The sequence below is a fragment of the Phocoena phocoena genome, chromosome 18, assembly GCF_963924675.1.
Source record: "Phocoena phocoena chromosome 18, mPhoPho1.1, whole genome shotgun sequence".
Classification (NCBI taxonomy): domain Eukaryota; kingdom Metazoa; phylum Chordata; class Mammalia; order Artiodactyla; family Phocoenidae; genus Phocoena; species Phocoena phocoena.
The window spans coordinates 80,286,919-80,426,676 of record NC_089236.1 but is presented as its reverse complement, the minus strand read 5'-3'; the positions used below and the strand labels follow the sequence as shown (position 1 = coordinate 80,426,676).

Sequence of the window (139,758 nt, the reverse complement as noted above, 5' to 3'; positions counted from 1 at the left end):
TGCTATTTCAACTTCATCGTTTCACATCTTTCTAAAATGGGTCAAAGTACTTTTACACTAGATTGGTACTTCCACGATTGCACTTTGAACCTGTTGGCTTGTTGGTGTTGGATGTTTTGCTGGGCCTTTAGGACGTCAGCCAAACCCCAGAGTTTTTATTTTTGCTTTTATTTCCCTGAAAGGCTGTGCTGGGAACTGCCTGTGGATAGAGTCTGGGGTAATGGGACCTAGCTGTCCAGGGCTCTCAGAGAAAGGGTATGGACTCATTAGGACCTGGAAGAGGGGAGAATGAAGACTCCCTGCTGTGTCCTGCCCTGGAGAGTGTCCGCTTACCTTGACCTTCCACAGCATGTGTGTCAGGGGGACTACATAGCACAAGTCAGTGTTTCACATGAAATGCTAGGAGTTGAATTCTTACAGTTTTATTTATTTGAACAACATAGTTAAGATATAATCAGGCAAACAACCCATCAAGGGACGGCCTATGTGATCACAAAATATTCTCAAAACTTATATATAGCTCAAGGGTAGGCTGAAAAGCCGCCTCGATAAACATACTGATGGATTCCTATGGCTTAAAATAAGCCACATCAGTTTTTTCCATTATCTTAAATGGCTAAAACCTGTAAATAGAACCTATTGGATTCTCTTTCAGTTCTAACTATAAGCCTAAAATAATAAAGCCCTGTTGGATGCTGAATGCTTGGTAAGTAGTAGGCTCTCAAAAAACACATTAAATGATAATACAAGAATATTTCATAATTAAATTCAGTTACCTATGGAAAAATGTCACCCTGTTCCTCACGCAATATTCTCAAGTAAGAATCGAAATAACCTTAATGGCATCCCTGGTCGTTCATCATCCATTGATTTCCAACAGACACACACACGATACATACACACACACACACACACACGATACACACACACACACACACACGATACACACACACACACATACCGTACACACACACACGATACATACACACACACACATACCGTACACACACACACATACCGTACACACACATACTGTACACACACACACGATACATACACACACACGATACACACACACGATACACACACACACGATACATACACACACACATACCACACACACACACAACATATACACATACACACACGGCACACACACATACACATCACACACACATACATACATACACACACACACCATACACACACCGTACACACACCATACACACACACATACCATACACACCAAGATTATAAGATCCTTGAGGTGGGCAAATATCTTAAGGTACCACTTGCCCACCATGTGCTCTTTTTTTTCTTTTTTTGTGGTACGCGGGCCTCTCACTGTTGTGGCCTCTCCCGTTGCGGAGCACAGGCTCCGGACGCGCAGGCTCAGCGGCCATGGCTCACGGGCCAAGCCGCTCCGCGGCATGTGGGATCCTCCCGGACCGGGGCACGAACCCGTGTCCCCTGCATCGGCAGGCGGACTCTCAACCACTGCGCCACCAGGGAAGCCCCCCACCATGTGTTCTTAATAAAGGATTTTAGATAAACAAAATTTAGGGTTTGCATAAATGTTAAAGGCTCTGTCTTTACTTTTTTAAAACTTTTTGACCTCCTTCACTCATGTCTCCCACCACCCACCCCCGCGTCTGGCAACCACCAATCTGTTCTCTGTATCTATGAGCTTGTTATTATTCTCATTGTTATTAGACTTGACGTATAAGAGAGATCGTACAGTATTTGTTTTTCTCTGTCTGACTTCTTTCACTCAGCCTAGTGCCCTAGAGATCCATCCATGTTGTCACAAATGGCAAGATTTAATTCTTTTTGATGGCTGAATAATATCTATATGTATAGCTATGTATCTCACAATTTCTTTATCCATTCGTCCGTTGATGGGCACTTGGGTTGCTTCCGTATCCCGGCTGTTGTGAACAGTGCTGCTGTGAAGAGGGCGAGTGCATATACCTTTCAAGTTAGTGAGTTTTTTGTTAGTGTTTTTATTCTGCGTGGCAAATGCATACAGTAAAGGAAGAAAGAAATGATATTTCATTATTTCATTGCTTGCCACGTAAATGCCAGGCACTTTTGTAGTCGGTTTTGCAAATGTTTAACCCTGACGTGAGTTCTGGGAGAGGGTTCACATTCTCTCTTACAAATGAGCAATGGAGGCTCACGGGGGCCAGGCGAGCTTGGGGTCAGCCTCACATACACTGTGTCTCCACCAAGCCCCCTGCACTGGTTACAAAAACACTGAACCGTTGCTCTTCGAGGTCACTTGTGTTTGTTCTGTTTTTGTTTCCTTCTCGCGTATGTGGGTTATTTGGGGTTGGGGTGCTAGACTAGAATAATACACAATTCCGGTGACTGAGGGCTCCAGCCGTTCCAGGATGGCTAATGGGATTTATTGGTTGATCTTATAGAAACCTTATCCTCCCTCGGTGAAAAGTTATCAATCAGTTAAGTAATTTATAAGTCTAGAGTTAGGGATAAATGAGGATGGTTTGAGAGGGGAGAAAGGAGGATGAAAAGTTGAAATCCTTCCTTCAAAATATTTGAGATATTTTGCAAGTTAACATTTAAACTAGCAAAAAAAAAGAAAGAAAGAATGAAAGAAAGATTGAAGAGACATCCAGACGAGCTGGTGGTTCAGCCCTTCGGCAACTTAAGAAATGTCCAGTGTTTCCTTGGAGACGCTGCTCTGGAGGAGAAGGAATCAGGGCTCTAGCGGGGAAGGGCCATTTTCTCTGCCAAGTCAATGAAACCCATATTTTCTGGAATTTTTAAACATAAACTGCAGCATATCCTGTCTGTGCCAGGCCAGCAAAGGCCCCAGACCCAGCTGACTGGACATTGGGTAGGTGACATCTGGTCAAGGGTGGCTACTGGGATTTCTTTGGACCATCTTCCAACTTTCTGGTCCTAGAAACCAGAGTTCTTTCCTCCCTAAACCTGCAGTTTTCAAATAGCTTGGTTTTGTCCTGCTACCCCTGCTCCCACCTCAATGCTCACCAGATCCCTGTGTTTCCAAGGATGGAAGGCAGGGGCTTGTCAAGGAAAAGTTCAGGTACACCGTTCAGAGCAAGTCCTGCTAGTTCAAGGCCCGGAAGGGGTCTCTCACTGAGGAAATCCATAGCGGGGTGTCTGTCCCTCTGCCCTGTGCCTGTCACCACCCTCGTCCGGCACACAGAAGCTGAGGCCCTGGAAACTTCCAACAGGGCATGAAGGCCACTCGTGAGAGGGCTGTCTTTGGAGTTTGATTCTGACACTCAGATCACAATTTCGACTAGGGATCCAGAGGCAACGAGCTGGGAGTTGCTTATGCTTTCCCTGTCTGTTTTTCCATGAAGAAGGAAAGCACAGAGCGGTGATAACCTGGCCAGGAGGCCCAGCCCTGGGAAACCTGCCTGCCCCGCTCCCTAGGGTCTGGTCTTTGTCAGAGCTGTGAATGCTTCTCCCCTAAGGCCCCTGTCCTAGTCCCCCGGCAGCTCCTGGCCCTACACTTAAACACTTAGCAGAGCTGGTGACCCTTCAAATAAAGTGCAGGAAACCCTATTACTAGGAGCTTCTGTTTTCCCTTTTCTTTGTTTTACTTTATCTTAACATCTCCCTTTACTCTTGGGCTTTATCTGTTTCCTGTTTTGTAAAAGGGGGATTTCAAGAGAGTCAAAGTAAATAAATGAAGGATGGATTTGAAGCACAGATTCCAAGCATTTTCTTGACATTTGCTAAAGAAAACAATAAATGGGAAAAAAAAAAGTAAGGAAACAAAAATAAGCAAAAACTAGGAATGAGAGCAAACATGATATGATACTTAGGTCAATAAATATAAATGGATACAACTGGGGAAAAAAGCCTCTCAGACTAGATTATGAAACAAAATTACAGCGTTCTGCTTAGAAGACACAAACCTGAAATAAAAAGACACAGAAATATTAAAAATAAAATTATGTCAAAAAACAAATCAGATAGACATAAACCAAAGGAGGGCTTCAGAGGAATAAACACATGAGATCCCAATAGAAAAGGGCCCTAGGACCCAGAGAAGTCAGTGAGGAGACCCCATGTGATGGGCACATTCCTCCCTCTATCAGGGAGGACCTAGGAGAAGCCTTTTGTGCTGCTGGGGGTGTGAGCCACTGTAAACCTCTGGAAAGCAGTTTGTATCAAGTGTAAAGAATAGGAAAAGCTTTTGATATTACAAACTGGTGTTTTTTAAGCAATAAATTTGGGGAAAATGAACTCATATCTCAGACTTACACAACGTACAAAAATTCCATATTTATTAAATTCTATATTAATTAAAGATTTAAAGTGAATCAAGAAAACTATGAAAGAATTAAGGGAAAATATAAGAGAATATTTTTCTAATATTAGCTTGAGAGAGCCCTTTCTCTGTATGGCACAAGAACCAGGTGCCATAAGGGAAAATAGTGACAGATTTGACGACCTAAAAATAAACTAGGTGAAATGATAAATAATAACGTGGGGAAAATACTTGTGACATTGATAATAGGAAAAAGTAAATACTAACAATACATACTAAAAACTAAAATAGACACACCAGTAGGAAATTGATCAAAGGTATGAACAGACCGTTAATCCATAGAAGAAATCGGAAGGAAAGAGTGTGAGGAAACGGATTTCAGGTGAAGCCATTGCACGTGGACGTGCAAATTGCTGGACCCTTTTCGAGGGCAGTCCGGTAGCATCGGAAAATTACATGCGCACCTTTGGAGGGACTATAAGTTGCAGAAATAATATGTGTAAAGGTCCCTACGGGCTAGTGTGATTATCACAGTTTCATGAGGAATAGTGAAAAACTGGAAACAACCTAAATTTCTACAGTTAGGGGGCTGATTACACAAATTAGGGCACATCTGAGAACAAATACTCTGTAACTGCTAAAAAGGAACGGAAAAGATCTTTATATACTGACACGAAACTCTTTCCGTGACACGTTATTGAATGAAATGAGCAACTTACAGAAAACTGTGTAGAATGTGATCCCATTTTTATTTAAACAAGCGAATCTATGTAAGGAGAAAAGTCAGAGCTCACAGACAAGTTGTTGGCAGTGATCACTTCCAGGGGGTCCAGACCAAGAGAAGCGTGCCTCTTACGCACTCTGTACTGTTTTACATTTTATTTTTTACGATAAACAAATATTAGTTTTATAATTAAAAATAAAGATTTGTGGGCTTCCCTGGTGGCGCAGTGGTTGAGAGTCCGCCTGCCGATGCAGGGGACGCGGGTTCGTGCCCCGGTCCGGGAAGATGCCACGTGCCGCGGAGCGGCTGGGCCCGTGAGCCATGGCCGCTGAGCCTGCGCGTCCGGAGCCTGTGCTCCGCAACGGGAGAGGCCACAGCAGTGAGAGGCCCGCATACCGCAAAAAAATAAAAATAAATAAAGATTTGTAACGAATTGTTCACGTTTTCAATGTAATTTGCAAACTAGGTTTTCTGAATGCCTTAGCGCTTGTTTTATTGTACTCCACAGACACTGCGTTTTTTTACAAATTGAAGGTTTGGGGCAACCCTGCATCAAACAAGTCCCTTGGCTCCATTTTTCCAACAGCATTTGCTCACTTTGTGTCTCTGTGTCACATTTTGGCGATTCTCGCAATATTTCCACCTTTGTCGTTATTATCATATCTGTTAGGTGATCTCTGGTGTTACGACTATGACTCGCTGAAGGCTTAGATGGTGGTTAGCATTTCCTAGCGATAAAGTGTTGTTTTATTAAGGCGTGTACTTTTTAAAGACACGATGCTGCTGCACGATGGATAGACCACGGTACAGTGGAAACATAACTTTTAGACGTGCTGGGAAACCAAAACACTGGGTCCGTCTCGGGCGAGGGTTGGGCACCGAGCGTTTATTCAAACTTTGATGTCTCTGCATCGTTGCCTGTGATGGACTAGATTTCAAGGGAAAGCAAGTCCCTGAAACATAATGGCTAGTATGCATACAGACTGGGGCGGTGGTGAGTGAAGATTTTATAGCTCTTCAGTTTGACTCATCGGGACGGTCATAAACAGGATAATTAATGACAAAATGAAAGGATCTTTTTTTTCATTCGGAACTATTGTTTTTCCAGCAACAAGGACGAGATGAAGAGGGAGAGCTTAGAGTTTAAATTATCTGCTACACACGTTCAGGTTATTGTCTTCGCCTTTCTGGACACAGTGTGTGACTGCCATTTCAGGATTATCTCATAATTTCCCACTGAGGTTTATCTATCTTACTCAGAAAGGTTTTCACCAAATCTTTCTCCTACGACCTATAATCAAGCAGCTGAGCTCATTTTTACGTCCTTAAATCTTTTTCGGTGAGGAAACGGCAGATGAGTTCATAGCTGAGTCATTGTTCTGTGTCTTCTGTTATTGGGATATGACCACTCGGCACACGCTTGCTGACAATAGAATAAAATGCCCTAAAATAGCAAAGAATCAGTAAGTCCATGTGTTTGATGAATCTGATGAAGGGAATGGAAGCCTCACCTATGGGTTGGAAAGAAAAAGGATGTGCAGTACCTGCTCGGGCGGGGGGTCTGCCCCCCTAGTGTGCCTGGTGACAGTGTCCTGGCTCGGAGCTCGATAGGATGGCCCTGTGCTTGTGACCCTTTCCAGAATGATTTTGTTTTCTCTCTGCAGTCTACGAAGCTCTTGTTCTCCTTTCTCCCTGTTTAGACTCCAAAGAACAGCGTTGATGTTGAAACATGCAGAGGGTTATAGCCTGCGACAGAGTCCTCATTTCAAGAGAATGAGCTGAGTGCCATCTGGGCAGGAAGGGTTCCCAGAGCGGGAGTGTCCCCCTCGTTCCTTTGTTTCACAAACATTTGGAAGCCCACCCCTCTCCAGGTGCCTGGTTGGGAGGTGCTGGGCTTTGGAGATGAACAAACGCAGCCCTGAACTCGGGGACCTTGTGACCCCGTTGGGGAGGTGACGTGTAGAGGAGACTATGCAGACGGTGGTATTGACGCACTGGGGGCCGAGGCGGGGGACACTCAGAGCCTCCTGAGGGCAGTGGGAGGAGGCGGTGACCAGGGCAAGCGATGCTGGGACAGAGCTTGAAGGCAGAGCAGTTGTCGCAGGCCAGACGGAGAGGAAGGATGTTTCAGGTGGCCTGGCGTGTCTGGAGAGGTGAGCGGGAGGTCCACAGAGGCAGGACTTGGGGTACATGCAGCTCAGGGAGTTCTGACTTGTCCTGAAGGCAGTGGCGAGCCGTCAATGGTTTTAAATCACACTCACACGTGCGTAAGAAAGATGGCTGGAGAGAGGGCGGAGGAGGAACCAGAGTGACACTGGAGGGGCACTGACCGGGAGCCCACTGCTACGGTCCAGGTGAGAATACGAGGGCCAGAGTCAGGCGGCTGCATCCGGATCGGGGCGGGGGGGCTGCCTGAGAGGAGGAACCAGGAACAGCTGGCCCTGGCTAGCTGGGGGAAGGCGGAGGAGAGGGGGTTAGGGCTGCACAGGTCCTGGGACAGGATGACCAGCTGAACACGGGGAGAGTTGCTGACGTAGGGAGTGACAGTGGGGTGCTACACGCACCACCGTCAGAACGTTTACTGAGTACCATCCTAAATACTTCAGACACACCGTTCCATTGACGACAGATGCCATCCACTGCTGTATGTACCACCAGAAAGAAAATTGCGGCCAGCGAAACCATGCCGTGCTCTGTAAGACGTATTCCGTCTCCAGAGCTGTTACAGAGTGTGTGTGTGTGTGTGTGTGTGTGCGTGTGTGTGTGTGTAGGGGGCGCGAGTGTGTCTTAAAATCTATGAAATGTGATTATCTCACTCAACCCTTAGAAGCAGGCACTATCGTTAGCCCTGCTGAGGTGGAAGACGTGTCCCGGGTCACAGAGCGAATCGGTGGTGGAGCTGCAGCACGTGCCCCTGTGGGTGTGAGTCGCGTGGAACGTCGAGATGGAGTCACCTGTTCAGCTGAAGCTGTGGGTGTGAAAGGATGGGCAGCTTGGAGTGGCACTGACGTGGAGGCAGAAAGGGCACCGCTGCGCGGGGAGGTTAGGGAGACCGGAGGGCAAACAGGGCAGACGGAGATGATAAGGCAGAAAGGAGCTGTAAGACAGGAGAAAGAGCTGGAGCTAGCAGGGAGAGGGCACTGATGTTAAACATTTTTGTAGGTCAAATACAATGAAAAATCAGCAATTTCATTCAACACACGCAGAGTAGAGCTGAAAAGAGTCTGCATGAAAATTCGTGCATAAAGACGTCCGTTTCCACATCACTTATGACAGTGGCAATTCTCAGTTAATCTAGTGGCCTAATAAGAAGGCACTGATTGAGCAAATAAATGATGTCATCGTATTAGAACATGCGACAAACCCACTAAATAATGTTCGAGACAACATCTTAGAGGCTACAGGTTATAAAAGGATTGAGCACTTCTGAAAAGAGCCGCCGTCATTACAATAATCCGTCACGGTCACCACGTTAAAGGACTGTGATGGAGCCAGTGAGCACATTCTGGGGTGTGTAGGGTGCAGGGCACAGAGGTTATTTACCTTGGAAAGACGGGCTTTTAGGATTTGTGACTGTCCCTAAGCATTTGCAGGGTGATTTGAAAGCCTGTGGCGGCCTGCCGTCCTCCACGTCCACAGAGAACTCTGCTTTGGGTACAGACTCGGGGCCCTTAGAAGGAGAAGCATCCGGCTGGGGGTGTGACCAGCAGGACAGGAGGACATGACCCTCCACGCTCTTCCCAGATCCTGGGCCCAGGGGTCTGCCAGCAGAGAAACGAAACCCTACCCTGGAAAACCTCCTGGAAATGGAACTTTTGAGAACCGCCTGGCACAGGCCCTGGGGCATGGCCACTCCGCCAGGAAGCTGTGCTCCCCCGCCTTCTAGCTGCCGCCCCGCCGCGTTCTGTGGCCGCTGGGCCTCAGTTTCCTCATCTGTAAACTGGGAATGCAGTAGCCTCTCCGTCTCTGGGTCACTGTGGGGATTAAAGAGTCCTGGCTTTAACAGGCTCGTGAGGGTCCATGTGGACCGGCAACCCTTGGCCGCAAGGCCTATTGCTCGGGTCCCGGGTTTGCCGTAGGTGGGGAAACAGCCCGGGTCCGGGTAAGACCTCGATTCACAGACAGGGTGCAGTTCTCTCTGGAGAGGGCAGAGGCGCCTGGCTCTGGCTCGTGGGCAGGACCTGCTCGCCCTGCGCCCAGGCTCCGTGTCCACCCGGCTCTGGTGCTGCCTGTGGATGGGGGCCCCTGATCTCCCGTGCACGCAGGCGTCTCTGCCACAGGTCTGCACCCCAGTCCTCATGCTGCAGGAGCCCCTCCACAGCAGCAGACGGTTGTCCCTGTCGATGACGGGCAGCTGGCCCTCCTCCAGCTGTGCAGACCCACGGGGGCTGTGCCTGGGCCTCCCTGTGCACAGGTCTATCTGGAGGATCCCTTCAACCCCACCGTTCCTGGGCCTTAGGCCGCCTCCTCACGCGCCAGCCAGCGCTGCCGCAGCAGCTTCCTGTGTGACGCCGTGGGTTCCTATGTCTCTGAACTGGGACCCATTAGGATGGGGCCAAACTTCACGTGCTCAGAGTGGAAGTAACAGTGAGGATGATGTGATTCTTCGTGAAATTAGGTCGTCCTCAAAAACTCTGAGCTGTGTCAGTGAAATATAAAGGAAATCACTTTGTATTTTAAGAGATAGATTTTACACTGTCCAGAAGAAGAGATTTGAGGCCAGAGGAACCAAATGTCCTCTTGCTCTAGGGTTTAAACTGATTGATCGGTTGGTCTCCTCTTTTGCTCCGCCCGGTTAGGCGGGCACCGGCGGCACATAAGAACACACAGCATTCTGCTTCTGGAGGCTTGACCACCAGCACAACCATGTGACTCTTGCTCTCGTCAGATGGCTTACACTTCAAGAAATAAATAATCGGAGGTGGGCACAGAGTGGCCTGGTTTAACGGAACGACGCTAATTAATTACTCGAGATCTGCACCGAATACATTGCCACGCCTCCTGTTCCCGGCTTCCTGCCCGGTCAGCAGGGAGACTAGAGAAGATTTCTGGTGCAGTTACCACCACGCCTTTCCAGGCGAGACAGGCTTAACTGGTTACTTAGAGGCATTTTATTTTTGATACGCGACTTGTTTCTTCCTTACGAGAAACCTGCCTTTTCCATTTTCCCGGGTTTTAAGCTGACATCTTCGGTGTTGTGTTAGTTATACCCGTAACAGTAACTGGAGCAGAACCGAAAGTTACCTTGAGCTTCCCGAGTTTCAGGTGGAGGTGGCTAAGGGTCCGCGGGGCGCAGGGGTCCACCAGCGGCCGGGCCTCCTGCACCCGTGCCAAGCAGGCGGTGCGACCCAGGCACACTCTCACCGGGCGATCAGCCTAGCTTTGATCGGGCAGCTCCCTGGCGGCAGGCACTGGGAACGTGCATAGAGCGTCATTCACGGCACCAGAGATTTCAAGTTGGCCTGGGCAGAAAGTTCTGAATGAGGCTCAGGCCTTGATTCAGAGCCTGAGCGGCCCCCGGAGGCAGCCGGGCAGCCCTCGGGAACGAGCCTACGTGGTCATTTTCAAGTAGAGAATCAGGTGCACGTGGGGGGAGAGCAGAAAACGTAACTGCAGCTGACCTGCTCTGCACGCTGTGGCCAAAGCGCTTTGAGACACTGCGTCATGCCCCTGAATCCACCTGACTCCGATTTCTGAGCCTCTGGCAGTGTTTTCAGAATGAGGACCTTAGCCGTTGATTAAGTGCAAAACGATCCATGCAGAGTTTCCCATCAGAAAGTGTACAAACAAGGGAAGAAGTTATATTGTAAAATGTGATGGACTAAACGCACAAGGGCTGTAGGTATTACCACTTCCAATAAGAAGGCGCCCCCATATTCCAGACACGAGCTCCCAAATCACCAGCTGCTGACCTGGAAGCGGCAGCTCCCCCTGCATCTGTCCAACATGCCGGCTGAGCACCAGGCACCCGCGACCCGAAACCACAGAGCCGAGTGGCGACGGAGCAGGCACGCGCGCAGAGAGCCAGGAGATGGCCAGAGGGCTTGGCTACCATGCTCAGGAAGCAGCACTTGTGTCCTGAAGTAAGGGGGCCCCTGGAGAGCAGAGGCAAGGGAGAGGTCCTCTGCCACTGCTGCGGAGCGGGACAAGGCCTCACGCCGCGCGATCACCCAGGGCCGTGGGGACCAGGGGAGTGAGCCAGGCTCGGGGTGCGAGCCTGCTGGGGGAGGGAGGGGAGGGGTGGAGACGGCCCCAGGCTTATGTTAAGGAAACATCAATAGCAATTTCTGTTTTGTTATTTATTGTTTAGCTTTGGCATGAATGGGTGTTGAGGTTCCCGGGCGGAGGCCCTGCTGAGACGCGGGGCTGGGGGAGGGGTCTGAATCTGCAGGTGCTGTGGACACAGCCCTCCTACAAGCTGCACCAAAGTCCCTTCCATCCCCAGGGGCTCTTGGCCAAGCAGGGAGGAGCTCCTCTGAAGAGCCGACCCCACGCTGATATGGAAGAAGAACCGGGGAGATGTCAGGTGGTGAAGCCTTCCCCACCGACAGCTCTCTGCGGAGTGCGCACGACATGCTCTGGGTGACAGGACCAGGCCACCGCCCTCCCAGACTGGGGGACACAAACAAGAGAACCGATCGAACACTTTCCTTCCGCTACGCAGTGACGCGAAGCAGGAGAACAAGATGCAGAGTGAGAGGCTGCGCGCCCGTCCTTGTTCTCAGAGAGCTGGCGGGGAGGCTCCAGAACCGGAGGTCGCGGGAAGGGCAGTGAGCCCAGGACGTGGCCAAGAGGCTCCGCGGGGCTCCCATGGGGACACGGGTGCAGGGCCACATGAGGGGGCCCTGGGCCAGCCTTGCACCCAGGCGCGCAGCACCCCGCGAGGAGCAGGAATCTTGGGTTCACTACTTGGGGGCCCCTCCAGATCATCCCAGGGCAGCCCGGTTCCCAGAAAGACCACTTCTTCAGAGCATTTCTCAGCCTTGACGGCCAGCCAGCACCCTGCACTTGGACGACTCCGCGAGGTCTCGGGGGCAGAAGACCGCCGGGCTGTTTGGGACCACAAAGCCACCTTCTCAAACGAGTTGCAAGTTTGCATCAGGTAAGTGGAAAGAATAACGTGTCCTAACAGAGACAAAGGTCAGCTTGCAGTCCCCACTGGGGTGTGCTGTTTGGAGAGGGGAAAGGGTCCCTGGGATCTCTTTGCCTTTTGGGTCATTCAGGAAAATCTAAGTACTTTATAAACATGTGCCACGTTTGAGAAAGGACGGTCCTAAAACGTAGCACTTGAAAGCCGTAGTCTGTTTAATGGAATTTTTATTGTATGGCAACATACATGACCACGCTTTTAAGGAAATGCCATTTCAACTTTCCATCTCTGAAAAGAAAATTCGCCTTTGGCTTCCAGGGGAGCCCTGGCATCCGGGGTCCTGCTCTGCGCACCTGGCCCCTACCTTTCTCCTGAGATCCGGGTAGGCTTTCTCCCACGTGCCCTGAAGGCAGCCCCTGCCATGGGGGAGAGTCAGCCGGGGGGCTCTGGGTATCTCCCACAGCAGAGAGGAGCCCCCCGCCGTGCAGCCCTGGAGGGACTGTGTTTGCTGGGTCACATGACAGTCGTCATGGCTTCCAAGCTCTGGGGAGGGCAAGAGAGCAGAGGGTGGCCTGTGCACTTGGCAGGAAGAGCCGAATGTCCTTCCCTCCAGTGGGCATTTTCTCAGAGATGCCATTTTGAGGAGCGCCCCTCACCACCGCACACTCACGAGTAAGGTAAAGAATTTCTCCCCCAGCTAACCTCTCCCCACCCCATCTTTTCCTCCCCTCCTTCCCCACATTATCCTCCCCTTCCTTAGCCCCTTCCTCTTCTGTCTTTGAATTTGATAATAATTTGGACAACTCCAGATCTTTTTATTTGCAGCTTGGCTGGCAGATCTTCATTAAATTTGTTTGTTTGTTTGTTTTTATTCTTGGCTGTGTTGGGTCTTCGTGGCTGTGCGCGGGCTTTCTCTAGTTGAGGCGAGCGGGGGCTACTCCTCCTTGCGGTGAGCGGGCTTCTCATTGTCGTGGCTTCTCTCGTCGCGGAGCACGGGCTCTAGGCACGCAGGTTTCAGTAGTTGTGGCTCGCGGGCTCAGTTGCTCCACGGCATGTGGGATCTTCCCGCACCAGGGATCGAACCCGTGTCCCCTGCGTTGGCAGACAGATTCTTAACCACCGCGCCACCAGGGAAGCCCCTTCGTTAAACGTTTTGGCAATGGACTTGAAGATTAGCTATAGAAAGCTTTAGCCGTTTTAGGCCATTCCTCACTCCCTGGCTTTTTTCTGGTTGGGGTGGGTTTTCCGTGAGCCAAATGAAGTTAAGTGCTGATAGCATATCCGTTGAGCCGTTCATCTTTGTCAAAATCATATGCTTCATTCTGGAGATGGCATGATTAGAGGAATTGGTTAATGACAAAGTAGCAGTATCGTTTTCAGAATTCTGGTCTTCGTTACATTACAGAATCCATTACAAAAACTTTGCGGTGTGGCGTTAGCGAATGGGAGCTCACTGTTCAGCTGTATAAGTAAAGTGTCGAAAGGGGGCATTTTATGAGGAATCGAGTTCTGCATATTAACACGACTCAGCGGCTGTCAGTCTGAGAGAGAATTAGCCAAGCTTAAGTTGAATCAGATTTGGGAAAAGTAAGATGAGAATAAAATCTGACTATGACTCTCCCCTGTCCTGCTCCAGGCGCCTGAGCTGCAACGTACTTAGTTGGTTCTAATGATCTCGAAATTTTGGTAGAAGACTTGGCAGGTTGGTAAAAGTGTTGATATGTGGAAAGTTTAAAAGTTATCTGAGTAGAATAAATTATTAAAAGAACGAATTTATTTTCGTTCAGGATTGTTCACAAGTATTAACTTTAGAAAACTATACACATACAGTAGAAGACAGATGTAAGAATTACTGCCTAAAAAGTACAGACGGCACCTTAAGCCATAGGCTTCGTTAAGATTTCTTAGCCTATGAAACCTGCACGTCGCAGTCAGGAATTCTGTTAAAAGAGTTCACTGTCTTCACCCGGTTACAGTCATTGAATTGATCACGCCCGACACCTGCCATTAATGATGACGGAAGATGGGACTGACGTTAGTCACTGAGTCCCCAGTGGGAATCCGAGACTTCTTGTTCCACCATGGGTCTGGGTCTACATAACTCTTGTCTTTCGTTTCCTGAAGCCCGTTGGCCTCACAGGCTGAGAGATTTTTGACAACCTCAGAGTCCTGCCAGGTGCCTGGGGGTGGAGACCACTCTGTCCAGTTTGCTCGAGGTCGTGTGGACAGCCTGGGGATTGAGGACAAAGCAGAAACGGGACAGGATAAAGGATGTTTGAGGGCTCTTGAATATGTGCTTTTGCCGCACACGTTGTTGCGGATGTGCCCGTCCAGCTGTGTGCTGACCGTCCACCTGGGCTTGCTCTCGACTGACCAGCCACTCGATTCACATTTGCTCTTTGATTTGACTTGAAGGCGGGACCCAGGGCAGAGGACCTGGAAAAGATAGATGTGCCCCCATGAACCAGAAAGGTCACCATCAAGCTACCTGGCCTGGCTCCCATGCGCCTGCCCACCCAGGCTCGAGCTAAGGTTTAGTTTTCAACATGTTTTCAACAAGATCAGACAGAAAAGTCAGTTAGCCAGGAGCTCCTTGGGGTTTGTCCCGAGGAAAGACTCTGAAACGCTGACAAGGATTTACACACATCAAAGAATTCCTCGTAAAAGTGGAAGATTAGAAGGCCTGGAGTTTAATTAGTCGCAAGAGACCACGTTAGCTTCCACTGATGTTCCTTTTCTGCCCAAGACCCAATCCGTGACACCACTTTGCGTTCTGTGAACTTTTAAGCGGAGAATTGTTTTTATACGGTCCTAGGTTTGAACGTTGAATGTTATACACTTTCCTCCTATGCTCTGCAGAAAATAAACACCAAAGCCTGATTTCGATTTGATTTTTCACGTGACACCTGTGTGTTCAGCGTTTTGGCCCAATATTGACCTGAAAATTGAGTTTATTAATAATGCCTTGAAACGTTACCCAGTGATATCATGACTGCGTGAAGCCCTTGCACATGGTTGGTTATGATGTACACACGGGATCAAGCATTTGTGCTGTAATATGTGTTAATTAAATCCTTAGTAGTCATAGTTCTTTGCTTGTGTCCTATGACTATAACTGGTTTTTCTGTTCCTTTACCCTCCCACAGGGGCAGTGAGAGCCACACAGAGCAACGGGCTTCGTTCTTATTTCACAGGACAGAGTAGTTTAAGAACAGTCTCAAATTGCCTCAGACTCATTCACTTTTGGAGGGAAACTGGCCCACAGATGTTTGTTCTCAGAAATAATGAGGTGCCCCCAGTGGCCACTGATGAGCGCGGGTCACTGGGAGGCCTTGGTGAAGACACTGGGCACCCACATCCAGTAAGGGGTTGGCTGTTCCCCCAGCACCGAGAACACCTGAAAACATGGATAGCATCTTAAATGCACCAAGGAGCTGACTTAGGGGTCAGGAGTTTCGAGGCTACAGTCAGAGAAACCAGAGTCCTGAGCCAGCCCATGGGGAGCTCTTCCTGGGGGCACTCACGGTCCCCAAAATTGGGGTCTCTGCAAGTGAGAGACATGGGGAGCCCAATAGGAGACCACGGCTGCACCCTTGGGAAAAGGCGAATCAGAAACAATCTCCGGGACTTCCCTGGTGGCACAGTGGTTAAGAATCCGCCTACCAGTGGAGGGGACATGGGTTCAATCCCTGGTCCGGGAAGATCCCACACGCCACAGAGCGACTAAGCCCGTGCGCCACAACTACTGAGCCCGCGAGCCACAACTACTGAAGCCCCGTGCCCTAGAGCCCATGCTCCGCAACAAGAGAAGCCACTGCAATGAGAAGCCCGCGCACCGCAACAAAGAGTAGCCCCCGCTCGCCACAACTAGAGAAAGCCTGCACGCAGCAACGAAGACCCAACGCAGCCAAAAAAAAGAAAAGGAACAATCTCCAAAAGCAACTGCCAGGTTCCCGCAGAGCAGGCCAGAGAGGGGGAGACCCTGCAGCCCAGCTCGAGTGCCTGGCAGCCAAACACCCTCACCTGGGGCACTGGCTGAAACAGCCCTGGACGGAGATGTCCCAAGATGCCGAGAAAAAGCGATGGCCTCCCTCCAAGGCCCCGAACTTTCCCAGTGTCTCCAGGGCACGACCGTCTTACAAAGCGAATCGATGTGAGTAGAGCCAGCAGAAACCTCAGAACCGACGCCCAGAGATGACAGCTCCCGGAATCATGAGACGATTACGGGACAGCGGCGCTTACCGTGTTTTAAGGGGGGATAAAAAGCCGAAATGGGAAATATCTGCAGGAAACCACAAAACTTTTCAATACAGGAGGACCATTTACAGAATTTGCAAAACTTGACCATATGCGGAGCTATAAAAGTATCTCCGCAAATTTCAAAGGACCACGATCATACAGGTAACATTAAAGTGAGATTGAGCTAAGAACTAACGACAGAGATCGCTAGGAATCGCGTGTATCTGGATGAGCTCTAAGGTCAGGAACGGGGTGTTCCTGTGACCTTCGTGTGCTTTTAGGATAAACCGGATGTATTTGTTGGGTGTTTTGAAACCAAGGAATTGTAGTTGCCAGTAATTAGTGATGTTGGGCTTATTTGTAGCCTCAGTTATGCAACCACTTCTCAAGAATGTTAGTCCCAGAAAGATTCACTTAGGTCTGTTAATCCTACTCTGAAGATGGTCTTATAGGGAGTTAATCCAGAAAAAAAAGAAAAGCTAAATATACACGGACGACGCACTTCAGTGTTTCTAATTTTACTGCTAGCGGAGCGATGCGCCTGCAGCGTCCCCCGCGGGGGAAGGTCACCTGTGCACATCACAGGATGGGATATAGTGCAGCCGAACTACTATGGTTGCAAAGCTGGTAAACCCACTAAAGCAGATACAAAACTGTTCCTCTTCCAGCACGTAGGAGTCAGGAGTGCTCACAGAGCCTAGAGGGCGTCCTGGAAAGGTTGATTTGTTATAGGTGGGGATGAAGCGAGTGTCGATATTTAACATGGACCTACCATACGGGTGTGAGTACTTAAAAAATCTACTTGGGGTGCAGAGTGGGCCTTGATGACACCACCTGCAGCCCACCCGGCTCCCTAATCCCCGCTCTCATCCACCGAGCCCGGAGAGTTCCAACCGCGGGCCACCCCCCACGACAGAGCCTCTGGTGAAGCACACAGAATCCCCGGGGCCTCCCGTCTGAACGGGGCCTCCCTGGGGTCTCCTGTTTTCTGGTCATGCGGCCTCCCGCTGCTTTCAGGGCGTCCGGCTGCCCCGGGCCCTGCAGCGGGGAGCCCACGTATGAGGAAGAACCAAACACGGAGAAGTTTTCAGGCCACACAGCATTCCCGGGAAGAGTGTCTGGAAGGATGTGAGGGGCACCTCCCTTCTGTGCCTTCCTGCCTCTTCCAAGCCAGGCTGAGTGAGAGTGGATTTGAATTTCCAGGCAACTGGGAAACAGGCAAAGAAGTGACGCTGTGAGCGGCTCCCAGTGGGCTCCTCCAGGCCAGGTGCCCGGGTTTGCAGCAGCAACCAGTCCTGCAGGGCCTCTACCCCGGTTCACTTTTCCATCCGGCTCGAGAAGGCTTTTGTGCAGCTAGATAATTTTGTCGCCAGTTACGGGTCCTGCGGTGTGGCCTCTGGCAAAGCCCTGCTTCTGCAGGGCAGGGATGCGGATCCTCGCGGGACCCGCAGAGTCAGCAGAGCGTCTGGTCCCCGGAGGACCCATAGGACCACCTGCCGGGAGGCCCCCCGGGAGAGCCCTTGACCCACCGGCGGCCGCAGACACTGTCTCAATAGCCCTGAAGTTCGGGCTCTGCAGGGGCGCAGGCTGAACAGGACGTGTGTGTTCTGGGCCCCAGGGCTGCGTCCAGGGGGCCCTCCAGATGCCCGTGAGCTCGTCGGGAGCCCAGGGAAGGAGCGGGCCCCAGGTCTCAGTCCCACTGTCCCTTGCTGCCATTTTAACGTAGACGCCACTGTACGATAAGAAACCATTTCCTCCCTCATGGAAACAAGGAGACAAGGAAGCGGTTCACCAGTAGTCCTGGCAGCACGTTGAGGAAAAGGAGAAAATGCACCTGGAAAGAAAACGGCACCCCCCCCCCAACTAGAAGAAAAAGGCGATGCGAGAAGAGCGCCGTTCACCCACGCTGTAACGAAGGGCCTCGGCCTCCGTGTGGGAAAGCAGTTCTGGGGTCACTTGCTGCCCTGTCCGCACCTCTGTGTGGCCACCCTGGGGGGCGGCTGGCTCGGCACACTATCAGGTGACCAGGGGGAGGCCGCATCTCAGCGCAGCTGGCGAAGCCAGTTTAAGTAGTTATGTGTATGGTCTCCCTGCTTCCACACTCTCCCCTAACAGTGAGTGGATGAGCTCTTAAAGCTTGTTTCTTCTAGGACAAAATTGAGGTTAAATGCCAGAAAAGTGTCACGTTGTCATCTTGTCCTTGGGCCAGAGGCACTCTTGAGCTACTTAATTTTTTAAAATGAAAGTGATTGCTGCCAAAATGGCACCAGATCCAGTTACCAGTAATAACAAGGGTTCCAACCTTACACAGTAGGCCCGGCTCCGGTGGAGACAGAGCTGGGCCCAGGGGCTCTGACTCTTGGTCCAGTGATGTCTCCCTCTGCCTAGACCTCGGTGTCTGTCGTGTCTTGGTGAAATAAGCCAGATGTTTCACTGGTAATAGCTTACCTTCTTCTACAGACATCACAGTAGCTATCTTGGTGCCAAGGACATACAAGTTAGAAGGTCTGACCAGGTCTCTCGTTGAAGATGAGCTGTTGCTTTCCTTGAGGCCATGATGTGCAGGCGAAGTTTTTCACTCTGCAGTGTCACTGACAGTGGCCTGGAAAGGGGAGGGCAGGGGCTGGGCTGTGGTTTCCCCCGCTCCTTCCCCTGGCTCACCAGCTGCTACAAGCTGTTTCCTCTGCTGTGTGAGCTTCCAGGGCCCTTTCAATCAGGTTCCTGACCGTGAGTCTCCATGGAGACCACACCGATTAAAATTTCCAAAATCTGACCTGCTCACTGCCCAACCCGAAGGTTCCTGTCCCGCCCCTGACCTCCCTCGCCTTGCTTCTCTCCCACTTGCTTCTGTACCACTGGTCCCTCCGCAGGAAAAACGCAAGTTCACCCTGAAGCTGAAGAAGCTGACGTCCAGAGCCTACACTGCACCCGCCAGACCCCAACCCCAAGGCCTTGGGAAGAGGCTGCCATTTTCTCTTTGTAACTTTAACCCCTTTTCTTTTTGACAGACAACCCCCCTCTCCCAATGTCAAATCATATCGGCTTCAGGATCTGCCCTTACCCTTCCCTTCTCTGCAAAATGCTTCCTGTTCCTGTGTTCTCTGCCGGGTAGACGTCTCCTGAGGTGGCCCCTGAGCCACCAGAGGGTGTGAGGCTGAGAGGGCAGGACCCCGAGCGCCTTCCAAACCCAAGCAGAGCAACTCTTCCTGAACACGCTTAAATATGTTGGTTCTGTGCTTTAGTTTGAAGAAAACGTCCTGACACTCATAGGAACTATGAAAAACTAAGTGATCCATAGCTGGAATATTAAGTGTTAAAGCTAATAGCTAGTTCGTGTGACATGTGATATTTGCCCATAAACAAGGAAGAGTAATTTGCTGCGATGTCTGATTTTAAAAGAGGTCAGTGAATTGGGCAATGAATCAGCACGATCCTTCCCAGTTCAGTGGAGCTGCAGAGGTGACACCTGCAGGTAAGTAGAAGACACGGTCGTAGATACCGTCTTCCCCTCTCTGTCCTCGAGTATAGGGATTTGGCCTATTAGTGAGGCCAGGAGGTTTTTACCCATGCCACAAGGCACCCTCACAGAGATGAGTGGCACAGGGAGGGTTGACGGGGCTGCGACATCCTGCAGGCCGTCCAGGAGAGCGTGACGGGTCTTCTGGGAGCTCCCCACGGACCGATTCAGAACGGAGCAGGCAGAGCCCTTCCCCGTAACCCCACAGGTATGTCAGGCCCCCCTCTCCGAGCCTGGCCTTTACTAGAAAACCGATTCACCCAAAAGGTCGACATTCAGTAGTGACAGAGCAGCGTCTGAAGACCCCAAGTGTCCACGCACTTCAGCACAAGCTGAACCTTGATGACCAGACAATAGGACAAAGGAAAGACGAGCGAGGGTCCTATCGTGTTGAAGACGGATCAGCAACAGAGGTGATTGGAAAAAGATGAGAACCTGCTGCCGAGTGCCGTCTCCAAGGAAAGACTGGAGACAGTAACGACCCCGTCTCAGCACTTCTCGAGCTCCTAGAAGAGTGACAGGCCAGTTTCGCTCCACACCGGGGGTCGCGAAGTGGCAGGACGCCCCCAGACATCTGGGCCTCCCCCCGCCTCAGGCCTCACCAGCGGGGAAGGAGACACACGCAGGCAGGATGACCCCGGCGCTGCGGGGGCTGCGCTCACCCGTGGGAGGGGCCCTGGGCCCGAGGTGTGGGCGTCACAGGGCGTGGTTTTGTGCGCGAGCTCCCGCGCCTAACCCCTGCCCCCCCCAGCCCCTCGGCTCGCCCGTGGGGCGGACACCAGAGGGCCCTCCTTCAAAGACCTGGGTTGGGCTGCAGCTTCTAACCGTGTCTGTGGCCCCCCGAGTAAAGGCTTCCTTATTCTGGTTTGGGTTGGGATATGTTGGGGGTGGGGGAGGGGGATGGCCCGCCTACTACCCAGCTGACTCCTCGCCCATCTACCCAAATAAAGCAGCAAAACCCATCTGCGGACCCACAACCTCAGCTAACCTCTCCACTCTGAGGACCCAGGGGAACCCACAGCTGCTCTCCAGCAGCAGCCTGATTCTTAACCTAGAGCCTTCCAGAAGAAAGTCAGCACAGAGGAGAGACATGACTCTCCACAGAGACGCTGACCTTGGAGCAGACAGCGAGGTAGAAAACAAAAGAGAATTAAAAGTCGAATGATTGTCCTCAGAAACGTTCCAGAAAATATTGCATGTCCATAACGTAAGAACGGGATGCTGTTTTCAAACAGGCAGAGAACAGGAAAGAAATTTAAAAATGACTGCTGAACTTAACTGCCACGGAAAAGCTGGCGGCCAGGGTGGAGCTCAAATGGGGAGAGATGGGGAAACACACAAGGAGAGGAAGGGCCATCGATGATCAGCCTGGGAGCGATAGGCCTGACTACTAGGGTGTCAGGGAGAAAAAAGAAGGGTGAGACTCACTAGCACGTAACAGAAAACTTCCCAAGCAGGACGAAGCCGTGGCTGAGGAGACTGACCCCACGGAGGCTGAGGACGTCAGGAGTGGGACGGGCTACCCAGACCCGGCCCGAGGGGATCTGGGGACACCGGACCCGTCAACGCCAGTTCACAGGACGCGAGCCATCAAGCCACACAGGGTGAAACAGCAGAGGGGAGATGATGTCCACCCCCACTTCTGGGAACAAAAATACACACAGAAAAGGAGAAGAAGAAACACATTCCACCTCCAGCGAAACAAGGAGCCGGCCGAGAGTCTGAACTACGCGGACCGGAGGCACGCGAGGGGCAGGAGACTGCAGGCCACGAAGCTTCAGAGTCAACGCCAGGCCCCCGGCGAGGAACAGAGCGTGGGCGTCAGGGCTCGCGGCGCGAAAAAGCAGCGGTTAGAACCACCAGACCAGGCCTCGCGCCTCGCGCCTACCAGCGGGCTGGGGGATCACCCGGGCCCAGCCCCGGTCTGCGGGGAGTGGTGCCAGCTGGACGGGCCCCACCCCCGATGGAGCCCCCTGTAAATAGCTGATCCGGGGAGGACTTGCTACGCAAAGGTGAGTCATCATCAGAAAGGAACCAGCACAGGACCTGTGCAAAGACACGGTGAGAATAAAACACACAAAATAAAGGGAAAAGAGCAAGCAAAACACAGCAGAAGGAGCAGAAAAAATGGCCATGAAGCGGGTGAACACTGAGCAGACGCCCCTTCGGGAACAAAAAGATTGCCCTTCCGAACGAGAACACGCGGCAAAGGAGAGGCACAGAGTGAAGTTTCTGAAGGAGAACTAATTATAACCAGAAGCTACAACAAGAGATATGACGACAAAACTAAGACCAGCCGTGTCCTTGATATCAACAAATGTCCTCAGTTCAGCTCAGCCGCCTTTTAAAAGAAGAAGGCCGTCAGGTCGAATCACAAAGCAGGAACCTGCCTAAAGCAGAGGGATTCAGGGTTTGCAATGAGAGGACGGGCAGAGGCATGCCAGGCAAATGAGCCCGAAAAGAACATCACAACGGGGTTGCATATTTTTTTAACTATAGACAAGGTAAAGAACCAAAGATAGCCACAAAAAACATCTGAGGAAAAAGAATCATGGTGGCGGGGTGGTGCTAGTCTATAAATAGACCAATTAACAAATTAGAAAACCCAGAACTACCCTCAAGTTTATACAAGAGTCTACTGATAAAAATGGCATTTCAAATCATCAGGGAAAGGATTAGTCCTCATGTGGTCCTGAGACAAGTAAATAGCCGTCTGAAAAATTAACTTGAATCCACACGAAAATGAATCCTAGAGGAATCAGAATTTAACTGGAGGAAATGAAAGCATGAAAGTAGTAAACGAAAATATGAATGACTTTTAAAATAATATGAGAGTTGAATTTCTTTCTAAAGTATGATACAAAACTCCAGAAGATAAAGATTAATAAAAATAATTTTTAAAATAAAATATCAATAAATTGTATCACATAAAAATAAAATATATCTTCAACAAGACACAAGCCAAAGACAAAAATTGCAACCTATAAGCATAAACAAAAGGCTAATTTCTTTAACAAATGAGGATACCCACAAATCAATACAAAAGACCACAGACCCAATAGAAAAGTGAGCAATAACTATGAACAGACATTTCACAGCAAAAGAAATGCGTTGGCCTTAAAACTGTGAAAAGATTCATGACCCCAAGAAACACACACAAGAAACACACACAAACGTTACAAGGAGTGTGGGGTGGGGTCTGCTGTGGTCCTGCTGGGCGTGTGGCTGAGTGCCTCTGTGCCCCCGTTCCTCAGAGCATTTTTACACTTCTTCAGAGCCAGCCGTGCCTTCTTTGGAGTATCCTTATATATGGCAAATCTCTGTCATTGAAGGTAAATGTGAATTTTATTTTTCAACACAGACCACAGTCATTTGGAATCATGACTTTAAGTGACGCAAGTGTCGAGGACAAGGCAGCAGCACTTCCCAGAGCTGAAGGTGCCGCGCGGTGGTTCCAGGAGATACCGTGGCGGCTACGGCTCTGGGCTCCGCCGCTGGACGGGTCCAGCCTCAGCCTGTGGCTTACTCACAAGAGCATCTGGGACAATCCCTTCGTGCCCCCGGGCCCCGTTTCCTCCCCTGCAAGATGGGGTAACAGTGGGTGGGAATCACGGGGTGATTACAGGGTGACTGCTGTCTCAGTTTGCCCAGGCTGAGGGGTATCCTTGGACACTAGATGGGGGCTGTGCTGGGGGACTGTCTGATAGGCCCCAAGGAACTAGAACTGGACGTGCCTCTCGGCACGGATTTGGGGGGCACTCTGCTGGTGAGTGCCCTGCTGGTTAGAGCTCTGCTGGTGAGCCTCTCCTTTCTCACAAGTTGCTTTGAAAGACAATTCAGAAACCATGAAGTTTTTGTTAAGAGATTGTGGCAAACTGCTTAAGGGCTTGTGGCTGAGCACAGGTGGTCCCTTTCCATGCTGCTTCTGGGCTCGGCCAGGTGACTTGGTTCGACCGATGGGACAAAAGCAGATGCTTGAAACGTGCATGGATCTTGGGGTTTGCCTCCTGTGCTGTGGGGAACCCCTTGGTACCGAGTTGGCAAGCCCACTTTGCTGGCCTGAGAACAAGTGACCAAGTGGTGGGGCCGGCCCTGCACTGGTGAGTGAGGCCCTCCTAGGCCACCAGCCTGGCCACCAGGAGAACTGCCCACCAACCCCAGAACAAGAGAGCGACGCCGCTTTAAGCCACAAGATGTGTGGCGGTTGTTTTATAACCGGCAGAGAGATTTTGTTAAAAAGTTAGTGGTTGGGGCTTCCCTGGTGGCGCAGTGGTTGAGAGTCCGCCTGCCGATGCAGGGGACACGGGTTCGTGCCCCGGTCCGGGAAGATCCCACATGCTGCGGAGCGGCTGGGCCCGTGAGCCATGGCCGCTGAGCCTGCGCGTCCGGAGCCTGTGCTCCGCAGCGGGAGAGGCCACAGCAGTGAGAGGCCCGCGTACCGCAAAAAAAAAAAAAAAAAAAAAAAAGTTAGTGGTTGAAGCTAAAGCTGCTTAGTGCATCAAATGAAGATGTGGAAATGATCCTACGCGTGGACATAAGAAAAGAACATAACACTTTATAAAGTGCAGAGCTAAGACCTAAAGAAGTGAAGTATATAAAATACATCTTTAGCTTAGATGCACAATGGTCTCTGAAAGGTTTTTTACCCCCGTTTGAATGGTTACCTCTTTCAAAGTTCCTCTTTGTAAGAGAACCTTTCTTGTAAACAAATCCAGATTAGGTGTTGGGGCTTGTTCTGCTGTCTTCCTGGTGCGTTTATATCTCAGGAGAATGTCTGCCATGATCGCAACAACGTTCTGGACGATTCATTGGTACTAGAGGTAGAACTCCATCACTGGGGTGGGTGCTTAGGTCAGGGTCCCAAAGTGCCCTCCCAGGTTTGCCCCAGGGTGCTTCAGTTTTAAAACTGAACTCCCATGTCCTGAGAGCCCCCTTTGTCCCTGGCAGACCGGGACTGCTGGTCATACCTTTCCAGGAACAAGTGAAGAATCCTTTGGGATCTGACAGAAATGCCAATTCCGGGCCTGCCTCGGACCTGCTGAGTCAGAACCTCAGGCCGTGCCATGCAGCTAAGGGCTGTGCGCTGGCTCCAGGAGGGGCTGGGGTCCAGGCTCGTCTGGCCGGGGCCCAGGGAGGGCTGGAGTTTAGCAGAAGCACCTCAGGAGCCCAGTGGCTGGGCAGGCCGGCAGACCTGTGGTCTGACCACCGGCTCTCAGCCCTAACCTGCCAAGACTCAGGAGGCTGGGTTTTCCCGGCTGGCTCCAGGCCACCTTCCAGGCTTCCTTTTCACGTGGGGACATTGTCAATGTTTCCAGCAGGTGGCCCATGCTAATCACGCCGTCAGAAATCTGAGTAAACCCAGTGGTGGACTTGGTTGCTGAAGCGTCAGGTGTCTCTATTGGCAAAGCACACGCGGTCAGTCACGCCATCGGCGGTGATGAAGAGAAACGTATAATTGGCGCAATTAGCACTGCAGTGTGGTCGTGTGTAATTACAAAGAACTCTCTCCGGCTCCAGTCAGGCTGAAACTAGTAAGCACAGATTTCTGAGGAAAAAGAATAAAGGAGGATATTCTGAAATTCAGCCCATTTACTCAATCACATTTTAGCTTTTACTTTGCTTTGGAGGTGATGCGCCAATGTTGCCCGGTCCTGGTAAAAACCTGTGGGGTACCTTCACCAGGACAGAGAAGAAAGTAAGATGGTTTAGTGATGAGTGTGGCCAAAAATGCAATCTCTTTTTTATTTTCTTAAGGAGGAAATTTGAGACAAAGTAAAGACAGCAGCTCTATAAATTTTTGTAGTATTCCCATTACTTCACAGTTGGCTTAAAATAAAAAACACATGGTATAGGTTACTTCTGTTACCTGAGAAATTGCCCCACGTCACAGCGACTTCTGGTGACTGACTTCCACGAGTGACTGTCTGCTGTCTTGGCGTTGGAATCTCCTGCAATGGCAGCAGAGGACGTGGTCATGGGGCTGCTCTGAGCAGGACGTGAGCTGAGAGCAGCAGAGCCGATGCAAAGCGATACCTGAGCTCCCAGCCCGGCCACGGCTGGTGCGGAAAACTTGGCAGGTCGCAGTAGCCCGTCGGGGCCACAGTGGAGACGTAGCTGAGAACCGCAGTGACAGGTGTGCACAGAGCCTCGGCTGCCCTCATCACTGGCCAGATTTTGGGAGAAAAATTAGCTTTGAGATCAGCAGTGACATGGGCCTCTCTGAGTTTTGAATAGAGAGTCTTGTAACTTACCCAGGGATTAAGCATTTCAGGACAGTGTTGAGCAGGTAAATATGGCTGGTTATCCTTGACGCTCTGGGTTGAGCTGGGCTTTGCCAGCTAGCTCTGAAAGTCTCATATGGAAATCAAGCCGTTAAGGGCACTGTGAACATGGTTGGGAGTTTTTAAAAAATCTGTTAGTACAAAAGCCTTTGAATATCTAAGTCCATCCTAGGAGAGTCTCATACTGGTAATTACACAACGATGCCTATCTATATATAGTTTAGATGTTGGCACTTAGTTTAGAGCACACAACAAAAATGAAAACAAAGATGAAACAGAAGTACCAGATCCTCTCCAAAACGAACCAAATACAGCCCTTTTGAATAAGAATTTCAAAATACCATGCAACCACCTTTTTTGTATTTCTGATTATTTTACGGGGAGACTGAGACACAGATGAAGCTAACACACACCAGCAGCTGAGGATAGAGCCAGGAATGGCATATGTCAATGCCAGATTCTCATCTCGAGCTGGAGCAGTTGTTTCTGCTTCCTTTTCTCAGTTCTGGCTTAACCCCGCTTAAGAGTTAAAGAAATTAAATCTGTATGTGTTTCCGGCCCTGGGACTTCTCAGTTGCCTTTTTAAACTCAGCACTGAGGGCTAGAAAGGAATTCGGGGAAATCCGCCAGCGAGGTGCTCTGGTTTGCTTAGCGGTCCAGAAATCGTGCCAGGGGTTTCCCATCTCGACACCTGATGGGACCCACCAAACCTTAACTGCTGGCTGCTTGGGGGTCAGACAGCTGCTAAATCAGAAAACATCGTCAATCGCGACGACAAAGACGATGATGCCACACGTCTTAATTCTCATTTTGATCCACCGTTTAAATTCCCTTTGGGCCGAGTACCACGTGTGTGGAGGGAGGTCAGACCAGGGCACAGGCCACGCACACAGTGGGAGACCTGCTCACAGGCTTCTGGGGCCACGGGAGGCCGGGGCGGCAATGCCTCTTGTCTCCCTGGCAGGAAGCCCTCCTCCAGGGAGCAGGAAGGAAGTGACTGGAGGGCCGTGAGTCACCGACTCTGGCTGAGAATCCTCCGGTGAGGGCATGCGGAATGTTCAGGCCCTGATTAGCTCTGTAGGCTGGACGGCCGCGAGCACCCCTGAGGCTCAGTCCCTCCCGTCTTCAGATGTACACTCACCACGGTTTAGAGATGGAATGCCTGACATAAACATAGGGGGGCAGATTGACGCCTGGGGATGCGGCCTGGCCCTGTTACCACTGGGGCATCACCTTTAAAGTAAATATGCGAGTCTCAGGAGGGGCCTCGGTGTCACCGTGGTAGACTTTTAAAAGTAAATTTCTATTTCACTGGCTTAGAAATTTGGGATGAATTAGAGCACGGTCACCGCGACCCAGCCAGCACAGGGATAAACATCTTTCCCTCGCCTCGCAGCGAGAAAGCGACCCTCAGGAACCTGACAGCCGCTGCCGCTCTGTGCAGACCCCAGGCCGGCGGCCTCCGTCGAGTCTCAGGCCCTGTGTGACCAGGCACTGCTCTGGCCACCGGCCTCCGGCTCTTCCATCCAGCAGACTCATACATTTACGTTCCGAGTCCCGTCCACTGTGTGAGCTGGAATTACAAAGAGGATTCAGCTGGGAGCCATGAGGCTTCCTGCTGCCCCGGCCCCCAAACCCGGCACCTCAGCCCAGAGGCCCCGTCTGGCCCCCTCTGGCCCCGTCTATCCCGGGGCTCCTCCAGGGGCCTCTCCCTCCTTCTGCTTCAGGAAGCTGCTCTACACGATGGGGGTGGGCAGGGACAGTGAAGGCGGGACCTTTGGGGACCTTTGGGTGGTTGGGGTCCAGGGTCATGATCTCGTTAGGGGCGCACGGCATTTGCCGCTTTCTTCGTCCAGAGGAAAAGAGGTCCCGCTAATTGCATCTGTCCTTAATTAAAGCTGGAAAAGGCAGGGAGAGAGTTGTGGTGGGAGAGGGAAATCGTGGGCTCACTTACCTCATCCCCTTCCAACGCGCAGAGCCCAGTTTCGCCGTCCATGCCAGGGAAACCCTCAGGCCGTAGTGCGCACTCCGCTGGCGTGGTGCAGGGGTCCGGCTGTCCAGGACCTTGTGAAAATACAGGCGCTCAGGGACAGGACTGCTGCAGACGGGAGCGGGGCACGCGTGGGCTCTCAGGTTTCCCGTAGCTCTGCTCGTACAGCAACCGGCAGCGGACACGCAGAGAAGTGCTCCGGGCGCTGGAGTTGGACGGAGTGCGTAAGCAACACGCGGTCACATGCAGCTCCCGCCGTGTGCTGTCCAGAGGGGCGGCTTGGAGGACGACCCTCCGGAAGGCTGGGCGTTCTCACTCGGTCACTGGCCTCTCCCCACGCCGCCTCCGCCAGGTGTCTTGACAGGGACAGTGAAGACGCCCCCCGAGTCAGCAGGACGGCAGGAAGCCAGGGCTCACACCTCCCCGAAGCTGATGCCCGGTCTCCACGCCAGGATTGTGGGTGTGACAGCACTGCACCCCCAGCTCAAACACCAGCCAGTCCTGGGCGCCGGGCCCTCCCACACCCCCGTCAGTCCCTTCACAAAAAACAGAGCTGGGCAGGCGAGGGGAGCTGCCTGGAATAGGGCATTTCAAGCAGTGGGTCATGGCCAGCGACGGGCAGGTAAGAGCTCGACAGCTGCCGGGGAGCGGGGAGAGGGGTGCGTGCAGGCCTTGTCCATTTCCATGGCAGCAACTCTCCAGCTGGGAAGAGACGAAAAGGGCCCATCGTATGCGGTGTTTCCACCGTGTAACAGCCAGTGAGGACTTCAAGAGCAGGGGTTTGTACAGTTTTATAAACTTATAAAGCTTATATAATTTAATTTAAAATAATGGTCCTGTTTAACAACAAGCTGGCAGAACTCCCGAAAATGTAGCGGTTGATCTCGTGAGCTGCTCCCTCCAGGCCACCAGTGGCTCGCTGGCTCATTGAGGGTCCTGAAAGCAATTTCAAACTTATGTAAACCAGACGAGGTTAAGTGAAGCTGGAATAGAATATGAAATTTTAGAGCAGATTATATCTAGTCAGGATGTCAAGTACTTGTGTGAGTGTGTCAGGTCGTGACCTAAAGTGTATTTACTTTTGGGGGTCTTTTAACAAGAAGTGTGAGCAGTTCTGGAACCGCGACTCCAGCTGCCTTTCCGTCCAGCTTCAGAGTGACCGTCGGGAGGGCCGCGCCCATGACCTGCTGCCTGAGGGAGATGCCCCGAGAGCTTGAGGAGACAGACTCTGCGAAAGGAGACCCTGGAGGGGAAAGAAGGTGCAGAGACGGGTTGGTCCTCGGGCCCCTGAGCCGCGGGCGCCAGTCGCCGTCCTAGGTGTGGACGGGGACCCACACGTCACTGTCTCGTGACACCAAGGGCAAGGTGAGAGGTCGTGAGGGGACCCCTCCCGGGGCGCCGGGTCTCAGACTCCCCGCAGGAGGGGCCTGGGTCCTGTGGGGCTGCAGCAGGAGCACAGGAGGGACGGTGAGTGCTCACCTACCACCGTCTTGTCCTTTGCAGAAAAATTATTTGGGGCTTCCCTGGTGGCGCAGTGGTTGAGAGTCCGCCTGCCGATGCAGGGGACGCGGGTTCGTGCCCCGGTCCGGGAGGATCCCGAGTGCCGTGGAGCGGCTGGGCCCGTGAGCCATGGCCGCTGAGCCTGCGCGTCCGGAGCCTGTGCTCCGCAACGGGTGAGGCCGCGGCAGTGAGAGGCCCACATACCGCAAAGAAAAAAATTTTTGTTATTTTGAGGTCATCGTAGGTTCACGTGTGATTATAAGGCGTAGGACAGAGACCCCACATCGCCGTCCCCAAGGCCTCGTGTGGTGACGTCCTGCGTGACCACGGTGACTGCACAGATCTCAGCAGGAGCTGGGAGAGATACAGCCCGCTGCCCGATCCGGGTGCACTGGGGCACAAGCACGTGTGCATGTGTGTGTGTAGATCTGTGTGATTCTGTCACACGTGCACACGCGTGTGGCCACCACCACTGTCAGGGCACAGAACGCGTCCACCCCACGGGGTCCCTCCTGCTGCCTTGTTATGTCCGCAGCCGTCGCCTCCCCCTTCCCTGGGCCCTGACCCGCACTGTCCCTTCCCCGTCTCTGCAGTTTGTCATTTTAAGAAAGTTGTGTAGGGAGTTCCTGGGGGCCTAGTGGTTAGGATTCCAGACTCTCACTGCCAGGGCCCAGGTTCAATCCCCGGTCGGGGAACTGAGATCCCGCAAGCCTCGCGGTCAAAGAAAAGAAGAAAGAAAAGAAGTTGTGTAAGTGGCCTCACGCGTGAGCACGGCAGGCTCTCCTCGGCCCCGACGTCTCCGGGTTACTCGTCAGTCGTCCGTTCGTTTCTGTTGCAGAGCAGAGTCGGCTTCGGCTCCTACCTGCGGAAGGGTGGGTGGAGGTTGCCTCTGGTTTGCGGCGTCAGTGAACAGCGTGGTTTTGTGAGCGTCCTGTCTTTCGAAGGAGACTTTCTTCCTCCAGGTGGAGGGTCTGGGGAGAGCGTAAGGCCTCCCTCTGCACTGGCTACAGGCTCACCGGGGGCGGGCGGCGGGGACTGACGCCTGGGAGGAGATGGAGGTCTGGAGGGCCCTGCGGGGACTGCATCCCAAGGTCCCAGGGCAGAGTCGCCGTCGCCCACCCCCCAGCGTCTCCCAGGCCCGGCGCAGGTGCTGCAGGACAGCCAGTGTCTCCTGGGCGCTGGGGGGGGGGGGGGGGCGAGGGGAAAGCACCCCGCCCTCACCCTGGGGCTGATGAAACGGCCAAGCCGGCCAGGGTGCTGAGTGCCGCACAGCAGCACGTGGGCCCCACGGCAGCCAGGTGGGTGGGCACTGCTGCTGGCCTATTTCACAGGCCAAGAAACTTAGAAACAATCGGGGGGAAGAGTTCTGTTCACCTCAAACCATGTGGAAGGAAGAGAGGTAATTGAAGTGGGGTGTCGTGGGCTACGTCTGTAGTAAAAGCAGTGTCAGCCCGTCACTTGCACACTCAAAGTTGATTGCCACGTGTTCACACGCCCAGGTGCTGTGCTTGTACAGTCTGGCCAGCTGCCACCGTCCACTCCCTCCTGTGCCACCCACGGCCCTGAAGCTGGGAGTGATGGCCACACAGCTCCCGTGAAGGGGTGAGGGGCAGTCCCGGCCGGGCCATCCCGAGGCAGCTCCCCCATCCCCAGAGTCAGCACGACCTCAGAAATGGGCTTTCCCACCATTGCAAAGCAATTATACTCCAATAAAGACGTAACAACAAAAAAGAAAGAAATGGTCTTTCCATTCTTCCTCAGTGCTGCCACTGCGGTCATAGCTTCGAGACCACGCCAGCTTCTGGGGTCGCCTCCTCTGTTTACTTCCCTGCACCATTCCAGGTGGAACTAACTGCACGCCGCGGGGTCTCGCGGCTTCTGGACATGTGCCCCGTGCTCGGTAAACGGATCGCTAGCGAGAGTACATACTCATTCAAACACCTTGTCCGGCCACTGTGCAAGATTGTCTATAAATATTAATAAAACCTTGAAGGAAATACAATGTAATGGTGGGCACACAGGTACCATTTTGCCCTTTTCCAGTTTCTTTACTATTACGTTGCATCTCCCAACCTAATGTCTCACAAAAGCAGCAGCTCCCACCGGCCATCGATAAAATCTGTTGCGTGGTTGTGACAACCTGCCGAGCGGTTTGCCACCGCGGCTTCCTTTGTCGCCGGGTCTCTGGAGCCTGACTCCCTGGACGGGAAGTGTCTGTGGTCGGAGCTCCTGGGTTTTCTCCTTTGCAGCTTGTGTTGTGATTCTGTTGCGAGGACCGACTGACAGCAAATCCCCATCTCCCGTGGTGGGGATCAGTTACCTCCTCCGCTCCTTTTAGCTTCTGGGATCCTTCGATGGAGATTTTGGAAGAAAAAACACACACCATCCGTCCATAGCTAAGAAGGCAAGACTTGGAGGCTAGTTAATTGCTGATTTCAGGGGTGTCTTCAAGGAACTACTTGATATTTGGCTAATTATGGTCAAAAATAACAAGTTAAACTTTACTATGATAAGAGCGTAGGTATTTTGAGCAAATGTTCTTGATAATAAGCGATCGAGGCATTATACAAGTGTACTCAACAGGTGAGTGGTTAGGTACCTGGGGTTATATTTCACTGTTAACTCAACCTGACAGGTATACTGATATGGATCAATGGCGTCGCACATCAACGGTTAGGGTTCCTGTTAGTGAGGCCGGGCCAGGCGTGGGCTGGGCCAGTGATCCCTACATCTCGTTGGCTTTACACAACAGGAGCCATTTCTCACGTTTGTTCATCAAGACGGTTCCAGGGCAGCTGCCTCTCCACAGGGACTCAGGGGTCCACTTAGCTCTGAATTTTAAAGCGAGGCCTCCCAGTCGCCTTCGATGGAGAAGAGAGAGATGAAGCTACACGGTGGCTTTTCCCAGCTTCCAACCAGATGCGCTCACTTCCTAGGCACCCGGTCTCTCGGCGAGCTGCCAGGAGGGAGGCGGCGTGGTCCCTACTCCCTGCACCCCCCAGCCCATCCCAGGAGGAGCTCCTGGTGCTGGCAGTGGCTCTGGCGCTGTCTCCTTGTAGGCGGGCCGAGCCGGGCCTCCTTTCCAGCAGCAGCACAGAACACCTGGGCTTCGAGCATCCAACGGGAACTTCAGTGCAGGCGTCTCCCCTCTATGGCTTTTCTCCCCAGTGTGGCCCAAACGACAAATATTGGAGAAAGATTATTTGAGGGTGTTATTACTCATCTCTCTGGATTCTCCAAATGCTTTCTCTCCTAGACTCTCAGGTCACCAGAGCCACATTCCTTGACTCCTAAGGGCCTGAGTAAACGATCAGAGAATTAGGATTGAACGTCACGTCCCCAACTTGAGAAACCACTATGTTCATTCAGGGAGTATTAGTTGGACTTTCACCATGTGCCAGGCAGTGTCGTGAGCAGAGCAGCAAAGGCCAGTCATTTGAGATGGAAAAATCCTTCCCTGACTTGTTGAATATCCATATGAAAAAATTTGTCTAAAAAATTCCTCCTATTGCTTAGTTGGCCAAAATATTCTTTTCTGAAAAAATGGATACACTTCCTTTTAGGAAGTAATATATAACATATATGGAAATATGGAAACATGTTTCCATAGTTCCCTTTTCACCTTGACTATCAGGAAACTCAGAGCTGAGCTCTACATTCATTGCAGTAGCTGTTTTCACTGCAGATGTTTGATACAATAATTTCTTCCTTCAAAGTTCATTGTATACTGGTCATTTATTTTATGTCACTTCAAATCCTTTGAAAGTAGACTGGGCAGATATGAATAATAAACTAATTATGCTGTTTTAGCCGATACATAAGTACCCACTGGTTGATAGATTGACGCTTCTCAATAAATATTCTTTGGGGGGGTTGCAGAAGAGGACTCTATCAGAGAGAAAAAGACAACAGTGAGTTATAAACAAAGAGAGTATAGACGCTTTCTATGAGTCACCACCTTTTCCTTTAATCCCTCAGTATCTTCCTATCTCTTATAGTCACAACTCTAAGGGAACAGATTCTAATTTAGAAAAGAAGGATCAGTCCCTTTGGGCAGAGCACAGATTTAAGAAGGCATGGTGCCCGCACAGGGCTATGGAGGTGAGACTTCTTAGGGAAGGAACAGAGGAAGGGTGCTGTGTGGGTCTCCGTGTTGCGTGGGGGGAAAGCGAGGTGCTCACCCACATCTGGCCCCGCTGATGTGTGGCCCCGCATCCTCATAAACTTATTTCCTACCCTCTGAGCACACGCGTCTTATCAAACCCTCTGATGAGCTGCCAACCTCGTGCTCATTTGGTCTGATTAAAATGATGTCATGGATACGGCAAACCAGACATGCTCTGCAGGCTGTCCAGACTGTCCAGGCCTCTTTGGGCTGTATTATAACGAGGGCAGGAAAGCCTAAGCGTGCAGTGAGATTCCAAGTGTGTGCTAGAGTCTATGCCATGTGATGTAAACGGCCTCTGATTCTCCTCCTTATTCGGGATGGAGCAGAGGGCATTTCCCAGTTCCATGGCCATATGCCACAGATCAGAGGCCATGCTGATGTGGCCTGGAAGGGGCACCACCTCTGGCGTGGCAGCTGCAATGGGGGCTACTGTGTGGTTGAGTTTTTGGTGGTTCAGTGTCATCCTCCAGAGCCTATCCGGCATCAGACATGGGACTGGCGAATTATATGATCCTTTAGGTCTTTAAGGGAGGTCTTGATCTCCATGGTTCCTCTAGGATGCGTCATTCCTTTTGAGCCTTCCCTGCTGGTATGGCTGTTAACCCACATACCAAGGAACCAAGGTGGGTGTTTTGACAACTGTCACATGCATCCCTACCGGTCCCTTACCTGTGGTGCAAGGAGAAATGATCACTTGGGGGTTCCCTGTGAGCCGCTCCTAGCAGAGCTCCATGTGTTTCTTGGACCTCACAAGTTTTGCTTTAACAGGGGCGTGACGAGCCCTCGACTCAGACCTCAGCCCAGGAGCCCTTCAAACGTCTAGGTGTTTCCCTTTCCATGTGGAATTACATGAGTAAATGGCCACAGGCCCCTCTGGGGTCATCCCAGGGGCATCCTCACTGTCAACACGTGCAGCCGGGTCCTCTCCTCCAGTCAGCAGGCTCCAGGGCTGAGAACTGGCTCCCGACTGGAAACTGGGTAAAGGGCTGTGACGTTTTATTGAAGCGACTTTCTTCAGCACCCCCGAGCCCCGTGTACGATTTCCTTAGGCTGCGTAAACTGAGTTATACTGCTGCTGGCCGGCTCTCCGTCCTGCCCTGACACTGTGCTCGACTGACCATCACTACAGCCTCTGCAGGTCAGGGCGCCGGGGCTGCCGCTACAGCCTTGCTGCACGATAACTGCCCCTGCCTGGCTTCTGATGTGAAGTGTCACCTCTGGCCTCCATGATGTCACCACCCCATCATCCTCACGCTCTTAGGGGGCCCCACGCTCCCTGTGACAGCGTCTCCACCCGCGGCCCAGTCCTGCATGTCCAGCCGCGGTTGAGCTCTCTCTGGCACGTTCGTCATCCTAGGCACTGACTAGGTTTCCTGGTCTCATGGAGCTTATTTACTCTCCCGTGCCATCTCTAAGCACTGGGATGCCTTCCTCGCTGTCTGCCGTGACCACAGGGCAGTTCCACTTCACTTAGTGTGGGATGATGCTTTTTACAAGCTTTCAAAGGCCATACTAGGGGCCTGGGGTCCTGGCCAGTGTGCCACATCCTGCATCGTGGTTGAATGATGCCGTACCAGTGAACTCTAACCTGGTCCCCCCTGCGTGCTGCCTCTCCTGGGTCCAGCATTCTCTGGCTCTGCTTCTGCCTTTGCTCACCCACCCCCACCGGCATTCCTCCCGGGTCTGTTTGCAGACCCAGCGCTTCCCTGGCTGGGAGTGGAGCCGGACACAGTGCTGGTACCGTCCCGCAATCATCTCCAAGCACAGGGGAAGGGGGACACCTCTTCCGGTCCAGAATGTTTACGGAAAGCTGGGAGTCAAGGTTCTGAGTGCATTAATTCAGGTGATGCTCCCCCAACTGCAGGGTTACAGCAACCTTCCTTGGGTTGAGCCTGCAGGCAGCCCTGGAGCACCACTACCTTCATGACTAAGTTCTCACTCTGATCTGCACCTGTTTTTGTTCTCTGGGGTAGGAGATGAGGCTGTCTTTATATGGTAGCAAGAAAACCTTTTTGTCACACTTTTCTTTAAATGGGTGATCTTTTCACTGCCTTGCCCTCAGCAAGAACCACCTGATTCCAAAGTTGAGGTGATTCCTGCTTCCCAGCCTCCCCATGCCTGAGACGCTGCACCCCACTGTGTGCCCCCCACGCTCAGCACTGCTGCGTCCACCAGCGGGTGTCCTGCTCTCAAACCCCATCACAGAGGCTGCCCCTAGAACACTCCTGGCCCCAACCATCTTACGCCGGGTTCCTCTGGAAACAGACTCCGAAGAGACGTCTGTGTGCGGGCCTTTATTGGCAGTGTTCTCAGAAGGGAAGTCCTGTGAGGGTGTGAGGGAAGGTGGGCTGGACGGAGAAGCAGCTTGACAAGGCTGCTGCTACCGGGGCTCCGGCCGATCCTCTGAGAAGCTCGGGAGCTGGGGGTGCTTTTCAGTTACGTTGATGGAGGCAAAGCCTTGGTCATCCAGAGGGATGACGGCACTCGCTACAGAAGCCGCCTGAGGTCCAGGCTTGGAGACAGCAGCTCCAACTGGCTGCTTTCCTACCCTCCGTGTTAAACCTGAGTAAACACCTCCTATGAAGGTCTTGAGAAGATAAACTCAAGCAGAGGACTGAGGACCTGGAAGGAGGCGCAGGTAGTCTGGGTGGAGAAGAGTCATTAATCTTTTTTAACATGTACCTAAGCATTTATTTTTAGGAAGTGAGGTAAAGCAATGAAAAGAACAGGCCTTTCTCTTTATTAAGCTTGTAGTCTGGTCTACACATGGTGTGTGTGTGTGTGTGTGTGTGAGAGAGAGAGAGAGAGAGAGAGTGTGTGGTGCTGGCGCTATGAAGCCAGAGGAGTAGGAAGTGGACAGGAAATCAGGAGACACAGCAAATGAGCTGAGGTTGGTGGCCTGCGGGTCAGCAAGGGCAGACAAGAGTGCACTTGGCCTGTGTGAGAAGCTAGGAGCCAGGGTGGCCCGAGGGAAGCCTGGGGACAGCAGAGGGGCAGGAGGGCAGCGGGAGGGACTGGGCAGCTTTGGAGCCTGATCAGGATCTCACCCGGACTCCGCACTACCCCTGACCCCAGGCGGCCGGCAGCCCCTACTCTGAGGGGGCTGAGCTGGGCCAGGGAATTCTTTTCCTTTGATACCTGTAGGTCTGAGTTTCTTAAAACCCTGTGCATGTGCCCCCCTCCCAAGCCTCCCGGCCAGGTTCCGCCGCCCCCGCCTGGTCCCCACCACCACCAACCCTAGCCCGGTCGCCCCCCGCAGCAAATCTCGCCCGGTCGCCCCCGCCGCCCGACTAGGTACACCGGCACTCCCGGCCGGATCCTCCCCGTGGGGCGAGACGCCCCCTCCGGGTCCCTTCGATGCCTCCTCGGAGGCCAGCCCCGCCCCGCTGCGGGCCTTGGGATGTGGGCGGAGCCGTCTTGCTCCCGCCTCCTAGCCCTCAGCCAATGGGAAGTTGGGGACGCGCTGTTGGCGGAACCGTGCCGCTCCCGCCCCTCTGCGGGCCTTGGACAATCGGGAATTGGGCAGGGCCGTGGGCGGAGCCTCCCCGCCCCCACCCGCGCCCTCGGCCAATGAGCGGGCGTGTGGGCGGAGCCGGAGGTGGAGGTGCAGCGGACGCGCGGGCACGGGGTAGGGCGCAGAGCTCCGGGACTGCGCCGCCGCTCGGGCTCTGCTACTCCGCGGGGTTCGGCGCGCGAATTCCGGGCAGACCCAGCATGGCGGTGGAGGAAGAGGGGCTCCGGGTTTTCCAGAGCGTGAAGATCAAGATCGGTGAGCTCCCGGGAGCTGGCGGGGGCGGCGGGGTCTTCGAGGGGGCTCGCGGCGGGCGCCCCCAGGCCCCCGACCCCTTCCCTTGGGGCCAAGGCCCTGACGCCTTCTGGCCATGTGTGCTCCCCGGTTGCGGCCCCTCCCCACCCCCTGGAGATCCCCAGCCGCGGCCCCTCCCCACCACCCCGGAGGCCGCGGGCCTCGGCCCCCTCCCCATCACAGGGAGATGATGGGCCGCGGCTCCCTCCCCATCTCCAGGAGATGCCCGGCCGCTGCCCTCTCCCCACCTACCCCAAGGACGGACTGGGCCGAGCCGGGCTGGCGGCTCCGGGGGACGCAGCTCCCTGCGCTGCCTTCACGCCACTAGCGGCCCCAGGTCCCCGGAGGTGGGGTCGCCTGCAGCAGAGGGAGGTGCGGTGCCGGTCTTGGGTCGGGTCCCCGCTGGGAGTGTGTATCTGCGTGTGCATGAGCGCGCGCGCGGGTGCTCTCCGGATGAGTGCATTTCAGGTGCCAAAAACACCAACCCCGGGGTTCCGAGCCTCGCTGAGTGCGATACCCAGACCCTTCCTTCGCTGGGGACGTGGAAGCTCTTTCACATTCCCCCAGGGGCGAGGGGCCGAGCGGGCGGCTGAATGGAGCCTGGGTGTGCACGCGACCGTGTAGGTGGATGTGTGGGCATGTGTGTGTTCTCGCGTGTTTGTGTGTGTGTGTGTCTGCCTGTGACTCTGGAACGCTCTGGCCCAGGGCTCCCTCCGGGCAGGTCGCCACAAGAGCCACCCCTCCCCCTTCCATTGAGAACTGGCTGCGGGAGCTTTTGGCCACCAGGGCCTGCCATTCAGGTCGTGTCCCCAGAGCAGTCTGCCTTTCTCACTGGACCCAAGAGCTGGGGGAGGGAAGTGCAGATTCTGGAGTGGGCTGGAAGGCTGTATCAGGACAGCCTGGGTTTATCTGGAGAGACTTGCTTTTTCCCAGTTCGGTTTTAACTTGGGAGGGTGACGTGCAAGTTTCTTCCCCCCAAAACAAGATCGGTTCCTGGAGTGACTGCTGCACATTAATGCCATAAATGTGCCAGCTGAGAGGACAGCTCCCCTTGGAGAGGGCTGCTGAGACCCTGGTGTGTTGCCCGTCCTCGGGGCCCTTCTTGCCCACTGAATGCCTGGGTCCTCCACATTCCCATGTGAAAAAGGGGCTCCGGGAACCAAGCCAGGCGCCCAGTGACTGCTGGAGCGTCAGTTGCTGGTGACATTCGATGCTGCTTAGGAATTCCAGCTACCCCAAATCAGCGTGTTGTTTCCTGTCTGCTTTATTTTGGTTTGTGGATCATCGCTGAGACGCTGTTGACGTTTGGCTCAGAAGCGCTGCAGATAGGATGTGGTCGCACTTCAGCCTCGAGGAGCTTGCCTGGAGAGGGTTTCTCTTGTTTACTTGGTTGAAATCTGCTGTCGCTTTCTGCTGAGAGGTTCAACATGGCACTCCACCTGAAGTGGGCAGGGAAAGTGCCTCTCAGTGCCAGGGTCCAGTGCGCATGAGGGGGCTGCCAACCCAGAGGCCTTGAGGTGCTTCCTTAATCAGGGTACAGGAAGGGGTGGGGCACGGCTGTGAGGCCTGGGCCAGGCTTCTGCGTGCAGCAGGCAGGAAGGGGTCTGGGGACTTCGGGGCTCAGGCCCCGCACGGCCAGCCTGGACTCGCCTCAGGAGGGTTCTGGAACGGTGGTCTGTTAAGCAGAGCGGATTGACTTCTTTCGAGAATGGCACCGAGGGGATCTGCTGGCCTGGCAGGGCGCCCGCGTGGGAGGTTCTGGACCTCACACACAGGGGCCTCGTGTGGAAGGAAGGGCTTTGAAGATGCTGCTCGGTTAGGCTCTCCCTCCTTTGTGCTTCAGTTTAAACAAGTGAGAGAAATGCCCACTAATGAGGATCAGTGCAGCGACGGAACATCTGCTGGTCTAACTCCACGTGGGCACGGGGTATTATCGGAACCTTTGGAGCCCCGCCCCCACGTCTGGGGGCTGTGGCAGAGCGGATGTGCAGAAACGTCTGTGCGCCGTGGTCCACCTCCCTGGACGCGGCTCCAGCTCTCAGATGCCCCTGTCTTCTCCCCTCTCCAAGGGTCTTCACCTGCAGCTCGGGGCCGCAGGAGGGAGACATCTGTGTCCCACCCTGGTTGCTGGGGCTTGCAGGGAGCAAGGGCCTCCGCACAGCACAGGCATTGGAGCAAAGAGGTGTCCTGGGCTGTGCTGCCGACTTAGAGCCGGGGCCGGCCCCAGAGGCGAGCTGTGGGGACTGGCCTGGGGCTTCATCTTGTTCCGCTGTGAGTAGACAGGGCCTGGTGGGTGGTGCCCCGAGCTCTCCGCTTCTCTCCTTAGTCCTCTGCTGACTTGCCTGAGTGCCCCAGCCGTGAAGGTACAATGACGAGGAAGGACACCAGAGATGACCTGGAGGAGGGGCGGCTGTGCAGGAATCACAGGCCTGCTCGCCTCCTCGTTCCGGGAGACCCTGGCTGGCTGGCCATTCACGCTGAGCCCTGTCTCCGGGTGGCTGGCAGCGTGCCCGTGTCTGCTGGTGGCCTGCCGGCCTGCCGGCTGGAAGACCCAGGGCAGGCGCCCCCCTCCCCCGCCCCCCTTTCATGGCCTCGTTTTTCCATTTGCGAAATGCCAGCAGTCATTGTCTGCAGCATCCGGTGGGAGCCCCTCATCCCAGAAAGAGACAGAGAGAAATTCTCCCTCCAGTTATACCCTCAGCAGTGTCACCATTCCTGTTGCTGAGGGGAAAGGCGGAACATTTTGGGGGGCTGGAGAGTTTTTAGTGGGGGGGCCTTGGCCGTTAAGTCCTTAGAAAGTCTGGAACGTGCGGTGGTAGTACGTGGTCACCGCGAGGCTAACGCTGGGGAAAATGAGAAGAATCTCTTCCTTTTCTCCCTCTTCTCCTTCTTCCTTCCACCTTTCGCAAGTAAACGTGGGTATGTTTATTGTAGCCATTTCAAGTCCTCGTCCTGAAGAGCTTGTGTCCTTCCCCACTTAAATCTCGCAGTTATTTTGGGCCGTTCTGCCGCACACTTGAAAATCTTACCCGCGGTCTATCTTTGGTAACAGCAGTAGCGCGTGTCACGTAAGACCGAACACACTTCCTGTGAGGCTGCTTGAGGAAGTGTGCTGCTCTGGCTTTCCATGAGTCAGGCCTTCAGCCCTGGAAGGGAAGCAACGTGAAGATTTGTAGGCGGCGACGGCTGAAGACTCCCGGCCAGAGCACCTCTGCCCAGCAGGGTCGTTTTGGACTCAGCACTCCTTAGGCCTTGCAACGTAGCTTTACTTTCCGGTGATATTTCCCTTTTCCATGAGAGTTACTCCCTGTTTTTAAACGTGTCGTCTTGATAAACATGTCCAATTAAGAGCAATGTACAAAGGTATTTCTCTCAAGCTAAAAAAAAAGAAAATCCTGGCCTTGCCCTTGAGGGTGAGAAAAGCCCTCTTGGGCTGTGAGTGGGTCTCGTCGTTGTCAGGTTCGAGGGCAGCTTGGGGATGCGTGGCGAGGCCACAGGGCAGACTTCCTTCTTGGACCCAGAGCAGCGGCCACCCTGCTCTCCCCGGGCTCAGAGCACCCACTCCTGTCCCTTCTCATTCAGATTAGAACCCGTCACCAAGAAGGGCCAGGGCGGTCTGGGCGCAGCGCGAGCACCGGGGAAGCGACGTGCCCCCGTTCAGCCAGACGTGGCCACGCAGCAGCTGGCTGTCGGCCCGTCTGCCCCCCAAACGTCACCCCCCGACAGAAGCAGGAGGCCCCTCAGGTCGGGGAAGCGGGGAGCAGGGAGGGCCCCTGGGTGGCCTGGAGAAGAAGCCCCAGACCACAGGGGCTGGGAGCTCAGGGTTCTAGGGCCACGCTGCCGAGAGTGTGATTTTTTTAACCCAGTGTCCAATGTGGGAAGCAGTGGCGCGCCAGTTCCGGGGTCTGTAAGGCTCAGGCGGGGCGGTCCAGCAGTGGCAGTGGTTGTCAGCGGCCGGGCGTCACAGGCTCCGTTAGAGGACACGTTCTGTGCACACGGTGGCCGACGTCTGCACAAGGCTGCGCATGAGTCGGGGAGCGGGGAGCTGCGCCGGCCACGCACGGTTCTTGGCATCAGGGGCTGCGTGTTCTCCGGAGCTCTCTGATGCTAAAATTAGCCTGGATACTCTATTAACCTGGGAGCACAGCTCGGGGGCTATTTTTGGCCCCTGAGGACCGGTGTGCAGACTGGCGCCGCCCACGGGGCCGCGAGGTCAGCCACCTGGCCGCAGCCCGCGGATCTGGGCTCCTCCGGGCAGTGGTGTGTGCTGACGTGTGAGGTGGGGAGGGTGCAGACTTAAGGGTCTGGCGTGCGCCTTCTCTCATTGCACCTAAGCTCTCACAAGCCCGCGTGGAGTCACCTGCCCAGGGTCTTGGCCTGCGGGGGCGGGAGCTCGCCTCGCGTGCTGCCTCCTGCCCGGTAACGCGCATGGACAGGAGGGGCCACCGGTGCCCCTGAGGGGAGGGCCCGGGCCACTGGCGCCTGTGGGAGGACCGGGGCGTGCGCACACGGCCCCTAGTGCAGGTGCTGGCCGGAAGCTGGAGGGGACAGAACTCGTGAAGTTGCGATTGAACTGGGCACGAGATCCAGAGGCGACCCCTCGAGCGGGGCCACCTGCAGCCCACGGAGCCCCGGGCACGCAGGGAAAAGGGTCTGCAGGTGGTGGGGCCCCGTGGACGGGTCATGGGGCTGCAAAACACCATTTGGCAGAAAACGTCTGGATTTGTTTCTCTGAAGCTAACGAGGCACTTGTGTGTGTCAACACTCACACCTTCCGGAGAGTATTTGGGAAATCAGGACATCGGAGCATCACGCTTTAGAAACAACCACAGTGGGAGCAGCTAAGCCCGAGAAGTGAGGTTTGCAAGTCACACTGGAAGGTGGAGGCTGCAGGTGCCCCAGCTGCTTCCGAGCGAGGAGGGTCCGTGCTGGGCCCAGGCGGCTCAGGAGGGGAGGCTGGGACCTGAGACTGAGTCCCGGCCACCTTTCTCGCTAACTCTGCAACTTCAGGTTCATCTGAGCCCACTCTGCTTCAGTTTCTTCCTCTGCAATAGGGGAGAGTAGGGCCCTTTCTGTGCAGCTCCGCGAGCTTGTGTGAACACAGGCACTTGCATCGCCCGGTCCTGATGGCAAGGTGTTACTGCTGGTACAGTTTGAAGCTACTTGTTCTCTTAATCTTGTGACGGGTTAGAGATCCAGCTCAGCAAGCCAGGAGAAGTTGGTGAGGCAGCAGTGGGGAGGGCTCGCCGGTTGTCTGTCCCCCTGCACCCAGTGTCAGCATGGGGGTCTGTGTTCCAACTGTGCCCGGTCGGTGGGACATTCAGATAGCAAAATGGGGAGACAGAGTATTGATAAATGCCAGATGAAGGGGCAGTTACATTATGGAGCTTCCACAGCCTGGAATACTGTGTAGCTTTCAGAGAAATAAGTTGGAGCCCGGCCCGGCCATGTGACATGCAGGAAGCCCGTGGGGTGTGACTGGAAGGAAAGCAGCATGTGGAGCGTGTCTCCAAAGGTCCCGGAGAAGCGCAAGGCAACAGCTACGGGTGCGCAGGTGTGGGGACGAGACCCACACACGTCTGTCACCTGGACCCCGGGGCTGGGGAGTGTGGAAATGGTTTAGTAGGAAGAGGGAATAAAAGGTCTGTTTGAAAAAGCAAGAATATTACTAGTATGTATAAGATAGGTCAGTAGAGAGTTTAGAAGTCACAACCACTTAAAAAATGGAATGAACAAGTTCTGTAGGGGACACCGAGGCCCAGAAAGATAAAATAATCTCCTAGACACACACAAGGCTCACTCAGTGCAGAAGTGCGGGGCTGCCGTCAGGTCCAGGAGCGAGTGAGTAGCGGGCTGAGGGCTGGCCCGGGAGGGGACCTCGAACACACCCAGACACGCGGGCGGCGCGGGCTGCAGCCCTGTGTTCAGGAAACGCTGACCCGGATGAGAGGGGATTTAAAGTCCCACCATCCACACAAATGACCCTGTGCTTCTCTTTAAGTGTGAGGCAACTTCCAAAATTAACAGTGAACACATTTGAGTTGCGGTGTAAATGCACGTTTCGTGACCCTCCTTAGAGATAAGCGGACGAGTGTCCCCGACCGCGCGTCCCAGCTCTCGCCGTGGGCCGGGACCCACGTGTCGTTTCCGCACGACGGCTCTTGGGTCAGACTCAGAGCTGCTCGTTATCGGAAGCTTCTTTGCCGGAAGTGAGGGATCAACGAGTGGACCGTGGGACCACAGGTCGTGACCCTCGTCCTCCGAGTGTCTGCAAACACGGGTTGTGTTTCTGCACGCAGATCCCGGGCCAGCCCGGCCTGTCCTGAGATTTGGCCTCGCTCGTTTGCATTTTCAAGTAAGCCTGCAGCCCATGGCAGGGCCAGTCAGCATCTGGGCAAGGGCCCTGTTGGTGAGGCCACGTGTCTACGCCTGAGACCTGCCGTGGAGGCCTGGGGGAGGCTGGACCGCCCCCGCTCAGGGTTTGAGCCGAACGCTGTGCCCTTCACTCCTAAGTCAGACCAGTGCCTGTTTCCCTCTTCACATAGTTTCTCTTCCTGTTGTCTGAATAATTTTCAAAGTGTGAAGGAGTGCTCTGTCTTGGCCCCCATTGCCAACGGGATGAAATCCAGAGGCCGGCAAAATCGCCGCGTCTCTCTCGGACTCAGGGTGACTCAGAGCCTGGAGCCTCGGTCGGCGGCCGCTTCCCCAGCCAGGCCGCCCCGCTGGTGCTCCGGACACAGCCTCGCTCTCGGCTTGGCGGCTACCAGTGCCGTTGGGGCCTGCGGCAGCGCCAGGACCAGGGCCTGGTCGCCGGCCTCTCCTGGGACCGGCTCCCCCTTCGGCCGCCCCCCAGGGCTGACGGGAGCCCAGGAGTGGGCCTGGGCTTCTGGGTTTTCGGGACATTTAACCGACTGGGGGCTGATAACTAGCCTGCCTTTCTCTGGAGCTTTGATTTGGACTCGACAGTGGGTCCCGTCGGGTGGGACCCGTGTGTGGAGTCAGGGCCTATCTCTCCTTCCTGTGATGTCCCTTGGCCCTCCCAGGAGCCCCCGTGGCCAGGCCCCCCGTGGTTGAGGGCAGCTACGCGTGCCCCTGGATCTTATCTGGGGCTTTGTCTTGTGTGGTTTTTCCTCTGAGGAAAAAGTTGTCGTTTTCCTTTTTTGCTCTGTGGGACTGGTCTGATTTTGTGCACTCTGTCCGTTTCCACGACGCCGGATCCGTCGTTGCCCGCGGAGCCCTGGACACTCCGGGGAGCAGCAGGTGCCCCTGCAGAACGTGGTCCTGTCAGAGTCTGGCAACGACTCCGTGCCTTGTGCAGGCACGTGTCTTAACTGCCCCCCACCCCCCCCCCGAGGCCCAGAGAAGCCAGGTCACTTTCCCGAAGTCACACAGCAGGAGAGGTTGTGACTGTCTCAGTTGTCCTGTAATGGACTCGAAATTACCAAGGCCCAGGCGCTCCTGTGGTCAGTGAGGAACGGCCCTCTTGGGTGTGTTATCAAGTCACTTCCTCGGTCGACAGCTCACTTCCCACCAAGGCCTCTCCTTCCCTGAGAATCTTTGAACGAGCATTTATGGGAGATTCTCAGGAGAGTGACACCTGGGCCTGAACCTGTGGTCCTGAGAGGCCAGGACACCCGGGGCTCAGGGCCTGCTGACCACCTCCCAGCTGAGTGTCTTGAGCTGCTAGACACCTGAGCAATTTCACCTGAGACCATGCTTTACACAGGGGGCCAGCCTCCCAGTGGACAGACCGCAGGCTGCCCTGGGGGCGGGAGCAGCCCTGTTTCTTCCTGACGCTGCCGTCTGGCTTCTGACCATCTCTTCCTCCTGCTGGGGTGGGACCCAGGCCCAGAGGTTGCCTTACGCAGGAAAAGCCCCCGGGCCAGGCAGGCAACAGCGGGGAGGGGTGAAGTGGGGCAGTTAAACTCCAGCCGGAGGTGGTTCAGCCCCAGGCCCGGAGCCTCTGGGCCTTTGCTTGTTTGGACCCAGCCGACCGGGGACTTCCCAGAGCCAGGCTCAGATGGTGGTACAGAGCTGTTTGCAGAGATCCTGGAAGCCGAGCTGGTTCCAGAAATCCCATTGGTGTGCAGACCCCAGGGGACCTGGACAAGTGCCTTGTTGCAGAGGTCTGCAGTGGGCTGGTGTGCCGGGGCTGCTTTTCCCATGGCCTTTGGGGTGAGGGCGGGCTGGGGAATTCCAGATTGTTCTGGGCTGCGGCTTGGTGAGCTCACCCTTCTCAGGGGGCCCTGCTGGCCCGTCCTGGGGCTGACGGCCACAAGCAGTTTTTAGCTTAGGATCTGACGACTGGGTGTTTTATCTACCTTTTTTTATCTACTAGGAGTGAGTTTCAAGGGCAGAAGACACCGTGTATGCGATGTTCCCATGGAGGGCACACCCACCCGTGTGTGGTGTGTCCAGGACCTTCTGGAGGAGCGAGGTGTCCCCGGGCTCCCCTGAGAGAGGCCTGCACCCCACGAGGCAGAGCGTTCAGTTGAGGGTGGGTGGCTCGCCCTGACCTTCTCACGGGGGCCCCTCACGTCCTAGTACGGGTGTGCGTGCACACGCACACACACGCCCCCGGCCTGTCTCGGGGCAGAGGTGCGTGGTGTCGTGTCACCGCGCGGTGATGGCGGGGGAGGCCGGGAGGCCCGCGGCGGCTCCTGCTGGCTCTTTCCCGTTGGCGGGACCCGTGGTGCCAGGGAACCGGCCTCGTCTGCGCAGCAAGGTGTGCGGAGTTTAGAAGAGCTTCCTGTGTCTCAAGCATTCTTGCTGTCCTTTCTTCTGCCGTCGTGGCGGAGGCTGCAGAGTCACGTGGCCCGTGTGGGCCCGACCCCGGGGGTCTGGGGGTGTACGTTTGGCGGCACCTGCCGTCTGAGAGCCCTGAGGGCGGCTTGACCGGGTCCCCGGCCCGCCCCGCCCTGGGGCCTCGCTGCTGGGACGCCTGCCTTTGCGCTTTCTGTGACTCCAGCGTCTTTTCCGCACTTTTTGATTCTTTAATATTTTGTACGTGCATCAGACACCTTTCACATTTTAGGCCCACGAGCCGGGTTTTTCCTATAGCTTCTTTTCCTATTCGTTTCTGGCCCGTTCTCTCTCCTGGCTGCGCTCAGGTGGGAGCCCCCAGACTTTGAGAAGCTCCGAGGACCCCGGGCAGGGCGGGGCTGCCTGGGAGAGTATGCTGGGATCGAGCGAGAGGACATTAAGGTGAACAGGGAAGTACTGCAAACGGGGGTGCATGAGCCATAGTGGGTGGGGGGCTGCCGGGGGGCCTCCTCGCCCCCCGAGGTGTGAGGCTCTTGTTTCCTGCCCGGCTGTACGGGTGAGAGAGCCCAGCTCCCTGGAAATGGGCGCTCTGCCTGGTGGGACCCGAGCCGCCCGAGCCAGGTGGGCTGCAGATGCCCCATGGCCCCCTGGCTCTCCTGGCCGTGCTCCCGGAGACCTTGTAGCTCCTGGGCGATGCTTCCTGGGGCGTTGGGAGGGGAAGGGCAGAGGACCCTGTGCTTCCTGAGCCCCAGCTGGCCCCGTCCATCTGGAGTCCGTGGCGTTCCTTTCTCTGTTCATCATTTCCTGCTCCACTCAGCTCCGCCTCCGCATTTGGAGAAAGGATTTCTCAGCGTTTGGACCCGAGGCTGTGTCTGTGCACATCCTGACCGGAAGGAAGGGTCTCGCGGACAGAAAACCCCTGGTCGCTACGATGTTGCTCAGTCTCCTGGCTTTCTGTTCATTGGTTTTGCGGAGGGTGTTCTGGCCTTCTCTTCGAGGGCCTTTCCCTCGCTGCCGGTGTCCTTCCCGGACGGGCAGGCTGTCCAGTCAGGAGGGCAGAGCCTGGGTCCTGAACGAGACGCTTCCACCTCTTTTTCGCCCACACAGGATTCACTATAGTTAGTAGCAATGTAGTTCTAATTGTTACTAGACCTCCTCCTGCCTCTCCCCAGCCCAGCCCGCTTCCCTATCGGTATCTGTGTGAGGACCCACCAGTTTGGTGAATAATATAAGAGTGTTGGGTTTTCTTTTTCTTTTTTTTTTTTTTTTGTGGTACGCGGGCCTCTCACTGCTGTGGCCTCTCCCATTGTGGAGCACAGGCTCCGGACGCGCAGGCTCGGCGGCCACGGCTTACGGGCCCAGCCGCTCCGCGGCATGTGGGATCCTCCTGGACCGGGGCACGAACCCGTGTCCCCTGCATCGGCAGGCGGACTCTCAACCACTGCGCCACCAGGGAAGCCCCGAGTGTTGGGTTTTCTTAAGCAGGACTTTCTGTGGCCGGAAGGAGCTGGCTGGGGGGCAGTGGGTGTTGGCCCCCAGTACACAGATCTCTTCAGCCCTTCACGTGCCGGAGGCCAGTCCAGGTTTACTGTCACCGGGGCCTGAAAGCGGTGGAGGCACCCTTTTCGGACAGAATATTTCAGAAGAGTGTGGGAGGGCTCTGTGCATCTGACCTGGGACGTGTTGGGGGCGTGTACACACGTGTTGATTTTGTGTATCAGGGCCCGTGGAGGCCAGTGTAAGGGCCACCCTGAGGCAGCGGCAGGAACTCTGAGCCTGACCTAACGTGCGAATCACAAAGACTGGTTGGGAAAAGCTAGTTTCCAAAAGCTCTCCTCCTTGCAAAAAGTGCTCCGGCGTCGTCTGGGGGGCGATTCTGCATCGCATGGGCTGACGTCTAGGTGAAGTCGGCCCGGGGGTGGGGTGGGGGGTGACCTTTGCCTCCCTGGTTGTCCCATGGCAGTTGGATGCCACCCGGAGATGCTGCACATGGGCCCGTGGGGCCATAAATTGGGCATCTCACAGGATGCATGGGAAACGTTGGCCTTGCCTTCCAAGACTACAGATCAGAGGATAAATAAGACAAACCATCAACATAGTCACGCTTTTATGGGAATAATAATAACTGAGATTTTCAGGTCCTGGGGAGGCGCTAAGGAAGACTGGAAGGGGTCTCCCTGCTCTCTTCCTGTTCTCCCAGGAACGGGTACCTATGTGTGCACACAGGTGCACAAACATACCTGCACACGCATGCAGACGTGTGTACGCACACTCTGCACACAATGTGTTTTCCCAACCTGGAGAATTCTTAGAAGTAATAGAAACTGTATGTGCAGAATTAATTTCTGAATATGTAAAGTGACCCCCATTGAACAAGGACAGCACTTACTCTTATCATTAAAACTAAACTAAACAGTAACTTACCGTTTTCTACTCTAAGGCTTAGTCTGTCCCAAGGTGTACCTGCGCCCTGGTTAACAGCTCTGGGGAGGGGACGCCTGTACAGCGGCCCCTTGATGGTCACTGCTTCCCGCTCTTAGTAGCAGACGACAATAGTCTGTCTTGTTATGAAGGCGTCTTGGGGTCCTTGAAACGTGCCGTCTTCCTTGGAAAGCAGAGGCCGGGAGGGTGGCGGACAGGACACTGTACGTCTGTTTTAGTGTGTCTGAATTTCTGGGTCGCAAACCACCTTAGGTAAAGTAGGGCCCTGGGCAGGGCGGGCCTGCTCCGGGGACCTGGCCGCCCCCTTGGGCCAGGCTCTTGGGCTGTGCCCCAGGTCACGGTTTGGTCCTCTGTCTCTTCCTTTTCAGGGTTTTTGTAACCTGTGGGGTGCCTGTAGAGAAGGTGCAGAGCAGGGCACAGAGGAGAAGCACCATTGAGAACATGAGTTGCAGGTGAAGTGAGGGCGCAGCAGGCCCCCTTCTGCAAGGTCCCCCTGGCCCCGGGGTCTCCTGGCTCCGGGGAGCTTGCTGGGCTCTGCCCCCGAGAAGCAGAGCAGAAAACAGCAGGACGGCCCGCGGGTTCTCTAAGATGTGCTTGTTCCTGGGTGACCAGTGAGCGTAGTTCCTGCCTTGAGAGCAGACGTCCTGCGGGGGGGACAGTCTCCCATCGGGCTCCAAAAGACCCGTCCTGAGCTCCCTGCCGCTGCGGAAAGCGTCTCCACTTTCCTCCAGTGCCCTGGTTCTAGCCAGGGAACCGCCCCCCGGGGACAGGTGGCCCTGCTCTGGGACTTGTTGTTTGTCACGCTGGGGGTGGGGGAGTGTGGACCTAGTGGGCGGACCCCCCCCCCCCCCCCCCGCAGCTCAGTGCCTGACTGTGCACGGGGCGTGCCTGGGAGAGGGGGCGTGCCCGGGAGAGGGGGCTGTGGGAGCGGCATCGGACCCCGGTGAGAACCGCGCGTGTGTCCTCTGTGCTCTCTGCCTCTTCTCAGGAGCGTGTGGGCAGGGAGCAGCTAGACCCCATGCTTGCCTGGGGGAGAGATGCCTGCGGTGTGGACCCACCACACTGCCTGAACGTTTAGGGCATGGACGGGCCGGCAGGACCCTGGGGCAGCGGCACTGTGGCCAGTCCGCTGGCGACGCTCCCGCTCTGCAGCTAGCTTGTGGCAAGTCACTTAACCTCTCTGTGCCTTAGTTTTAGTGTCTGTAAAATGAGGATACTAATAGCTGCTTCGCAGGGCTGTTAGCGGGCTGAGTGTAACTGTCACCGTCCCGCCAGCTCTCACTTCACGCTGGAGGAGAGTGAGCCTCAGAGGGTCTGGACCTGCGCGAGTCGCCAGGTTGGGTCCGTGAGCCAAAGCTGCTTTCACGAGCGCTGGGAAGCAGGACCGGGCCGCGGACTCCCGGGGAGGGTGTGTCTGTGCGCGGAAGGGCTGGGCTGGGAGGGCGTGAGCTTGTGTGGCGCCCCTGGGGTCTGGCGGCACCCTCCCTGGCCGTGTGGTCTGAGCTGTGCTACCCGACCCCACGAGGGGACCCCGGGATGGCACCAGCTCCGCCGCGGGCTGCTTCCGAGCCCGAGTTCTCTTCGGAGTGTCGGTGCACCTCTGGGCAGCGCCGATGACTTAAAGGTGAAGTGTTAACCAAGAAGCATAATCTCGCATTTGAGTGTGGCTTTGCGGGAGCAGGGACCTGTAGCAGCGTAATTAGGGGCTGTGTTCCCCGAGAGAGGCGGGGTGGGGGGAGCGGCAGGTGCTTCTGGCTTCCGGGCTAGCACAGAGCACTTAGCCTGGCTAAAAAGCTCACACAGGGCTGCATGGGTCTGGGAAGAAGTGGGAAGAGCAGTCCCCCTTTAGATACTGGGGACGTCAGGTGACAGTTGCTTATTTACCATGTTTTGAATTCTGTAACTTTTTTCTGGATCATCCTGTGGTTTTATCTCTATGGCACAATGCTTTTATGACAGGAGGTGTACATTAATGAATCAGTTAACTATTTTGTAAATCTAGGGTGCTGTCTTGTGATGTCTTTGTAGCCCCCAAACACAGGCGCCACGGGCAGGACTTGCACAGGTGGGCAGGGACAGCTGCCCTGACCCCCCTGTGCTAACCTCGCCCGGGAGATGCTTGGGGAAACTGCTCAGCCTGTCACAGTGGGACACCTCTGTGGGCTGGGAATACTGCACTGTCGCCGTGCCCCCCTGCAGCGGTGACCTCTCCATGGGCCGGGGGTGCTCTCTGCATGCAGACATTAGCTGGGGGGGGGGTGGTGGGGGGAGAATCTAGCTCCCGTGTCCCCTGCTCGGGTGACGTGGATCATTTCACCAGTGATTTAGAGAGTCTGCTTCTCCCCACACATGAGGCCGCTGAGAAACCAACACCAAACAAGTTTGGAGGATGTGTTTAACCCACTCTCAGGCTCGTCCAAAAAACCTGTCCCAATTTTATTAATGGATAAGAGTGAACAAAGGTTCGGGACTTCCCTGGTGGTCCAGTGGTAAAGAATCCGCCTTCCAACGCAGGGGACGCGGGTTCGATCTCTGGTCAGGGAAATAAGAGCCCACATGTCGAGGGCAACTAAGCCTGCGAGCCACAACTACTGAGCTCCCGCGTCCGACTAGAGAGCCTTCGTGCCGCAAACTACAGAGTCCATGCGCTCCGGAACCCGCGCCACAGCTACAGTGAAGAGCCCGTATGCCACAACGAAAGACCCCACATGCCTCAACAAGGATCCTGCGTGCCGCAACTAAGACCCAACACAGCCAAAAAAAAAAAAAAAGAGTAAACAAAGGTTCGTGAAGAAAAACACGTTGCTTTTATAAGTAAAATCATATACATAGTAACGTTCCACTCATTTTGGCCCATGCACTGTAAAGACCAGCCAAGAATAAGGCATTTTTAAAGGTAGGATGAGGTGCTGGCCCATTTGGCAGCGTTGAGCCGTGTTGTGGCTGGTCCCTGAGGGCCCCAGAGCGGGGATGCGCCCACTTCCACGCCCCTCCGCAGGTTAACTGTCCTCCTCACCCCCTTACAAGTGCGAGGCCGACATGACCCAGAGTCCTTTCTGAGATAGACTTGGACTCAAGTCTAATAAAGGAAACCCCAGGAAGTCCAGAATACACATTAGCACGTGACAAGGGGAAGTTCATTTTTAAGCTCTGCAGATAAACTGCGGTTTGGCCTCCTCACATCACAGCAAAGGGCAGGGGCGCCGGGGCCCTCCGTGTAAACTGGGGTAAATTAAGGAACCGTGTGCGAGCTAACAGGTCTCAGTCCTGAGTTCGGGTAACAAAGGCTACTGGGCTGGTTTTCTTACTCGCACATTTCTCTCCTTCTTAGAAGTTTGCTGAAAGCAATGGTGGTTATTCCCCATGGGGTGACGGGGATCCGCAGAGCCTTTTCAGATATGTTTCTTTGATGTTCCTTCTGTTTGTTCGGAGGTTGCAGGAACGCCCCAAGCCACAGCTGCTGGTTAGGGTGTGGTGTGCAGGGGGCGGGGCCTGTCCTGGGAGAGACTCTCGGGACCAGAGGCTTGACGATGAATAAGCTCGATGAAGAGGCTGCCAGGCCCACCTGGACGTGGGAGAGGACAGGACCCTCCCCCTCCTGAGTTTCTCCCCCTCGACCCTCTGAGGGCTCTCCCTGGGGGGTCCTCTGGGGCGGGGCCTGGTGGTCTTGCTTAAGCGTCCCACGCGAAGGGGGTCCGAGGGCCCAGATCCAAGGTCTGCTCCCTTACAGCTGAGCTGGGCACCCGCGTGCTTCCTGCGTTGTCACCCTGCACTGTCATCGGGATGGCTGCGCTTGGCCCTGGGCCCGGCTTTCCGGGGGCGGGGAAATCCTCCCTGCCCTGCGGCCAGGTTCCGGCTCCCACGGGGGCCAGCGGCTTTGGCAGCTCCGGACGGACGCCCCCCCCACCCCCGCCCGCGTCTGCAGGAGAGGGTGGGACCCCATGGTCTGATCTGCTTTTGGCTTCTGCTGATTCCACTAAAATCCACCCCTCCCCCGTTCTTTGGAATTAGACGGAGGGTGGAACCTGTCAGCGGGACAGGTTTAGGATGGTTGCGTTCTGTGCGTGGTGACCCGGCCACAGCTCGGGGTCGGACAGCCCCCAGAAGCGCCGGTTTTGCTCAGCTTGCACCAGGGCGGCCCCGATCGCCGGCCGTGCACGGAGGCTCCACACGCTCTGCTCTTACTTCTGAGCTGCTCTGAGCAGCTCGTGTGGCTAGAGACTGTTCTGGAAGGCGGTTGTCACGAATGTACTTGGAGCACCGAGGCTTTTCACGGTGCTGTTGAGAGGCTGGCCCTGCGTGCGAGCGTGGGGTGTGGGACCTGGTGCTTCTTTCCTGGAGCCACCAGCCCCCTGGAATTTTCCCTCAGCTCGTTGGTGGCATCAACAGTGTTCCGTTCTGTAGTTCTACCTGGTTCACCTGGAGCAGCCCTGAGTGGCGGCGGTGCTGGTCCCACGTCCTCTGGGCTGCCACGCCGGCAGCTTGCAGGCCCAGGTCAGGGTCTCAGCGCCGTCCCGCGTGCCGACCGGTCTCCACGGGCCCCAGACAGGCGTGAACCAGGGCTCAGCTTCTTAGTTTCCAGAGCAGTGTGTCCCTGTGCAGTGAGGTGCATGCGGGCTGATGACCGAGTGGGTGGAGGCATCTCCCAACCCATAGGAGACGCCCACGGGGCCGGGGCCTACCTCTGTGTCCCCCTGACGTCCACGGGCAGTCAGGCAGCTGTGCCCAGGCGGCCCTAGAGAGCTCTAGGGCAACAGCAGTGCCGGGTCCCCCCCAGGACCTGCTTCCGGGGGCTGGGCCAGGCGCCGTCCACTTTCAGAGCCCAGGGTTGGAGACAGAGAACAAGGGGAGTGCAGCGAGGTGGGGGGTGGGGGGCGGGGGGGCTCCTGCTGCGTTGCCCTCGCCTCTCCCCTCGCGCTTCCGTTTCAGGATCTCGGCTGCCCGCTCCCCAGGCTCGTCCCCTGAGGACTGAAGCAAGCGCCCTCTGGATGCCGTGTGTGTGTGTGTGTGTGTGTGTGTGTGTGTGTGTTCAGAAGTAAACATCTTCCCTGAAGAAGGTGTGGGGAACATAGAAAAGCAAAGTGAGAACGTGAACAGCTGTAATTGCACGTCGGGTGCCTCGGGCCTGGGTCACCCCAGCCCATCAGCCGGCAGCCGCGAAGCGGGGCACGTTTGCGCTCCACGTGCACACGTCCGTGTGGGTTCCGACCTGTTGGCCCGTTTCAAAGCTGGGAGACCCCCGAATCAAAGGGCGGTCCCGCACCCGGGGCCGGCTGCAGCCTCTGCCCTGGGAGCCGGAGCGGAGAGGGGCCTGCGGGTGGCGGTCAGAGGCTGAGGGCCTTTGTTTCACCCGCGTGGGTGCGTGGCCCTGGTGCCCGGTGAGTGGCGCAGGTTTAGAGGCGGCCTCGGCTTGGGGGAACGTGGCTCGGCCTCTCAGCCCGTGCCGCGCAGTGGCCGGCCCCGCGTCTGGAGCTGTCGGTGGTTGGGAGTCGTGATGAGACCCGGCTGTACCTGGGCCGAGCTCTGGAGGGACGTCGAGAGAGAGGCAGCCGGCAACGGGCCCCGAGGGCCTGGCTGGGCTTCTGGGTTGGTGGGAAGAGCCCTGTGACAAAGCAGAGCCGTGAAGGGGACCAAGAGCACGGTGCCCAGCGCTGCAGTGCCTGCTGCCTACCTAAAGCTTTTCTCTAGACGAGATCGCTGCACCAGAGCTTTGGACTGAAATAGGCAGCCGAACGTCCTGCGGCTGTGGGGAGGCTCTCAGAGCCCAGGAGTCTGGCCAGCCCGCGTGGCCTGTGGTCAGACCTGAGGGCCTGATGGCTCCTTGGAAGAGTCTCCCTGGGAAACGTCTGGGATGCTGACCCTGTTGAAGGTTGCGGGCACCGCGTCCCTGCGTCTGGATCTGGATCTGCACTGACCATCCACGCAGCCCGAGCCTCCTTCCTGCAGCTCTGAAGGGAGTGGTCACCCGTCTGCTCGCTGCTGCCTGTGTCATTCTGGACGCCTCTCTGTGATGAACTGGACCTTCACGGTGATAACTGTGGCACCAGAGTTCCGTGGAAGGACTCTGACTTACACGGGACATTTGGCTTGGCTCAGAAACCCGCAAGCTGAAGCGCTGTCGGTGTGATTGGGGGCCGTGACACCCCTCCGTGGACCCGGCCTCCAGTGTGAGGCTGTGGACCCGGTGGGTCCGGACACGCAGCAGGAGCCTCTCCCCGCTGGTCTGGCACCAAGAGAGCCAAGCAAGGTGATGACAGCGACGGCCCGTGTTGCGGCGGGAGCGGGAAGACAAGGGCTCCGATGGTCCCAGGGGAGCGCCTCCCCTGGGAGAGTGCCAGGAGCCGGGCATCTCGCAGGCGGTGTGTCCCCTTTTTACCGACGGGGACACAGGCAGCTGCTGATCTCAGGTGACAGCGGGGAGGCCGCTGGTTCGGAGCGTTGTGCTGGCTCTGTCCTGGAGAGCACAGCCGCGCCATGAGCCCTGACCCCAGAGGCTTGGAGCGTCCCGGGAGGATGGGGGGATGCCCACGTTGGGAGCGGGATGTGAGGGGCAGGACCGCAGACCTTCGAAGGGCGGGTAACGGGGGTGGGAAGTGGCACCGCTGGGCCGCGCTTGAGGGAGGTGGGGACGAAACGTTACATCTGCCGTCACCAGCCAGTGGAACAGAAAACGCGGGAAAGACACCCAGGGCGCTCGGGGTGTGCGAGGGCCGTAGGCTTCTGCTTCTCCTCCCTCCTTCCTTCTGGGTTTCAGATGTCCCGGGCTGTTGTCCCACTGTTCTAACAACACACACAGTGGTAGCTGCTTCCTGTGTCACTAACTCAGGGAGCGTTCCCTCTGCCCTTGACGCCCCGCCCTGCCCTTTGGCCTTCGTCCCCGGCTCCCTGCCTGACCTCAGCCCTCTCCCGTCCTCTCGCCCCCCGTCCCCTGACCCGGCCATCCATCGGGGCTGCTCCTCCGTCACTGCCCTGGGGAGGGGCCGCCAGACGGCCGCTGCAGCTGGAAGCACTTTTCATTTCTTAGAAGTGGTGGTGGCGTTAGGACTGGGCTCTTCTATGAGTGCGGTTTATTTTAATTCATGGAAAATGGCGAATTGGCCCTTGGTTGATTAACGAACGGGCAGGCTAGGCCAGGCCAGGCCAGCCAAGGGCTCGGATTGTGGGAGCTGAAATAGAGGTGCTCTGGGGAGGGCGAGTGTCCCCAGGTGAGGTGCTGGGGCCCAGACGGCACACGGCCGACAGGGCACGCGGCCATAGAAGTTTCTGTAGAGCTTTGTGTTTGCTCAGGCACTGTAGACTGTTAAGCAGGATGTGGATGGTTAGATTTAGAATAAATTAAAGAGTAAGTGTGGAGCGTTCAGTGTTGGTTTATTAGCTAGTGTATGTTAGTGTGTGGAAATGTGGTTATCACTTGGAGGGTGACAAGTGATGGGGTTGTCAGCTTGCATATATGTCACCTTTTAGTAGGCAGACATGGTCGACTCAAAAACGTTAGGTAGATATTCCTAGATTCCTAATAGACAGAAAATATCACAGAGGATACGGAAGCAGATCAAAACGTATATGGGCACCTAATCCACAATGAAGACACGTTTTAGTCCCTGGAGAATGTGGGAGCTGCCTTCTTTGGCATCCGGCTTGAAAAAAGTTACATCCTGACTCACACCATGTAAAACAAATGCCGAATGGATTAAAGGTTACAAAGTGAAAAACTAAAGCCAGATATCAGAAACATTTTGGAGAATATTGTGAATAACTTCCGGAATGTGGGAGAACTTCTAAGCAGTCAGTAAACTAAAAAGATAGACCGATCTGATTATATAAGAATGAACATTTCTGTCTAAGTGATGACCTCACAGCGGCCGAGCGCTCATGCCCGGGACAGGCCTGCCGGGAGGTGGGGGACAGGCGGGCGGGGCCCAGGCCTCGTGCTCGCAGACACTTTCCCCTGGTGGCTGGGCCTCGCCCTCAGCCCTGCCTGCACGAGGTATCGGGGTGGACACTTCGTGTTGGTGCCACGTCCTGAGGGTGGCTGGGTCGTCCCTGGATCCATGGGTGGAAGCAGACGTGTCTCGTGGTAAAGAGAAAATCGCTCTCGCCAAGCCGTGATCAGTGATCCTGTTTCAGTGACCAAGTTAAGGCTCTCCGCCCACCCCTGACATTTCCTCCCTGTGGGGCTGTGAGGGTACAGTGCAGGGACTGGAAGTGAACCAGCAGGGCTGGCGTAGCTCAGGGCTGTGGGGCGGGCAGAGGGAGGCTGGTGACGAACCTTATCTGTAGGTGCTTACGCAGCATTACCGGTTACAATGAATATGTATTTCTTTTGTAATAAAAAGTGTTCAGAAAGAGGACGAAAAAAGGGTTTCTCTGTAAAACTCAGTTTCAAACATAGAGCTTCTAAAAGAGCCTGTGCCTGTCCTTCGGTGGCCGTGGACTGTGTGCCCCCCCGTGTGCCCTGAGATGGGACAGGTGACTTCCTGGCATGTGTCACAGTTTGGACCCAGCTGGTTCAGGACTTAAGCAGAAAACACTTAATAAGATTAAGTGATTAATTTACCATCTGCCAGGGACTCCGCCTCTGGAGCTGGAAGCTCTCGGCCTCAGTGGGGTTTGTGAGTGAATTTCTAGTTTAGAGTTAATAAAGGGGGCATTTGTTCCCAAAGCCCTGAATTATACTCTGTCATTTTACATTTAAACTTACTTATCAGAAATGGCCGTTATCATGACACACAATAAATTGACTCTGTCAGTGTTTAATGTAAAAGGAAGGACTAGCTGGCGAAAGAGAGATTAGACCTAAAATTTATATTTAAAATAAACCTCATGCTGTTACATTTAGAAGCATTTCTATTCAGACATAGTGCAGGCGCTACAGAAATTTTAGAAAGCCTAGTTCTTAAGTTTTCAGGGTTGAGAAAAAGGTGACTCATTTCCCCGCTGAAAGCTTTGCCACTGTTAACACGTTGGTTCTTCTGTTCAGTTATTTCCTCTCCGTTTTTGTTTTTCATATGGAGATATATCGTGTGTGCACGTATACTTATTAGATATTAAATGCACACATATATACATGTGTATTACGTATGCCCCTTAAATTTTCCCTTCAAACATTTCTGTGTGTTACTGGAAGTTCTTCGTAACCTCCGCTCTGGTTGCTGTGTCACAGCCCCCTTCCCTCCTGCAGCCCCCGGCCCTCGCCTCTCCTGCGCTCTGGACACCGGGGGTCCTGCCGTCGGCTCTGGAGGCTGGGCCCAGGCCGTTGGAATCTCCTGTTTTTGGACATTTAACTGTTCCCTTTCTTTTGGCCAACATAAATATTGTTATAATAAACATCGATCCTTCGTAAATCTTTGTTTTATGGATTATTTCATTAGGACAGCGGTCCCCAACCTTTTTGGCACCAGGGACCGGTTTCTCGGAAGACAGGGGGTGAGGGTGGTGGTTCAGGCGGTAACGCGAGTGATGGGGGGGCGGCAGATGCTCGCCCACCGCTCACCTCCTGCTGTGCGGCCCGGTTCCTAACAGGCCATGGACCGGTACCGGTCTGTGGCCCGGGGGTTGGGGACCCCTGCCTCAGGAGACCTAGATGTAGATATATTCATGGCCTTTAAAACATGGTTTTGAAAGTTCGAGAAGAAACGGCAGCTGTGGGCGTGGTAGCCAGGCGTCAGGGGAGGCCGTGGGGTTGCGGGCACGTGTGCCCTGCTTCCTGGACACGGGGCCTCTGCAGTGAGGCGTCCCCACCTCAGGCTGGTGAAGAGGCGGAGGTGGATTTCTGCTTTTGTCAGCCGTGGCCCTTGATGTGACAGTGGCTTTGGGGGAGGTGGGTGGCCGGGGGGGTCAGGTCCAACGCAGGGGCCGCGGTGGCGGGGCTGCTCTGCCCTCGGCTGGGTGGCCCCAGAGCCCCCTTCCCCGCAGGCCCTCGCCCTCGGCGCCCTCCGCGGAGCCCGTGCTGCTGGCCAGACCCAGGGGTAAGGAGCTTCGGCGCAGGTGTCGGAGGGCCGGCACCCGCTCACTGCGCCCCCGAGCTTCTGCTGCTCTTGTGAATGGACCTGCCCCTCGTGGTTCACACAGCTTGGGGCGCAGGCCTGTCAGGCAGCGGGGGTCCCTCTGCCCCGCCCAGGACCACCCACTGCCTCCTCTCTGCGCACTGTGGGCGGGGCCTCCTGCCCCGGGGCGGCGGGAAGCCTTGGGTTGGGAGAAGGTGGGCCACCCGTGTGCACCCGGGTGGGCCGCAGGTTTGCCGCGGCTGTGATTCAGGAGCGAAGGGACAAACACAGCACCGTGTCTCTGACGTGGAACCTGATCTCGCTCTTGGCCGCTCTTTTCAGTAATGAATGAGGAAGGAAAAACCAAAGTCTTAATTTTGCCGTTTCCTCCTGTCCTAAAGTTGCCACGAAGACTCAGATCCAGAGGCCAGCGCGGCCTTTAGGCTGCGGTTCTCTGCAGGGACAGCAGATTAGAGACCGTCTTTGCAGCGGGTTCACGGAAGCGGGCTGATGCTCTCCGCGGTCACCCACGCCCGACGACCAGGCCTGAGGCGGCGCTCCTGGGGGGCTCACGGCCTATGCTCGCGGACCCCAGGGGCCGCGCTGTGGCTGGCGTGTGCGGGCCCTGGGCCCAGCTTCCAGTGTGGCTGCACCTGGCAGTTGGCCACCTCGTGGCAGGAGCCCCCCAGGCCAGGGTCCGTGCGCCGTGAGCCGGGGCTCCCTTTGGGGCGCCGAAGTCTGGGGTGCTGGGCACAGACCCAGCGTGCCTGGGATCCTGAGATTCTGTGTTTGCTGGCGTCACCGAGCCTCTCAGACCCTCGTGCTTTGATGGGGCCGGGATTGCCCTGAGGGGGTCCCGAGTGGCGGACCGCGGTCCAGTCGGCGCCAGGCGACGGCGCGCGTGCCAAGATCTGAGGCCTGGGGTCTTGCCACGTCTGAGCTGGTCAGCCTGCCTCTCCTCCTGCCGGACCCCGCAGAGTGTGGGCACCGCCGAGCTGGCGAGCTCAGAGGGGCCCTGCCACGGCCGCTCGCTGCTCTGGGCCGGGCCGTCTACCCCTCGAGACCCTGGAGCCGCGCACACCTTCTGGAGAAGCCAGTCCGCAGACCGACCCTCTGCTGTTTGCTTGTTCTACGTGACCTCTGGTCACTCACCGAGACTCTGCCCCCAGACCCGGAAGGGATGACGGCGGGGCTCCCTCGGGGGTGGGTCCCTGTCTCCGGCCTCCAGGGCGCGGCCTGTGCGCTGCGTGGAGCCCTGCGGGTGAGGGGTGAGGCCGCGACCAGCGTGGGCATCTCTGGCACGCTTTGGTCCCCGCTCAGGCCGGTGCCCGTCTGCTCCCTGCGACCTGACGAGTCTGCAGCGGGAATGGCTGGGCAGGAGCCCGACCCTGGAGGCCCACGTCCTGGCGTGGAGGTCCCCCCGCTGGCCGGTCGGGGTGGTGGCCGCGGGGAGAAGGGCCGCAGCGATGCCGCGCCCACGCGGCCGCTGGGATCAGGGCCATTGTGGATCGCGCTTTCGCAGCATCTCGTGCCCGGGCGGGTCCTGGGCTCTTCCTCGGCGCGGTCCTCCAGCAGCCAGAGAGCAGGCCGTTGCCACGGATGGCGGAGTCGAGTCGCGAAGCCTGGGGCGCGGCAGTTGTTGCTGGGAGGACGCTGTGCACACAGCCCTCGGGCTCGGGCAGAGGCAGGCTCGGCCTGTGTCCTCTGACCGAGCCGCGCCCGCAGTGTGGGGGCAGCCCAGGCGCCCCCTGGTTCGCATCTGCCGGTGCCTCCGGGCCTCAGTTCCCCGTGGAGTGGGTGCTGGGGGCGGTGCCTGGCGAGGCCCAGCTGTCGAGCCCTTCGCTGCTGCAGGTCCTGGTGGCCCCTCCCTCCTCCTCCACACAACAGGAGGTGTGTCTAGCGGCCGAGGCGGTAAACTTGGTGGTGTTTCGTGCCTCCTTAGACAGACAGCGGTGTTGAAAATGACTTTGGAGTTTTAAACAACTCTTGAGATACAGAGCCCCGGGGTCTGCCGTGGGGCTGGGTCTGCAGCCGTATTCAGGCCCCGAGGGTGGGGAGTGCAGGCGGCCGCAGCAGAGGCCTGAGTCACCCGGGGACACGTGGTCCTGGCCTGCAGGGTGGGCCTGAGATCCTTCCCACCCAGAGACACGTGCATATGAATCACAGCTGAGAGCACAGCCCACAGCCCTTTAGAAATAGTTTTGAAGCTTTTATTACTTCATTCTCGGAACCCCTGGCAGGGTCCCTCCTCCCCCCACCCCACCCGCGTGCCTTCCAGCTGCCTCTCTCCCGGGCCCCAGGCTCAAGGAAGCCTGTGTTCCGGAATGTTCCTGGGGCGTCACGCCTTCTCTGACTCAAGCCAGCCTCCACTGTGCCTGCCCTTCCCGCATCCCCTTGTTACCCCCAGGGGCGGTCACCCCCAGCCTCCACCTTCCAGACTCCTGCCCACCTTTCTGCCTCCACGGGGCCTGCCCCTCGGACCCTCGGGCGCTTGCTGTCGGCAGCGACGCCCCTTCGCTCTTGCGGGCGCCCTCACCTGGCCCTGGCTTCCTCTGCGTGGTGGTGCGTGTGGTCAGCCGCGTGGCTGCTGCTCCGCTGAGAGAAGGCGGGTGACGAGCCAAGGTCATCCTCCCCTCCGGGCGGGTCCCCGTTAGCGCCAAGCGCGCTCCTTGTTCCCGCGTTTGCTGAGAACCACCCAGCGACTCGAACGGGGAGGCCTGGCCCCTGCAGGCGCGGCCCTCCTGTGGGACCGCGTGGGACGGAAAGGAAGCACCATGGGCTCCGCGGAAATGGCAGAGCGCTGGGGGCAGGGGGTGGGCCTCAGGGTGGGGAGGTGGGCGACGCGGGGGTCTGGACGCAGGGACGCACTGGCAGCGGGAACCATGGGGGCCTCAGGGGCCCAGCTGAGGGCTGTGCCTCGTTCAGGGGGAGTAGGCGGCTTTGGAGGGGTGGGGCGGGAGGGGTTGTCACGGAGGTGACAGGCACGCCCACGTGAGCCACCGGGGAGGCCCCTGAGCATCCGTGACCGGGAGAAGCGTGCTTCCCGGGACAGCTAGAACGCTGTGGAATGTCCTGGAATACAGCGCGAGGCATGGGCTGGGAGGCGCCGGCTTTGGGACTGTAAGCGGTTCTCAAACGTGGGCCGGCTCCTGAGGCCGCGGGGCCGGTGGGCCTGGGAGTCTGCTTTTCCAACCTGGCGCCCGGTGATGCTGCTGCTGCCGGTCTGGCCCCCGGCTCAGAGCCGCCGGGTGGAAGGATGTGGGGAGCCGCTCGTCCTGACAACCAGCCGCGCGCCGGTCACCTGGCGGGTGTCCCGGTGAAGCTGTGCCCACACCCTAGAGATGCCGCCTGATACGGGCCACACACGGGGGAGCCTGGAACACGAGACCAGGGCCACGCTTCCGTCGCACGAGACGTCCAGGGAAGGCAGGCCGGGTGGGCGCATGGACGTGGGGCTGGGGCGGGAGTGCTCACGGGACTGCGCTTCTGCTTCAGGTGATGAAGGTCCCGGGCATTAGTGCCGATGGCCGTGCAACTCTGTACTGAAAAGCACTGAATCGTACGTTTCCAAAGGTTGCATTTTATGCTGTATAAATTACATCTCAATAAAAAAGAAAGGTTGCAAAAAAATTACAAAAAACTCAAATTATCCACCTTCTGAGGGCAACAGGGAGCTAATGCATTCTTTGAAAACTTGGTAAGTAAAAGGCAGTTACCGAGTGTTTGCCCTTGGTGTGTGGACCTCAGCAGTGGGTCAGCAAACGGCAGAAGAGGGGCGCTCTCTCATAAAATTACTTCAGCTTATAAACCAGAATCAAGGACTATTACCATTTGCAACCCCGAACGGGTTAGTGGATTTGGCTCCATTTCTATGAGGTACAGAGTGGGCAAAACCGATGATTCTGTGGAACTCCGAGAAGGCCAGGCTCTGGATGGGGAGGGGCCTGAGGATGCGCTGAGCGCCGGAAATGTTCCCCATCTTACCGGCCGTGCACCTAGGGAAACTTGTGGAGCTCTGTTTACCGAGTCTGCGTTGTACCCCAACAAAAAGGTACAAATGAAAAACAACAAAATCGCATGCACACTCCAAAAGAGGTATTTATTTACTCCCACCCTTTCTCTCTCCAGAAAAGGGTCTGGGGAGGTGCGTGGCCGTGAATGACACACGGCCACGCTGAACAACCACGGCCCTGTCCACACTGGTAACCAGCTTTTCTTCGTTTTGCTTAAAATGTGGTAAAATGCACATAACATAGAATTCAGCAGTCTAGCCGTTCCTAAGTGCACAATTCAGGGGCATTTAGTACGTTTACATGTTGTGCCACTACGTGGTCTAGTTCTAGAGCTTTTGAGTCGCCTACAAGGACATGTCTCGTCCTGACCCGCTGGCAACACGGAGGATACACCGTGTGTTATCAGCAGGAACAGAGTTGTTGTGAACATTCACGTACACGTGTGTTCTTTTGTTTTCTTAAAGATAAATGTATTTATTTATTCTTGGCTGCGTTGGGTCTTCATTGCTGTGTGCGGGCTTTCTCTAGTTGCGGCGAGCGGGGGCTACTCTTTGTTGCGGTGCGCGGGCTTCTCATTGCAGTGGCTTCTCTTGTTACGGAGCATGGGCTCTAGACACGTGGGTTTCAGTAGTTGTGGCATGTGGGCTCAGTAGTTGTGGCTCGCAGGCTCTAGAGCACAGGCTCAGTAGTTGTGGCGCACGGGCTTAGTTGCTCCGCGGCATGTGGGATCTTCCCGGACCAGGGCTCGAGCCCGTGTCCCCTGCGTTGGCAGGCGGATTCTTAACCACTGCGCCACGAGGGAAGTCCCCAAGTATTTGTCTGAGCACCTGTTTTCACTTCTTTCCAGTGGAATTGCTGGGCTGGTTGGTGACTCTGTGTTTAAGTTTTTCTTCCCACCGTGGCTGCACCGCTTTGTGTTTTCTTCCTCAAGTTCAAGACAGGACTCTTTCAGAGAAAGGTGTGGGGAAAAAGAAAAGCAAAAATAGTACCAAAATATACAGAGTGGGCTTGTATGTGGATTATTTCTGAAAAATGAACCTAGGTCTTTCCTCTGCCAGTGGAGTGGGGGTCTTTGGAGGCCAGCGTCTCCCTTTGCTCATCGAGACCAGCGGGGCTCGTGGCTGCGCCGCACTTGGCGACTTTCCCCAAATTCATATTTCCCGGATTGTCTTTCCTCCTTGAATTCGAAATAACACTAATGCAAGCTGTGAAGAATGTCTTGCTGTCAGAATGCAGAAACCCGGGCTGCAGCGAGCCAGGCAGCCCTTAGCCCGAGGTGAGGGTCCTTGGCCTTCGCCGGGGGACCTGCCGCGTCGGGCCATGCGGGGGTCCCAGCCCCTCCAGTCCGTGCACCACAGGCTACTGTAGGGCAGGTCAGGAGGGTGGATCTAGACACAGCTGGAAAATCAGAATTTGACAGCAAAGGAGGTCTCGGCTCCCTAACCCTTGCTTTCACGGCCTCCGTCAGAGCTGGGTGTGCTAACCCTTGTCAGGGCTGGTTTGGGGGCCCTTGTCCTCGGAGGACAGAGAAGAGGGACAGGAGAGGCTGGGAGCGGCTTCAACTCCCAAATAAATGGAATGGAATCAGGTCCTTCAAAAAGAGCCCTTCTCGGGCTTCCCTGGTGGCGCAGTGGTTGAGAGTCCGCCTGCCGATGCAGGGGACGCGGGTTCGTGCCCCGGTCCGGGAAGATCCCACATGCCGCGGAGCGGCTGGACCCGTGAGCCATGGCCGCTGGGCCTGCGCGTCCGGAGCCTGTGCTCCGCAGCGGGAGAGGCCACAACAGTGAGAGGCCCGCGTACCGCAAAAAAAAAAAAAAAAGAGCCCTTCTTAACAAACGGAGGGCAAAGCACACACAGCCTTTTTACCTCTCAGTAAAATGCATGATTTCACGACTCAGTTCTAGCAAGGATCTGGGAAAGAGCGTTTTCAAACGCGGTGGTGGGCCTGTGAATCGGTGCTCCAGACGAGAGCTGTTTGGCAACGCGGTACATGCGTATGAAGATTACAGGCTGCCCTTCTGCCAGCAAGTCTGAGTCTGGGCACTCGTTGCTGCTGCTTCTCGGTCCCAGGAAGGGACCTGTCACTCAGTGGGAGGCAGAGCAGCCCCCCGCCCCCGGCAGAGGGGGTTCTGCCCGGTCCTTACGCGCGGCGCTCACGCGGCCTGGTGGTCGCTGCTGCCTGGGTGCCGTGCTAGCTCCTGTTTACCCTGAATCTCCAGCGGGAGCAGGACCCGGCACGTTGCAGCCTGTGAAGGAGGCTGAGGATGGCACTGAAATGTGGACCATTCAATGCACGCGAGCTGCTCCCACAGCTGGGACGGGGCCCTGCAGGCGTGAGGGGAAGGCAGCTTGAACCCTGAATTGACACTTGGTCAAACCATGAGGACCCTTGGGTGGAACGAAGTTGCCAGGGCCTGGGAGTGGGGTGTGGGGTGTGAGGGGTGATAGTTGCACAACCCTGGGAATGTGCTAAAAGCATTGAATTGTGCACTTTAAATGGGTGAACTTTATGGTCCACCGATCCTATTGCGATAAATCGGCTAAAAAACAAAGATCAAGGGCTTCCCTGGTGGCGCAGTGGTTGAGAATCCGCCTGCCGATGCAGGGGACATGGGTTCGTGCCCCGGTCCGGGAAGATCCCACACGCCGCGGAGCAGCTGGGTCCGTGACACATGGCCGCTGAGCCTGTGTGTCCGGAGCCTGTGCTCCGCAACGGGAGAGGCCACAACAGTGAGAGGCCCACGTACCACAAAAAAAAAAAAAAAAAAAAAAAAAAAAAAAAAAAAAAGAAAAACAAAGATCAAAACATGCACGTAGGGCTTCCCTGGTGGCGCAGCGGTTGAGAGTCCGCCTGCCGATGCAGGGGACGCGGGTTCGTGCCCCGGTCCAGGAGGATCCCACATGCCGCGGAGCGGCTGGGCCCGTGAGCCATGGCCGCTGAGCCTGCACGTCCGGAGCCTGTGCTCCGCAGCGGGAGAGGCCACAGCGGTGAGAGGCCCGCGTACCGCAAAAAAAAAAAAAAAAACCATGCACGTACACACCTGTCCATGCCAGGCACGTGCAGCATGGCTCTGGCCATATGCCCACTGCCAGGTGTCGGCCCGGGTGTCCCCACCTCTCCTGGCTCTCTTCTGGGTCCCTCCCTCACCCCTCACATCTGGGTCTTGTAGCGCGGAAACGTCCCAAGGGTTGTGTTCTGTTCTGTGTCGTCTGTGCCCACGGGCACCTCCGGATCGCTGCCCACATGTGCAGGGACGCTAGGGGTGGCCTCCCTGCCCTTGCGGAGCTCGTATCCAGGGGTCCTCACTCTTCCCGAAGTTTCCACAATATCCTCACCTTAGTTTGTTTCATTAAAAAGAAAAAATCTAGTCATATCCCTGCCACCTGTGTTTCCTTTTTCTCCTTCACCCTCTCAGCTACCTTGAAATTCTCACCCCACCCTTTTACTGGTAACCTCCTAGAGATTCCTGTGCAGTTAGTAAAAGCAAAGCACAGAGGAGCAGAGGACGGGGTCGTGCAACCAAGCGGGGTGGGCCGGAGCTCGGGTGGGGAGGGTCCCGAGGCTGGTCGCAGGCCGGGGGCGAGAGCAGAGGCACAGCTGCTCGGGGTACCCGGCACACGGGGCAGTGGCGACCGGCACGTTGGTCAGATGCTGTGTCTCAGTCGTGGGGCCTTTGACCGTGCTGTTGATTGAGTGAGCGTGTATGTCACGTAGCACTCCTCCCTCCTGTCCTGCCCCAGAGGGAGCCCTGGAGGGGGGGCCGTGTGCCCCCGAGTGCCTGCTGGGGCGCCCGCTGCCCCGTTTCCAGTGTCCCCGAGGCCCCTCAGGTGTGTCCCCAGGGTTAGGGGGGCAGAGTAAGTGCCGCTTGTTCTTTTCTGGCCTTAGCAGCCCTTAGGAATGCAGCATTAGGTGAAAAAGGGTGTCCTAAACAGAGGCACAAAGTTTCAGGTTGCAGGGAATCGGAAATACCCGTTCACCACAGCATTCTGAAATTAGAGGAAACAAGTGGTTTCTTTTTCCCTGGGCTTAATTGTACAGCTTTTATTTCGGGATTGGGTTGTTGTCCAAGAACACTATTTTCATTTCTAGCTTAATTGGAAAAGCACAAGAGAATAGCACTTGCTTTCTTTTCCCGATGGGAAGAGACCAGCCTCTAAGTAAAAGCAAAGTTAGCTAATATTTTGTGCGTTTTTAGGTGCTGAATAGGTTGAGTTCAGTTCAGATGGAAGATCTAAACGATCCTGGGGCTGCGCTGTCGTCCACAAACCCGCCGGAACGTGGGGAAATGGACGACTTTCCACCTGCTGTTCTTCGTGCCATAGGCGTTCTTTCTTACCCAGGAGCCTAAACTGTGCTTTTCTTTAGATTCTAAGGCCTTCTCAGTTCAAGCAGAGAAGTGTGTAGGGTCCTCCACGCCCCCTTGCCTTAGGGGGTCTGCCGGGCTCTGCATGAAGGAGCTCTGAGGGCGGGGGGACAGCCCAGGGTGGAGGAGACGCCCACCCGCCCCCTGCAGCCCCGGCATTTTCCGCCGGCTCGGAAGCTGGGGGGTTCCCACGGGTGTCGGGGCACCGGGCCGAGCAGCCCGGCAGGTGGTGGCAGCCCTGCATTTTATGATTGCAGGAGTGCCACAGATCTGTGCCCCAGAGGACCCCCGCAAGCCCTGCAGGGCCGTCCAGCCAGCCAGAAATTCCCGTCCCTGAAGGTGACTGGTGCTCGGGCCATGGGGAGAGACGGAAGCTTCCAGGGGCGGGTGGAGGCCTCAGGCAGGAGGAGTAGACCCTCGTGTAGCTGGGGGTCCTGTCAGTACTTCTTTCCACAAGTCTTCTGGGCGGCAACTAGATAGAATCTGACAGTCACAGCACATGAGGAGGGCGGACAGGTGCCCCTGGGAGGGGCTGCCCTGACCCGGCCAGGGACTGTTAAACGGGGCCGTGGCCCAGCACCACTGGATCTTCTGAGTTTTCTCAAGGAGTGGCAGTCCTGGTTTAGAAAAACGTGAAATCACCAGTTTTAAATGGCGTCAACTAATTCAGAATTGAAAAATCACCGTGTAGGGAGAGCATTGCCTTCACCGCCAGCCCCCAGCTGAGACCTGAGGGGCAGCTCCCAGCCCGGAAGGCCCTCGGTCATCGCCGCACTCGCCCAGCTGTCGACGGTGCTGCCGGAGCCCGGGTGTCACCCGGCTGCACGGCTGCCGCACTTCATCATTTTTCTCATTAGAGTCGGAGGTACTTTGAGTCAGAGTCAGAAGGCAGCAGGGGTGCAGGGCAGGGTCTCCTCACCGGGAGGGACTCTGGGTGTCTCCTGGGCTCTCCACTGCCGGGTTAGTCACACCTTTAAGTCCTCACCGTGTGCAGGGAGGGGACCGGTGAAGAGCTGCTTCGCCTAGAGCCCCGTGAGCGTCTGACAGCTGTGCTATCACATCTCACAACGTTGGGGCCAAGGGATTCGGGCTGGACGTGAGGCCTGGTTGGAGCCATGGTGGGCAGCTGGTGGGCGGGCTGCCCCGCAGGCACAAGACGCGTCCGTCACCCGTGTGGGGCGCTGGGAAGCTAGGCTGGCCCGGGTTGTCCAGGCAGCTGCATTGCCCCCCCAGCGGTGGCCTCCGGGGCCTGGCCTGTGGCTCAGGGCGCAGAGGGTGTCCAGTGGCCAGGGTGGAGGCACATGGCTCTGACATCTCCCAGGGAGCCGGCAGTCACTGCTGGTCAGTCAGGGCCCTGAGGCCAGCCCAGACCAAAGGGAGGGACACGGGAGTCCCCCTCGGAGGAGCAGAATAGGAGCCGTGACTGTCCCCACGTCGTGTCTCTGGCGACTGTCTTCAGAAGCTGCCGTGCGTGGTCATTTCATCACAGACTTTCTCCTTTAATCCCTGGGACAAACATTTCAGGGACGCTCGTCATCTGCCCGGCGCTGCTGGGGTGCTGGACGCAGAGAGGAAACGAGACCAGGCACGGCCGTGGGGTCCACAGAGAGGAGGGGGTGACCAGAGGCTCCTCCGGGGTCCCTCTGCCCCACGGTCCCCGGGCCTGAGGGGCGACCCTGTCGTGTCTGCGTGCGGAATGGGGCCTCACCGGGCTCTTCCTGGGACTCTTGGCCGCCCAGCGTCCTCGGCCCCCGTCAGCGTGCCCCCCTGTGCCAAGCGATTCTCACAGGTCGTCACTCGAGTCCCCACCTGCTGAGGACAGAAAAGAAGCAACCCTCGAGCATGTTTCTGCATCTTTTGTAAAATTTTCTCGGAAGACATGCCAGCCCCTCTTTTCATGGTGTTTCCTCCTGGGGAGCTGGTGTGTTTCATTTTTAGGTAAATCGTGAGAAGTGTGTGTTCCACCATATTTCCATTTGTTCCTTAGCTACCGGGAAACTCGGAACCACTCACGGTGGGGTTGGATAGGTGTAACTTTCCTCCCTCTCACCATATGTTAAACGTTTAATTTCCATTTTAACAGCCTTATTTTAAACTGGTCTTTCATGGTGTCACCTATTCTTTCTGGAAATTGGAGGAAACCTGCGATGCATGTTAGTAAATCTTCCTGTGTCCTGGTCATGCCCCTCCCCGGCGCAGACGTCGGCCGAGCCCCGCGGGGTCCGGCAGCTCAGCCTGGAGGTCTCCTGACTTCTAACTCAGCGTGCAGTAGAGGAGGCTGTTGGCAACTTGACTATAAAATCCAAACTCGTCAGGTTTTACAGACTTTTGTTCTATTTAATATCAAGTGCTAGAGTCAACTAGCAAGGCCGTCAACAATATATTCATGGAAATAGGATGTTTTCGTCATGAAAGTGATCTTCTGAGACCAATAGGCTTCTATGTAGGTCTCATGAGCTGTGCTGGCTGCCAGAATTTGTAGACCCGTTAGGTGTTTAGAATGACCAGACGACCCATGGAAAGACGGGAGCGCCGGGGGCTCTAATTCCTCCACGTGTCCTGCCTCTGTGCACAGAGGCCCTGGGCCGGGGAGATTCGCTTTTACAGGACTAGCACTGGGCTCGAGTACCTGTTTAGGTGTTATTTGCAGAGGTTGGCCTGTAGTTGAGGTGAAAACCAACACACTGAGTAGGAGAGAGCAAAGTTCCAACACTCCGTGGACGTGGCAGACTTGAGGCCCCAGGCTCACGGCTGGGAGTCTCTCTTGGGGTGGCTGAGGACACTCTTCTCGAGGGCAGCAGACAAGACAGAGCCCCTCGGAGGTGAGCTGGCTGATGTGCGGTGCCCAGGCTGGTTAGACCTCCAACACCCCTCTTGGGGTGCAGACAGCGTTGTTGCCCCACAAGGGCAGTGGGCTTCCTCGTCAGGGCAGAACCTAGCGGTGCCGCGAAGACCGCCCACAGCCCTGCGGGAGGCGTGGACAACCACACGTGGCCCTTCCCTCCACCGGGTCAGGTGCCTGTGGGTCTGGGGCTCTCTGGCCGTGATCACCCCGAGTGTGACGCCTGTAATCAGGAACAGGTTTGCTGTTTCAGTGCTGTTTCATTACCGATTTTTAAGTGCAACCTTTCGCTTCTGTTAGTAAGTTCAGGGTTCAGAGATGGCACCGGGTGCCAATCTACTGTCTTTATCAAATCCACCAGGAGACAGTTCTGGTGGGTGAACAGTGCACGTTTCGGAGACGTGGATAACAGGAGGGAGGCGTATGAAAATGTGACTTGGCTCGTAGACTGAAACCAGAGTTTACTTTCCTTTTTCCTTGCAGGCATTTATCCATCCAGTCATTCAACAAATGTATATGAGGCATGGCTTTACCTTCTTAGGTAAATGCCTCCACACACTGGAAAAAGGGTCATGGCTCTCTTCTCCTTTGAGGGAGACGAAAGGCCCCTAATCTGCCTCTAGGGAGGGGAGCGGCCTCCGGCCTTTGGCACAAGTAACACGCATGGAAGAGACGTCATCTGCTCCGAGTGTGGCTGGGACACGCCCCGCCCAGCCCCCTGGGCCACGGTGGGGTCCCCAGCTGGAGGACCCTGGGCAGACGACACGGCCAGGACCGGGTGCCGGCCCACTCCCAACCCTCCTGGCCTGAGCCGCTCCTTAATGTTGGCTCCGCTCTGCCTGCCGGTGCTCTGGTGTCGCCATTGTCATAGCAACCGGGATGTTTCTGTAACCGGTGGGGTTGGGCAGGGCCAGGGCTGGGAGGCCGGGAGCCAGGCCACGTCCACAACCACAGAAGGTAGTTCGGTATCTCGCAGCTGTTAACCGATTGTTCAGGGGAGGCGCGTCCGTCTCTTCTGTCCTTGAAGAGAAGTGTCAGCTGCCGCTGCTTGTGTTCTGAGGTTCTTCTGAGAATAAACAGAAAAGAAATCCCAGTTCTGTGTTTTCCACCGATGGCCATCTCCAATAAGACTTTCAAAAAAAAGGTTTTTTATCTACTTTTAAGAAACACAGGAATTTGCAGCTAAATATCTCATCTGTTGCCCAAAAAGTTCCAGCAGGAAATAGGGTCACATCCTAGAGGTGTCAGCTGGAAAGTCAGCAGAGCCGGGCTGTGTTAGGGGGAAGATTTGTGAGTGTAAATCAGTTTGGAAAGCGGGCGGGAAGCCACTGGGCCCCTTCGGCTGTGGGTCGTCACACCCCCCGCACGCACCTGTGTGTGCTCACGTAACTGCTCACATCTGCCAGGAGCCGTCGGAAAGTCTGTTTTGGACACTTAACAGCGGGCTCGAAGCCGGGCGGGATCACGCGCCTCTTCTCAGATGGTCCGTGGTTCTGTGCCTGACGCTGTGTGGACGCGCTTCCCGGAGCCTTGCGGCGTGAGGTGCCGTGAGGATAGTCGCACCCCTAGGAAAACATTCATTGGGTATTTCTTTTTCTTCACCATCTGAGAGTCACTGACGATTCCCCGATGATTCCCAAAAGAAAACTTCCTAGAACCTTTTGAGTTAGAGGAGGCTGGGAGACGTGTGCTGTCTTGCTTTTACGGTCGGGGAAGCCAAGGCCCAGAGGAGAGGCCTGGTGTCCCGGCCGCGTGTGCGGCAGGCCCGCCTGTGCAGAGTGCAGCGGGGCTGCCAGGAAGCCTCAGGACACTCAATTTACGGGCCCAGTTACTGAGCCACTTCTGTTAATTGCTGCTCTCCTCCGTCCCGAGCAATAAGGCTCATCAGAAGTTTGAGAGAAAGACTTCGGCCCGTCAATCTCACCTCCACCCTTGGCAGGTCGCAGCAGGAAGTTGCCGACCGCGTGTTTCCCCGAGAGCAGCGTCGAGTGTGTTTGTGGGGTGCGGGCGTGGCTCCTCTGGGGGCTGAGCTCTGAGGCTTTGGTTTGCTTTCTGTTGTTGCTGCTTTTCCTTCAGTTTTAACCAGAAGAGGTAGTGCGGCCCTGGGTGGTACTAACAGGTGTCGGCCGTGACTGGGCTGCGTTGGTGGGTGCTGGGTGCTCAGCCCCGGCCCCCTTCCTGGCCCTGGGTCTGGTGCCTGAAAACGCCCAGCTGGGGGACAGGAGGCCCCTGGGAGGTGGGAGCTCGTCAGTGGGGGTTCCTTCCAGGGAGGGGGCTTCTCCTCCCTGGTTGCAAGCCCCTCTGCTCCCTATCAGTCCACAAGCAAAGGGGCTGCTCGCACCTGCAGCCCAAGTGCACTCCCAGCTTCTGGCAGAGGGTCCAGCGGCTGCGGCTTCACTAATGGTCTTCGGTCAGACCCAAGATCGAAGGCGACATGGCGTCCAAGATTCCATGGGGCCGTTGGCAGCTCCTCCCTTTTCTCCAGCGTATGTCGGGGAGGCATGGCCCGTGGCTGGTCTCCCCACCCCAGACTTCTCCTCACCGGCTTCTAAACAGCTGGAGTTCGTAGCTTACTCATCAGTAAAAAAAGAGTCCTTCTCCTTAATTATTGCCCCAACTTTGACCTAATACTATCAAATTAAATTCAGAATGAAAAGGGACCCGGGGGATGAATAGATAAGCAAAACGTTAGCCTTGGAAAAGAAGCGGATCCTGTCTCGGGCCAAGACGTGGATGAGCCTTGAGGACGTTGTGCTCAGTGACATAAACCAGGCCCAGAAGGACAGGCGGTGTGTGGTTCCACTTCTGTGAGGTCCCTGGGCAGAAGGTGGGCGGCAGGGGCTGGGTGGTGGCGGGGAAACGGGGCTTGTTGTTTAGTGGGTGCAGTCGCAGCTTTACGGGGTGAAGGAGTTCTGTAGATGGATCGCGCAGCGGTGTGGACAGTTAACTGCGGGTGCTGCTGAGCTGCATGTGTGAAGGTGGGTGAGAGGATACATTCTAATTTCTATGTATCTTACCATAATTTAAACATTAAAAATATTAAAGGGACCAATGTGGGTAAAACGAAACAATCCTGAATTCCTAGGCCAATGGATGACTACTTTTATAGGAATCCATTGCTTTAGAGGTTAATGTATATGTTACCTTACACTGTGACAGTACAGATGGTCTTCTCATCAGCACTTTGGTGGCAAGAGAACCGAGACCTCGTGAAGAGCTAATGACCGTGCAGAAGTGAGCGGGCGCCTTGCTGTGAGAGAAATCCATCATTGGGAAGGTGTCTGTGGGTATCAGGGAGACTGAATAATTCCATGCTAAACTGATGATAGATTTACGTTTGCTTTTTAGGTGAAGCCAAAAATCTTCCCACTTACCCGGGGCCAAACAAGATGCGAGACTGTTACTGCACCGTGAACCTAGACCAGGAGGAGGTTTTCAGGACCCAGATCGTGGAGAAATCACTCTGGTAACGTCTGCTGCCGCTCTGTTTGCTGCCGACAGTCGCTTCTGTGCGGAGGGTGTCCTTATCCTTATCCTCCATCCTTATCCTCTCTCTCGGCCTGAGAGAGGAACGGGCTCCCGGGGCGGTGACGGGCTCATGGTCCCTAAATGCCCGTAATGACCGGGGCAGAGCGGGAAGGACAGAGCGCATAGACTTGTTAGTCGGCTGAGAGGTGGGTGAGGACTTTCTAAGTCGAGATGAGCTGGGCAGTATATAGGGCAACAGAAGAGTACAAATCAAGGATTTCAGAGCATAAATATTTGGGGAGCTTTCTTTTTAACCATCTTCCTTTTTCTAAAGAGGCTCAAGACGGGGGTGGAGGTAACTGTTCACAGAGATCAGAGACCTAGAAAGCATTGTTGCTAGATTTGAGGAACAGAGGGATCAGGTGAGAGAGGCTAGCATTTAAGCCTTAAGACTGAGAGGTTTTCAGCCTAAGAAACATGTCCGTGCCCCTCAACCCCAGCTTGTGTAGGAACCGTTCGGAGAGCCTGTTAAAGCCCGGGTGTCGCCCCAGGTGGGTAGGGTAGGGCGGTGATTTGCATTTCCCACCAGCTCCAGGCCTGCTGGCCCCGGACCCCGCCCTGGGGTAGGAAGTGGTGGCACCTGTGGTCACAGCATGTCTCCGGGAGAGGGAGTGGAGGTGAGGGGGGCCTCTGCCGCCCTGGCAGGCGGGCGGGGACGGTGGCGTGAGCCTGGGGGAAGCACAGCAAAGCCGGTGGAGTCCCAACCAGAGTAAGTGGTTCTGGAGCCCGTGCTGACAGTGGGCCACCCTCGGGCTTAGAACTGTGGGCTGTGTGGGTCCATCCAAAGAGCTGTCTTGGGCTTGAGAACATTTTTAGCAGATGAATTATACCCTTGCATATTGCCGCTTCTAAGTGGGAACAAACGGCACGTTCTGATGACTTAAGGCATTTAATAATTTTAGAAACTGTTAAGATCTCCTGCCCCCGAAACATGGAGACACTTCCCTCCTCCGTCTGCCCCGTTGCCGCCCAGACTGGCAGGGCTGCTCCTGAGGCCCTGTGTTATTTGAATGCACCCCCCGGATTCTCTGAAGTAATTTGTTGAAGGAGAACGAGAAGACTGAGGAGTTTGTCAGGAGTCGCGTGTGGCTTTGGCGCTAATATTGAAGGTGCTGCCGTCGCCCTCAGGGCTATTTCCGTGAGCTCCCCAGGAGAAGAGTCCACGTTAGAGGGTTGTAAACCTGGAGAACCAGCGTCTGTCTCTGCAGAGCCGGGCTCCCTGCAGACCTGCCGGGTGAGGGTCTCTGGGAAGGGAATTTGGGAACCTCTGCTTTAGTTGAGGCCGGGAAATAGGGACCATTCCTGAAAATATTTCTTACAAGTTTAGAAATAGAAATCATAATTTCTGGTTTTGATGGCACAAGAAAATGTGCTTTTGGAGCAGAAAAGGGAGGCTGAGAGCCAAATAAAAAGAGTGTAGTAATATTGTCTCTTCTGGGAAGTCGGCTACCTGTGATACAGCCAGAATCAGGGGCAGCCCCCACACACTGTCACTAGGAGCCAGTTAACTCTAGTGAGTGTGCCGAGGTGATTCTCCCAACTCGTCAGAGCGTCTAACCCTTCACAGGCCATCCCTGCTTTCCTCAGACAGTTTTAATAAGCTTAGTTTTTGAAAGGTTAATTTACTCATTAGCTCAATTAATATTTATTGAGTGCTTGTCTAATATGCCAGATAAGTCAGGGAGCCGTGTAAGCAGAAAGGTGAAGCTGACAGCAAATAAAGAGACAAACCTGCACGAGATGATTCCAAGAGGTTAAAAAAATATGAGACAAGAAACAAATGGGACCTAATTAAACTTAACAGCTTTGCACAGCAAAGGAGACCATAAACAAAGTGAAAAGACAACCTACGGAATGGGGGAAAGTATTTATAAATGATACTACTGACAAGGGATTAATTTCCAAAATATACAAACAGCTCATACAGCTTAATAACAAAAAAATCAAACAACCCAATAAAAAAATGGGCAGAAAACCTAAATAGACATTTCTCCAAAGAAGACGTACAAATGGCCAACAAACACATGAAAAGATGTCCAACATCGCTAATTATTAGAGAAATGCAAATCCAAACGTCACTGTAATGAGGTACCACCTTACACAGGTCAGAACGGCCACCACTAAAAAGTCTACAAATAGTAAATGCTGGAGCGGGCGTGGAGAAAATGGAGCCCTCCTACATGGTTGGTGGGCATGTAAATTGGTGCAGCCACTATGGAGAACAGTATGGAGCTTCCTTAAAAAACTAAAAACAGAGCTACCATATGATCCAGTAGTACCGTTCCTGGGTGTATATCCAGAGAAAACCATAATTAGTAAAGATGCATGCACCCCAATGCTCATAACAGCACTATTGACAATAGCCAAGACATGGAAGCAACCTAGATGTCCATCACCGGGTGAATGGATATAGAAGATGTGGTACATATATATATAATGGAATATTACTCAGCCATAAAAAAGATGAAGTAGTGCCATTTGCAGCAACACAGATGGACCTAGAGATTATCATACTAAATGAAGTAAGTCAGACAGAGAAAGACAAATATATGATATCGCTTATATGTGGAATCTAAAAAAATGATACAAATGAACTTATTTACAAAACAGAAACAGACTCAGACATAGAAAACAAACATGGTTACCAAAGGGCATAGCAGGGGAGGGGAGAGGGATAAATTAGGAGTTTGGGATTAACCATACACAATACTATATATAAAATAGATAAACAGTAAAGACCTATTGTATAGCACAGGGAAGTATATTCAATATCTTGCAAGAACCTATAATGGAAAAAAAGAACATACATATGTGTGTATATATATATATATATATATATATTCTGAATATATATTCCTGGATCACTTTGCTGTACACCTGAAACTAATACACATTGTAAATTAACTATACTTTAATTTTAAAAATGATTTAAAAATATGGGTGTATGTGACCATTTAGTATTGAGGCAAAACCCCTATTTATACTGGTGAGGGGCAAGCTAGTAGCCCTAGACCTTGACTCTACAGTGTAAGGGCAAAAGCAAATAACCTGCTCCATAAAAGAAGTTAGCAAGGAAAATTGTGCCTCCACTTGGTGCTGAGTACTTGAAATCACAAGCTGGCTCTTGTGAGTGTGTAGCCTGAATCCGCACCACATCTGTGGTTCAAAAACCACAATCCATACACATACATTAATGCAGTCTTGGGTTAGTAGTTTGTAACTCCTGCTGAGGCAATGACAGGGCAGTCGAAAGCAAATCCACTCCTCTCCTTCAATCTAGGTCTCAGGATTCTCCAGTATAACGTTTCAGGGAGCTTGAGCTCAGAGGAGAAAATGCACAAAGAACACAGAAATAAAGCGTCGTGTGCGTTTTCCAAGAGAAACAACAGACAGCAGAATCAGGCCTGCAGTGTTTGCAGAATGTCAGCTAACAAAGTTTAGTGAACTTAAAAGTAATGAGACAAGATTGAAAACACGAGCAGGATAAGGAACGATGAAGAATGCCTGCACCAATTTGAAAAAGAATCTAACAGAATTTCTATAAATGCAGATCACAAGAATTTAGATGAAAAACTCAGTGAATGAATTAACTAGTTGATTAGGCATAGCTGAAAGGAAAATTGGTAAAGTGGAAGGCACATTTGAAATATACCCCAGAGGGACTTCCCTGGTGGTCCAGTGGTTAAGACTTTGCCTTCCAATGCAGGAGGTGCAGGTTCAATCCCTGGTCAGGGAGTTAAGATCCCACATGCCTCGTGGCCATAAAACCAAAACATAAAACAGAAGCAATATTGTAACAAATTCAATAAAGATTTTAAAAAAAATATTTTAAAAAACCGAAATCTACCCCAGAGACACAAAGGAATGGAAAGTGTGAGAGAGGTTTAGAGACACAGAAGGTAGAGGGATGTCTGAACACGTCCTGTGGGAATCCCTAAGGCCAGAGACCACGGGTGGAGGTCACAGGAGGTGGTGTCTTAATGCAGCTCAGTTCTTGAGGGGCCGAACCTGGGGCGCAGAGCCCAGTGGCACAAGACTCAGACCCAGATGGCAGCTGCGAGGGTGGAGGGAAGGGGGCATGCCTGGGTGACAAGGAGGGCACTGTGCCCTGGACAGGCCACCAGCACCAGCAGCCGTCAGGGTTCAGTGTTGCCCGCACAGAGCAGCTGCACGCCTTGCTGTGTTACGGCCCTAACTCCCGCATCGTCCTCCAGGCTCAGCATCGCCTGTGAGGGTTGATCATCTGTTTGGCAAAGTTGCTGTAGGAAACAAAGAGCCTACGTCTGATCTCTGGACCTGAGGGAGCCGGCAGGACCTGGTGCCCTGTCTGGGGCTCATAGCCAGAGGGGCCTCGGTGGCCACAGAGGGTCAGTGCCACCCAGCGTGGTCTGTCCTCCCTCAGGCTGGAGTGCAGATGGAGCATGAGGGTGAGAGGGAGGACACACACCCCATTCCCTCCTTTCTCCAGGGGAAGGGGGTCCAGGAATCGGGCTGCGGCCTGGCTCTGTGGGTGTCCCCACGCCCTGGGTCTGCAGAACGCCGCTCACCCATGAGCAGGTGTCACCGTCCCTGCCTTCCTTTCCTGCATGTCTGGCGTGGGACAGTGGGCACTGAGAGGGGACTGCTGTTGCAAATTTACTGGGGGAACCCCCTTGGTCAGACCCTTCGGGGAGAAGGAGGTTTTTCCGGACCGTCTCTCCTCCAGGACGGTGATTCGGGGAAAGCTCTGTCCTCCTGAGAACAGTGTCTTCCTGACGGTGCAAGTGGACGGTGTTCACATTTAACGTTTTACAGCTATAATTTCTAATCATTTAAATGGCAGGTCATCATTTCTTTACCGTTTATTTAAACGGAAAGGCTCTATGAAACTGTTGTCAGGGTCCGGGCGGGATAGCTGCCTGCCTGGGGCCACAGTGCATCTGCGGAGGGCATCCTGGGGTCCCCGGGAGGGCAAAGCAGAGCTGAAGGCTGCCTGTGGAGAAAACCACCGTCCTATCCAGTAAAGGGAGCGCGTTCGTGCTACCGTTAAAAAAAGGAGCTCTTAGGAGCCGGGTTGGCCCAATCGTTTGCAGGCGTATCCCATGAAGTGTCAGTTTTTCATTTCCTTTTGTCCATGTAAGTGATTATTTTGAGGATGACATTGCCCGCCTCTCCCCTCGACAGGCAGGAAGCGGCTCCTACTCTGACCCTCACTTTCCCCCAGGGCAGCTCTGTTGAGGCTGTGTTGAGCCTCCTGCCTGGACGCCCGCCCATATCCAGCCCAGAAGCCCCTCCCTCCCACCCCCCGTGGGCCTCTGGACCAGACGGCCCTGACCCCGCACTGTGCCTCCTTGCCTCCCGCAGAGTTTGGTTGTGTCTGTCAAGCGATAAAGGCAAGTTAGAAAGTTGTGTTCACAGTAAGATTCCTTTTTGTTTAAAAAACTGGCATAGCTCTAAAAGTGGTCTGGCATGTGAGGACTTAAACGCCAATGTGGTTATTTTTTCTGGGTAGTGGGATTATGGGCAGTATTTTTGTTCTTTTGTTGGTAGGTTTTGTTTTGTTTGTTTTTGTTTTTTACATAACATTAGAAGTTAGTAAAATAACCGCTTTCTAGAGCACAGTGAGGAAGGAGCTAGCTCATCACCACGCTTATCGATTTGGGTGTCATTCTTGCCAAGAATGAAAGGCTGTTCCCCCGCGGGTGGGCGTGGACTTCTGGTTTGGAATCAGAAGGAGCCTGTGGGTCAGTGACTTGAGAGGGTCTCTCTGTTCCTCCGAGAGATGCAAATTGCTCAGAAAATAGAGCTTTGTGTGGTGGCCTCCGCGGTCTTCGTCTCCGGGAGGGAGAAGTTGTTTGGGGTTAGGGTGTGACAGCACAAGAGGGAGTCTGTGGTTTGGGAAGAAAGACGTCATTTTCTCAGATGTTCTTAATGAAAACCAAGTTGTTGACTAGAAAACACCAACTTTGAGATTATGAGACTGTACAGATAGCATCATCTCTCCTTATGTTTCTTTTCTCTCTAATTTCTCAAGTTAAAGCTTAAAAAGTAAGTCTTTTTGACATAAATGCAGGTCTCAGGCCCAGACGTTCCACACCACCCTTCACCCCAACGGTCCTGGGGAGCTCCAGGTGGGGACCCTTCCACCCGCCGGTCGTGGGGAGCTCCAGGCGGGCGGACCCTTCCCCTCGGTCCTGGGGAGCTCCGGGCAGGGACCCTTCCACACCCCCAGTCCTGCGGAGCTCCAGGCAGGGGAACCCTTCCCCTCGGTCCTGGGGAGCTCCAGGCAGGGACCCTTCCCCCCGGTCCTGGGGAGCTCCAGGCAGGGACCCTTCCCCCCGGTCCTGGGGAGCTCCAGGCGGGGACCCTTCCCCTCGGTTCTGGGGAGCTCCAGGCGGGGACCCTTCCCCCCGGTCCTGGGGAGCTCTCTGGTCCAGGGTGGGCTTTCAGCTCGGAGCATCCCCCCGACATCGGGCTCCAGTCCTCACTGAGCCCCTAAATCTCAGGATGTGGGGCTTCTCACAGGGCTTCCCAGATGCCCAGCTGACCGCCGTGCCCAGGCCCAGGTAAGGCTGGGACCCTGCAGGGAGAGACCACCCTGCAGGGAGAGACCCTGGGCCTGCCCTGTCCACCCTCCCTGAGTAGACAGTCAATCCCCTTGGAGCTGTGGGCTGGGCAGTTTGGGTGTCGGGATGCTGTGGTTAATGGGTTCCTCTGGGGTCCCCAAAAGCTCCTCAGGCTGCTGGCCCCCTCACGCCCCCAGGCTTCTCCCTGACACCCTCCTTCCCTTGGGGCCTTTCTGAAGGTTCTGGAGTCCGGGGGCTTCAGTTACCTTAAGAAGCGTGGCCAGGCCTTAAAAGGACAGTCCGGGTGTGAGTTGTTGGTGAGGACACGTGATTTCTCTGGGGGGAGGTGGGGGAGCGGAGGGGCTGCACGTGGGAGTCCCGTGTGGGGTGCACCCCATGTGAGCAGATGGGGAAACTGAGTCTGGAAGAAGTGAGGAACCCACCAAGGCCACGTGGCCGTCCGCCCTGGGCTGCTCAGGCCAGGGCAACGGGCTGCAGGTCACCCATGAGGGCCGGGCTCCGGCACAGACATGTGGCTGTGCTTCTGGAAGAGCGTGTTGCTGGCCCTGTAGGCGGGCGCCCTGGGTGCCCTTGTGCCCTGTGATCCAGCCTTGTCCCGCGGGCCAAGACTGGCCCAGGTGGGGTCCAGGCGGGGTGCTTCTTCCCCAGCATTTGGAGGAAACTGTGATCTGACCTCCAAGGCTCCTTCCCCGGGAGGGTCAGCTGCATCCCTCCGTTCACATCTGCATGAAGCTGGGGGGCAGGCCCTTGTTTCTCCATCCGCCCTTCACGTGGACGGAGCGGCTTTCTCTCCTGGGAGCCGCCCCTCCCTGTGTTCAGGCCGTGACCCACGACTTGGGGGGAGGCTTCAGCTGAGCACCCGGCCTCCCAGTGAGATGCAGTAGCTTACTGGAAGCCTCAGAGACAAGCTCTCGGGTGCCGAGGGCCGCGCTGCTTTAAAATCGCCATTTAGAGGAAGTGAGGGATAAACCAGACAGGGTTTCTCCTGCTTCTGGGAGCCATGGGCGGTTCGCGCCTGGGGTGCGGGCCCTCCCATGCCGGGGTCCCGCGAGCACCAGCCCGTGCGGGGTGCAGGCTGCACGGGTCCCCTCCCTTCCCGACCCTTCTGTGGACGTCTGAATACAGTATTTGGTTTCATGAATTTTAATCCAGGTTTTAGTGAATGGTTTAACCACCTGCACATTTATTAGCCGAACGCAGAGCTGTTCAGAGCCGGCCGGCACCCTTTTCGGAGAACGGGCCCTGCATGCCTGGCTTCCAGCTCTCTCTGGGCCTCGACGTGGGCCCCGGGTCCCCGCTTCTGGGCACCTGGGCTCCGCCAGGGCTGCCCTGTGGCGCATCCGGGGCTTGCGGGGAGGCTCCCCTCTGTCCCCATGGCTCCCGCGCTCCCCTCCCCCAGATGCTGGGAAGCGGATGCTGGCGTTTGCAACATGGGACGCAGCACACAGCACGAAGCCGGGGAGAACCTCGCGTCTGGCCCCGGCGGGGGCAGGGCAGTGCCAGCCGGGCCCTGGGGGCCGGGGAAGGGCTCTGCGGCCCTGCGGGGCCTCTCGGCTACACATCTGGGCTCGCGGAGCCAGAAGCCAACGGCTGCCCCTGTCGGAGGCTTCTTCTCTTTTCCCAATTCTGTGAAACTGCATTTGAACTTCTCCCTGTAATTAGCGAGGAAGGCGCTCTGGCCGGCCTCAGAGGCCAGAGGCCACGTTTTAATCCCCTTGTCAGATAGTGGTAGTCAAGGCCGTCCAGTCCTTTGGGTGGCGTTTTCCCTTCACCTGGACAAGCCTGCAACCGTGCAGGGCATGAATCGGCCTCTGCTGCTGCTGAGCTGTGCGCAGAGATGCCCAGGCAAAGGGGGCAGCTGGGGGAGCTAGGGTTGTGCTGCCCGTCTGAGCGCCCCAGAAAGGAGAGTCTGTGTTGCAGGCACGTGGGGGGCTCTCACCCCACTCCCCACCATCCACAGCTTCCTTTTCTTTTGGAAATACGCTTCCAACTCTGCCCCCTTGAAGAAACACTGCAGGCTTTCCCGTCGACCAAGAAGGGAGTGGCCTGGCCGCGTGCGGGCCCCAGGGGGCACGCCTGTCCCACCCCCAGGATGTCTGCCCTGCTCCCTCACGCCCCTGTGGGCCCTGCTGATGCCAGCCCCGACCTGAGAGATGCCACGATTGGGCTGAGGAGGCCTTTGTGCAGGGACCCCCTGGGCTTCTGGTGGGGACAGCCGGGTCGCCTGCCTGTCCCTGTTCGTGGACGACAAACATATTCCTTGTATGTTGGGCGTCAGGTACTTGTCTTTTACTTTGCAACATAAATGTAAAAGTTCTCAGTGGATTAGTATCCTGAACTTGAAAAGAATGTGAAAAGATGGTCATCTGACAGAAAATGAGCCAGACGTTTCAGCACAAAATGAAACAAAAAGTACTTATACACACACACACGACAGATATCCAGCCTCACCAATAATGTAAACTTTTCAAATGAAAGCAGTAGTTTTGGTCACCAGCTTAGCAGAGTTTGTAAACATTGATGGAGACCTTCCTGGAAGGTCCATGGTCCCAGAGCCCAGGATGGAGGACGCCCTCCCACCAAGCAGGCCACCGCGGGGACTGTCCTGAGGACACCAGGGCTAGGGACACTCCCGGTGGTGGACGTGGGGGAGGACTTGCTGTCTGCGTGTTGGAAGGTGTGAGTCCTGCGGTTGTGGTCACTCAGACCTCAGGTGCCGTTTGGCCTTTACTTACTTGGGAAGTGGTCCATGGCCTCATGTTAAAGGAAGAAGCCGACTGTGTATCAGGTTGAAGAATGTAGCCCCGCTTTTATTTAAAAACATGTGTCTTTATTTTTATTCTATATCCATATATCTTCAGAGAAAAAAACCTTAAGCATGATATGCCCTAGGATGTTAATTCCGTTACTCACGTACTGACATCTTTATGTATTTTGTAACTTTTTGGTTTTTGAAAAATAGCTTCGCTGAGATATAATTCACGTAGCATATAATTTACCCATTTAAGATGTACGGTTCTGTGGTTTTTATTATATTCAGAGTTGTGTGGCCATCACCACAGTCAATGTTAGAACCTTTTCATCTCCCTAAAGAGAGAGCCATTCCCTTCCCCTGCTCCCCAGCCCCTGGCCACCAGGAATCCACTTTGTCTCCACAGATGAGCCAGTTCTGGTCATTTCACGAACAGGGAACGGCACCCTGTGTGGCCAGTTGTGTTGGCTTCTCTCGTTGAGCCTCAGCGTCAGAGCTGAAGGCGCCAGTGGGTCAGGGGCTCCGTTCGGTGTGTCCGTCCTCTGTTGATGGACGCTTGGGTTGTTTCTGCTGTAACCTTGCACGTACTAGTTTTTGTGTGGATGTGTTTTCATTGCTTCCGGACATACCCCTGGGGGTGGGCCGTTGGGCTATAATGGTTACTCCGGGTTTACCGTTTTGGAAGAGTGATGACCCCGTTTTACATTCCTACGAGCAGCTCAGTTTCTGCACGTCCTCACCTGGGGGAGTGCCTTCTGGGTGCAGGACCGCCCTGTCCCGGGGCTCCTGTGCCTCTGGGGGCCGGGGGTGAGATTTGTGTCCCCCATGTGTAACCGGCTGGCGTCACGGCTCTGTGTCAGGAGGTGGCAGGTGTGGGACTGAAGGTGCTACCCTGTGACCCACCCATGAAGAGGGTCCTCTGAGTGGGGCCTGGGCAGTGTGTTTTCTAGAAACCTCTCCAGGTGATCCTGATTTGCAGCCGAGAGTGGGGACAGTCCCCCGAGATAAAGCCGGGATGGGGGCCAGGCCGTGGGCAGGGACACTGGAGTCAGGACTCGCGTGTGTGGCCGTCTCGGGGGCAGCCCTGGAAACGCCTGCTGTACGTGTGCGCCTTCTCGCGAGGCCTCGGCCGCAGCTCTGACTCCTGGGGGACGTGCCTTTGGGGCTCTGGCCCCCAGGACATGGCGGGGGGAGAGCAGCTGCCTTCTCTGCATGCCTGGACCTCAGGCCAGCACGGTCCCTCTTCCTGCTCTGGACCTAAGCTGGTCAGTAAAACAAGCGAAACCTGTTAGGTGCTTCTGACGGCAGCACCACAGGTGGGCTCGTCCCCCTCCCGAGGGGAGGCTCTGATGCAGCTCCTGCGTACAGGTCCTTCCATGTCTGTCACCTGCCATCGCCTCCCCCCGCCCCCCCGCCCCGCCTCCCTCGGCCCGCCGGGACCACCAGCTCCCAATTTCGTGTACCCCACGTGAGGTCACAGGTGCATGCCTGAGGCAGGTGCTTGGAAGCCGGCCCCCCCCAGGACTGATCACCCACCCCCAGGACTGACCCCCCCCTCAGGACTGATCACCCCCCAGGACTGACCCCCCCCAGGACTGACTCCCCCTCAGGACTGATCCCCACCCCAGGACTGATCCCCCCAGGACAGATCCCCCCAGGACTGATTGCCCCCAGGGCAGGGGACGCCGCCTCGTAGAATCTAACGGTGCCCCTTCTGTCTGTGTCCAGCCCCTTCTACGGAGAGGACTTCTACTGCGAGATTCCGCGGAGTTTCCGTCACCTGTCCTTTTACATTTTCGATAGAGACGTTTTCCGGAGGGATTCAATCATAGGTAGGTACCGACCGACCAGGGTTTTCTTCATTTTCTCCGCCTCTTCTGAGCGGGGCTCATTCTGGCAGAACTCCCAGGCACGCCGTCTGAGCCGGTGAGCCACACCAGCATCTCGCCTGCCCTTGCTGGCCGTCCCGGAGCTGCCCTGTCACTGTGTTCTGGGGCGACCCACCACGAGCTCACGCAGGGACACGGGGACACGCGGCAAAGGCAAACCATCCTTCAAGGCGAGAGTGGCGTCCCCCCAAACGACTCCCGAAGCCTTCTCCAACCATCCCACCTTGCCCATCCCTGAACCCAGCACCCATGTATGGGGGACTGGGATGGTATTGGGGTGCTCAGAGGTATTGGGGTGCACTCATAAGTATTAGGGGCTCTCAGAGGCACTGGGATGCTGTCAGAGGTACTGGGGGTCTCAGGTATTGAGGGTCCCAGAGGCATCAGCGTCCTGGAGAGAGTGAGACCCACCTTGAACGTGGAGCCCAGAGCCGCCTGTTTGGTGGGCGCCTCTGTCCCTGGAAACCTATCAGCTCCCCGTGGCACCAGAATTAGACCCGAGCTGCCCAGCGTGGGCTCAGTTGTGGCCATGGGACCCCAGCTGATCGTCGGTGGCCTGGCTGCTCCTCGCAGGAGGCGTCTCGGTGCTTCACTCCTGGACAGAGCAGTTGAATCTGGCGGGCCCCTGACACTGCAGTCTCCCGCCCGCTCCTGGGGCGTCTGACCAGCTCCACTCACTGCCCATACGTGACTGGTCAGGGGTGTTTGTGCCCAGGCCAGCAGCCCTCAAAAAAAAAAAAATAGTCTGGGGCTTCCCTGGTGGCGCAGTGGTTGAGAGTCCGCCTGCCGATGCAGGGGACACGGGTTCGTGCCGCGGTCCGGGAGGATCCCACATGCCGCGGAGCGGCTGGGCCTGTGAGCCATGGCCGCTGAGCCTGCGCTTCCGGAGCCTGTGCTCCGCAACGGGAGAGGCCACAGCAGAGAGGCCCGCGTACCGCCAGAAAAAAAAAAAAGAAAAAAAAAGTCTGAAGGCAGCTCTGGAGCTGAGGTCCTTTGAAGAAGCATCTGGCAGTGTTTCCAGCACATGGATCAGAGCTTCCCACACTCTTCAAAATGCAGATGCTGGGTATTGGGTCTGGGGCAGGGCCCAGGGTCTGCATTTCCAGCAAATAGCGTTCTTGGAAACTGCTGTGTTTTACGTAGAAATCACCAGTTTGTTCAGGAAGTACACGGCCTAGATGACACAGCAACTCAGATAATTCACACTTGACTTCATTTAAGATGGAGCTGTGATAGGGCCCCTCAGCAGACCTTTACCTCTGAAGCGAGGATGTTCGCGTTTGCGGGGGCACTTCTGTGCTGGTCCTGCGGGCCTGCCCCCTTTGCCCTCAGGATGGCACCCGAATCTTAGCTTGGCGTCACGCTCCGGGGATTCCTCCTCCAGCCCAGACATAGGCTCTGGCCCTCCCGGCCCCTCTCCCGGTGCCTCGCAGCCTGACGCCCACCTCAGGCCCTTCTCCGATGCCCGCGCGGCTGCTGCTGTCGGCCCGAGACCCTGGTCAGCTGGAGGCTGCCCCTCGGTGTGTGTTATTCTCACCGTCGCCTGTGGGAGCATTTCTTTTGTGTCCACTGGCCCGTACTTCCTGTGGCCTGGGGCTGTCGGAGCAGGGCCCGGGGGTGTCTCCATCTAGTGCCTGCTGGACGCACCAAGGTTTGTTCGAGGAGGAAAGGAGAGGGGCAGAGTGGTGGGTCGGAAGTTTACACGTTACTTGATGGAGCTCACCTGGGCGACAGGTGCAACCCACAGGGAGATGCAGTACCACCAGGGCAGTTGGCTCATATTATACCAGAATGAAGAGGAATTTGACTAATCCCTGGAGCTACACGGGAGCTTCTTTGAGTGGTAATCCTAAGGAAAAAGAAATTTTAAAATATCTTTGCCCATTTGAATCAGAGAACCTGATCTAGTTGGTTTTGGGGTTATTTCCCCTTATAAAAACCAAATAAGATGTTTATCAATCATTCTGTTTAAGGCACCTGCTATTTTTAAAGAGAACCAGCAAAACCATGGTTTAGCAATTCCTGGTGGCTTTAAAATTGGGATGTGTCAGGGTGCAACCAGATTTAGATGTTTTCAACATTGTTCTCACAGCCGTAAAAATAAGAGGCTGTCTGGATCTCCAAGGATAATTTGAAGTTATGACTAGCAATTATGTTGTTACCAGGATGAGAAACCAAGTTCTAGGGTATAAATTTGTGTCACGGAAACGAGCGTAGTGTCACCGGCTTCTCACGTCTGCCATGTGATCTGATGGCACTGCACCAGGTTCTCCGGGTGCAGCAGCGCGTGGGCCCCCCCGCGGGCCGAGTCCAGTGGTGGGGTTTGTCCCAGGGAGGGTGTGGAGGTGCAGTGTGGGTGTAGTCGAGGCAGTGCTGGCTCAGGACCACCGGCTCCACTTCCAGTGCGGGGCGTGGGCTGGTGGGGCTCTGGGGGCCCAGCCAGGCCTCCCCCTCTGCCCCACTCTGGCTGTGGGCCTGCCATCCCAGCATCTCCCCGCTTGGTCCCTCCAGCCCCGCTGGCAGGGGCTTCCTGCCGGTTCTCTATTAAAGGGTGGGGGGGTGTGAAGTGATCCTTTTGTTTATAAGCCAGGGTTATCAAGGTATGATTTGCGCACTGCGCCCGCTGCGGGGAAGTGCCACCGTTTACCCACTCGTCATTCGACGGAGGTGGGGTTGTGTCCTGCTTTTAATGATTGTGAGCAAAGCTGCCGTAACATTCTTGCCTAGGTCTCTGTGTTGGCAAATGTGTTTATTTCTCTTAGAAAATACCTAAGAGTGAGATTGCTGGGGCGTACTGTAGGTTTTAAAGGACGGCAGAATTTGCCATCCCAAATAGGCCACTGTGGCATAACGATTTGTTTCAGCTGCAGGCAGCTGGGAAGAAGCAGACACAAGGAAATCTCTGTACCCTAAAAGCAGAACATAAATTCGTCCAAATCCGAGACGACCCTAGACCCTTGTCGGCCCAGAGGCTACACCAAGGAACCCACACAAGGAGCCATCTGGACCATTGGTTCCCACATACATTTACCTTCCTTGAAACTCAGAGTCCTTTCCTTGGTCTTGTCACTTCTCTGAAAATTGGTGGTGGTTGTTTTAGGTTAAGATGCTACGAGTTCCAGCCACGGCCTTGCGATACTCATCACCGAGTTTCCCCCATGTATGTCTGAGATACACATGTTGATAAACTTCTGTTTGTTTTTCTCTTGTTAATCTTTCTTTTGTTTCAGTTCTCTTTGTCCAGAGAACCTAAAAGAGTAGAAGGAAAAAGAGTTTTCCTCCCCTGGGTGTATGTTTACCTTTATTAGAAACTGACAAGCTGCTTTCCCCAGTGCAGCATTTTGAATTCTCTCCGGCACTTGTATCATCACCTTTTATTTTTGATTCATTTTTGCCCTTCTGATATGTGTGTAGTATCTTATTGTAGCTTTTACTGCTTTTTCATGATGAAGAATGATGTTGGGCACCTTTTCATGTGTTTATTTACCATCTGCATCTCTTCTTTGGTAAATCATTCAAATCTTTTGCCCTTTTAATTGGATTTTCTTATTGAGTTTTTAAAGTTTTTAAAATATATTCTGGATACAAGTCCTTTATCAGATGTATGTTTTGCAAATATTTTCTTCTAGCTTGTGGCTCGTCTTTTCATTTTCTTATGAGTGTCTTTTTTTTTTTTTTTGCGGTACACGGGCCTCTCACGGCTGCGGCCTGTCCCGTTGCGGAGCACAGGCTCCGGACGCGCAGGCTCAGCGGCCATGGCTCACGGGCCCAGCCGCTACGCAGCATGTGGGATCTTCCCGGACCGGGGCACGAACCCGCGTCCCCTGCATCGGCAGGCGGACTCTCAACCACTGCGCCACCAGGGAAGCCCCCCATTTTTTTCTTTTATAGTTTGTATTTTTGATGTCATGTCTAAGAAATCTTTGCCTACCACAGGGTTGTGAAGATTTTCTTCTATCTTTTCTTCTAGAAAGCTTTTGGTTTTAGCTCTCATGCTGCGATCCATTTCAAGTGAATTTTACATGTGACAGGCTTCGTTTTTCTCCTGACAGGTGTCCAGTTGAATTACCTTAGCACCTTTTGAAAGTCAACTGACCTTATATGCATGGGTCTGTTTATGGCTTCTGTGTTCTGTTCCACTGACCTGTATTCCTCTCCTCACACCAGCACCAAACTGTCTTCATTCCTGTATCTTCACAGCAAGTCTTAAGTCAGTCGTGTGAGCTCACCAACTTTATTCTTTTCCAAACTTGTTTTGCCGTTCTAGGTCCTTTGAATTGTCATTTACATCTTCAGTCATCTTCTCAATTTCCAAAATGACTGAGATTACACTGATCTATAGATTAATTTGGGGAGAATTAGCAATAGATTAATTTGGGGAGAACTAGCATCTTAACGAAACTGAGTCTTCAGACCCTCCAGCGTGGCTTGTCTCTCCACGTACTCGGGTCTTTAATTTCTCTCATCAGGGTTTTGTGACGTGTTTGAAGCACACACACACGTGTGTGTGTGTGTGTGTGTGTGTGTGTGTGTGTGTGTGTGTACATATAATTTATCCCTATATTTTATGATTTTCATAGAGTAGACAAAGATTTCTGGGATAGTACACCAGAAGCTGAAGCCGTGAAAGCATCATTTTGTGAACGTGCTGTTGGTATCTTTTCAATTTCAGTTTCCATTGTCATTGCTTGTGTGTACAAATACAGTTGATTTTATGTGTTGACCTTTATTCTAAACACACCTACTTTGCCAGCTTTTCTTATAGCTTTCCCTATAGATTCTGTGAATAAAGACTTATTTCTTCCCTTCAAGTCTACAGGCCCTCGTTTCTCTCTCTTGCCTCTGTGTACTTGCTGGGCACCAGGGTGAACAGGAGCGATGAGAAAGACATCTCTGCCCCCTGCCAGGCCCGGGCAGCGGGGGGTATCCGGCTGTCCCTCCTTAGTCACCACCCTGCAGGGGTCACCCCTGGCTGCCCACCTTCCCGCACCCTCTGACCTACCGTACCTGGTTCCCCATGTCACATGCTGCCTCTTGAACTACCTGACGTGCTTCTCTCTTCTGAACAGACCCTGGCAGGTACAGCACCCACCAGAGGAAGTAATACACGGGGCTTTTAGTGGTGGAAAGGCTGCCACACCACCTCTGTCCTCATCAGAGGGTGAGGCCCGGGGGGCATAGTGACCTGATGTCACTCAGATCGATTGGGACAGCTGTGGATTATGGAACATCAGGCACATTTAAGTGGGCATTGTGGTCTGCACGTCAGGTGCTCCCCAGGACAGCCTGTGGGAACACCTGCCTCTCACGTATAAGGAGTGCATGTTCATGTGTTCTTGATGTGGTCGGTCTCCAGAAGGACAGACTGACAGCTGGTGACAGAGGTGACCCTGAGGTGGGACCCTTGTAGCAGGGGAGAGAGAAAGTTATTCTTGGCTGTATTTTATATCCTTTCTAATGTTTCAGACTTTGTTCTATGTTCTGGTATTACCCATTTAAAATTAAGTACTTCCAAAAATAAAGAATAATGATGATGTGTAAGTTGTAGGAGTCATAAATACGTGTCTCCTCCCTATTCCAATCAAAGCTCATAAAAACATTGTAGTTACTTAAAATTTCAAACTTCAAATGTAACCCTCCTATCCAGCTGAACTAATCGTGGAGTCTGCAAGTTTCTTTATCCGTTTTTAGTGGAATATTATTGCCCAATTTAGTTCCAAGAAATGTTTTTTTCTTGTGGCTTTATTCCTGCAAGACTCAAAATTATATTCCCAACAGGGAAGGGGGTGGAGTTTTGCAGGAGCCAAGCAGAGAGAAAGCTAGGGGCTCTGCCTGGTGACAGGTGGTTGGAGGTGGCGGCACCCACGTCAGGATGTCAGCGGGATGCCCCCAAGGCCAGGAGCGGTGGGAGGGGCTGGGCTGGGCTGGGCCGGTGTTAGGGGAGGGGCTGGGCTGGGCGGGGTGGGGGTGGGGGGTTAGTCCTTGTGACTTGATGCTGGCTGGAGAGAGGCCTGTGTGGCCGGTAGCTCCGGTTCTCTGAATCCCTGTGGAGCCCCTCTTTCTGCAGCCTGTAGCGCTCTGTCTTCTGTCCTCTGCCCCTGCCCAGCACCTACGGACTCTGCGTGCCGTGGCCTCAGTGCCCTGTGAGGCCTGTGGCTGGGCAGGACTTGGCTACAGACGGGTCTGCGTGGCCAGAGCTGAGCCAGCGAGGTTGATGTGGGCAGTGTGTTGACCCTCGGAGCCAGCTATGCTGCGTCCACCTTGCAAGTGGACAGAAGGGCTGACCTTGAACTGCCGAGCCTGGCCTTTCCCGAGGCTGTGTGACGGTGGGAGGTGAGCGTGCTGAGGTGCTGCGGGGACAGTGGGCAGGGAGACGGGGCTGCCGCAGGTGATGGTGGGGAGTAAACAGACCCGACTCCACTGCGCTCAGCCCGTGGCACTCGGGCCGGCGTGTCCCTGCTTCATTTCCAGCTTCCCGCATGTGCCCGGTGGGTGTGCCTGTCGGGTCTGGAGACCAGGCGTGAAGACTGCAGGGCGAGACCCTTCTCTCACCCACCTGGGTTCCCCGGCTGGACCCCTACAAAACTAGATGGAAGATGGGCTAACAAGAGAGAAGCAAGCATTTTCTAACGCCTTTCAAACGCACGTCTCGGGAGGAAACTTAGCGTCGAGTAGCTGGGCGCTGGCGACACATGGGCCCGCAGTGCATCTTAGCAAAGGGACAGCACATTCAGAGGAGGCAAGGGGTGCAGGCTCCTGGGGCACCACGCGCTGGAAGGGACCATGGAGGCTGCCTGGCGGGGTGCGTGCATGGGCCTCTGGGCTGACGCCCCCTCCTCACGGCTGAGCCGCCCTCGCCTCTCGCTCGCCTCGAGACGCGCCGCGTGTACGTTGGGTGATGGTCTGAGCTCCCCCAGGAGCCAACTGCAGAGTGTCCTTTCCCTTAAGCCTACCAACCAGCAGGTGGCTGGGCCCCAGCGAGGCCTCGTGTGAGCCCCTGGGAGCAGAGTGGAGGCTGCCCTGCGGACCCCAGGGGAGGCCGGAGAGGAGGTGACATCACAGGAGGGCCTCGTGGGACGGGGGCGTTTGGGGAGAAGAAGTGGTAGGAGAAGCACAGAGGGCAGAGCGGCAGCGACGAGGCCCGAAGCCCATGGGCGGGACACCTGACACGTCTGTGACCAGCACCCGCCGCCTCGCGCCGGGGTTGCTACGGGGCGACGTGAGGGGAGGGTGCGAGGGGCTGGCGGGCAGCACGTGTGGGCAGCCCCAGGATCAGCTGGGGCGTCCGGCCCCGCTGTGAGGCTGCCGGGTGCTTCTCAGAAGCACAAGTCTTTGAAGAAACAGGAAACGGAGAGCAGTCCCTTTGCGGAGAGGACTCTGCGTCCTGGGTGAGGGCAGGGTGGACCAGCCAGCTCGGGGCTCTGCAGGGTGGCCACGGGGGCCTGGGGAGCATCCCAAGCAGCAGATGACGTGGGGTGAGACGGCGCCAGGGGCCCAAAACGTCTCCTTTGGTAACTGGACTGCAATCCCGAGTTAGGCGGTGTGTCCTGGGCTGTACGCCAGGAACACCTGAACTTAAAAAATGTTTACTTTTATGTTGTCCTTTATCGTTCCTATTTCCGTATGTGATTTACAGTGTACGTAAGACATTCTGTGTGTGTACGTGTGTATTGCACGCATATACACGTGTACGCAGGGACGCTCATGTGAGCAAACATCCGACTCCCCTATCCTGGACAGCGTGGTCCCCGTGCCCGAGGCCAGGGGTGTGGGGGCAGGAGGACAGCCAGTGCCCGGCGCCCTCTGTCCTCCGGAGCGGCGGGGTGTGTGCTTGCCGGCTGCCGCGTACGTCTTTGGAATAAACAAGGTGAATGAACAGTGCGTGACGGTGGTAGATGGATATTTAAATACTATAAATCTGTGTCAGGTAATGTACATCACACATGTATATTTACGTGTGTATTTTCATTGAAATTCTAGCTCCTAAGTACCAAGCCTATGTCAGGAATGTAAAACTATTGACGGCAGGCGTCCTTAAACTATGGGACCCACAGAAGTTCCCTGGGGACCTCGTGAAAACGAAGATTCCAGGGCCCCACCCCAGAGATTGTTTTCTCACGCAAGATGGGGCCAGGGAACTCGCATTTAGGAAACTCTCCAGCTGTTTTGATGCAGGTGGCCTGTGATTACACTTTGAGAGACACTGATTCATAGACCCAGGCGGGCGATAACCCGGCTCATTCCACGGGCCCGACAGGAGCACGTGTGCACACATGCTACATAAGCTAGGTGTGCACGCACACGCCTGTGCACACTCTGTGTGAGCCGGCCGTGCACGTTGCCTGTGAGCTAGATGTTCACACACGTGAATTCTAAGCCACAGCTCATACGGGCACCCGCGCACTTCCAGGGACTCTGCAGCAAAGCCCTCCCGGCAGACGCTGCCCTGCCTCGCTCTGCAGCTTGGGCATCGGGGCGGGGATGGCCGGGACGTGGCTGCCCGGGGTGCCTGCTGCCTCACCCCATCCCACACGCCACCCTCCGGGCCCTGAGCAGTGCACCTGGTGTAGCCGCTCCCTGATCTGTAGGGTCTGCGCCGGGTGCCCCCATCTCCCGCAGCCTGGGTGGCGGGGAGGGGCTCCCGTCCACGCCCAGGCTGTGGACACCGTGGCAGTGACCTCGAGACGGGCTCTGCTCAGGGTGGACGTGGCACCTCCGAGATGCAAATTGGCATCTGCTGCTCTTACTGCGTCGTCTCTTTCCCGGTGATCTGTTCTGGATTTCCCATCTGGAGTGACGGGCAGAGGTAGCGGAGACTGCTCCCAGCCCTGCTGCGTGGGTGGGTTGGTGCCCTCGTGACTGGTCTCCTCTGCATTGATCTTCCAGGGAAGGTGGCCATCCGGAAGGAAGACCTGCAGAAGTACCACAACCGGGACACGTGGTTCCAGCTGCAGCACGTGGACGCCGACTCCGAGGTGCAGGTGAGGCCTCGCGGGGCCCGCGGGACGTGGGGGCCTTGGGGGAGGAGGCCTGACTGTGGATACAGACATAGACGCTGGACTCTGGTCTTCAGCTGTCCCCTGCGTATGTCCTCCTGGGCCCACGCATTAGGTTGGTTCCATCGGTTACTGTCAGACTTAGTCATGCAGCTTAAAACATGTAACATGAGAAAGAATGCAACGCGTAACTGAAGGTAAAGAGAGAATAGGTGAGAAGACGTAAGGCTGTGGGCCTTGCCCACTGGAGGTGCCCGCGTGTGTTCCGGGCTCCCTGCCCTCAGCAAGGCGGGGCTGGAGCTGAAGGGAGTGACCGGAGTGAAGACGTCCCCTGGCCTGAGCATCCCTGGGGCTCGCCCAGCGCCCTGGCGATGTGTTAACTGGGAGTGACCCCTTGACCGGTGCAAGGTGCCCCCACCCCGGGACTGGGGGTTTCTCCCCCAGCTGGGCCGCTCCCCATGCCCAGGGTCCAGGAGACGCCCATCGGGGCGGCCGCCTGCATCTTCTCTTCTCTGGTGACCCTGGCATGAGTTTCCGGTCAAGCCCGTCCCCGAGCCCAGGCCACGCCTGGAACTCCGGGGCCAGCGCCGAGCCGGGCCCGCTCAGAGCTCAGCAGAGTGTGTGGCTCTGGCGCTCTCTGAGCCTCGGTTTCCTCCCCTGTAAAGCGGGGTTTTGTGAACAGCAGGGTCAAACAGCAGGTGTCGCAGACAAAATCCCCAAGTGGGCACCTCGCGAGGCCTTCCCCGGGCTCCCGGCCCAGCATCAGCACGCCTCCTCGTGGACCTGGGGCCTTGGCCGGGCTTGGAACTGCACACCGACGGCTCAGGGTGTCCACTGCCGAGGCCCCTGGTGGCCGCCAGGGCCGATGCTCAAACTTCGACAAAGAGGCAGCCAGAGGGACGCCTTGAGAAGCCTAGCCCAAGGGGCATCGTAAGGGTGCTTCACGCTCAGTTAATTCCGACCGAGGGGCCCACACGTGCTGTGGAAATTGGGGGACTGCTCAGAACTAGTCACAGAGCCCCAAATCCAGGAGGACAGCAGCCACTGCTGCTCAGGTGACCAGGAAATCGCCTCCTTAGGAAGAAGTTTCCGGACCCCTGTGCTGTGTGTGCTTTACACCTGGGCCCCGCCTACCTCCATCGCCATCGTTCTTGAGAGATTCTGCCTTGTGGCCGCCATGAGCCCAGACTTAAGTTCTGTTTTGTTGGCAAGTGTAGCTTTTCCTTTTTCTTGCCTTTTTAAAAAAAAAAACCAACTTTTAATTTTGAAATGGTTACAGAGTCACAGGAAGCCACAGGAAATACTGCGCAGGGAGTAATGGTTAGCAAGCCGTGTGTTCTCCTGTTTACACTCAAAGACTGAATATAGGAAGCAGGGCCATGTCCCTTCCCGGGTCCCGCACAGTGACATCTGCATAGCTGGTACAGGGTCCCCGACTCCATTCAGGTCTCACCAGCCCCACGTGTGCCTGCATGTCCCCGTGGGTGCATTTCACGCGTGTGGCTGTGTAACCGCCACTGTCCAGATCCGGAGCCGCTGGGTCACCGCAGCCTTGGGAGCGTGACGCGTGTGTCCACCTGCAGCCTGAGGACGTCCAGGCCATTCCCTGATGGTCCCCGTGACATGGGTCCTGACCCACTGGTGATTCCACGGAAGCGGGACTGGGCGGTGGCGGCCGCTGAGTTCCAGGCACCGAGCAAGTGCTCTCCAGAGGGGACCTGTCAGGTGCCATGGGCAGCAACCTTTAAAGGGGCAGTTACGCACCTTCTGCAGTCACGAAGGTCAGGGGGCACATATGGTTTCTCCAACTGTCTGCTCAGCGATTCACAGACAGCAGAAAGGGAATGTCACAAAGCTGGGGCCCACGAGAGACCAGCAAGTCATGGAATTGGGGGAAGAGAGGAGTGAAGGGACGTCTGGCTTCCCTCTGGAGCTGATGCTTGTAAAGGTCTCTGCTCAATCACTTCATTAAAAAGGACCCGTCGCTCTGCTCCTTCCCTGTCCCCGGCCGGGCACCTTCTGGATGAGGCAGTCGGCAGGGACGGCCCTACCCGTGGTCCGCGCCAGGCAGGGTGGCCAGATACACGCTCACGTCCGTGAGGGCCCCTGCCAATCCTCCGAGGACGCCAGCAGCCGCGAGCTCTGCATTGAGCGGCTTCTGTGAAACTTGTTCTTGGAGCACATGTTCCGAAAAGGCAGAGGCAGGTGGGCTGCCCCAGCAGAGCCACAGCCTCCCAGCCCGTGGCCTCCTCTTGCACCTTTAGCGACAGGGCAGTAACTTTGGCCTCATGGTGGACGCCCTGGGAACGTCCTGTGTGTGTCTGCCGTCCTGTCTGAGGATTTCCCCAACGATCAGCGCCTATAGCCATACACCTGCGAGGACCCGAGTCTTTCTAAGGTTCGGGAGTGTCAGAAGGAGAGGATGGGGTGGCCCTCGCCTCCCCTTGAGGACGCGGCTGCTTCTCTTGGTCGCCCTCACGTCCCTGCCCCTTCCCGATGCTCTCAGCTGCAGCGGGGCTGCAGGTCCAGCACTCAGTCGCCTACGCCCGGGTTTGCTCTGCGCTGACCTCCGCCCGGCCTCGCAGGCCCTGTGCAGAATGAGGACGCGGCAGTGATGGCTCATGTTCTGCTGGGCCCTTGCCTGCGGCCACGGGCCCTGCAGATCAGGGACCGACGCCTTCCTGAGGAAATGGCACAGGAACCACCAGTGCTTTTCTCTCTTAATTAATAAACTTTATTTTTCGAGCAGTTTTATCTCTGCAGAAAAGTTGAGGGAAGTGTATGAAGAACCCCGTGTACTCCTCCCCCAACCATTGCTAGCGTCCTGGGTGCATTTGCTATGGCTGACACCTTATATTTGCTGAAGCCCCCAGCTTACAGTGGGGTCCACCTTGGGCTCTGGGCCCCCCTGGCCAACAGGTGGGTGACGTCTCGGATCCCCTGTCGGAACCACTGCTGGTTTTCTGCAGCCAGGAGTGACGGCCCTGCTTTCATTTCTGTTTTTTCTTAGCTAGAACTTTACCAATTTTATTGATCTTTTCAAAAAAGCAGCTTTGGTTTGTTTATTTTCTGTATTGATTTCCAGTTTCCATTTTCATTGATTTCTGCGCTAGCTTTTATTATTTCTTTTCTGCTCACTTTGGATTTAATTTGCTCTTCTTTTTCTAGCTTCCTAAGGTTAGAAACTTACATTATTGATTTTTGCCTTTCGTCTTTTCCAATATATGCATTCACTGCTTTAAATTTCCCTCTAAGCATTGCTTTTGCTGCATTTCACAAGTTTTGATGTTTTATTTCATTTTCACTTATGAAAAGAAATGAATTCAAAGTATTTTTCAGTTTCTCCTGAAACTTCTTCTTTGGCCTGCTTGTTATTTGGAAATGTGTTCTTTAACCTCCACGCGTTTGGGGATTTTCTAGCTATCTTTCTGTCACTGAGTTCTAGTTTAATTCCCACTGTGGTCTGAGAGCAGCTGTGATGTGATTTTTATTTTCCTAGACTTGCTGACGTGTTTAAGGCCAGGTCGGTCGATCCCAGTGGATGTTCCGTGAGGGTGGGTGATGCTGTTCAGTCCCCCCTGTTTTTTTTAACAACTTCTTATCCTTATTCTCCTTAAACGAGACTGGGAACGACTATGAAGTCAGCATTCTCAGTGCTCTGTCCTAAGGTTTCTCTTCTCATCTCATACACCAACGTAAATGCGAGAACTCCGGCCAAGTCTCAGCATGTCCTGCCTGGGCTAATTGTTAACGAGCACGATTCAGCTGGACCCCCCCTCCGGGGTTCCAGCCCCTATGGGAGGCGTGGCCACCTCTGCCCTCAGCCTGCCAGGTGGGCCTGTGACCGCCTCCCTGGGGAGAGGGCTCCCGCTGGGGTCAAAACAAGCGGAGGGGGAAGTTGTGTGTGTAGCTGTGCATCCTTGGAAGGTCGCGTGCCCTGCAGAGGCCGAGCCTGGGAAACCACACTTCCTGCCTGCCCTGCGCAGGGTGTGGCCCGCACCACCCCGGGCGTTGGTGTTTGCGGTGGGATTGTTTGTGCAGCGAGGATGGGCGTGAACTTCTGAGCTGCAGACCCTGGGTTCTTCTGCAGGGTTTTCTCTCCGAGATGTGTGTGTTTGTGTTTTATTTACCTCATACCCCCCTCCCCCAAAGCCCCCGAAATGTAACAGCGCGAATCGGCTGACAGCACTGCCCCTCCTGGCGGACGCGCTGCCCCAGGAGAGGAGCGCCAACGGTCACAGTCCGCGCCCGTCCCCCACTGGGGGTGCGTCGGTCTGAGGGCCTGTGGCCCACCGTCTGCCTCAGAGCGGGCGCCCGTGCACCTGGGGTGCGACGAAGGACACCAGGCTGACCGGGCCCCCAGTGACAGCTGAGCTCCCTGCTGGGCTGGTTTCCAGGCCATCAGTCTCTGCGTTCCTGTTTGATTGTAAGGACGGCGGTGCCCGCTCCGGGGACAGTGCTGAGGATCGGGTAGCTCAGGATGCGCCACTGGCCTTTGGGGACTTTGTTTTCTCCACCCGCACAGAGAGGCCACCCACCCCCCCGCCACTGCCACCTCAGTTACCGGCCTCAAGGATTCGCTGTCGGACCAGCCTGCCGCGTGCGAGGGTTGCGGTGCGCCGTGGACCCTGTGTCCGCGCCTGGCGGGTGAAGGGCGCTCGGGCGGACGCCCCGAGCCACTGTGGGAAGAGCTGCTGCTCTAGGCGAGTGCGTCCCCGCGAGGGGCGGGCCCCGTCAGAGCTCCGCAGATACAGATGTGACTCCGGGTCGGGATGCTGGTGTCACCCGGGCGGCGCGGCTGTGACGCCTGCGGGCTGGTCCCACCTCGCGGAACTTGTCGCGGGTTGCCTGCCCGCAGGTGAGGGCAAGGCCGGGAAGGCGGCACCCGGCCCTGCCCACGGCTGGGGGGCCTGGACGGATGTGCGGCCGTGAGCGCCGCCCACGGCCTGGGCTCCCCACAGGGAGGCATCCGTGTCGTCGGGAGCCCGTGTCAGTGTCGTGGGCGAGGTGTCTGGTGCGTGAGGCCAGCCCCCCCACCCACCACCACCATGCTGCTGCGGCCCGGGGCACCTGCTCGCTACCAAGCTCGCGATCCCGGAGCTGGTTTGCTCTGAGTGGGAGACGCTGTCATGGGGAGCTCGTGTCACCTGCCAGTGCGGGGCCCGAGAGGCGTGTAGGAGACAAGAGGGCCTGCGGTGATGGAGGTATCGCCCTTGGCCCTTCTCATGGCCAGACCCCGGTTTCTTGTTTATTTTCTCTTGTCTGGCGGTGGGGCTCTAGCTGGGGGTGCTCCCCGCACCCCCATCCTCAGGCTGCGTGTCCGGGTCCAGCCTCTCCCTTTCTCATAATCGGTGCTGCCCCCATTTTGTCGAAACACTTCTCTGGTGGCTCCGGTCAAGCTTAGAAGCAGCAGGTGGGAAGGTCTGGCCGCGGTTGGAACGGGCTTCCCTGGGGCGGAAGGAGCAGCAAGGATCCCGGGCCCAGGAGCTGCCGGCCAGGTCTGCACACGCCCCGTGCAGACGGCCCGGAGCGCCGGACGCTCCCGCGTGGGGTCGGGGTCCCGCGCTGCAGTGGGCGACCGTCGGGGCTGAGCGCCCCACACCGACCCCCCAGCTGGTGAGCCATCCCCACCGCGTCCTGGGCTCTCCTGAGACGTGGCGGCCCTCACGGGCTCTGCCCAGGCTGCAGGGTCCGGGGGTTCAGTCGGAAAGGACCTTGGAGACAATGGATCCAGTTCACCTCTGTGTCTAAGGAAAGTCAGTTTAATCTAACCGAACGCTCGCTCACGGAAACACGCGCATCATGCATCCTCCCGTCGGACTTTCCGGGAGCTCATCTACCCGCTTCTCCTCGTGGCCCTCATGATGGCCTGGCCGTGTCCGCCCCACCCACTCGCCGTCCTCAGCCGGCGCCCTTTGCACAGGCAGACAGGTGGAAGCACAGCCTCAGCTGCTCCATTACCCCAGCTGCTCTGCCCCTCCTCCCAGAGCGCGCGTGAGTGTCCGCTTCCTTCCTAAAGAGCAGGGCTGAGGTTCCTGGCCTCCGACCCTGCCTGTCGCAGACGCAGAAGCACCGAGACGCCTAGGCAGAGCTGCCCACACCTGCCGGGGGCCTGTGGCGCTTGAGTGAACACAGCCCAGAGCAGACAGTCGGGCCCATTTGGGACACTGCTCCCTCCAGTACCTTTTCCTTTTCTTTCTTCTGAAACAGTGCCTGCTGTCAGCGTCATGCCAGATGGGCTGGAAGCTTCTTTAACTCTCTGGGATCTGAGCCAGGTGGCTGGACACGTGTGGATGCCACGCAGGGTCACGTGTCACCAGCCTGTGATCGGAGCCCAAGAGCTCCCGCCGCTTGTGGCCCCCCCGTGACCCTCTGTCATTGTCACTTTCAGGGCAAGGTCCACCTGGTGCTGAGGCTGAGTGAGGTCATCACCGACTCGGGTGTCGTCTGCCACAAGCTAGCCACGCGGTAAGACGCGGGACGGCTGCCACGGCCTGTCTGCCCAGGGCTGTCTAACCCCAGGGAGCGGGGCGGCCCATGCTTTATAAACAAATGACTCAGGAGTCCCAGACTTGGGCATTCCCCAGACGACTTTCTTAACATCCTTGCTCACCCTGGAGGTGACGTGTTTGGCTTTTGCAAATAACCAGTTACTCAGGGCGACGTTTAGGCAGAAGTTGGGGTTGTGGAAACGGTGAGATGGGGGCAGAGCTGGGGCCTGACTTCAGACCTCGACCCCGAAATCGGAGCTCCTTCTCCCCTGTATGCTTGCTGAGTGCACGTGTGAGTGTGTGCAGGTGTGAGTGTGCACGTGTGTCTATGGGATCGGCTTAGACAAATGCCTGGGGTGTGAATATACCTTTTCCAGTGAAATAGGCTCTGGTCGGATGTGATGCAAGCAGCCGTGACCCCCAGGCTGTGCAGCTGGTGAAGTGATGTCTGAGGGAGGAGGGTGTGACGTGCCCATGACACCTGTTTTCCTGTTGTGCGTTTTGCATCCAGGTGTCAGCGTGTCAGTTTTTCTTTTTCTCCGGGATGTGTAACTGCAGTTGGGGCCGGTCCGCGTGTTGGTTAGCGCCTTCCTCACGGTGGTCTGTGAGGAGTGGCAGTGACGTTGACGGGCGGCTGCTGCCCTTCATCTGGCAGCGCCTCTCCAAGATGCCAGCTGCGGGAAGAACTGCTCCCCGTCTGAGCTGCTGCCGGGAAAACCGTTATCTCTGCGGATCCAAAATGCACCCCTGTCCCGACCTTCCTGATCAACAGCTGAATGTGACAAAAATGCATTTGCCTTGAACTCTGGGCTTTGGCACAGGGAGGGGACGAGTGAGCCCCCTTCTCATGCTTCCAGCCCCAGAGGCAGCAGCCCCCCAACTGAGGGTGGGTCGGTCTTGTCCTGAGACCTCCTCCCACCTGCCCACCCGACGGGTCGCCCTGTGTGTTCCTCCCATGCGTGACCCACCCGCTGTCCCTGTGGCTGTCAGGACCCCGAGCCCCCGGGGGCTTCTCAGGGTGTCAGCCCCTTGCACAAGCTCTTGGCTGGCTCAGGGTTCTGTGCCTGTCCCTGGAAACGTGCCTGAAGATACTTGTTTAGTGACGAGTTAGTTCACAGAGGGAGGAAGATGACCCAGGACTAGGTTATAGCAGGGAGAGAAGTGCAGAAATTCCAGAAAGAAGAGTGAAAGGAGAAAGAGTTGAAAAGATTCACTAAAGTCCCTGAGGGCCAGCCTGTGTAGCGGGGTGGAACACAGTGGTGGAGAAATGGAGAGAGAAGGGGCCACATGCTCCAAGGAGCAGGAACGGGGGAGACGGGCCCTCGCCCTGAGAGAAGAGGTCCCGTAACGCGTCAGGACCACCAGGCTCCCAAGAGGGGCGGCAGCCGCCCAGGCCAGCCGGCGTGCAGGAGTGAGTGAGGAGGCAGGGCACTCAGATCCTCGGCATCCAAGTATGGGGTTAGGGCTCTGCTTCCGGCCAGGATGGGACAGGGGGCCTCACCCCTCTCCCGCCACAAAGGACTAAGGAGCTGACGCCGTGTGAGCCAGCCGTGCAGGCGGAGGGCGATCGGCCCCCAAGTGGGGAAACAAAAGTCGCCGCAGGCCAGCTTTCGTCCTGGAGGTGCATCGGCGACATGGCCAGCAAGGCGTCCCCAGCAGGGCCCAAGGCGGGTTAGGCGATGGGAGCTGGGGTGTCAAGGCCACCGTGGGCACGTTCTGCAGGGGAGGGGACCTTGTGGCACTCCCCAGACCTGCGCCAACGAGCAAGGTGGAGTCCCTCAGGGCTGGGCAGGCGAGGGGGCAAAGGGGCGACGGGGCCATAGAGCTGGGGGTCATTCGAGTTTCCACCAGCCCAGTGGAGAGCCTGCGCTCACTCCGGCCCTCAGCACGGACTCCAGGGGCCACACCGGGCGGTCGGGCCACGCTGTCCCCGAACAAGGCTGCTGGCACCTCCCGGACAGAGCCGCAGACGAGAATTGCTCTCCAGACAAGAGACCCCAACCACTGACGGCACGGATGAGCCCAGAATCCGGGCACCAGCGACGTGAAGTTCACAGCGCCCAGCGTCCAGCCAGAAGCGGGAGCAGGAGCTGTCCAGCAACAGCCCAGGGTGAAGGCGCAGGAGTGACAAGGGCGGTCCAAGAGCCGGAGTGACTGCGGTCCAGACCCCGAAGGGGGCCAGGCGCCGGGGCGGTCGGCAGAGTGAAGCCTGAGACGGGGTCTCCCAGCCCGAGAGGTGCGTTGCAGGCAATACCCGGCCTAGGGCTCTAAGCCCCTGGGGTGCCAGGCCCTCAGGTCCCCACCAATAACACAGACTTCACCACAGTTCCTACCTGGCAGGCCGGGCCGGGCGGACCTCTCTCAAGCTCCCAGGAAGGGAGGGCAGGGGCTTCGCTCAGGAAATCTCCACTGTGGACAAAGAGTGTCAGCTGCCGGATCAGGAGACAAAGGGTGTTGCGGCCCCCAAGCCTGCAGCCACTGCAGCTGCCCCCACGGCGCCCCTGAGGGGACTCCGGCTGGGAAAGCACAGGACGCCGGCCCCAGAGAGCTGAGGTGCACGTCAAAGGAACGATTCCAGTGAACCCAGACTCCTGTACCTCACCACACATAGAGAAGCGCTGCATTCCTTAGCTGGAGATGTCGGGTTTTCTTTCATTAACAGTAATCTTTTGATGTTCCGACTACCTGGTCTTTGTTGCAGAAGCTCCTGTATATCCTGGCTTCCCCCCCCACCCCCGACCTCTTCAGAGGAGTCCCTCCGAGCCCTCTGAGAGGCTGCGTCCCGGGCTTGAATCCTCAGAAAGTCCACCAAATAAAACAAGTCTCAACAATATTTGTTGTGCGTTTTTTTTGCAGTCGACACCAGCAACATGTCCTCCGCAGCCGGGCTGCTTTTCCCTTTTCCCCGGTTGCACGCACACCTTCTTCTGCCTCCAGATGTCTCATGACTGCTGACCAGCGCGTCCATCTCTGTTTATGAGATGGGAGCCCCTGGGAAGCACTTTGCAGGGACTCTGAGCTCTTGGCCTGAGAGCTGTTGAGACAGCTGCCCTCCCGGACCCCAGGGTGGTCTCGAGAGATGGCCCGCTGGCCTTGGGTCCCCTCCTGACCTCCCACTTCTTTCCTCAGCATCCTCGAGTGCCAGGGCCTCCCCATCGTGAACGGGCAGTGTGACCCCTACGCCACGGTGACCCTGGCGGGACCGTGCAGGCAAGTACAGCCTCGGCTGGGGGGGGAGGGCGAGGTCGGAATCCCCCCTCGGGAGAGCAGGTGAGCCAGACGAGGGTGTGCGATTTTAACGTCCTTTTGTTTCCTTTACTGCCTAGAGTTGCTTTGTAAAAAGAGCGTTTCTGAGCTTCACGTGGGGTATCTTTGGCTCAGTAAAGGGCCCTGATTTGCATACCATCTGGGGTTAGAGACAAACAGACCCGCCCATAGGCCACATGATGTGCGTGCTGGGTGGCCCAGCCTCAGATGAGAGATTCGGCATCAACAGTGTTTGTTTTCCACCCCGATCTTCCCCCCTTGATTACAGGTCGGAAGCAAAGAAGACAAAAGTGAAAAAGAAGACAAACAACCCCCAGTTTGACGAAGTGTTTTACTTTGAGGTTGGTGTTTCAGTGGCACAAATGCAGTTGAAACGCACACCCCAGGGTCTTTGGCAGAAAGACCCTCAGTCGCTTACTTCTGAGAGTTCTGGGGTGCTGTCCCCCCACGTGAAGACCCCTCCTGCCCTGCAGCTCGAATTCCTAGGAACTGCCCTTCCTTCCCTGGGCAGAAAGGCTGTTTGTTGCTTCCAGCATGACCCGGTTTTGAGTTGAATGCTGAAAAATTAATACTTGCCGGATTATCAAGACATTGATTTTTTGTCTGGTTGGTTTGGTTTGGGGTTTCTTGGTATTTGCCTGCCCCACCCAGTCTTCCCTGAGCAGTGGAGGGAGGCTTGTTTCACTGGAAGTAGTGAGGGTCTTAAGGCAGAAGGGGAAGTACATGCTGATGAGAGCCCCCGGCTGCCCCTCAGAACGCGAACCACCAGCAGGACGGTGGCGTGGGGGCCGCGGCCCCGGTGACGCGCAGGTGGCCGTTCTCGCCCCGCAAGGGCGGGCACAGATGAGCACGAGGGGGCCTGGCTCCCAGTGCAGGGAGAGCGGGCAGCCAGGGGCAGCAGAGGCCTGACGCTCTCCCTCCGGCCCCCAGGTGACCAGGCCCTGCAGCTACAACCGCAAGTCCCACTTCGACTTCGAGGACGAGGACGTGGACAAGCTGGAAATCCGGTGAGCGCGGGAGGCGCTTGGGGTCGAGGCTCCGGCTCGGCGGGGCGGCCTGACTTCCTCTAACACTGGGGAGTGGATGGAAAGGAACTTCCGTTTTCTGGATTATTTTAACGCGAGGATGTTGGGTGGTGGCGAAAGGGCAAAGGTGGTGTGTGTTCGCCTTGCAGTATCTTCCGCCAGCTTGAAGGGCGAAGGCTCCGAGCCCCTCTGCGTGTGCAAGGCCCGGCCTGGCTCGTGGTCCCACTGCTTCGGGGGCCTCGCTGTGCCAGGTCGCAGCGTCCACTGGGGGACTCACCAGCCCTCTTGCTGCGCCGGCCGCAGCACCGCCCCCATGTTAGGGGACAGGTCATGAGCCTGAGGCTGGGGTGACCGCATTAGGTCCGATGGGCCCTGCTCACGAGAACCCTAGGGATTCTCCAGAGTTGACATCACTTAAAATCCGCTCTCCTGTGGGTCAGGGTTTCCCGAGGCGCCTGAGGTTCGGAAGCTCAGAGGGGGCAGAATCAGGTCCCTCCGCGAGCCCGGCCTCGAGCAGTGACAGGCATGGGGGTGGGGCTCCGGGCAGGCGGGCTTGTCCCTCCAAGGGCCTGAACTGCCCGACCTCACGCTCCAGCCGTGCTCAGTGTGGCCTTCATGCCCCGTCCCGTCCTGCCCCGGGTTCTCTGGGGAGAGCTCGGGGGCGCGGGGACCCCGCCCCTCCTCGCCGCCCGGTAAGAGGCCCTGCACAACTGCTGTTTTCTAGGGTGGACCTCTGGAACGCCAGCAACTTGAAGTTTGGGGACGAGTTTCTGGGGGAGCTGAGGGTCCCGCTAAAGGTGCTGCGGCAGTCCAGCCCCCACGAGGCCTGGTGAGGGCACCCGGGGCCCCGCAGCGGCCTCCGCACGGAAGGGGGCCGTGCAGCCGTGCCCCGTCTCCCTCAAAACCCTCGCGTGTCCCGGAGACCACCGTCCTGCGCCCCCTCTCCCTACCTCATCTCCAGGGCGCCCGGTTCCCTTTCACCAGGGCTTCCAGGTCACATCGCGTGACACGGAGCAGGTGCCAGTCTCGGCCGCTCCGGCCCCAGACTGGCTTCACTCCCCACGGCCCCGCAACAGACGCTTGGGCGGGGGCAGGTGCCCGCACCCCACGCAACACAGAGCCCTGCATGCCTGCAGACCCGGGTGGGTAAAATTTGGGTTGTGCCCTGGGGAAACTGGAATTCTTGATTCAGTGCCCCAGGCGACCCTGCTTAGCCAGCAGCCTGGCCTCGTGACGGGGCTGTGACGGGCGGCCCCAGTGGCCAGCGCCTCAGCCCACAGTGCGCCGCCCGGCACGTGCGCTCAGAGCCGCCGGCTGCGCCGGGAGAGGGAGAGCGTCCGTCAGGAGGACCGCTGGGTGCCTGTGTGCCCGGGGCCGCCCGCCCTGCAGCACACGCGCAGCCCCCGGCGTGCACTTATGAGGGTGATTCCCCCCGGGCTCCGCTCAGGGCTGGCCGCCGTAGGGTGTCAGTCTTCAGGGGAAAATTATTTTGCCGCAGTTTCCTAAACTGCTCGTGACCCCTTCCCCTGTCACACCTGTTCCCCCCACCCTCCCTCTTCCCCACCCCAGCGTCTGAGTCTGTGGCTCAGTGTGACCAGCACAAAGTACACAGTGTGGGGGATGCCCATGCAGACGCTGCGGGGGTGTCAGATGGGGGACCCCCCGGGTGCAGGGACCCTGCGGGGGTGTCAGATGGGGGACCCCCCAGGTGCAGGGACCCTGCGGGGGTATCAGATGGGGGACCCCCCAGGTGCAGGGACCCTGCGGGGGTGTCAGATGGGGGACCCCCCAGGTGCAGGGACCCTGCGGGGGTGTCAGATGGGGGACCCCCCAGGTGCCCGGACCCTGCGGGGGTGTCAGATGGGGGACCCCCCAGGTGCAGGGACCCTGCGGGGGTGTCAGGTTGGGGCCACTGAGGCAGAGGGACTTAAGCAGGGTGTCCTGCAGAATCTCCCGAGTCCCCTTGCCTCAGACCCCGACACAGCCTGTGATGGGAGGACCACCCAAGCGGGGTCCCTGGGGGAGCTGCTGCCTCAAACTGCCTTGTTTGTCTGTGTGTCCTGCACCAGGTACTTCCTTCAGCCCCGGGACAACGGCAGTAAGAGCCTGAAGCCGGAAGACCTGGGGTCGTTGCGCTTGAACGTGGTTTACACGGAAGACCACGTCTTCTCCTCCGACTACTATAGCCCCCTGCGGGACCTGCTTCTGCGGTCGGCGGACGTGGAGGTACCTGCGTGGCTCGCACACCATAGCCCCCACCTTGGGCCTGCCGTGTGTTCGGGGCCATCTGGGTCTCCCTCTGCTGGGGAAGGGAGCCCTCACGTCCCCCGCAGCAAGAGCCACAGGACCCAGCATGGCCCACGCCTGGCGCTCTGTCTGACAGTGACCCCAGGGTCATGGCCCTCTGCTCACCGGCCCCGGTGCCGTGTGTGGGTGCGGGGTGGGAGGCGCAGACCCGCCGGGCGCACGCAAAGCAGGGGGCTGGGCCTGGGGCTCGCCTCCTTCATGCCCTGTCTCCCTAGCCCGTCTCAGCGTCTGCGGCCCACATCCTGGGCGAGGTCTGCAGGGAGAAGCAGGAGGCGGCCGTCCCGCTGGTGCGGCTCTTCCTACACTACGGCCGGGTGGTGCCCTTCATCAGTGCCATCGCCAGTGCCGAGGTCCGGAGGACCCAGTGAGTGCCAAGCGCGCCCCGAGACCCTCCGGGGGTCCGGCCTGTTCAGGGGCTGGACGGGGGTCCGGTCGGCCAGAGGAAGCCACACGGTCAGGGTTCCTTCAGAGACACACTTGCTCTTCTAAAAATGCACCTTTTCTCCTGGGAACTGGGAGGCACGTGGCACGGAGCAGTGAGCGGGGCACCGGGTGCCTCGGGGGCGGCTCTGTTCCTGAGGCTGGGCCCGCGGGCCTTCCGGGGAGGTGGGTTCGGCTGGGAGTGGCTCCCTGGGACTGTTGGCTCAGAAAGATCCAGAGCGTGCCCTGCTGGGGGTGTCATTGGGCCTTGCCTCCCGTGCTGACCCCAGGCCCTGAGGAGCAGAGGAGGCCCTCAAAGCGCAGGGTGGGGGGCGCACGGCTGCTGCGCCCTGGGGACCCGGCGGTGGCCGCGGTGGGTTTGTTACACGGCAGGCAGGCCCAGGGCTCAGGCCCCCACTGCGAGGCTTCGGTCAGGTGGCCTCCCTGCCCCCTGGATGTCTCCCTATCCGACACTGTTTTCCAGGGATCCCAATACCATCTTCCGAGGAAACTCGCTGACGTCCAAGTGCATTGACGAGACGATGAAGCTGGCGGGGATGCACTACCTGCACGTCACCCTGAAGCCCACCATAGAGGAGGTGAGGGGGGCGCTGCCGGAGGGCCAGAGAGTCCCGAGGGAAGGCCCCGCCCCCGCCTAAGCCCAGAACTGTGGCTTCCGTGTCAGCTTCTCCCCGGCTTCCCAAGGGGACCTTCTGAGCATCCCAGAAGCTTCCTTGTTTTCTCAAATTAGAAAAATACTTAAGCAAGTCCATCATTCCGCTAAGACAGAATGACACGCAAGAGAAAAACTGCTTCTTCCGAGGACGCCTCCTCCCCCGAATCCGCGAGGCCAGAGAGACAGCCCTGCTGCTGTCCCCCCCCACCCCAAACCCCTGCCCCGGTCAGACACCCTGGGAGGAGTGATCCTCCATCTCTTACTGACACCTTCCTGGGAGGGAGTGTTTCCCCCAGAACAGTTTCACCAAAAAGCAGGTCCTTTGCGGTCCTTGAGGTCCTTTGAGGGAATTGAGAGTAGATTCTGGTTTGATCTGTGAGCCAAACCCTGAGAGCACTTTGAGGTAAAACGTTAATGAACTGGTGAAGCCTCATCCCGTGTCAGCCGCCGCGCTGCAGTCTCGAGAAGGACCGCCCCTCCTAGGCCAGGCCTCAAGCTGCCCGTCCTGGACCAGGCCCGCCTCGCCTGCCGTGACCCCGCCCACCTGGGCTCCAGGCTTGGCTCATGTACTGCGTGTCTTCAACGCCCTCCGCAGATCTGTCAGAGTCACAAGTCCTGTGAGATCGACCCCGTGAGGCTGAAGGACGGTGAGAGCCTGGAGAGCAACACGGTGAGGCCCGGCTCGCCCTCCAGCGCCTTGGACGCTGCAACCCCCGGGATGGTGGGCGGTGGCAGGCGCCTGAGCTGCAGCGGCCTCGGGGGACACCCCCCCCACCCCCGGCGCCAGCCACCACCTCCCCTGCTCTGTGCCCGGCCTGCGCCTCCCGCCACCCATAACTGGCAGCTTCCCATGGGTTGGGGGCGTCTCCCTCAGCTCAGCAAACACAGCTCCCCGACCTGGGCCACCTGTGGCTGCTCCTGGAGCTCTGCCCCAATTTTAAAACAGCTAAGTCCCTGTCTTCATCTTTCCGTGTGGTTTCTTTACGCGAATCATGCCAAGTCTTTGCCTCTAAAGAGCAGAGACCGGTACTGGCATTCGGGAGGTCACATCGCTGCGGGCACTGCCTCTAGGCTGTCGGTCGATGTGGGGGACACAGCGTGCTCCCTCCACCCGCATCCCTGGTTGGTCGCGTGGGTCACTGTGATGGCAGCGTGCCGCTCCTGACCCACAACGGGAAGTCTGTCTTTGCTGCTCTGGGACCCCAGCCTCGCTCTCGCCCCTCCTGGCGGCCGTGGGGCACGGCAGCCCAGGGGAGTCTGGAGCAGACGGCACTGAGCGCCCCCCTTGCAGGAGAACCTACGGCAGTACGTGGACCGCGTCTTCAGCGTCATCACCACGTCGGGGCTGAGCTGCCCCACCGTCATGTGTGACATCTTCTTCTCCCTGCGAGAAGCGGCCGCCAAGCGCTTCCAAGGCGAGTGCTTATGGCGCCCACACCATGGGGACACCCGCACCCCTCACTGGACGGAGGCCTCCAGGCAGAGACGGACATTCAGGGCCCCGTAACGAGGGTTCTGACCCCGTAGCCAGTGGGCAGGTTCAGGCACCAGCATGGGGGCTGCACGGCGGGCAGGGCCCCTGGCTCCTGTCTGCACTCGCCCCTGTGTGAGTTGGGCTCCAGCCCCACCCGGGGGCCACAGCCGAGCTTTGTCCCAGTGGTTCCCAGTTTCTTCCTGGCCCCCGGTTATTCCCTGCGGCTCCAGAAGCCCCGGTGAGTTGCTGTCTCTGTGTCCTGGCCACAGATGACCTGGACGTGAGGTACACGGCCGTGAGCAGCTTCATCTTCCTGAGGTTCTTCGCTCCAGCCATCCTGTCCCCCAACCTCTTCCAGCTCACACCCCACCACACGGTAAGTGAGCGCCTGTCCCGGAAACTAGTCAACCAGACCTCCTGACCATCGGCCCCCGGGAGCAGCAGGTGGCCGGGGCAGTTCCCGTGAGCCGAGCCGGGGAGGTGCAGAGGTAGCCCCAGGTGGTGGCTGGGTTGTGGACGTGCCACGTGCCCTTACGTCCTTGTCTCAGGAAGGTTTCAAGACGTTCTGGTCAAAGTTGTGTTGTTAAAACCGCTGGATGGTGTGACCAGGGCTTCCTCTGTGGGCTTTTGTTATGACGTTACCCACTGCCCACACACAGCAAGATGGACCATGGATACCAGTCATCATTCAGGCCGTGTGGTCGGCAGATGATTTTTGAGCTCCCACCGTCAAAAGGCCCGAGGCCCGAGCCCTTGCAGAGAGAGTGCCAGGGGCCCACAGTGCCAGGCGGAAAGCCCAGGGTGATGGGCCCATTCCTGGTTTTGCTGGTTTTAAATTAAGCCTGCGAACCGTGTAGAGGGTGAGAGGCCCCCAGGCTGGGTTCCCGGGAGACTCAGGCCCAGGTTCGCCAGGGGGATCCGCTCCTTTGCTGGAAACGTGGGGTCTGGGGTCAGGGGTGGCCTGAGAGCCTGCATTTCAGCAGCTCGCAGCCACCTGGGTTGGAGGGCCCACAGGGACCTCCGAATCCAGCGCCAGCGAGTTCACCTGCTCACTCACGGACGACGCTCGCTCCGTGCAGCTGTTAGGGGTGTCGTTCGTTTTGTCGGCGGCGGTTCTGGGCTCATTCACGACTCAACTGTGAGACCGTCCCCTTCCCGTCTCCGGCAGGACCCGCAGACATCGAGGACGCTGACGCTTGTCTCAAAGACCATTCAGACTCTCGGCAGCCTGTCCAAGTCCAAGTCCGTGAGTCACTGACTTGAGTTCTCTTTTCAACACGAAGGAGGAGGAAGGAGTAGTAGGACGAGGAGCAGGCACTGCCCAGAGTCCCCGCGGGGCCGTGGGGGGGGGCCTCACCACGTGGAGGCGTCCCCTGTGGGCGGTGACCATCCCCTGTGGGCAGAGATGTCCCCTGTGGGTGGTGACCGTCCCCTGTGGGCAATGACCGTCCCCTGTGGGCGGTGACCGTCCCCTGTGGGCAATGACCATCCCCCGTGGGCGATGACTGTCCCCTGTGGGCGGAGGCGTCCCCTGTGGTCAGTGACCGTCCCCTGTGGGCGATGACCGTCCCCTGTGGGCGGTGACTGTCCCCTGTGGGCAATGACCATCCCCCGTGGGCGGTGACCGTCCCCTGTGGGTGGAGACGTCCCCTGTGGGCGGTGATGTCCCCTGTGGTCAGTGACCGTCCCCTGTGCGTCCCCTGTGGGCAGCTAACACTCCCGCTGCCATGTATGGATCCACAAACCATGTCCCCTTGGCTGTAGGGACTGCGTAGCCCTGCCACACAGCCGGGCGTCCTCGGCCTGAGCACCTTAAGGAAGTCGGGGTGCTGCCTGGTGACTGAGGGCTCGTCTACGTGGGACCAGCAAGAGCCCCTCCTTCCCTGGGTCTGAGCTCATTTTACCCCATTTGGTGACAAATCTGCGTCTCCCCTTCACGGGGGCGTCCTGGAGACTGACGATGTGCCGGGGCCCCGAGGGTCCACCCTGTGACAGCAGCAGCAGTGTGGGCTCTGGGTACCCCGCACACAGGCAGTGACGTGGCCTGTTCCTCAGGGACGGGCCTGTCAGGCTCTGTCTGGAAAGGGTTGAGCCATGACCTACAGGATCACCCCAGCTCTCCCCATTCTGTTCTTTGTGGGGCGGAGTGACCCAGGCTCTCAGCACTGCAGACAAGCAGCCCGCTGCAGGGCAAACGCTCGGCTTTCTCTGAATCCGAGGGACACAAAGCCGTGGGCCAACGCTCTCCTCCATCCGTCAGCCCCAGCGTTTGTCGGCTGGAAGCCCAGATAAACAGGCATCTGCTGGGCTGAGGTCTGCACAGACTCGCTCGTTTTCACACCCAGGGTAGCAAAGTGCCCTCATGCGGACACAGGTCCCCCCGGGTCCCTCTTGCCGGTGCCCCAGCTCCTGGAGGTGAGGACCCCTCCCGTCCCAGCAACCGCGTCTGGGAGCCACGCGCCCACAAAAGGTGTTGAGTCGTGCATGACGGAGATCTCACCAAGGACCCCGTGTGGTTCGCTTTTTGAACACGGCTTGAGTGGAATCCACCCTGCAGCATTTGGCAAGCCCCTCCCTGCGGCTGGGGTCGGGGTACTCGGCACCCGGGACAGCATCCACCCCTGCGTGTTTTGCTGTTCAGCGCCCGTGGCCGCACTCCAGATCTTTCAGGTTCGGGCCAGGAGACCTCAGGCCTTCATTAAGTGACCTGTTTCATTTTAGGCCAGTTTTAAGGAATCCTACATGGCTGCATTCTATGAATTTTTCAACGAGCAGAAGTACGCTGATGCAGTGAAAAATGTGAGTGTCGGCGTCAATTAACGCAGACTCGCGGCAGCAGAGGCCGCTGACTCGGTGGGAGGGATCCGGACGGTCGTGGGTGGTTGAACTGAGCGGGAGGCCCCGTGGGGGCAAAACCCGGGGCGGGGGCCAGGGAGGGGAGCCGCGATGGCTTCCAGCTCCACGAGGGGAGCAGGTGGACCTCCAGGTGTTACCTGAGGCCTGGCAGCCTCTCAGGAGCAGTAACGGCTGTGGGTGCGGCCAGCCCTTCCCGGGAGGGGCCGGGGTTCAGCTCGGGCCGGAAGCGGCTCAGTCTCAACAGAGACAAGACCCCGTGGTCCTCTCAGAGGGACCCTCGCCCGACAACTTGCTTCTCAGGGTCTCCTCCCTCCTCTGGTTCCAGGAGATGCAGGGCACCCAGGCGCTGTTCCTACGAGGTTTGCCTTTTAACCGTCGGTTTCTTTCCCTCTTCAGTTCCTAGATTTGATCTCGTCCTCCGGGAGAAGAGACCCCAGGAGTGTGCAGCGGCCCATCCTGCTCAAGGAAGGGTAGGGGCAGGAGAGAGGCAGCGTGGGGCTCCCAGGCTGGCTCAGCGCCAAGCAGGCAGCCCTGCCCGTCTGGGGCCTTGGTCCGTCTGGGAGAGATGCCCCAGGGCTGCGCCATGGCGTGTTTTCAGTCCTGTGCCTGTTCCCTGCTGAGGCTGCGAGTGGAGGAATGCCCATCTGGGAGCAGAGTTTGAAGGCGGGGGAGACTGAACAGCCCCCAAATAATCAGAGGCTTCTGCCCGGGTGGCTCCCTCACCCGAGTCCAAGGCCCCCCTGCCCTCCATCAGCCCCTCGCTCCGAAGTGTCCCCCGTCAGGGGCTCAGAATACAGGACGCAGCAGAGAGCAGCTACCTCTCGCCTCCCGTCTTTGCTTGCAGAGCACACCTGCGGGGCTGGGAGCATCTCGTCCGTGTTTTCAGGGTGGGAGGTGAGGGGGGTGCCCTTTGGTGGAGCTCAGTAGACCCATGCTCATCACCAACTTGTAACTTGAAGTTGACACTAGCACAGGAGCTAAACTTTTCAAAAGTAGAGACCTTTGCCTTTTGATTTTTAAATCCTGTCACTTGGAAATAAAATGATAAGATACTGAAATCCCACAGTCTGCTTCGAGTATCACAGGTGCGGCAGCAGCGACCTGTTGTGATTCTGCAGGCTTTGACTTTGTGACTTTGGGCTGCCGGAGCTGGCGGGCCGGGAGGACATGCACCCCGCCCTAAGCCGCTCACCCACCAGCCTGTGCTGTTCACGACAGGTTCATGATTAAGAGAGCACAAGGGCGAAAACGCTTCGGGATGAAGAATTTTAAGAAAAGATGGTTTCGCCTGACAAACCATGAGTTCACCTACCAGAAGAGCAAAGGTACCAAGAATAGTTCGCTTTTTATTTGTTCTCACATATTGTATTCCGAGGGACCAGAGCCTTGCCTCGGCCCCCGTGGCGGTACCGGTCGCTTTTCTGGGGTGGGCGGGTCCTTACCCGGGAGGGGGGCACCGAGAGGGCGGCCTGGGCATCGTGGGGAGTAGGGTCTCGGGGTGGACGCTCTTGTCCTGCGTGAGTGGCTCTGATCTAGATCACAGGATGTCCCCATGGAAACGTGGGGTTGGCTTCTCAGGGACCCGGGTCCTGTGGGGGGTGAGCGCGTGAGGCCGGCGTCACCTGCCTTCGAGGGGAGACCGGCCCCGCCTGGCGGCTCACGGGCTCACTCTGCTACAGGGGACCCGCCTCTCTACAGCATCCCCATCGAGAACATCCTGGCGGTGGAGCCGCTGGAAGAGGAGTCCTTCAAGATGAAGAACGTGAGTGCCACCCCATCCCCTTGACCTCGCCGCCGCCCGCGTCCTGCACCTGCTCCCAGACCCTCGTGAGCTGGCAGCCGCAAGGCGCTGCCACGGGGCAGAGAGCTCGACCCTGCCCGCTGGGTCGGCAGGCCCCGCGGGGTTTCTCTAAGACTTTCGGTTTAGATTGAGTCTTGCGTCTACAAGCTCCAAACATAGAGCGAGGGCTGCAGCCCCTCACTGCGAGCGGCTGGCCGTCTGCGCTCGTCCTGTCGGCTGAGTCCCCGGCCTCCTCCCGTCTGTCTCCGTGTAAATGTGCGTATGGCTTCTGAACCATGTGTGCCTTCAGTGTGTTTCTTAAAGACGAGGACATCCTTTATGTAACTCCGTACAGCTGCCAGCATCAGGACGCCCAACCCGCGCGCAGCGTTACTGCTGAGCCGCCGCCCAGCTACCCAGTGACATTCTCTAAGCCGTTGTGTGTCCCAGGCCAACACCTGTACTTGGTTCTCTGCTGTCTCCTTAATCCGGGGCATTCCTCAGCCTTTCTCTGTGTTCTGTGGCCTCGGCATTTTTGAAGCAGAAAGGCCAGTGTTTGGAGGTGGCCCTTCGTTTGGGTGTGTCAGGGGGTCAGTGTGGCAGCTTCAAGCGATGCGTTTTGTAGGGACTCCTTCGGACGTGGCACAAGTGCTGGTGACTTGTATCAGGGACCCATGGCCCGGGGTCTGTTGGGGACTCGTGGCCTGGGGTCGGTCGGGGACCTGTGGCCTGGGGTCAGTCGGGGACATGTGGCCCGGGGTGAGTCAGGGACATGTGGCCGGGGGTCTGTCGGGGACATGTGGCCCGGGGTCAGCCGGGGGCCCATGGCCAGGGGTCGGTCGGGGACATGTGGCCCGGGGTCAGCCGGGGACCCGTGGCCAGGGGTCGGTCGGGGACATGTGGCCCGGGGTCGGCCGGCGGCCCGTGGCCGGAGGTCAGTCGGGGACACAGGCCCCACTCTGCCCCGTCTTGCTCGGCCTCACGCTTTTTGCTTCTCTTGTCCCTTCGCTGCATCCTGTCGCTTCCTTCTGCCGAGGGCCTTTCTCTCTCCCTGGTGTGTTTTGGGCTGTGAGGCCCCGCCGGGCCCCGTTTCATTCAGGCCGGAGCCCCTCATTGGTGAGACCACGTGGGTGCTCACGTGGCCCGGATCTGGCCGTGGGAGTGGCACGGTTTTCGCTGCCCCTGTAGCTCCCCACTCCGGGTACACGCCGTCCATGCAGTCGGGCCCCATGGAGGTGTCCATGTCTGCAGGAGCCCACGCATGGCCTGACCAGCAGGAGTGAGCAGCTGCCACCGGTCATTTCAAAGTCAGACTTTGGGCGGAGGCTCTGGGGGACCCTCCCATGAGGTTCGCCTCTGCTGACCATCCAGATGCTTGCAGACAGCTTGGGGAACCCCCGCTTTGCGTTCACTTCCCGACACTGTGGGCACCATGGTGGAGGGGGGCTGGGGGGACGGTGCCTGAGTTCTCGTCGCCGAGCACCTCCGAACGCTGGGGAGGAGAAAACACTCCTGCCCACCCCCCGCCATCACCGCCGTGTCCCCTCCTGTCCCCTCCGAGGGGGAGCACAGGGTTCCCACCGGGTGCCAGGACGACTCTGCTCTCCAAGGGGTGGTCTCGTGGGGAAGTCCCCTGCAGCCTCGCGCGGCCACTGGGGGGCGATGGCCTTGCATCCCACCTCCCCAGGCCGCCAGCCCGTAGCCCGATCTGAGGGCTTTTCTGGGTTGTCTGTTTTCATTAGAAAATCTGCGCACTTAGGTCCTGTTTCTCCCAAGTCTGTTCCCATTTCTCTTTCTCTGTTCCTAATTTTCTAAATATTTTTTATATTTTTCAGTTTTGTCAGATATATTTTGTATAAGTCACATGCGGTCTTTTTTGAAGGAAGGTGGGGCTGTAAATAATAACTAAGAGTTAAAACTTCAAATCCTCCAAATTCTTCCCTAGTCTTCCCGCTTTAAAGAGACCCCAGCCTGTGGCCGGGGCCGAGGGTGACTGGCGGCATGGGCTCCACACCCAGGGGCCATGGGCGGAGCCTCCCTCAGGAGTGCGGGCAGCTCCCCAGCGTCCCAGACTGGGCACCTCTTCTCTGTGGCTCTCCCTCCTGTCCTGAGGCTGCAGTGGTTGGAGGGATGGCCCCACCGGCCAGGGTCTCCCTGAGGGTGATGGTGGCAGGGACGTCCCTTCCACAGATAGGCAGAGCAGGTGGGACCCTCGCGGCTGGGGGGTCAGCCCCTCAAGCCCTCCGCTGCAGACGACGGCTGTCCCCAGGGTGGTTGCCGGGCGAGGCAAACGGCAGATGAGTCTCCACGCGATTCATTCCCCTTGTGACGCGTTGACTTGGAATGTTTTATTCAGGGGAAGGTCCAGTCGGGCAGAACCGGGCAGAAGCCTAACCGAGGGTAATAATTTGGAATCCTTTGCACAAAGGGACACCTTGCTTTAAGGAGGAGGGAGGTATTCTCGGGAGATCAACCCTGTTTAAGGCTCTTCACTTCAACGTTCAGACAAATTCCTGCCCTTACTCTGAAGAGCTGCGGCTGGGGGCCTTAGCGGGGCCAGGCCCTGGGTGTCCGCGCTCTCCCGAGGTCACTGAGAGCCGTCTCCCCCCATGGCCGTCCCGAGGAGGGGTCACGATGCTGACCCAGAGCTCATACCCGTGCGTGGGGGCGGAGCCCGGCCCAGACCGTGCGGCCCCAGAGCCTGGACGTGCTCCACGCCGCCACAGCCCCGGCCTCCCCTCCTGTGTTTCACGTCGCCACCCTGCCCTGCTGCCCTCGAGCCCCCTCCCGGCCCCGGGAGCCCCGGTGTCTCTGTGGGTCACGCGCTCCCGGCTCACGGACCCCCGAAGAGTCGGGCTTGCCCCCAAGACCCAACCGGCTGCCAGCCTCCTTCCCCGTCCTCGCGTCCGTCTGCCTTGCGCTTCCGGTTTCAGTAGGTGCCCACAGCCGCACTGGGTCTGTCTGTCCGGCCCCACGGCCTCAGAGGGTTAGGACGCTCGCTGGACGGACGGTCGGAGACGGCAGCTGTGCTCGCCCCGCGCTGGCTCCCGACCTTGGCGCCTGGTCCTGCCCCAGGACAACTTGAGGCCATGTTTTGGGCCGGCAGATGGCCCCGTGGCAGGTGCAGGCGGGTTTCTGGACCTGAGGGAGGTTAGCACCCTTGACCTGCCCCCTTGGTGGGCAGCGTCCTGCCGTGTGTGTCTCTGCACGGCACCTCCCACCCCTCCCCCGGATGGGGCTGGGGACGCTGTGCTCTCAGCCGGTGGCCTTCCCGACGACCACGGAGGGACAGAGTGTGGAAAATACCCCGGAAGCAGCCGTGAGCTGCTTCGCTCCGTCAGGGCTACAGTGATTCCCGAATTTCAGGATCCTTTTCTCATCGGCCTGTGCTTTCCCGCTGCCTTACCCAGAGGCGGCTTCCACGCGCTAACTACCAGGCCAACGTCCTCTTCCATTTGTGAGACGTCTTTGAAGGCCTGTGGTGTGCCGGGCCCTGGCGGAGGGGCCAGCCTGTGAGGACGATCGGAGCAGAGCACTCCCTCCAGGGCCTTCCCTCCGTCGGGGATCGCAGACACGTGCAGATCATGCAGTCTGAGGCCTGTGTGACGGTGCACGTGTGGGTGGGGTGGGGCTGGGGGGAGCCTTGGCTGTTCACTCCGGAACTTGGGCCCAGGCCCCTCCCAGACTCCTTCGAATCCTGTTCGTCCTCCGGGCACACCGCCCCACCTTGCAAAAGGCCTCCGTGGACTTTGACGTCCCGACTCCTGGCCTCCCACATGCCCTCTGCCAAGTCCAGCCTGACAGCCTCCCAGGGCTCAGGGCTGCCGACCTCCCTGCCCTTCTGTGTGCAGCCGGGCCTGCGTCTGCTGGGAGCACCTGCCCCTCGCTGCCCCCAGGGCCTTTGCACCTCCCGTCCCCTGCTGCCTGCTTTCCCCACTGAGCTTAATTAACTCTGCATCGCCCGTCTGATCGCAGCTGGGGGATCGTCTGTCTCGAGGGCTCCCTCCTGACCCTCCTTTTGGCCTCCTCCTCCCCCCTCACAGCCCCCGTGCTTTGTGTTCACTCTTGTCTTTCTTGCTGGCTGGGAGCTCACGAGAGCAGAAACTGTGTTTGGGCCGCTGTGTCCCCAGGACCTAGGACAGTGCCTGGTACTCAGGAATGTTTGTTGAGTGAATAACAAATAGGAAAGGCAGTGGAGGCTCCGAGAGGCCTCACGGGGGAAGTAACATCTGCCTGGAAGAAGGAGGGGTCCCTGGAGTGGTCAGTCTTGCGGGGGGGAGTACATTTCAGATGGACAACAGCACATGCAAAGGCCCCGAGGCAAGTCTGGGGATGCAGACGGGAGAGTGGGCAGGGTGTGCTATGGCGTCTTGTACAAAGCCCATCCCGCCCAAAGACGAAGGAGGCCGAGGAGCCAGCGCGTCTGTGTGACGGCCACGTCCCAGTTCACGTGTCCTGGTGCAAGTGGTGCAGCGCCTTTGCTTTTCCAGGGGGACCCCAAGGCCCCCGAAAGGCAGCGCCCTGGCCTGGGTGACCGGGGCTGACCCCGCCGAGCCGCGCAGCCTCCTGTGTCCCCGCTCTGCCCCCACTCAGCCCCAGGCTGGTTGGCGTGGACAAGAGTGGCCCTCGCAGTTCAGGCAGGAGGCCCTGCCGTGGAGCCCCCTGAGCCTGCCCTTGCCCCTCAGATGTTCCAGGTCATCCAGCCCGAGCGGGCACTGTACATCCAGGCCAACAACTGCGTGGAGGCCAAGGCCTGGATCGACATCCTCACCAAGGTGAGCCAGTGCAACCAGAAGCGCCTGGCCGTCTACCACCCGTCCGCCTACCTGAACGGCCACTGGCTGTGCTGCAGGGCCTCCTCGGACACAGCCGCTGGCTGCTCCCCCTGCACCAGGTAGGTTGTGAGTGGTACCCCAGCCCGGGGCGGGGATAAGTGCGGGGTGGGGCCCCCGTCTTTAGTGACCTTTAAATAGCCACCGCCACAACTGACCCCTCCTCCTCTCCGCCCGCCCGCGCGGTGTCTGGGCAGCGGCCTCCCAGCCAACATCCAGCTGGACATCGACGGGGACCGAGAGACTGAGCGCATCTACTCTCTCTTCAGCTTGTACATGAGCAAACTCGAGAAGATGCAAGGTGAGGCGGGGCGGGCGGGGGTGAGCCCTGGGGGCCGCCAGGGGCTGCGCGCGGTGTCATCGTTTATGGCGCCGACGGGGAAAACGTTCTGCAGGTTGAGTGGCTACTGGGGGGCAGTTACTTGGATAACAGGTTCTATGGATAGTTTTAAGATGGGATTTAGCTTGCAACCTCTGAACTGCCAAATTCTTGAGAAGATCCTATGTCTTAATAACCTCCCATGCCTCCAAACAAGGAGTTTCATTCTTGGGTGTTTTCCAGAGGGACGTGTGCACGTGTGTGTGTGTGGACCCGTGTGTGAGTGTGTGTGCGCTTGTGCCCCTGCCCGGCAGCTCCAGGCGTATCTACGCAACTTGGTTTTCCCGCATCCATTGCTCTCCATGCCCTGCAGAATGAAGCAGTGTAGGTGGGGCAAGTCAGGAGACCAGGGGGGCGCTTGGGCTGTAGCAGGAGAGGCAGATGCAAGACGAGCTGGGGGGCGGTGAGCTGTTTGACCCTGCACTGGGGCTGGCACTTCTCAGAGCTGCTGTTAGAGATTCTGTGGTGGGCCCTGCAGCCCCCTCAGAAGGTGCCTGGAAACAAGCCTGTTGGACTCTTTTCCTTTTCGTCTCCTGGTCAGTTGTGGGGCCACAGCCTGGAGGGTACTTTAGCCATGCCTTGGTGAGCACGCAGCTGCCCGCCCATGTTCTCCAGACCCCCCGCCTCCCTCTCTGCCCCAGCACCACGCGGCAGACCCCTGTGCCTTTGCCCCTGATGTGCCCCTCATCTGGCTGACGCCGTGTGTCCTGTGGGGGCCCCTCCCGAGCTTATCCTGCGCCCCCTGCGGACAGCCTGTGCTGATCTCTGTCATTACGATGATACCCTCTCAGATCTGTTCACCAGCGACACATGACCTTGAGAGGAGAGGCAGGTGTCATTCATCCCGGTGCCTAGCACACAGGAGGGACTCAGTACCTGTTTGCTGGATGCGTGGATGGATGGGTGGATGGATGGGTGGATGCGTGGGTGGGTGGGTGGGTGCACGGGTAGATGGATGGACAGTCAAATGGAAAGGGGTCTTGAACACCCAGCCTCCCTCCCAGGATAGCAGTGATCTTGACAACAAGGGTTCACAGAAGGTCAGCCGGATTGGAGGCCTTACCGCTCACTTCACGGAGGCACCAAAGCACTGAGTCACTTTCCACAGTCTTCAGGCCTCTGCCTGGAACCTCAGTGCTTTCTTGAGGCCGATACTCTGCTGTCAGGGGCTCTCATCTCCTTGAGACCCTCGTTCACGTCGGCCAAACTGCCCTGAGCGCTCAGCCCGTGGGCTGACGACATACCAAGGCCTCTCCTCTGGGCCCAGCAGCCCTTCCATGCTGGGAGGCAGCTGTGTCCCGGTCGCCTGCCAGTCTGTCCCTCACCTCCCTAACAGCAGGGACACCCACTCAGTGCCCCCCTGAAGTTTCGTGCCCAGTGATGCAGGGCCAGTGCAGGGCTGGGCGGGATCGTGTGCTGAAGGGCTGCCGGACCGGGAGGTCTTGGTGATGGCGGCCGGCCACCCTGTCTCTGCCCTGGAAGGCAGCCTGCACCCACACCTTCCCGCAGGCATGATGAGGGGCCTGGGAAGGTCTCGGGGTGACTTTCACAGACCGGGGCCATGCTGCACGTGTGACCATTAAATCAGCGTGAAGCCTTTCACCCCCCCGCGCTCAGCCAGCACCGCATGCAGCTGCGGGCCACCGTCTGCCCTAAGGAGGGACCAGGACGCACTTTTAGTCTTGCCCTTCCCACCTCGGGGCACGGACATTGGGCTCACTGTCAGGGCCTCTGTGTCCTGTGTCACCTGGCCGTCGGGTGTCCTCCCGACTTAGATATCTGCCCCCCAGCGTCGCCGGCAGGGGCCACGCTCGCGGTTCCAGTGTCGCCGGCAGGGGCCACGCTCGCGGTCCTCTGAGGAGTCCTTGGGACGCGGCTTGTCAGTCAGCAAGCCCGCCGTTGCACTGTCCCGCGTCTGCCCTGTGCTCTTCCTCGTTCCCAGGGCTGTTTTAGAAACGTGTACCCGCCGCCAGCCGGCCCCAGCACGCGCTCCAGCGTTGCCCAGGCTTGGTTTGGGGAGCCCCGTTAAAGAGGAGCGGAGGGCGAGCTTGCCGCCCGGCCCCGTGGATGCTCCGGGTCTGTTTTGGGTCCAGTCACGAATCTTGCGTCTGATGTTGGGCCCAGAATTAAGAGCTGCTCCCCAGCCTGGTCCTGGGACCTCCTCCCGGGTCTGTCCCAGCTCCCGCCACTGCGGCCACACTCCTTGGCGCCCTAGCATGGGATTCCCCATGACGCACAGGCCTCGGTGTGGAGCTGCTTTGGCATCCGCTGCGAGACCGGCTGGGCACACAGCCCCCTCCTCTGGGAAACGGCAGCGACGGGCCCCACCCGCCAGGCTGGCCCAGGGGCCGCGTGGAACAACCCCTGTGAAGCGGTTCACGCAGCCCCCGAGCTGAGGCGGCCGGGCGTCCCTGCCTGTGTCCCAACCCCGCCACCGCCCGTCCCCCCGCATGGGATCGTGGTCCTTCGGTGACTCCCATCCTACTCCTAAGCTGCCCTGTTTCCCAGAAGGGTTCACTGAGGCTCGGGAGCCTGAGGGACTCGCTCAAGGCCAAGCAGGCACAGCCAGAGGGGACTCGGGGGGGACGTGCAGGCAGCTGGGCTCCAGGGACTCATCGGTGCGGCTCACCGCACCCTGGGCGCTCCCGCCCGCGTCTCTGCCCCTTTATCCCTCCCGTGCGCAGCCCTTATATCTTTCTCACGTCATGTTCCCATTTCCTTTGAAATTTTGAATCTTCCCAGGTTCCCTTTGCACAGACTTGTGGTTTTTCAGTAGGAATTAAGAGGTTTCCCTTGAGTTGGGAGTGAAGGCAGTAAATCTTTCCGTGACAGTGAGCCAGCAGCACATCACAGGCCGTGCCGAAGGGGCCTGATGCCAGCTCACCTGGGCCGGGCACCGGTCTCTCTGTGGCCCTGGAGTGCGGGACTCAGCTCGGGTGTTTGTAGGCAGGTGGGGGGCCCGGAGGCCACAGCGTGGTCTTCAGCAGGAGTGAGGTGGGCGGATGAGAAAGGTACCTGTTGAGCAGGTGGGGCGATGGAGGCCCTAAGAAGCTGCTAGCACAGACTGGCCGACAGGTGACGGCCGAGAGGATGGCTTCTTGTCCGCCCTGCACCCTGCAGGTCCCTGCCGTGGCACGTCCCAGGAGCAGCCATCTGGGAGCTTGGGCCAGGCTGCACAGAGCCCGGTCACCCTGCAGAGGGGTTGGGCCCTGGTGCTCGGCGTTGGACCCTCGGGTCTGTGGTTCCGGCGCCGCAGGCTTCTTCGGGGTTCAGGGTCAGCCCCACTCTTAGCGGTTCCTGTTTCGTGTGCGTTTGCGTGAGCGGTCGGCCCTTCCCGTGCGCTCGGGGGGCAGCCTGTCCGCTCGCCCCAAGCTGACCTCGGCCCCTGCCCCCGACGCTGCAGAGGCCTGCGGGAGCAGGTCTGTGTACGACGGTCCAGAGCGCGAGGAGTACTCCACGTTCGTCATCGACGACCCCCAGGAGACCTACAAGACGCTGAAGCAGGTCATCACCGGGGTCGGGGCCCTGGAGCTGGAGCACGCCCAGCACAGAAGGGACAAGTTCAAGAGGACCAAGTACGGGAGCCAGTGAGTCCGGGGTCTTGGAGGCGTGGGGAGCCGGGGAGGGACCGCCTCGGGCTGCCTGCCTGTGGGGCGCGGCGGGCCCCCATCTGGCTCCACCCCCAGCGCCCTCTGCACCGGGTCCCCGGAGGCGCCTCCTGCTCCTGCCTCACGAACCATGTGCTTCTGAAATTAGGCTTCCATCGTGGGCCAGCGGCCCTGCCCCTGGGAAGCACGTTTTGCCTCTCCGGGCTGGCTCTGGACGCCCCCCGCATCCTGGGAGGGAGGGGTCGGCCGCAGAGGGGCAGGCGCAGCCGGGCCACCCGCGCTCTGTGCCAGGGGCTGCAGCTCCGGCTCCGGGCAGGCGACCAGGTGGCGCCCTCCTCCTGCACGAAGGGTGTGGGTGACGAGAGCCTATGAGCACTTGGAGCCCACGGACCCACGGCAGAGCCCGCCCCAACACCTGAGGCGGGAGCCCTGCGTGGGCCCAGCCCCCTCCCTGTTGGCTGCTTCCTTCCAGGGAAGACGTGGCTTGGGTCTGGGAAGGGAAGGGGGGCTCTGGGAGAGACCCCGACTCTGGCCAGGCTGCAAGGGTGCCCAGCACCCCTGGGGATGCCGACCGTGCCTGCTGCCGGCCCCACAGACATTCACATCACATTCTAGACCCTTTAACACCCTCTGTCAGAACCCACGCCGACCGTCTAAAAACGCCTTTTCTTAAACACGGCAGAGCCCGTGACTCACGGCTGTGCCAGCGTCTATCAGCTAACAGGGCACAGCGCCACGGTGCTCGCTCCAGGAGGCCACGGTCTCCCCACGCATGAACACACGTGCCCCGCACGTTGAGACCGGGGTCACGGGCTGTGCTTCGCAGGCAGTTTTGGGCTAACTTCTTCCTTTGCTAGTCCATACTTCTCATGTGTATTACGATGAACACACATCACAAGCAAAGGTAGGGAAGGTGATGAGAACAATACCCACAGGAAAGGATGCTCAGCGTCACTAATCATTAGAGGGAAATGCAGATCTCACCACTACAGTGAGGTACCACCGTCAGAAAATCTACAAACAATAAATGCTGGAGAGGGTGTGGCGAAAAGGGAACCCTCCTGCACTGTTGGTGGGAACGTGAATCGATACAGTCGCTATGGAGAACAGTATGGAGGTTCCTTAAAAATCTACAAATAGAACTACCATATGACCCAGCAATCCCACTACTGGGCATATACCCAGAGAAAACCATAATTCAAAAGGGTCATGTACCACAATGTTCACTGCAGCACTATTTACAATAGCCAGGACATGGAAGCAACCTAAATGCCCATCGACAGAAGAATGGATAAAGAAGCTGTGGCACATATATACAATGGAATATTACTCAGCCATAAGAAGAAACGAAATTGAGTTATTTGTAGTGAGGTGGATGGACCTAGAGTCTGTCGTACAGAGTGAAGTAAGTCAGAAAGAGAAGAACAATACCATATGCTAACACACATATATGGTATCTTAAAAAAAAAAAAAAACGGTTCTGAAGAACCTAGGGGCAGGACAGGAAGAATAAACATGCAGACGTAGAGAATGGACTTGAGGCCACAGGGAGGGGGAAGGGTAAGCTGGGACGAAGTGAGAGAGTGGCATGGACATATATACACTCCCAAACGTAAAATAGATAGCTAGTGGGAAGCAGGCACATAGCACAGGGAGATCAGCTTGGTGCTTTGTGACCACCTAGAGGGGTGGGATAGGGAGGGTGGGAGGGAGACGCAAGAGGGAGGAGGTATGGGGATATATGTATACATATAGCTGATTCACTTTGTTATACAGCAGCAACTAACACACCATTTTAAAGCAATTCTGCCCCAATAAAAATTAAACAAAAAAAACATGCGATGGCAGTTAAGAGGCGCACCAGCCACAGGGCGGCCCACGCTCACGCTGCTCTCTCTACACCCCCGCAGGGAGCACCCCATCGGAGACAAGAGCTTCCAAAGCTACATCAGGCAGCAGTCTGAGACCCCCGCCCATTCCATGTGAAGCCCGCGGGATCCCCTGTCCCAGGATGGTGCCCTGAGCTGTGCCGGGTGAGCCCGTGTCCAGGAAGGAGAGAACACCGGACCAGAGGGCAGCTCCTCAGCTTGCAAGCCGACAGGGGTCGAGCTTGTGAACTTCTGAGGCTCCCGGGCCATTTCCGGGTGGCTGTGCACTTGATCACGCCAGTGGCAGGCAACCTGAGCTGGCCTTTCGGGAACAGGGTGCCAGCGACACCGCGGCCTGCGGAGCGTGTGCCCTGTGCCGCGTGCACGTTTGTCTCTGCTGGTCTGTGGCGCCCGCACCGTGGAGCCTCCGGCACTAACGTTCTGCTTCGACTCAGCGGGCGTGTTGTGAGCGTTATTCTTCTCCTGTGAGCCGGACGTCCAGGCGGCCACCAGCACGCAGCCTCCTGGTTTCAGCTTTTGACATTTGTATCGGTCCTGGCCAGAGGGTCGGAACCGCACGGAGATCCCAGTTTGAGGATGCCCTCGCTCTTTGGGGACACGGGGTCCTTTTGCAGAGAGATTTCCTAGGGGTCCCAGCCTTCGTTCCCGGTGTGGGAGCCCCCCCGCCTGCTGCTGATACGCGTCCACGCAGCCACCACGTCAAGCGAAGTTGTGTTGTTTGCTGTCAGTGGGGCTAAAAGTAGAATCCACGTTTGCCACCCTGGTGGGAGTTTGGGGAAGGTTGTAAAAATAGAAATATGCATTATTTTCAAGCTGTTTTTCTTAATGTTTTTAAAGGACTGTTTTTAATTAGCTCTTTGATATAAAGTAACTCAGAACATCCAGGCCTCTATGTGCCTCCAGACGACAGAAAAGGGAGTGGTTGTGTCTCATGGCAGCCAAGTGCAGGTCCCCGAGAGAGAACAGGGAGGGAGGCAGGGGGAAACCTGGGCCCGCACTGGGAGGCTTGGGAGCGGACGCCGGGCCAGCGGCAGAGCTCGCCGTCTCTGAGGCCCTGGGGGCTGCCAGGGCTGCTGTGCTTTTGGGGCTGTGGGTCCTGACGAGCTTCTGCTGACTCCCCCGAAGGCCCCGGCTGTTGTTCAGACTCGAGATCTAGATGGCAGATGGTAACATTGCCTGTTGTCGCAAAAATGGTGGAGGAAAATGTTGCAAAAAAGAAAAGCTCCATATACGCAGCTCTGAGGCTGCTCCAAACTGCAGTTTTTAATATGGATTTGTAACTTAATGTTTCTGTTTATAAGATACTAATGATTTGGGATGTATTTTACTGGCCAATTAAAACAGACCTTTTATTCTTTCTGAGACTGGCTTGGTTTCACATGAGCGCCCACTGATAATGCACACGTGGAGATGGGGGTGTGTGGTGGAGTGGGGCAGGAGGGAGCTGGATGACATACCTGTGATGACAGGTGAGGTACATTGACAACAAATGTGGTCCCTCTGGTGATAGAGGGTGTCCCCCTGATGATAGGACAGGTCCCCCTTACAACAAGTGTGATCCCCTGGATGACAGGTGAGGTCCTCTATGACAGGTGAGGTCCCCCTAGCAACAGGTGTGGTTCCCGCTAGCAACAGGTGTGATCCCCCTGATGACAGATGTGGTACCCATGGTGACAGGTGAGGTCCCCCTAGCGACAGGTGCGGTACCCATGGTGACAGGTGAGGTCCCCCTAGTGACAGGGTGATCACCCTGACGATAGGTGAGGTCCGTTTGACGACATGTGGGATCCACCTGACAACAGGTTTGGTCCCCTGACAACAGGTAAGATTCCCCTGACGACAGGTGGGGTCCCCCTAACGACAGGTGGGGTTCCTCTGATGACAGGTGTGATCCCCCTGACGACAGGTGAGTTCCCTCTGACAACAGGTGTGGTACCCCTGATGACAGGAGATGTCCATTTGACGACAGGTGGGATCCCCTGATGACAGATGAGGCCCCTCTGACGACAGGTGAGGTCCCTATGATGATAGGTGAGGCCCCCAGGACGACAGGTGAGGCTCCTTGGATGACAGGTGAGGTCCCTCTGGTGACAGGTGAGGTCCAGTTGTGGGGCTTTGGGTTGTGCTGGAAACCACAATGCTTCTGGGATGGAAAGGTGTGGAGTGGGGCCCTGTGAGGGCCATGGGGACCTCAGGGCGGACAGAGACGGCGTCAAGCTCAAGGAGGGTGGGAAAGGCAGGGCCCCTCGTGTCTCCGAGGACTCAGCAGCGGGGTGTGTGCTCGAGGGCCAGACACAGGTCAGTGTCCCGAGGGAGGGGGGACAGGAGGCCGCTGGCCCGAGGGGAGACAGAGGGAGCTCAGTGCCGTTGAGCAGATATGACTGCTCCCTTCCGAAAGGGGGGGAAGGAGCTGGGTGCACAACATGGGGGACGCGCCCCGCCCCCCGGGGAAAAATGCCTCTTCTCCTTTCTCCTGTCTTTTCTCCATTTGGTTTCCACTCAGTTGTCTTTTTACTTCCAGCCCCTGTTGGTCGGCCGCCTGGTATGAGAGAGTCGTGGGGGGAGGGGTGGGATTTGGCTCTGGGGAAGCCGGGGCAGGCCTTCAGAGGTGCCGCGGCCCTGAACCGAGGACAGTAGTGATGAGCGTCCTTCCCAGGTGCACGTGGACTGGGGAGGAAAGTGCTGTTCTGCTGCTCTCCGGCTCCCCCTGTCTGCTCCGGGTGGGGGCCAAGGGGTTCAGACGCCCCGAACACGAGCGTCCATGGCAGGGCCGCAGGGCGGCTCCCAAGGGCCTGCGCAACACAGGTTCACACGCAGGACCAGGCCCAGCGGAGAGAGTTGGGGCTGGCGGGGGCAGATAACGAGCTCTGCCCATGTCGGGGTATGTGGGAGGACTGAAAAGACAACACCTGGGAGAATGAGGACCCAAAGCCCCACTCCGAGGACCCCAATCTTTTGCGACCCCAGTCTGTGCCCACTGACTTTCTCCAGCCCACCTGTTACCCCAAGAGGGAGCTGGTTCAGCTGCCCGCCTCCATCCGTGTCCCCCCGGGGCACAGAGCCTCCGAGCAGCCTCCAGGGCGGCCCCTGCACCGGCCCCCGGCTGGCGGACCCGAGGGCTCCCGGGAGCTTAGATGCCGTGAGCTTGTTTAGGGAATGGAAGTGCACGTGGAAAAAGGGAGTTCGTCACTTGTACTTCATTCGGAACATTACGACACACCTAGTGCTGTCGGCTGGATCCTCAGGAAACACCTGCTCTGATTTTCCCCCGTGGTCCCAGGTGAGAAGAAAAAATTGTGTTGAATAGATTATCAGAAACTTTCTGTTAGGCTGTGTCATAGGCTGAATTGTGTCACCCCAAAATTCATGTGTGAAGTCCTGGTCCCCAGGACCTCAGAAAGTGACTGCCTTTGGAGATGAGCCTTTAAAGAGGTGATTACGGTTACATGAGGTCACTAGGGTGGCCCTGATCCAGTCTGACTGCTGTCCTTTAAGAAGAGGAGGTCAGAACACAGACACGCACAGAGGACGGCCCCGTGAGGACACAGGGAGGAGACGGGCATCTACGCACCGAGGAGAGCAGCCTCAGGAGGCCAGCCCTACCCACACCTGGACCTCAGACCTCCAGGCTCCTGACCCAGAAAGCGAATGTCTACTGTGGAAGCCGCCCGAGCGAGCCTTTGGTCACGGCAGTGTCAGCAAACAGCTCAACTGAAAACGCGGAGAAGGGTTTCCTCGGCACAGTCAGAGGTACCTGTCCGCAGACGGCTGCCCTCCGATGCTGCGTTTGCGTGAATCTCCCCTCATCTGGAGGGGGAGGACGCAGGACGCCACCCAGGGCCCAGGCCGCCAAGTGGACTCCCCGCCGCGACCTCCGAGTCCTTCGTCCCTGCTAGGAATCGAGAGATTTGCCTGAAGGCTCAGCAGACCCAACACCAGAAGCGCCTGCAGAGCCGCATGAAGGCCCCTGGCCGCCTGGCCCTTTGCCCTCTCTGCTGAGAGGCAGGAGGCCCTGGGAGGAGGCCACTCCGACCTAGGGCCGCGGGAAGGGCCAGCAGGCTGGCCTCTGCCTCTGCAGTGATGTCACAGGGGCCACCTAGCAACGGGGCCCAGGAACACAAGGGCAGCTCCCTGTGGAGGGGGTGGAAGCCATGCGCTCCGTCTGAGGGCTGCGTGAGAGCCAGCGTCCTTCTTCTTTCCCGTGGCCCGAAGGCAGGGAGGACGGAGAAGGACACCACGGCCGCACACAGGAGGCACCAGCTAGGCCCCGGGGCCCCTCCCTCGGCCGTGAGCCCCGGACACCTCAAGGTGGCCAGCGGGATGGCTGAGCTCCGGAGAATCCGATGTGTGGGCGGCCTGCACCAGAAAGGGGACCCCCCGAGCTGCATCAAGATGCTGTGCAAGGAGCTAGGTAGGGCCGGGGGCAGGGCGGGGCAGACTGCTCTCCCCGGGCCAGCGAGGGCCACACACCCACCCCCCACCCCGGACCCACTGCCCCTGCCTAAGATCCTAAAGGCCAGGGTGGGGCGTGTCGGGCACTGAGGTCTGAGGGGGCAGAGCCAGCCTGGGACTGGGTGGGGACACCCCGGGGTCCAGCACGGGAAGTGTCTCAGGTTTATGAGGAGGCCCTGGGGTGAGCCCCAGTCCCGCTGCCAGAGCCAGGGCCCTCGCGGCCAGGGGCAGCAGTGACCCCACGGGGCTGGGGGCCGCCCGTCTGCTCGTCGCTAATGTGGCCTTTACGTTGTAAAGTGTGCACACTTACACCTTGTGTCAGCCACGCGTCCCACGTTTCTAACCCTGCGAGCGGGCCATGGTGTGGCCGAAGTGGGGACGGGTGCCCGAAACGCCCTGGTCCTTACGTGGACCTGCCCCTGGAAGGTCAGCTACCCCAGGGCAGCGGGCCCGAGTTGGCGGAGAGACGGGGTGACTGCCAGTCGTCGGCAGGACCCCAGCAGTTGTGGTTCACACCAGCAAGTGCCCTTTGCTAAGACTGTCGTGTAGGAAGTCTAAGTGACTCTCTTAGGAAACAAAACACGGTAGGCGGGAAATGCGGTTTGCTTGTTCAAGCCCTAGGAGCGATTTTAAGAGGTCACTGTATAAAAATATTTGTTCTTCTCTCAGCTTAAAAATCCAAAGCTGTGTTACCTCTGGAGGAGGAGGGGAAGGGGGAGCCGGCGGTCACAGCACAGGGGCCGCTGCATCTCCACTACCTCCGACCGATAAAAGTCCAAGCACAGGGCTTCCCTGGTGGCGCAGTGAGAGTCCGCCTGCCGATGCAGGGGACGCGGGTTCGTGCCCCGGTCTGGGAAGATCCCACATGCCGCGGAGCGGCTGGCCCGTGAGCCAAGGCCGCTGAGCCTGCGCGTCCGGGGCCTGTGCTCCGCAACGAGAGAGGCCACAGCAGTGAGAGGCCCGCGTACCGAAAAAAAAAAAAAAAAAAGTCCGATTACAGCCACTCCTTCTCAGGCTCTCGGGAGGGCCGAGCTCCCCAGAGAGCAAACCAACCTATAACCTGCTCAGGAAATATTGCAAGTAGCCACAGTGTGTCCCCAGTAGTGCCGGCCACGGACCTTCCCACCCAGCACCGATGGGTTTGCCGAGGCAGGATGGAGGGCAGGGACGCACCGAGCGCTGCACTGCCAGCCGCCGTGCACACACCCGCCCCAGGCGCCAGGCCCGGTGGGGCTCCCGGACAGCATGGAGGGGATGCGCCGCCCGGAGCCGGAGCCCCGCGGAACACAGCTTGCTGTCTACATGGTAAAATGAGACGAGGTGCGGCCTCCCGAGCGAGGGCGGGGCACCCGCCAGGCCTGGGCGCTCACACTTGGAAGCAAGAGCCAGGAGGCTGGTGCCGCCGGGCCCGCAAGCGCCAAGGTGACGTGGACGCAGGAGGCGGGGCCGAGCGCCTGTGGGACACGCCCCCCAGCCGGGCGGGAGAGGAGTCCGCGCACGGAGGGTCCGCGCGAACCCGCGGATCCACGGCTGAGCTCGCGCCCGGGCCCTGCGCCTTTGCCTGGGACGCCAGACCGCAGCCGCCGGCCTCGCTGCCGCAGAGCCTCCGGGCCAGGCGCCCCAACGACGCCCCCACTGCAGGGGTGCGTCCAGGGCAAGGAGGGGGCTGTTCCCCGGAGGGGCTCCAGACATCGGCGAACTGGGCCTGCTGAAATCCGCAAGGTGGAGGAGGGGGCGAGGGGCGCCCTGGCCGCGAGGTGGCGTCAGGCCGGTCGTGCAGCGGGTTCCCGCCCGTGTCGGCCCCAACCCGGCCCGCGCCTGTCCCGCCCTCCGCTCCCACCGGCGCGAACCCCGACTTCCGGGGGCGGCTCGCGGTCCAGACAGTGACCTGTGAGTGGTGTGGCGATCACTTGGAGGCCAGCTGAAGAAAGGCAGCAAAGGAAAGTCTCTTCGCGTGCGGGGGCAGCTTCTGCCCGGCCTGCTACTCCTCCCGGAGCCACGCACGAGCCCAGCCTGGAGCCTTACGGGCTGAGCCCTGCAGGTGCGCCCAGAACCCCGAAGAAAGCAGGGCCTTTCTTAGAAAGCGGACAAAGGGGGAACTCGCGAACACACTGATATTTTTACTTTATGATAACGAGGCACTGGGGGCAGGTGTGTGTTTCTCATTCCACAGCTGCTTTGGAGCAAAGAAAAACCAGGCTCTCTTTTTACTGATTCTTTCCTTCCTGCCAAATACACGTTACAGGAAGGAGCAGGTTTGAAGATCTATCTGGAGCGGCCCTGTGTCTTCTAAAAACGGACACACTTGCACACATACACGGACATGCACAAGCACACACGTGTGCACACACGTAGGGGCTGCTGAAGATTTTCCGGAAGAAGCCCACCGTAGATCGCTGCCAGAAAACCACTGAGCCGATCCATCTGAGGTCGACGCAGCGCCCTTCCCGCTGAGAGCTGCCAAGTTCTGAAATAGTCTCTGAAGACCCAAGGTCGCCTCAGCCTTGGCCTTCAGGGCTTTGTAGAATTCTAGGTGGCCAGGGCCAGCCTGGGGATGGCGGCACAGCCGCAGGTCAGCAGACGTCCCGGAGCCCGTGTGCGAAGAGGGTGCACAGCACCTAATTCTCACCCACAGGGAACTCAGACCAGAGACAAGGAAAGTGTGCGGACGACCCGGCCCGGGGCGGGGGCCGAGTGCCGGGGAGAATGGGCGTGACGGAAAGCTCCCTCCGAGGAAGGTTGCTTAATACTGGGCAGGGGGCCCAGGTCCCCATGAAGGATGGCGCTGGAGGACGGCAGGGGTCGGGGGACACGGTCCAGGGGAGGGACAGCGTGCAAGACAGCGAGGACCAGCGAAAAAGCAGGAACAGAAAGCAGGGCACCTGCCGGAGCCGGGCCCTCACCCCCTCTGTCCAGCAGGTGTCCCCGGCCCGAGGCCTGTGAGCTGAAAGGGTCCCGAGTAGCTGATCTGGCCACCAAGTTCTGTAGGAAGTCCTCCGGGTAGCGGCTTGCAGAGGCGTCCTGCTGGGTCTCCTGTCAAAAGCATTATGTAAAGCTTGGAGTCTCCCCGGGGCGGTGTCTTCATCGGGGCCAGGGGGCCAGGCTGTGTGTCAGGCTGGGGGGTGGAAACCAGGCAGCTCTGGGGAGAGTCTGGAGCAGCTACGGGGACCGTCATCTCAGGCATCTTGGGCTCAGAGGTGACTGCACAGAAACGGGACCTGGAGCGTCTGCGACCTCGAGACCCCTCCCTCGGGGGCCTTCTCTTAGGTCCCAAAGGGATAGGAAACCCCCTTGAGGTCTGCGACCTGCGAGAAGCAGAAGCCTGCGTTTCACCAGGAAACCCCAGTGTCCTGCTCAGAGCTCACAGCTCGCGAGGCTCACGCTGTCTCGCCGAGGTCACCAAAATGCAGCTTCCCGTAATTGTTTACTGACAACTGCTCCATGCATGAGCCCGGGTCTGGATCCTGTGCCCCTTTCTCCTCACCGGACAAAGACCTTTCCCAGCCAGAGGACTCCCACCGCTGGCAACGCCCCTCAGAGGAGCCAGGAGGAGCGTCCTGGAGGGTGTGGTGTGGTTCAGATCTCACCTCCGGGGCTGGGTCGCCGCCCCCCCCCCCCCCCGCCCCACACCGGCCCTCAGCTCCTGCTGCTTCCAACCCCACCTGCTGCCACCAGGAGGGCGCAAGGGGTCCCTGTGCCTGGCACAGTGACAGTAGAGGCAACGCCAAGGCCTCCCACCGCGTGCCACTGCCGCCTTCGACGCCCTGCACCGGCCTGCAGAGGGCTGATGTGAAGAGTCGGGGCGGGCGGCCTCCTGGGCCGGGGATGCGTGAGAACGCCAGTCAGAACTGGGGCGGCAGCGCCCACACCCCGCAGGTGGCCCGTCAGCATTCTCGCAGGCTGACGACAGACCCGCTGCTTCCTCCTCAGAGCCTGAAGGTCATGGGAAGGACCTCAGAAGCGACACGGAAGATGCCCACTGGTGAGTGGCCTTGTCCAGCAGAGGCAGCTGTGCAGAGACGTGCGGAGAACACGGCAGGCCGGGGTGGGAGTGGGCGCCAGGGTAAAGACCTGGCGGGGGGAGGGGGTGCTGAGGAAGGCCAGGGCGTCCGGAGAAGACCTCGAGGCTCAGACGGGAGGGTCAGGGGTCGGTGACCCAGGGGGCTCGCAGGGCCTCAAGCAACCCCCTACCGGCATCCCCCCGGCCCAGCATCTTGGGGCCAGCGCCTATCGCTGCAGACCTTCCCCCTCGGATCCCCGGGCAAGAAGGCATCTCGCCTGAGAGCCTGCCAGGGCTGCCGGCGTCCCTTGTATTGGGGCAGGTCGGGGTGACGGCTCCTCAGGGAGGTCAGCTCAGCAGCACTGCCGCGTCCTTCTCCACTCTGCCCACCCCTCTACCCGGGTCTGCCTCGCCCACCGCCCGCCAGCCCCGCCCTGCTGACCCAGGGGCGCCGGTGCCCAGGAGGGAGGAAGGGGTCGTCTCAAAGTCCCACTTGCACCCGCTGCAGCCAGGCAAGCCCAGAGGAGCAGCGCCAGGACGCCGCAGGGCAGGTGCGGGGGCATTGGAAGGAGGCGGAGCCCGAGGCCAGCGGCCAGGAGGAGCCGGACAGCAGGGAGGGCGCAGACAAGCGCGCGCTGGAGGCCGAGGTCAGGCCATGGTCCTTTCACGTGCACTCGCTGCCAGCCCTGCGCGTTGGAGTCCTGCCTCTGTTTATCCGTTCGGTGTCTTCTTACAGGAAGGGGAGCCAGAGTCCGTACAGCTGGGTGACCTCCTGGAAAAAGAGGCAAGAGCTCTTCACTTTAGTAACAGAAGTCAGAGGGGAGGCCTGTCAGGCACGGTCCTGCCGAGGACGCACGGGCTGCACCAGGCCCCGCCTGAGCTGCCTCAGCGCCCAGTCTGTGCTCCTGGCTGGCGCCGGGGCACCGTAACCCCGGCTTGCCAAACAGCACAGCTGCTGAGGGAGCGGGGGCCCCGACAGGAGGTGACCCTCAGCTTGCCCTTGTCAGGGAGCCCCAGCCCCGGCCCGCCGCAGCCCAGGGGCAGCGGTGCTCACAGGACCCTGTCCAAGAGAGGCTTTCCTTCCCCTTCCCCATCCACGTGCAGGGGTGGAGGGGAGCTGGGCTTGGCCTGCATCCAGGGCCCCTGGGGTCCCCTCCACTCCCCAAAACACTTCTCCCATTGTTGACTAAACTGCTACCGCTGGGCGAAGCCGAGGTGCCTGGTCAGAGACCTGGGGGCCGCTGCACCTGAGCCCCCCAGGCCTTCCCAGCTCACTGCGTGTCTCTGCAGCTCGGGCAGTGGGGCAGGGGGTCTGCAGAGGCAGAGCTCAGGCGCTGCCCAGATGAGCAGGCCTGCAGTGGGCCTGGAGGTCCACCCAGCTCTGGGCATCACCGGCCCTGATTCTCAGGGGGCAAAGCCGGGGGAGACCCTCTGAGTTCTCAGGGACCTGATGGGAGGTGAGCAGGGAGGGTTGGGAGGCCACATCCCTCCTTTCCCTGTGCCAGAGGGCACCTTACCAACCACAGTGTCAGCAGGTCCCACCACACACTGCCAGTGTCTGGTGGGCTCAGTGTGACGCCCAGACCCTGGCCACCACTGGCCCAGAGCCCACGCTCCCTCCCAGGAATCTGTGTGCCTTCCTGGCTCACCCAAGCCCACCATCCACGCCTCTTTGGTTTCCATCCACAGAAGCCATCTGTGTTTGTGGAGGTTGATCTGGGAGACGGATCAGAGGAGGTAAAAAAAAACCCCAAAGTTCACAAAGCCAAACCACCCACCGGGAAACGCCTTGCTTGGAGCCATGCGGCATTCCCAGGAGCTTGCCCCGGGCATGGGTGTGCTGGAGGCTGAGGCAGACATGGGGCCCCAGGGTTTGGAGACTGGCCAGGGGACCAGAGAGCACCTCGCTTCTTTCTCATTTTCCCTCACGCCAACCCACACACATTCCTGCACCTCCATAGATTCCAGGGCCTGGGTCAACCCTCGAGGTACCCAGGGGCCCTGAGAACCTCTTGTGAGATTGTGCTGGGGTGGTGAAAGGGCACAAGCTGAGGAGCTGGGAGACCCAGCCTCCACAGCTCTCCAGTGAATGCTCAAACAAGTCACCATACCTCTCCATGCCTCAGTTTTCTCACCTGCAAAATGGGGATCTTAGTAGCACCCACAGTCCAGCGTTGTTTTGTGACACCCTCAGAACACTGCCTGGTACCCATGAAGTCCCAGCATTAGACATCATCTTCACCACCTACACCATCATCATCACCATCAGCGTCATCAAAACTACCACCCCGGTCATCTTCATCGCCATCGCATCACTATCCCCATAATCTTCATCACTATCACCATCGCCTACACCACCACGGTCACCATCACCATTATCACCGCCATCATTACATCTTCACCATCATCACACCACCACCATCGTCACCACCACCATCACCATTATCACCACCATCATCACCATCATCACCATCATTATCACCATCACCATCATCGTCACCATCACCATCATCACCATCATCATCACCATCACCATCACCATCATCACCATCACCATCACCATCATCACATCTTCACCATCATCGTCACCATCACCATCATCACCATCATCACCACCATCATCATCACCATCACCATCATCACCATCACCATCACCATCACCACCATCATCACATCTTCACCATCATCATCACCATCACCATCACCATCATCACCACCATCATCACCATCACCATCACCATCACCACCATCATCACATCTTCACCATCATCACCACCATCACCATCACCATCATCACCACCATCACCATCATCACCATCACCATCATCGTCACCATCACCATCATCACCATCATCATCACCATCACCATCATCACCATCACCATCATCACATCTTCACCATCATCGTCACCATCACCATCATCACCACCATCATCATCACCATCACCATCATCACCATCACCATCACCATCACCACCATCATCACATCTTCACCATCACCATCACCATCACCATCACCATCATCACCATCGCCATCGCCATCACCACCATCATCACATCTTCACCATCATCATCACCATCACCATCATCACCACCATCATCACCATCATCACCATCACCATCATCACCATCACCATCACCATCATCACATCTTCACCATCATCATCACCATCACCGTCACCATCATCACCATCACCATCATCACCATCACCATCACCATCATCACCATCACCATCGCCATCACCACCATCATCACATCTTCACCATCATCATCACCATCACCATCACCATCATCACCATCATCATCACCATCATCACCATCACCATCACCACCATCATCACATCTTCACCATCATCACACCACCACCATCGTCACCACCACCATCACCATTATCACCACCATCATCACCATCATTATCACCATCACCATCACCATCATCACCACCATCACCATCATCACCATCACCACCATCACCATCACCATCATCACCATCACCATCACCATCACCACCATCATCACATCTTCACCATCATCATCATCATCACCACCATCACCATCACCATCATCACCACCATCGTCACCATCACCACCATCACCATCATCACCATCATCACATCGTCACCATCGTCACCATCACCATCATCGTCACCATCATCACCATCGTCACCATCATCACATCTTCACCATCATCACCACCACTGTCACCACCTACACCACCACCACCATCATCATCACCATTATCACCATTTTCTGTAAAAGGAAGTGGTTAACCCCATGGCCTGATTGGGCCTTTCCAACACAAATATTCTCCATTTCTCTGCTATAGTGAGCAGCCATCTCTTTGGAAGTTTTTTGAAATTCTCTCCTGGCAAATGTAAGCCCCTACCCGGGGGTTGCTTTTTTCCAGATCGCACCTTCTATATCTGCCCTCAGAACATGCTGTACGATGAAGAGAGCTGGTTATTGACCGCCTCCACACGCAAGGCTACCTCGGGGCACCACAGGCTTCAAGGACTCATGAAGAATCAGTCAGGGGCAGAGCTGGGACTTAGGGTCCAGGTCTTCTGACCTACAGTCCAGGGGTCATGGTAGCTCATATCCAGGCACAGTTCCTTGGTCAGGGTCCCCTAGTTAGAAATTCCCACTTGACGGTGCCCCGTCTCGTGGGAGGATGCTCAGTGCAGTCTCCACGCCCCACCTCGTCCTTGGGCAGGTTCAGCAGGTCCGGCCCTGGTCCCTGTCATGACCCCCTCGCCTGTCCCCTCAACTACTCCCACCACATCCCACAGGTGATCACGTGTGCCATGAAAGAAGAGAAGCGGTCCCAGAATGGTATGACATGGCGGATTTGTCAGAGGACGAGTGAGTGAGCGGTTCACACTGGGAAGGTGGGAGGCTTTTCCTCCATCAGGGTTTCTGGTGGGCAGAGCGAGCCCCGGGCTTTCGATTCCTCCTGGGCACACTCAGAGACCCAGGCGTTTACTGCAGCTGGAGGGGTGAGGCAGGATCCCCGTGAGTCCCACCTCACCCCTAGCTAGACCCCTCTCCCCACCCTGTCAGCCAACAAAAGGGCCAGAGTAGGAGGGCGGGAAAGGTGGAAGAAGAAGAGGGGTGAGAGTGGGAGGGTCTCCTCTCTGTGCAGCTCCGAGGTCGCAGCCCTTGGTCCCGCAGGCAGTGGGGGGGACCCGTCACACGTGGCTGCTGGCTCAGCAGGGTAGAGGGACCTGGGGCGGGGGGGCGGGAGACGTTTGTCCTGACCGCCTCCACCCTGTGGTAGAGATTGTGAGGCTGCGAGCGCCTGGGAGCAGGTGAGACGCTCGCCCAGGGCGGTGGCTCTGTGGTATTTTAAACAATACAGAGAAACACAAAGGAGAAAACAGCAATTTGTCCCCTTTCCACCAGAGTCGGAATTAACGACCACGTCAACGTCTTGGCTAATTTGCTTGCACGGTTTTTAAAAGAAAAATTTCTCTCTTTACTTTGTAAAACCGATACGCGGTCATTTAAAATAAATGAAAATGTGAGATAGCCCAACACAGAGAAAAACTTTTCAATCTGCGAGTGCACCTCGGAAGCAGTGGGGACTTCGTGGGAGCACATGGCCCCAAAGGAAGATCCGGACCGCGGGGAGAACAGGGCCTTCGGGCCATTGTGGGTTGCCAGCTGTGAACGTTTATAGCATCACAGCCCTTTGCTTACTTGGCAGTCGCTGTTACTGCCTTCCCCAGGTTGTGTGTTTTGGAGGAGAGCGTTCCTGTTAGGAAGTGTCACCCCACATCTCTCCTGATCTCTGCTCACACAGCCGGCCGTGTGGCTTTCACCAAGATGTCAGGACTGGCCGGCACGCCCCCAATCTATGCTTGGGGAATTCCAACGGTTAGGTATCCGCGCTTTCACTGCCAAGGGCTCAGGTTCAATACCTGGTTGGGGAACTAAGATCCTGCAAGCTGCATGGCATGGCCCAAAATAAAAAAATTTTTTTAATTTAAAAATTAAGAAAAATATTAAACCAAACCTATGCTTGACATGGGAAGGTCTTTCCTAAGCAGACGTCTGTTTTTCTCATCAATTCTTGATTGGTGATGGATTCGGCCACATTGGACGCAGCCTGGCAGCTCCTTTTCTGCCCCAGGCCCGGCGGGCCCAGGCCCACCCTCTCGGCCTCTTGGTCCGGCTCCCCACCGCCCGTGCTCAGTCGCCCCAGAGAACCTGCAGACGGGCCGTGCCCAGGAGCCAAGCCTCAGCTGCTGGAGGCTGCTTGGCCAGCAGGACAGGGTCTGCTCCACAGGGGCCTGGCCTGGACATTTGCCGGGCGGGGCCACCTGTCTGCCCTGCTCACCTGCAGCCTCAGTTTCCCTCAGAGCTAAGCCGCCTCTATCCAGCCAGCCCCCTAGGGCACCCAGGCACTAGCAGCCCGTTAGCCGCCCGCTGGAGGGCTTTGGCACTGAGCCGTGGAGGTCCCTGCGAAGGGAAGGGGGCCACCTCGTCCCAGAGCCTCGGTTGCAAGCGGAACCCCCAGAGCCCACGCACAGGGACAGGCACGGGCTGCGATGCTCGGGAAACGCTGGGCTGGGCACCGTCCACCTGCAACGCCTCTTCGGAGCCAGGCAGGGGAGGGAGGGCAGCTCGGCTCTGCTGACCTTCAAGGTCTACTGTGCTCAAGGGGTCCCTCCTGGGCTGGAGGCACAGGGGTGGCAGTGGGAGGGCAAAGCCCGGCTCTGCACCGGCCGGGAGCCCCGCTGGCCTTGGCAGGATGGGGCGGGGGCAGCTCTCTCACCCGCCCACCCCGCCCCACTCTGTCTCCAGGATCGGGACCAGCTGGGTATGCTGCATCCCATACTCCACCAGGAAGAAGGTGGAGGAGAGCTCATAGCAGCTGGAGAAGGTAGTTCACGCTCAGAGATGGGCCGGGGCCGAAGTGGGTGCCTGGAGGGGCAGGAAATAGAAAGGGGGCGGGGACCAGGCCGCCTCCTGGGTCCCACCCTAGCCCTGCCCCCTCTGGCCAGGGGTCTAACCGAGGTCTCCACTTGTCTCCTAGGGTCGGCCAGGCCGGGAGGGGCGAGGGACGAAGCCAGCG

General features: G+C 57.2%; 2 protein-coding genes across 3 annotated transcripts; both read left to right on the top strand.

Moving 5' to 3' along the window:
- The first annotated feature begins 33,685 nt into the window (after positions 1-33,685).
- On the top strand, positions 33,686-124,973 carry RASA3 (RAS p21 protein activator 3). 2 transcript variants are annotated; one of them, XM_065895831.1, is made up of 26 exons: positions 33,686-33,690; positions 36,735-36,739; positions 37,419-37,548; positions 73,343-73,460; positions 84,569-84,672; positions 93,616-93,710; positions 100,117-100,193; positions 103,346-103,426; positions 103,752-103,824; positions 104,414-104,490; positions 105,233-105,337; positions 106,578-106,734; positions 107,031-107,179; positions 107,720-107,834; positions 108,507-108,581; positions 109,203-109,326; positions 109,655-109,761; positions 110,554-110,631; positions 112,107-112,184; positions 112,638-112,711; positions 113,460-113,566; positions 113,921-114,003; positions 118,707-118,915; positions 119,051-119,154; positions 122,636-122,819; positions 124,751-124,973. In XM_065895831.1, exons 3-26 carry the CDS (start codon positions 37,494-37,496, stop codon positions 124,824-124,826), a joined length of 2,505 nt encoding a protein of 834 aa, XP_065751903.1. In that variant the 5' UTR covers positions 33,686-33,690; positions 36,735-36,739; positions 37,419-37,493; the 3' UTR covers positions 124,827-124,973. The 2 variants fall into 2 exon arrangements, with proteins under 2 accessions (XP_065751903.1, XP_065751905.1); XM_065895833.1 differs by lacking the exons at positions 33,686-33,690; positions 36,735-36,739; positions 37,419-37,548 and adding an exon at positions 71,275-71,284 and having other exon boundaries at positions 124,751-124,826.
- A 1,535-nt stretch (positions 124,974-126,508) lies between these two features.
- Positions 126,509-139,554, top strand: C18H13orf46 (chromosome 18 C13orf46 homolog). The gene is given in 13 exon segments (XM_065895953.1): positions 126,509-126,531; positions 126,615-126,635; positions 126,925-127,027; positions 127,721-127,868; positions 128,225-128,472; positions 128,942-129,140; positions 133,112-133,163; positions 133,690-133,828; positions 133,918-133,965; positions 134,871-134,918; positions 137,471-137,515; positions 137,518-137,543; positions 139,488-139,554. Coding segments are annotated over 13 exon segments (1,167 nt in total).
- The last annotated feature ends 204 nt before the right edge of the window (positions 139,555-139,758 follow it).

Coding starts and splice junctions, on each gene's coding strand:
- RASA3 (XM_065895831.1), top strand. CDS start 37,494: ATGGCGGTGGAGGAAGAGGGGCTCCGGGTTTTCCAGAGCGTGAAGATC. Junction 84,673..93,615: donor CCGGAGGGATTCAATCATAG/GTAGGTACCGAC, acceptor TTGATCTTCCAG/GGAAGGTGGCCATCCGGAAG. Junction 113,567..113,920: donor CACCTACCAGAAGAGCAAAG/GTACCAAGAATA, acceptor ACTCTGCTACAG/GGGACCCGCCTCTCTACAGC.